Below are 138,901 nucleotides of genomic sequence, written 5' to 3'. Positions count from 1 at the left end.
AGGAAACAACTAAACAATAAACAAAACGAAACAAAATAAAATAAGCAAACAAGCAAACCCGAGCAAGTTTTGCGTCTTACACCAAGTTCCCTAACCTTCCCAATTTAAATTGTTTTATTTATTCAAAGCTAAAATTTGGTGTATATATAATCTTCAGTTGAAACAGTATATATGTTATGCTGTTTCGATTCATGGCAGTCACTGTACTTTGATATATAACTCTAAATTTCTTATAATGATTTTTTTCTTGTATATACATTTTACTCAAGCAACACCGTGTGCTTTATCTATACGACAAGAACAAATACTATTTTGTTTATGGAAAGAATGTATGGCCATTCTTACCTACTGAATCATATTTTGATTATAATATTATTTACTATTTTTGTCTTGCTTTTTTATTAATTGCTATTGGTATACAAATGTACGTCTTTTGTTGAAGCCATTCGCTATATCAAAATGTTCTTTAGGTAATAAAAATATCAGAAAACTTATCAAAATGTATTTTTATGGTTATCGTAGACCAATAACTTTTTACTTTATTTGCATGAATGAAATACTTTAAAATTATAATGATCGATATTGTGCAATGAAGCAAATAGAAGCAATAGTAGTAAAAAATTCCTAAAATATGCTTCTCTGTCGCATGCACAAGGTTTGCATAACTTTATAACTTAACAATTGTTTATCGCATTATTTTATTGAGAAACTGCAGATGTTTAATTGGCAATAAACGAAATAACCCTAAAATATATTTATATGCTTTTAATGTATCATCTAATAATCGGGGTTGAAAGTGACCTTTTTCTAATAATTGTATATTTCGGAAAAAAGGACATGTGCAATCAATTCATTCTTTGACATTTTGACTATGCTCTAACAATGGCCACTTTACTGGATTATAATTTACATTTATATGATGACTATATATAATTGATATATTCGCATTCGTTCCTTTTTCGATTGATATACGTACATATTGATGGCATGATAAATAAAGACTAAGATACCATGGAGCGTCAAAATTCTTGATTTTTCCACAGAATCTTTTGGTAGCAAACAAATTTGGTACAAAATAAGGGCAAGATGACATTTTTGTTTGTAAGAATTGTACACAAAAAGAAGCTGTATATAAGTCTCATCTGCAAATCCTCTTATTTGTATATTTATCGACGACATTAGTACATTTGGCTTTATTACAAATTAGATTGATCACCAGATCATATTATAGTTTTCACCAAACCGTATAATTATTTTCAAACTTAAATTCTGTGTATCGCATTTTTGCTTTATATTGAATTAACCCTGAAGGCCAGTGAGCCTCTTCGACAAAATCACATGTTTAATTTCGGGGTTTTTTTCCAGAAATATTTTAAACGTCTTCAAACCGGTTTAAAAAATCTCTAAACAATTTGATTAAATACCGCTTGAAGTGTTTTGTTGTTTAAAAAACAACAAATATTTTTGTGTGTCTCTCTTTAATTTAGTAAATGAAAGGTAAATTGCATGAATATTACATATTAATACAAATCCTTAATGCAAAAAAGAGTAACAATTTAATACGAGTTATAACGTGAAAAGCGATTTATACGGGACTACCAAGTTCTAAAATGTGACAGTTGATTTCTTGCAAATTAATAGGTACCGTAAGGCAAGCTAGCCTTGGCAGAAATCTCTGTTGTTGTGGATTTAGGAAGTCTCGAGTTGACAAGTATGAGTTGTTATTTCGAAAATCTTTAAAGTTATCGTTTCAGGAAATTCAATCCTTTTCTGATTTTTAAACCACGAATTACATCGCCGATGAAGAAGTAACATCAAAAACTTTCATTGAATTTTAAATGTAGCGGTTCCCAAGGTTTTAAAAAGATTTTTCACAATTGTAGTACAAGTTGTATTTGAATCAATGTTGTCCTTTGGGTTGTAGACTTTTTCAAAATGTTGAGCAACAGCATAAATTAAGTTGTATCATCGGGCTCAGAATATTCAACCAAGTTATCTTTTAAGACAAACACTGTAAATGAGGGGACGATGGCTTTTGAAATTTGAACTTATAAAATTAATCGGATGTCGTTTTTGGAAGCTTCGTCATGGTCTTTGAATACCTTTGTCATAAACTGGTCGTTCGCCGTTTAAAACTCTCTTTTAGTGCGCTTGTAATTTTGATAAGACACATGCCGCATAACGAATTTTTGGTCTGTATACACTCTTTCATTTTTCGTTTTATGTCATAAAGTTGTTTTTCTGTCGGTGTTTATCACAATCCTAGGTATGGTTTGTGTTTTGAGACTGGAATGATTTTGGAAGCAGCATCATGTATTAAGTGACGTTTAGAACAGAATGTTTCAACATGATTAACCATATTGCGATGGATAGCTGCATAGAGAATTGCTACAGAATATATGTTTGGGTTACGATAAAAGTATCATTTGAGTCGACAGTATAAAAATCGATACGGTGGTTGCCTATATGGTTGCGCTTGAAAAAGTCTTTAAGTAGTCTTGATTTGTACTCATTAATGTGGTGCGAGTCTTCGTCGTTAATGCCCGTGTTAAAGTAGTCACTGTAATCAGCATCAAGATCGTCCAGCAGACAACGTTCTTTGATTTACGACTAGATGTTATTGTCCGTGGAAAGATATATACCAAATATGTACAGCAAGCGGTCACCTAACCGTTTTGATTTCAAACCAATTGTCGTGTTGAGTCTTGATCTGTTAACTAACAATCATGTAGAAAATCTGCGTTCCCTTTTTATCTAAAATTTCTTAAACCCAGTTGAGATTTTTAAAGCAGTTTTCAGAATTTCGTTTTCTTCTTTAGAGGTGAGGTCTTATAACTTCAAATCGGTAACCAATTTTTCTAAAGTCTAAACTGTCTTGGACTGGCTTTCATTATTCTTTTCTTGGTAACTCTCTGATTAAATGATTGAAATGATGACCGTAATTTAACCAATGAACTTTGGGTCATTCGTATGTTTCGATCTTGAATATGCATCACCACCGTTGCAGAACATATTAAGGACAAATATTTTCGCCTATCAGTTAGGGGGGCTTGATGGTCAACAAATTATCCATAAGAACATCCTAAAAATTTCAAATATGATTTTTAATTATAAAACTGTGTCATAATAAAAAAGATTCAAATACTAGTAATTTAGCATTAGAATTTGAGTATTTTTTTGTCTTTATACAGAGCTATTCTTAACCAGGATTAGTATACATCTAATACTCTAATGCCACTGCCATTCAGTTCTCTTTTCACTATGGCTGTTTTCAGTTGTCTTTCGGGTTAACCGTTGTACACTCCCGAACAGCCTTGGTCTTAAAACAACGATATCGTCATTAGACAATTATACATCTCATAAATCTCAAGCATTCTCTAAGTAGAATATTTGGAAAGACCTGTGTATTAGAGTGAAACGAAGACGAATCTGAGTTTTGATCATATGTTTTAAAGTTTTGAACATCTTTGTGAATTCACAATTTTATTTTATAGTGTCTTTTATAAACGTTTATTGATTATTAAGTATTTGCATATCTGTTCTTTTTAACGTATACACGATGCTGTCATATAGGGACATGAGAGTAAAAGAGAAATAGATACTGGATGTAACATTTATTAATCTTCGTATTCAATCGTACTGTCTTCGTCCTTACAAACCATTATTTTAAGAAAAAAGACATACAAACAAATCCATATTTGTTCAGATTTACCGTTTGTTTGGATTCAATTTAATATATCAGCAAAGATTGATGGTCCTCTCTGCTGGGCATTGCCAAGAACCATCACAATTACAATCACAATCATAAAGGTAACAAGCAAAGGCGAATCTGAATCGACCGGGGGCATAAATTGTGTCTTCTACTTCGCATACTCTGCATCCTTTTCCCATTTCCACTCGGCGGCAAAGGTCCTTTGTCAGGGCAGGCGGACAGTCGTATGTGCCGTCGCAGAGACAATTACATGTGTACTGGTTGCAGTCGCGGTTATATTGAAATGCATGGTTTCCTCTGTACCTAGTCCCATTTACAACGCAATCCCTACACAACCATGGTGGCTGGGCGAAGCACATAGCAGCCACTGAATACAAGAAAATCAACAAAAAAACTCTGATCATCTGAAAACATAAATAACACGAAAAAATTAAGCAAAAGAAGCAAGCGAAATAAATCAGCAAGCAAAAAGATCTGAACAAGTTTAATCTACACCAAGGTCCCTTGCATTAAGATTTTATATTATTTTAATTCATAGCTGAAATTTAGTATGATATGTTATACTGTTTCGATTCGTGACTGTAATTTGGTAGATAACACAAACATATTTTTATTTCTTATAATGATTTTATTCATGCATAAATGTACATTTTTCTGAAGCAACACCGTATGCTTTATCTATAGAACAAATACTATTTTGTTTATGGTGAATGAAAATAATGTATGGCCATTTTAACTACTGAATAAGGTGTCAAAAATCTACTTTTTGTTTCTTTGCTGGTATTTTATTGGTCTTGGTTTAGTGCTTTTGTTGAGGCCATAATAAGTTACATGTATATCAAAATATTCTTCAGGTACAAGAAAGTATCATCAAATTAAATTTTTCAAAAGTTAATAAAAAATTATCGTAGGTCAATCACATTTTACTTTATCGGTATGAACTTAATACTTTTAAAATTAAATGATCGGTATTGTGCAATGGAGCAAATGGCAGCAATATTCATAGATACCTTTAAGATCTTTCTTTGTCCAGTATAAATTGATAAATTCCCTGAAGAATGCTTTCCTGTCGCATTCACACGTTTAACTAACTTTACAATTGTTTATTTCATTATTTTATAGTGAAGCTGCAGATGTTTTTTATTAGCAATAACCGAAATTACCCTTAGGCTAATATAACAAAACTGTAATGTTATATGCTTTTAATGTCTCATCTAATAATTGGTGTTGAAACTGATCTTTTTCTTATATTTAGTATATTTCGAAATAAAAGGACGTAGGCAATCTATTCATTCTTTGACATTTTAAAAATGCTCCTAACATGATCACTTTACTGCATTATACTTGACATTTATATGGTGGCTATATTATAACTAATATTCTTATTTATTCTTTTTCATTTCCTAATCGATTGAGCTTAGTACATATTGAAGGAATGCTAAGTACTATGTTACTATAGGTTGTAAACATTCTTGTACACCTTTTATGGAATCTTTTGGTAGCAAACAAATTCAGTACATAGCTAGGACAAGATAACATATTTTGTACACAAGTAGAAACTGATTATTAGTCTCATCTGCAAATCCTCTTATATGTTTATTTATAAACGGCTTTATTAAGCTATATTTGGCTTGATTACTAATTTAATTGATCAACAGACCATATCAAAATAACATGTCTTCGTTTATTCAGAAAGATTTTAAACTTCTTCAATCATGTTTGAAAAATCTAGAAACTATTTGAATAAATACTGCTTTAAGTGTTTTGTTGCTAATTTTCTAAAATTTTTCTATGTAACTCTCTATAACCTAGTAATTAAAAGGTAACAAAGTCGTTTAGGAAGAATAATATCATTATCACTTTATGGAGCAGATGTTTTACCAAATGTAAAGCAATTAAAAACATTCATGAGAATATGATCAATTACATTCTCAATCGTTATGCTATAGATTGTTATAATATGACCATTTAGGGTATAAACTGCTTTCAGATATTTGTATATTATTGCAGTTTGTGAGTTATCTGTAACTGACAGTTCAGCTCCGCTATACATATGGTCTGGTCACATTACTGAATTTAAAAGTATTCATATAATGAAATATGTTTGATATCCTACAGTTTCTTTTGCTTTGTCTCAAACAGATTCCATTTATTTATCTGTTTGAGATACATGTATATGATATTTATTCAATCAATGTAAAGCTTGGCACATGTAATATCTAGAAATCCATGGAGGTTCAGAAAAAAAACTGAACCTTTTTTTGAATCAGATATGATATTAATGTGTTCCTAGGTAATCAAAAACGATGTAACTAATAAATCCCCGTTTTAGAAAATTAAATAAAACGTGAATTTGAAGATCAAACACAAGGACAAAACAGCGTATTAAAGAATAAAAAATTGTTATAAAGTAATATCAGTTGTATAATTCAACTATGTTTTTGGAGTTGACTTGTATATAAAATCAGTTTTTGTTTATATTTATACGATCTAACATTTCAAATTATTCCTGTCGAAAATCAAATACAAAAAACAATACAATGCCTGTACATTCTAATGTTTCTTGTCTCAATTGACTACTGGTTCTAGTGTTTTGTAAAAGAGTTGAATAAATTCATGTACACACACAGAACCTAGATAGCATATAGGTATGGTCATGCATAGAACGAGCAAGTGCCATTAATCATCAACTGTTGATATTGATAAATAACATGTTAATTAAAAAATATTGAAATAGAAAATAGCAAAACATCCTTTACAAAACATTGAAATTTAGTTTGTAAATCGGAATTATCAGGCCCGCCAAAAAGCACCCAGTTATGGTTAAATATAACAAGTATTTTTAAAAGGGAAATTGATACCTCTGGCATGGTGGAGAGGTTTTTGATAGGTTTGTCTAACGGTTAATATATGGCTCTCTTCAATGTTGTCTAACGGAACAGTCTTTCATTTATAATACTAGTAATTCAAATTTGTCAAAGATTAGAATGCTTATGCAAGGCATTTTTTATGTTTGTGTATGCCCAGTGTAAAATTCAAAGTACATTGAGATGTATACTTTTTATCTTGGTTTACTCAATATAACTCTCTATCCACCTTGATGTTTATATGTAATCCATAATCAATGTCATTTTAGGTTTGATTTTTTTTCGTTTACAGAACGTTAAGTGTACATGAAATAAAAATGACATGTCTTTATATGTTATCAAAATGCCTCTCAACCAACCAGAAACCTTGAAATACATATACAGTTTTGGGTTTTGGGAAGTATAAATGATTTTGATTTGTATCCAATCGTGGAGCTATCCTCTAAAAAACAGGAAGAATGGAATAAAACGTATAAATAGAATTCCCCTAGCATATATCAAATCACTTTAATTTAGAAAAATATAAAATGAGTCTTTTTGTTCTTCTTTTAGTCATAGTGTTTTACTGTGATGGTAGGTTGTCTTTCATATGATTCATGTAATTCAAAAATGTTTATAGTTTGTTATTCTTGCTAAACTTAAAACTTAAGTTACTGCGGTCGGTATTTATAGCAAGTCTTCTGGAGGGGGATCAAACTCTGCTAAACTGCCCAGACGGACAATATGTAGGATTCACGCATGGAAGGTATTTCTACAATAGCTGTGGAACAAATGTAACTACAGCACTCAATATCAATTGCTGTAACCATCAGTCATGTTTAATCAAGGCAACCAATGACTGGCTTGGAGTTGATCCATGTGTAGGTGACACGAAAACTCTTGAATGGACCATGATTTGTCGAGGTAACAAAAAGAGAATGATCATAAGGCTTTATCACTTAAGTTAGCTCTTTAAACTTCGTTTTTAGAAATGCAAACGATATTTTGTTTTATGAATTACAGCATGTAAAATTAAAAGAAATAATGTTTAAAAAATTGAAAATTTAGAAAAATACTATGAAGTAAATCATGTAGATAAAGCTCATATAGTACACTGTAGCTTTTAGTTTTGTTTTGTTATTGAACCATGTAGAGCTATTTTCTTAACACTTTCACAACTTTTAATAATTTCTGGTCCTCTTTTCGAAACCGTTAGTTTATAATAGAGTGTTTTCAGGAAATTAAGCACACAATATTCACACATATTTTGGTTTTGTCTTATTTGTAATTTCTGTTAAAAAATGATTTCGCTATTTCGGTTATAACCTCTGTATACCTTAATGTTCTCGATATTTTTAGAATCTTGTTAATTTTAATAGATGTGCCCGGTTTGTGCTCTAGTGAACCCTGTGGGAATGGCACTTGCAGTAACCAATGCGTGTCTTACTCGTGCTCTTGTTATTTGGGATTTGGCGGACAAAACTGTGAAATAGGTTATCATTAAAATTAATGTAAATCAGAGCTTCAAAAGGCATTTTGATGATTTAAATAATACGTGTCAACATTTAATGTTGGTTATTTACAAAATATGCAACTTGTTTTAAGATTTAAATGAATGTGGAAGTTCACCCTGTATAAATGGAACATGCCTGGACGCCATCAACAATTTTGTGTGTTTGTGTGATTCGGGTTACACCGGTTTACTGTGTGATCAAGGTAAAAAAGTATATCCATATCGACGTTTGTTGTCCGTTAAAACCACAAATAATCACTGCATATTGATTTGTAATACTCCTACAACAGCAGTAATAAGATCTTAAGAAGGTAGTTTGCTTGGCAGAGACAAAGTCAAGTATGTGTATGAATGAGTTGATATTGCTTATAAGTTCAAACTAAATTCAGGTATCTTCTTACTCGATGTAACATGTGTACTATTTAAATGGTCTTCTTTTATTCACAAAATTTATCTTTCTCTCTATCAAAATACATTCATAGATGACAAATCGTTTCCTTTGTTTAATTTTATCATTTCAATTCTTCTTTGAATTTATATTAAGAAGTTAAGAAAATCTTAATATTTTGAAGTATTTTGTAGAAAATATATGCGTTTGATAATATCAAAATACGTATTATTTATTTTATTTGAATGATTCTTCTGAAACAGTAATTTTTCAATTAATCGTAATATCTCAATTTTTTAAAAAATACAATATTTGTCTGAAATAGCCATATCAACAAAAAATATTAAACTTCTTAAATTTGATAAATTTGCCAAATCTTAATCAGCAAAATTCATTGAATCTGAAGAACACCTTTAAAATTATTTTTTTTTTTTGTTTTTTATAATTTATTCACAAACTATGCATGTACAATCGTAACAAAAAGATGAATGAAATTTGAAACTCAAGTAACTAATATTTTTGAGATGATCCGCCAACTATCCTTGACCTCATTTTCTTTTCGTATGTTCAATGAATGGGAAGAGTAGATGTCAACATCTCTAAAACATTTAATATATTCGAACAGTGATTTTGTAGAGGGTAAAATATATTTACATCTGTTAATATAAATAAACCTTTTTGCTAACAATATCAATAGATTAAGTGCTCTATACAATATAGGTATGGCATGTTTACATCCAAAAATTACTGTTTGTTCATTAAAACACACATCGATATTGCACAGGTTCTTTAGTTTTTCCTCTCCACAGCCCCTTTTTACCCCAATCCATAATGCTTGTGTTTTATTAAAATTTGCTCTAAGACCTGAACATTGCGCAAAAGAGTCTATACAGTCAAGAGCGGCATTTAAACTATCTGGATCATCAGCCAACGTTAATGCTGAGTCATCTGCGTATTGGCTGATTAAATATTCGGTGTTATTTATATTTATCCCTTTTATGTTAGTGTTGTTTTTAGTTGAAGCGCTGAGGAGTTCCACCGTTAAAATAAAAATATAGGGCGAAAGTGGGTCCCCTTGGCGAACTCCTCTGCTAATCTTAAAAAAATCAGTAAAAAAGCCATTATTTAAGACTGTGGATGATATATCCGTGTATAATATAGTGAACCAATGAATAAATGATGGACCAAATCCAAAAAATTCTAATGTATTTACGATGAAATTCCACTCTAAAGAATCGAACGCTTTCTCAAAGTCTAAGAGAATAAGTAATCCGGGTATATTATCGGCGTTCGCTCGTTCAATTAAATCGTAAATAAATCTGGTGTTTTCTCCTATGGAACGGCCTTTTAAAAAACCGGTTTGCGTTTCGCTTATAAGTTTATCTAGAATGTGTTTCATTCTATTTGCTAAACACGCAGATGCAATTTTATAATCGACATTTAAAAGTGAAATCGGACGCCAATTTTTTATAAACTCTTTTTGTTTTCCCTCTTTCGGTAAGCATGTTATTACACCTTGTCTCTGGGTAATCGAGAAAGATCCAGACTGATATGCAAAATTTAGAGAGTTAAGTAAAAACGGGTGCAAGTCTGACCAAAAAAATTTATAAAACTCCGCGGTGTACCCATCAAGTCCTGGCGATTTTCCGTTTTTGAGATTTCGAAGCGCTGATAAGCATTCATCTTTCGTGATTATTCCCTCGAGAGAGTCTGCGTCTTTGTCTAGTGTATTTATATACGGGTTTTGTTTGTCGAAAAAATTGCGCACGTGTTGATCGAGTATGTCGCAGTCTCGTGATGTGTAGAGATTTTCGTAAAACGATTTTTGGATATTCATTATGTTTTCAATGTTCGTGAATTCTTGACCATGGTCTATTAATTTAGTTATCATTTTTTCTATATAGTTTCTTTTTTCTAAATTACAAAAGAAATTCGTTGATCGCTCCCCTTCCACATTCCACCTGGCTTTTGCCCTTATAATCATTCCCTGTATTTTTTTATTTCGTATACTTTTCAGTTCATTTTCAACTTTGTCTATGTTTTCTTTATCTACCGTTCCCGCGTTTTCATCCCTATACAATGCAATTAATTGAGTTTCCAAAACTTTTTCCTGTTTTTCACTTTCCCTTTTTCGATAGGATGCATACGATATAGTTTGGCCCCTTATAGCAAGTTTTAATGTTTCCCAGAGTAGTTGGTCGTTAACAGAGTATTGTATCGTTTCACTGTTTGAGAAAATTTCATAGATAGATAGAGTGTCATTAATACATTGCTTTATAAGTTGCACATACTCTCTATCATACAATAAACTGTTGTTAAATTTCCAACTACCTTTTCCGCGTGGTTGATCTACATACTTAAAAGAAACTTCTACAGGGGAGTGATCAGATCGGTACGCATACCCAATATCTGCATTAACAGTAAAAAGCTGAAGGGACGAGGAGACAAGGAAGTAGTCAAGTCGGGCCTGTTTACTCTGAGGGCCATGCCAGGTGAAGCGCGAAACGGAAGGATTACGCTCTCTCCACACATCTACAAGGTCGTGCTCAGAAATCATCTGTAGTACCCTCTCTCTTGCTTTTTGATTATTCTTTCTCCTATATAGTTTTGTATCACGGGAGTAGTCGAGCGGTACATTAAAATCTCCCCCAATAACTACAGACTCATTCCCGAGCGTTTCAATGTGTTTGGAAATAATCTCAAAAAATCCAGGTGTGTCTTCATTTGGACCATATAGCACAACTAATGAGTGCTTGATATTGAAATATTTTATATTAAGAATTAAAAAATTACCCGATTCATCTTTCAAAACATCTAGAACCTCAAATTGAAAAGAATTTTTTAACATAATAGCAACACCCCTGCTACTGCTCGAGTAGGAGTTAAAAAATGCTTTATAGCCCCACTCATTGACCCAAGATTGTTCGACTTCTGGTGAACTGTGAGTATCGACAAGAAAAGTAATATCATATTTATTTCGACATTTTTCAAAAATATCTCGTCGTTTTATGTGATCTGACGCCAAACCCCGACAATTCAGACAACCAATCTTAATAGTACTCATGTTTACAGTGTAAAAAAAGATATACAAGAGACCTGCGGATCATCGTACTAGAATGTAAAAAAGAGTTGTACATGCAGTCATGCATAGTTTGATGCTTTTCTTTAAGTAACAAAATTTCCCTCCCCATTATTTCCGATTCCTGTACCATACAAAAATCGCACTTTCCCTCAACCCCTAGTCCCCGGTGTTTTAAGAAAAATAAAAGTCACCCCAGCATACAATACATATCTGCATGTAAATGTGTACATCAATGGGCGCGTTAAAGTATTTCGTAGAATAAAGTATAAAGGACACAATAATATAACCCAAACAAATAATTGTGCTTACTCAAATGTGACGGGTATTAGCACCAGTCAATGGATTTGACAGTCACTAGCAGAATGTACGCTTGAGTAATCACGATAGTATTTGTAAACACTTTTTTTTGGGTCATGTTTTGGTTTGTTTATTTATATATTTGTTTAACCTCTGTTGACCTTTTTGAGTGAGACGAATGGGAATTCTTTGGTGTAAATTAACTTCAGTTTTTTCCTTTCATCTTTGGGAAGAGCAAAACGTTCATTTAATAATTTTGAACGCAGGTCGCTGATTTCGGGTGGAAGATCAGGATAAATGCTCACACCTGTGCCAGGCGGAAGTTTGCGAGCTGCTTCCAGGATCTCGTCGCGGTCAATTAGGCTAACCATGCGGATGATGATATTCTTTTTCCCTTGTTTACCACTTGGTAATCGATGAGCAGCTTGAAACTGGATATTCTGCACCATACCCGTATCCATTTTCAACACATCCAATAATATTTTTCGTACGGACTGCACAGTTGTACGCGGTTGCTCCTTAGTTTCCCCCGATACCCCCTTTATAATCAGGTTCCATTTTCTTCCCCATACTTCTAGTTTGAGTCGCTCTTTTTTTTCTGAGGAAACACTTTCTTTGATTTCAGGGATAATTTTCTCATGAATATCCGAGATATCCTCATTGACTCCTTGTAGAGATGCCTCGATTTCCGCTATGTTTGTTTTAATACCACGAATTTCCTCTCGAACGCACTCAATCGATTTGTTGTGATTAATATACATGACTGCAAAGCATTCAGCCATGTCTTTTCCTTCAAACATTGCTTTCACTTGACGAACATCGTACTCTTTTTTGTTTGGTTGTTCCTTCTCTGTTTTTTCTGTTTTATTTTGTTTATCAACTTCCATTTCGACTGGTTGACTGAACACGAAGTTTTTATTATCGCTCGCCATTGTTCACGTGGAAGGAATGGCGGGGCTAACCTGTATATCTGGTATATAGCTCAAAAAAAAAGCACTGAACTTTATTTTTTTTTGGTTTTGTGAGTTTCTTTGAGTTAGTAGTTGTCACAAAAACATTCTTTTTTCCGGGGTACTTATTAATAACGTTCAATAAAAAACGACTCACCGGAGACCAGTGGTGACACGTCCTACCCCTTCATTTGCGGAACCGGAAGTCAACACCTTTAAAATTAGTGTATTAATTACGTAAAATTGTTTCCATCGTCTTTTAAATATAAAAAAGAGAATTATTCATTGGCTATTTTTAAGGCTTCGACCCAATATCATTAAAAATCTGCAGACACGTTTAAGTAATGTTCTTTATTTATGAACAATTACTTTTAGATATTGACGAATGCTCAAGTTCTCCATGTATACACGGAACTTGTCAAGATGCCATCAATCATTTCATGTGTTCGTGTGACGCGGGGTACACCGGAATACAGTGTGAACAAGGTAAAGTTGTAAGTTCATTGTACATTAAATGATTTAAAATACCCCAATTAAACCATATATTATTGCTACTCATTCAATTATTTATTAGACCCTTACTCCAGCAGTAATAAGTGGCCATCACTACAGTTAAATACAAGTATGAGTTGCTCAATCATTTATGGGTGCAAACGCATTTATGTTGGTCTTATCTATCATTATGTGTATATCAAATTATTGATTTTCTTTCAGTGAAACTTTGGGTTTCAAGATCAGATTGTTATAAAATTTACAGATACTATACAGAATGTAATATTATATAATATAGTATAAAATTTGGTCAAATCAATCATAAAGCCACGCCCCGACCAAAATTATCACCTCATAATACTCAAAGAATGATTCCTTATTTCTTAATTAACAACCAAGAATATCAACCATTTAAAATCACCCTTCATTTTTCAATTCTCTTTATTTTCTACATGTAACTTCTATCGTACAAGGCGATTGGTTTCAAATATGATGTGAATCATGAATGAAACATTAAAATTTCCATCGTAACCCGTTTAGGCTAATACTGAGTATTAATAATAAGATTTTGAAAACAATTTAAACGGACTCATTTGTTTTTCTGGCTGCGGGTTTAAAGCTTATCTCAAGTGAGCCTTTTTGATCACGTTTTGTCCGTCCGTTCATTTGTCTGTCTCTTCATTCTCTCTGTTCGTCTACTTTAAACTTTTCACATTTTTACTTCTTTACCAGAAACACGTACATGTACCAATCTTAACCAAACTTATACTAAAAGCATCCTACGGTGAATGGTATTCAAGTTTGATAACATAAATTGAAGGGACACAAGGGAGATAATCTAAGATTTTTTAAATAGTGTTGTCATATAAAAAAAAGAAAGAAAAGAAAATGGGAAGAGAATGACACAATATTTAATGAGAATGATTGGTATAAAATATTTGAACTTCTTATTAAGACAGCCAAAGAATCTAAATTCCATTGGTTACAATTCCAAATTTTACACAGGATATTACCAACAAATTATTACTTGCATAAGCTTAAACTTATTGAATCCCCTATATGTTTTTTTTTTTTGTAAACAAGATTCTGAAACAATCAGTCATCTTTTTGTAGAATGCCCATTTGTAAAAGAACTATGGAGTGACATTGAAGAGATATTTTAAAGAAACTACAGGGTGTCCCTAATGTTTGATAAGGAAAGTATACTTTTTGGTAAATATAAAAACTACCATATGTATAAAATACAAAACATGTTAAGTTATATTGTAAAACAGTATATTTTCACTTGTAGACTTAAATCTTACCCAACTTTAAATGTGTTGGAACTCAAAAGGAAAATTGAAAACAGGCTTCTTGTGGGAAAATATTTACTTTTAAAGAACTTTGAATTTGAAAAATTTGAGAGACACTTGGAGAATATTATTGAAAGAATTTAGAAAGTCTTTACTATATCCCCAACTATTTGTTTAAAGAATGTATGATGCTTTTTTTTAAAATATCTAAATAAATCTTTTTGAAAAGCAAACCCTGCTAGACAGCTATGCCGCAAAGCAACCATTGCCCCGTCAGTTTTTTTCCCTCCGCCTTCTTCTTTCTCATAAATAAAAATATGTACATGTACGTGCTAAATATTATATTCATGCTGTTGTTTGTGTATATTATAATCTCATATTGGAAAATCCTTAAATTTAGAGCTGTCAATTTATAAGTTGGTGTGCATGTTATATTTTTTATTTGCTTTTCTTCTTTTTTTTCTTTTGTTTGTGTTTATATGCATATTATTTCACTCAATGTGTTCTGTCCTTTCTCACCCCCACTAAAAACATAAAAACAAACTTTCACACCATTGTGAACTATCATATATCTATTCTTGCATGTATATTGTATGTAAAAAAAATGTTGAGATTCCAAAAGAAATGTAGTATGTAAGAAAGCTGTGAAAGTCATGAATAAAAACATGAATAAAAAAAATAAAAATAAAGAAAAGTTGAAACTTGTGTGGTAGCATCCCCAGGTATTGCAGGTATTGTAGATTAACGTTTATTAAAACTCTGTAAAAAATCTTTTTATAAGCTTAAGTAATAAAAGGGGCTTGATATTTCACGTGAAAATGTGTGGGGAAAAAGATCTACACAACAAAATTTTCAAGATATTTTGTTGTTGATACCATAAAGCAGATTTGCTCTGGTTGCTCAGGTAGGCGATGTGGTCCCTGGGCATCTTAATTGATTTACCAGCAACAACTTTCGTATTGATTCTGCCGTTTGGTTGAATACCTACAATTATAGCATAAGCTAGGTTTCGTAATTAAGTTTTCTAAATATGTTAAGAATACAAAAAAGGAAAAATATTCCAGACAGTTCATTTTAATACAGTTTAAGAGTACATGCAGCACTTAATTACCATAAATTGGTACGCCATGTTTATAATTGATACAATCACAAAAATTTAAGTGGTCAATTTTCAGATATTGACGAATGTGTGAGTTCGCCATGTATACATGGAACATGCCAAGACGCCATCAATAATTTCACGTGCATATGTGACATGGGTTACACCGATATACTGTGTGATCAAGGTATATTTTTTCTGAATACAGCATCGTATATAAATTAGTCTTTATATATGTTAACTTATGGAATAATCAAACAGCAATTCTAACCACATTAAAGTGTGGTTAATAATATAAAGCAAAAGATTCAATATTTAGACAAGGTGACGTCAAGAATATTAAACATAGCCAAAACAGTCTTAAGGATTACGTGTACTCAGGGTTTGAGATATTTAAAAATATTTTTACAAAGTTCAATATCTGAAGTCCAAAGTTGTTTTAAAAACACAAAATAACAACGTCATTAACAAATATCGATATTGACATCCATGATTTGTTTATTTGAGGAAGATATGCTCCGAGAAAGGTAGATCAAAATTGAAACAGAGGAAATTCGAACTAATTTTTTTCATTTTTTTAATTTTCTCTTAAAAACTTTCTCTGAATGGCAAAAGTTTAGTTTTTATGTGTTTTTTCATATATTTTACATATTTTATGGTTGTATTTACTCGTCTATAAATTATATCACTGGCTGGCACGCGATTGGAAATATTTTTTTAAAAATACACAAAATCGATTCAAGATAAAATATCTCGAAATTTTGATCATTGACCTTATATAATGATAATGACAACATAATACAGACAACAAAAACAGTTTTAGGCAATCAAAGGGTTTGGAGCTCCTATAAGTAAGTTTTTTGTAAAACTCGATCAAAAATGGGTACAATTTTGGAAAATGATAGAGGAAATTCGGACTAAATTAAACTTAAAATATGAGCTTAAAACGATTCATTCGTTTTAATGTAATATAATAATAATTAGTAAAGCTATTCGTATTTTATCATATCCCAACCTACAATTTTATTTTTTTAATAATTAAAAAATGAAGAAAACCTTGAAAATGGTGGACAATTTTGACAAATTTTGACAATTTTTTCAAAGGGCATTTAGAGGTCAATAGCAGAAAAAGTAGGTCATTGACCTAGTTATTTGAAAGTGAAAAATAGCACCACAATAGTGGGGCTACAATGAACGATAAGTAGTTTTTCGTTCCTATTAGTGGATTTTTTTCGCCCCTGAGTAAACGTAATCCTTAACTTGTTTATATCCATAATTTGTAAGTGTGCAACTGTAATTTACCATACAAAGGCAAGCTATGCTAAAAATTGATGCAACCGCATTTTATGTTAAGCTCTCAATTTTCAGATTTTGACGAATGTGCAAATTCTCCATATATACATGGAACATGCCAAGATGTTATCAATAATTTCACGTGTACTTGTGATGAGGGGTTTACCAGTACACTTTGTGATCAAGGATTATGTTTCTTACTAGAATATGCCATTATGGATTAAAAGTGAGCTAGGGAACATTTCGATGAATTTTTATCAAATAAGCAGATATTTTATCAAGTATGAATAAACTCTCCTATATGAATCCCTGTTATTCAATCATGCAGCAAAATACATTGATATTAAGACAAATTTTGTCAGTTAGTGTACTAAGTACATGATTATGTATCTGTCGGATATTTCCTAAGAGACGCAATATACATGGAATTCATACATTGAATTTATAGCAGAATCCAGCACTTAATGAAAGTTGAAATTAAAGTACTTTTAAAGAAGTGAAAAATGTCATCGGTAGTAAATTGTCCACGTAACTATAATATCATAATAGTAACACGTCAGAACCCTAATATAGATTCAATCGAATATCTGTTGATTCATACATGCATAGCGAGTCTTTGTTGTTCGTTTATTGTTTCTTTGGATGGTTACATAATATTAATGTTTTGTCAGTAGCGGTATGCCATAAAAATTAACAGAACATTTCTTATTAAGCTTTTAATATATACATGTATATAAAGTAATTCATCGTTTGATGAATACTTATCCAGACATAGATGACTGCTCGGCGGGAACATGTATTCACGGCGCATGTCAGGACCAAGTCCATGGATACATCTGTCACTGTGATCTGTTCCACGGGGGAGAGACCTGTCATCAACGTATTCCTCTACTTTAGTTTGATAAATCTTACAAGTATCACAGAATTCTGTTTTTATTTGCAACCACCAACACTAGTACTGTTATCATTCCGTCATGTTGTCCGAAACATCATCTACAGACGGCGCAATTTCTATATAGTGTTCTTAATAGCGCCATTTCTGACGGTTTTTTTTTTGGCAAGTAAAGTAACAAAATCGTCATCAAAGAAGTCGGGAAAACGTCAGGTATATCGGACTAACCATCGTTATGTTCGTTATCAGGATCACCATTTATTTTGCCTTATCCTGCAGTCCTTTGTTAAAATACTTTTTGCATGAACGCGAATAGTTTTTATAATCTAATTGAATTTTCTTTATATGGACGTAGGTTGTTTAAATAAAAGAACTTAAGTTTTTCAGTCACAAGAAATGTCTATTTCTCATTGCATGGTTTATTACATATATTATAAATAAGATTTCAAACAACTCATATATTTTCGTTTTATTTCAGTTAGCATTGTCATTATAGCAGTTATAACAGCTTTTATTTGTTTGGCGTTGACAACGTTCGCCATTGCAATTATATTTAAATCACGCGGCAAAAGGTAATTCATCCTTTTTAATGTTGGAGCATATTTCGTAGATGAGAAATACCTTTACTACATAGCACATTTTTTTCTTCAATTTTCAATTTTTTCATTTATGTAGTGTTTGACAGTCCTTGTAACTTTTAGCAAAATTAATGTTATTGGCGTATTAAGAGAAACATTTGGTAACGTCATTTATAAAGATGTATTTTGAATCTCCTAGTAAATCTGAAAGGACACTACATGTATTTTTCCGATATTTTAGATTATATTCTACAGTTTATTCCTATATTGATATAATTTCTTCTCCTTGCAGTTATCATGATCAAGAGAATGATTTCATTCTGCACTTTGAAGATGCACCTTTGGGTCAAGCAAAAAAGAGATACTTTCATCTCATGAGATCGTGAATGACTCACGAGAATTGTTATCTGGTCATACGTATTGGTTTCTCGTATGTTTGCTTCATTATGAACTCCAATAAATTACATTTTTATATGTACTGAAGTATTCATGTTTTATTAAATAAAAATATTTTTGTAGTTTAGAATCAACTAGATTTATATTTATTCAAAATACATACAGCCTATATTTTCAAAACTTGGTTATCTCGCAACTTCAATGGTATGAAGCTTTAGCGCAAATAACATACAATTTATTTTATATTTCAAAAACACTGAAATTTTTTTTGATTAGCAAGAAACCTGACAGGAACCTATTTTAAAGACTTGTCTTCCATCTATGCTGTCCCATGTAAAATAGTTGTTTATATAACCATGCTCGGTCATTGTAGTGGACGTTCTTGTACTAAAAAAGCTTATACTCAGATCATTAATTAAACGACTGCAGGTAAGAGCACCCTACAATAGTCCATTATTTCATTTAAACAAACGGCCACATTTCTTTTTGGCTAACTTATTCTTAAAAATAGTCGCAAAATCATTGAATATCAAATTTAATAAACATGATTTCTAACGTTACATGGTAACAAACAACTTTCATTGCACACATCATAACATGAACGTCGAGCTTTCACGCTACGATTCATTAGTTTAAGAAACATACATTTGGCAACCTTATTTGGTGATTTATACAAACAAAAATAAATATTATCACAAAAGTTATCAACAAATATTGCACAAATCGTGAACTCGACTAAGAAGAATATAAATGGCGGGAGATTACGTCAGAGAACGTGAACCTCCAGCTCCTCGCCATCTTGGACCTCCCGCCACTGGTTTTTCAGAAGTAACATAAACTTGTTCATATCTCTGGGGCTCTGGATGAGGATTGTGGACTCCACCTCGGGGGGTGACTGTCGACCGCTAGAATCATTCTCAACACTGAAATGGTCCGATGACGTATCAACGTTAATCTCGTCTGGTTCATCGGAAAATATCAAACTAAGTTTGTGCTCGTTGTCTTTGAACATAAGTACACGCTTTAGATGGCTAATCTTTTTGGTCTCTGTGACCTTGTATCTGGGAGAATTCGGGAGTCCTCGTGCGAAGTCTGGAATAGGGTAGTTGATCAAGTCCTCCACTATGAAACAGAGATACTGATTGGTCAGAACCATGCTGCGGGACTTCACGTGATCAACAGATCCAACATGGTGTTCCTCTGTAGCCACGTAGCCAATGAAATACATCAGAATGTCCGCCTTACGTTTGGCCGATGTGGGAAGATGGAGATGTTCAGTGATTATGAACAGTAGATCAGACATCACGTCCTCCCCGGGATAGATGAACTGGACTTTACTGGGATGTACATACTCCATTCCGTCCACCACCGTTTTTGTTCTTCTCTCAAATGCCCTGTAGAAATCTTGTTCAAGGTCCGACGCACTGCTCTCCAGCATTGGAGAAGACGTGAAAATGGAAAGCATTGTGGTGAGCTGATTGACAAACCTCTCTGTGAAGGCGCTATCACGTGTAACCAGCGTGTTCACGGTGTGTCTATCACGCCCAGTCAGCCTGATACACTGATCAAACAGCCCCACGTTGACCTGATGCAGATCTGAGTACTGCAGAATGTGGTAAGGTCGGATGATGGTGCCGTGCTGACTACTGTGTATGATTCCCGAGGTATGATGACGATCCGTTTGGACAGACTGCTGACCCATCACAATGGAGTCCGACTTGTGGCGGGTGTGGGTCATCCAGGACTGTCTTTCTTTCATGGGGGACTTCACCAGCTGGTTTGAGACAAAGTATACTGCTTTGGTGCTTAGCATCACACAGGAAATGATCTCAGAGTGTGGGCGATCATAAGGGATGACCACAGACCACAATACAAAGTGGAGCTGTTCGTAGTCTACTCCAATCATTGCAATGTCAGAATGAAAATACTGCGCCAACTCTTTCCCGGTCATGTTCTTCAGAACTTTCAGTTTAGATGGAATTTTTTTTGCAAGCTGATAACTTTGAATTGATTTCGTTAGTTGGCTACAGAGTTCATCCGTAAGATAATCAATCTCCGGTGGTTCTGTTTCTTTTACGTCTGCAGGGGCCACATTAAGCCTCAGTTCTGAGATGGTAACAGATCTGCTCTTGGGAACTGATCCGTTTCCCTCTGTCATAGCTTTTTCTAGAAATTCCTTTTCAATGGCATCTGCAGCAGTGCCTGTGCCTTCTTCGGCCATTACAGCTTTGTCTTCTTCTGGTTCAACATTAATTTTGGGTCCACTTACGGGGGTAAGTACTGTTTGGCTGGCAGTTGAGTTATCAAGGCTATCAGAGGACTCGTTTCCCCCCTCAGGTTCCTCTCGAATGGTCGGGGATAGCCTATGGGCATGCTCAGATCTCAAGTTGGTCAGCCTATCTAAGAAACCATCTCTTGCTTTTGTTGAAAAGAAATACAAGTGCATACCCACAGGTCCCACAAGTTCATGGAAGATAATAGATAAGCCGTATTTTTCAAACTGCAATGAACTTGTGTCAACTGTCTTTTTGGATCTGGAGGAAAGCTTCAGTTTCACGTTCATTTTAATGTCACTCATTTTAGTTGTGATGGAATGGTTTTGAAGGAATGTGAAGTTTGGATTTTTTATATCTTCCAACACACTGAGGAAAGACGGCCTAGGCCAGAAAAGACAATCAATATGAACGAGATAAACCTTGTTTTCAGACAAGATGAGAAGACTGGATTGCTCCACTCCTGCTATAGTGACAAGCATGCTGTAAGCTATTCTACCAGTGCACAGGCCCTCCAAATCCTCCAAGGAAAAAATATGAGAAGCTAAGTCAGAGTTTTGTGAAAAGTTTGCAAGATTTAATGGTCCCAGATCCCCAGAACTGTAAGCTGTTACGATGCTGTGTGAGAAAGATTTACCATCATCAGGGTCGCTAACAACAAGAGTAAATGTACCACTGGCCCCAACAAATGATTCCTCCAGCCTGATATAGCTATAACATGGGCCAATCACAACCTCTTGTACGTTACATAGAGGCAATATGTAAAATGTCTCTAGTTCTGGTACACCTGGGTACCCACTATCTCCAGGCTTCAGCCTGAGGATGAAGATTCTTCTCTTTGACAACACAGCACAGCAGGGGACCATCAGCTCTTGACGAGTGAACTGAATGACACCACACCACAATACATTCACAACTTGTTCTACAATAGCACCCGGTTCAGTGTCTTTACCAAACAGTCTCTCCTGTAACCAGGACATGAACTGTGGGTCCTGATGGGTGGGGAGGGAGCTGATGGCGATGGTGTGGGTGTGTGGGGGGTCATCTTGGGACAGTGTCCGGTATCGAGGTCGTTGTTCCCTACAACAGAAGTATACATAAAGCTCACTCAAAACCAGAGCTTAGAAAATCTGAATGTTATAAAATTTAAATATAGACAAAATATGTATCTCTCATTGGGAATTTTTTTTTTAAATTTGCATTCTCAAGTTTTATAGAATGAGTTGAATAGTAAAGATGATGTTTTGAGGATGATCAACTGCAAAATAAAACAGAAATGAAATGAAAAAGAACAAAAATAGCTCAGTCTTGCTTCAACAATGCACTTAATTCAGTATGAACTAAAAACATATAGTAATGAAATGATAACAGTGTAAGCTCGGTCTTGCTTCAACAATGCACCAAATTCACAATGAAGTAATTTCATAAAACTTGAGTAAATCAACTGCATAAAGAATGGTATTACTTTGAGAAGGTTTTGAAATTGAAATCACAGAAAAAAGTGTGCAGGAGGGAAAAAAAGGGAAAAAGAATAATAGACCAACCCCTTATGTTCCCCTTCACTGCCTGAAAAACTGGTTCTACTGGAATCGTGGGTAGGGTCCTTCACAAAATAAATTACAGACACTTGATGATAGGAATAGGGCAATTTTAATCCATTATTATAATGGTAGAACTATTCAATTAAACCTACATCAAAATAACATCAAACCAATTTCAAAAATACAAATACTAAGAACGGGCTGTGAATAATCTTGCTTGTATTTATCTACAGTAAAGAAAATCGAATTTTGAGTATCATTTTACAGTTTTTTAAAATCATATTACATATGTGGAACTCAAAATTATTCAAATATATGTTTAAGTATCCGTATTTACTTTTTTACAACCATCAAGTGACATGTTTGAATCTTTTTTCACTTCTTTTATTTATATTATTTCACATTAGAGAGAAAGTTGGATGGAAATTTTAGTAAAAATTCTTAGAAAACAATCCAGAACGTAAATTTCATTCAATGATCATTGTAAAGGACATGCACATAACCTACATGCATTGGACATGTTGGAATTAACATTTAAAAGCATGGACTCAAACTTTCTTCAATTTACCTCCATTTGACTTGCATTAGATGCTGTTCGTGATGAATTTGAGGAGTTTGCTTTTACTGACGATTCTCCTTCCGACACAGAGGGCGTGGCACTAAAAGATCCATGTGTACTCCAACCTAACTCTGTAACAATAGGCAGGACATATAGCAAAATACATCTGATAAGCAAAATAAAAGTAAATGCTTTGTTGAGAAAACAGACCATAAATTCTGATAAAATTGCCCATTTGTTTGACTACTGTATTGTCAGTTATCTATGAGTAACGTCAGTTATTAATGTTTATCTAGTAATTAAACATTTACATGCACTGGTTCTTTGTAATTAAAAAACATTTTTTTTTAATTTTATACTCTTTTCCCCCCATAACAGTGGCTTTCACAATTTCACTGGATTAAACTGTTGCACAATTTGAAATAAAAAGTTATCTTAAAAGTTTATTCTCAAATAATTTATCTATATAAGTTCCTAATTTGATCTATTAATGTAACAGACTACAGATTTAATAACTTTGGGCTTATTTCAAAAACTGACTAATTCTGTAGATGTTACCTTGACGTGAGGACATTTTCCCTTCACTACCAGACAGGCTTGAATGTCGAGATCCACTGGACTGAAGCTCACTAGCTGAAAGCTGAAAAAGAAATATCACAGACATACATATATATATATAATTATATATATATATATATATATATATCGGAACACTCTGTTTTTCATTATTTTATTATTTATATAAATAAAATTGTTACTATTGAATGTCTGTCTTCTCACAGAAAATAATTATGTCCACTCCATATTTTTCTAAATGAATAATTTATATACTGTAACAATACATTGTGTGTTATCATGAGAGATCAAGGATTTTGTAAATTTCAAGTGACTTGAGAGTGTAAGTCATGGTTCTGTGGCCTAAATAAAATTAAACAAGCTGACTGAAAGGATCGTCGCCGCACGCTAGCGTCGTTATTTCTAGATTTTTGGCAGTCTGGTAGAATTTCATAATTTAGTACTGTATAAAAATTGGCCACGATGCTCTGTTTTACATTTTTTTTCCTTTATTACAAAAAGTAACTAATTACTCTTTTTGTAATCGACGGGGTAGTATATTGGATATTATTTAATGGGTGATAAGTTTGTCAAGGTCTCTTCAAGAAGTCATGAACGTAACTTTATGATATAGCTCATGATGTAATAAGCTAGTTTTCAGTTTCCTTTAGAGCGTATATCTTCTGTCTATTTAATTTATAAATTAACATGACATATGCTTTTATCAGATATTGGAACCACGTTCAGGGTACCCTTTTCACTCGCTCTCAATTTTAGGATGATATATCAATTCTAGTACATTTTCTAGTGATTTCTATCCATGGCAGCAAAAAATCACTCTTCGCATGTCCAGTCTTTTTCGTCCTTGATATTCGAAATGGACGGTACCATTCCCTTTTTTTTTAAAACAGTTAGAAAAAGTCTATAATATATCTGTTTTAAAATATTGTGTTATTTGGGTCTTTTCAAATTTTGAAATTATGTTATTTTTACACAAATACGAAACTCAAAAAAGGCATACATTCATGACGAAGCGATGTCATGTATATATCAGGCTATAAACATCATTGTTATACTTTCATGTTAAATACTGAAATCTGATTGGTTAAGACGCAGATAATAATATTTTCTATTACCCTCAGCGTTAGCAACGCACTTAGCAACGGGTAACATTAAAAAATGTTACATGCGCGAAAATTATGCGCGTACGGTTCGCTGTAGAATTCACGTTATTCCTATATAAAAGCAGTAAAATTTTCTTAAAAATTAAGACATTCAGTATAACAAAATAAATAGTGCCTGTTTGGGAGGATAACAGTTGAAATTGACACCCCTCGAAAACCATTGTCAACCTCCGCTTCGCGTCGGTTTACAATGGTTTTCTCGGGGTGTCAATTTCAACTGTTACCCTCCCAAACAGGCACTATTTATATAATATCTTGTTAAGTGTTCATCGAAATTTAATCAAAATTTTAAGTTTAATTAGAATTTTCATACGGTACATTTTGATGTATCATTTTATACAATGGCGCCAGTGTTTAACACGGTGCATAGTGTGACATTACTTTTTGATCAACCCTTGTATTATTGTTATTAATAAAAAACGACTCCATCTACAAACCTTCCTGGTCCCAGACTGTATCTTGACCTTGTTTTCTTTGGACTTTCTGATGGCTTGTAACACGGCTACAGTGTCAAGTTCCTTCTGAGACGGCTTCAAGTCATCCAGGCTAACCTATATTTCAATAGAAAGTAAATCAAACACTCTACGCAGCCATACCAAAATGTATTACCACAGTCATATAGAAAAATTGTTAAAGAGTAAAACCCCAAGTCATATGTGTGTTTTGATACAGACAATATATATTATTATATTTTCATGTTAAATACTGAAATCTCATTGGTTTAGACGCAGTTGGTAATCTGTTCTATTACCCTCAGCGTTAGCAACACACTTGGCAACGGGTAACACAACGAAATGTTACATGCGCGTAAATTAAGCTTGTACGGTGCGCCGGAGAATTCACTTTATTTCTATATAAAAGCAGTAAAATTTTCTTTAAATTAAGACATTCAGTATAATAAAATAAATATTTCGCGTCGGTTGACAATGGTTGTCTCGGGGTGTCAATTTCAACAGTTACCCTCCCAAACAGGCACTATCTATATACAGACAATCTAATTTAAGGAAGCAGGGTAGTCAACAAATTACCTATCCGACTGTCTCAAACTTTGACATGATAATTTTGGCCATAAACTAATATTTAGTAAAGAAAAAATCCAAATTTCTTATATCTTTATACTTTGCTTTTCTTCCTCAAGAAATTAAAATACTCTAAAAATGGACATGACCATGGAGCGGTCTTGAGAAGACATTATTCATTCTCTCTCTCTCTCTCTCTCTCTCTCTCTCTCTCTCTCTTACCTCTAGGACCCTGTCTCCACACTGTTCCAGTATCTTTGTTCGGTAGTCTAGAACTTGGTTCACAGGGTTTCCCTCGAGGTACAGGTTCTCTATACAGGGGAGACAACACACATACTGCACCTCTTCTACCTGGAGATAAACAGGTACATGTGTAGATTACAAAATCATCATTAACAAGCATGGCAGGGATTTGTACAGCCCAGCATCATTCATTTTCAATTGCAATCAGCATGATCATGTATAAGTCAAGCACTAATTAAACCATAAAAAGAATGCAAACAACATGAATATTTTTAAATTCGAATAACCATTAGCTGTTAATGCATTTTTAAGCACTTTTTCACAGACTATGTATAAATCCAGCACTTTAAATGGCTTGTATAAAGAATGGCTACAATTAATTATAACTTATGACAATTACATATCCTTCAAACACATGTAATGACTTTACAACTATTGTCTACAAGCTAGCGTTGGTAAAAGTACCTGTGCTAAATTGTTGTTCCTGACATCTAGAGTTTCCAGGGAAAACAGTTTTGATAAACCTGTATATAGAAGAAAAAGTAAACATTCAGTGAATAAGCCAAGTAAGATAAACATATTCATGAACTTATAAAACATGAATTGTTTTTAATTGTTTTGCATAACATTCAGTCAATGTTTAATGCAGCCTTGAAAAAGTCCAATATCTTAAAGCATTATCAATTTAATAATGGAAACCTTTGGACTACCTGTATATATTATTCAACAGACCTTTGAGACTGTCCATCTTGTTTCCGGCCAGGTTGAGTATTTTGAGGTTGCCTATCTTGGTGTGTAGATTCTCCAGGTCTTTGATCTGGTTGTTGGACAGGTCCAGCTGTGTGAGCTGACTCAGCCAGTTCAGGTGCTGTACACCGGTCAGTCGGTTGTGACTCAGGTCCAGAACCTCCACTCTCGGGATCAGTTGCTGAAATATCAGACAGATTATCAAACATTATGAATGACAAAAATTGGTTGCAATAAACATTTTTTTTAAAATATCTAACACAGAAATGATACATATCACCATCCTATCGCAAAGTGGAAAAAGAGGTTTAAGTGCAGTAGAAATATTCCATGAAACTTAAAGATCAAATGTTAAATTCAAACATGAAGCAAACATTTGTAAAAATGACCACCTCAATATAAATATTCCTACGTTAAAAAAAAAAAAAATGACCACCTGATCGCACACTTAAGTATAACAAGCGTAATTGTTTCCAAACCCTAGAAAATTTCTACAACACCATATAGTATCTGCTTCATTAGACAAATCTACACATACAAACGCTGTTAATACACCATATTTTATCTTCCATCTCATCAATTTCTTACCTCATTGTAATTGATCTTCCTAAACATTAAAGCACTTATTCTATTTTCCTATTGGATATGATACCATCCTAAACATGTAAAACTACATTTGCCTCTTTGATAACTTAGTAAACCATATAATATACTATATCTATCCATTACTACATGTATATAAATACTGTGTATATATCACAAAAAATCTTAACACACCTGATGATTATTTCACTGATCATTTACTGTAATAGTTGTCAATCTCTCTGACATCTTACTGATTTACCTTCCCTACAGCTTACCACAATTCCGTATACTCTACAGTCAATTATTTCATTAATTACTTACCAAACTGTCATCTATCTCACTGATAACTCACAACACTATTGTCTATCTCACTGATAACTTATCACATTGTCCATTATCTCATTAATTTCTTACAACACAATCATCTATCTTACTATCAGTTACATGTATCTCGTTAATAACTTACCACACTATCAACTATCTCTCTGATAACTTACCACACTGTGCATCTTAATAATAACTTACCACACAATCGTCTATCTATCTGATAAATTACCACACTGTGCATCTTAATAATAACTTACCACACAATTGTCTATCTATCTGATAAATTACCACACTGTGCATCTTAATAATAACTTACCACACAATCGTCTATCTATCTGATAAATTACCACACTGTGCATCTTAATAATAACTTACCACACTATCATCTATCTATCTGATAACTTACCACACAATCGTCTATCTATCTGATAAATTACCACACTGTGCATCTTAATAATAACTTACCACACAATCGTCTATCTATCTAATAACTTACCACACTGTGCATCTTAATAATAACTTACCACACAATCATCTATCTATCTGATAACTAACTATACAGTCAGTTGTCTCATTAATTACTTACCACACTATCGTCTATCTCTCTGATGGAGTTCCGACTGAAGTCCGCCTCCACCAGGTTCTCCCACTGAGTGACCAGCACCGTTCCATCCTCAGACTTCCACTGAGTTAGGCCATTCAATACCAGGTCCTGTATCAAGGGTGCATAGAGAACATCAGTATGTGTGAACTGTATGATTAGCTCTATTATAATGTCATTATCATATCATATGATAATGATATCCATGTCATATCATTAGTATCAGCTAGATTACTCATCTACATGTATCAATGGAATGATATTCATACCAACAGACCAAATTTTATGTCTATTAAAAGTTACTTTAAATGGTGTTAATAGAGTCATTCCAATATATTTACATTTTCCAGTGTCTTTGCCTGTAATAACACTACGTATCGATTTTGTACTATATAACCCATAATACAAATGACGCCAAATTGAGGCGCCAGCGGAGTTTGCTTATTTATATCTAAATATTTAATCGTATGATGGTTTAAAATTATATAAATATATTAAGTAATAAGGAATCATTCTTTGAATATTATGAGGTGATAATTTCGGTCAGGGCGTGATCAAATCTATCTTAAAGGCCTTCGGGCCTTATTGGATTTGATCACGCCCCGACCGAAATTATCACCTCAAAATACTCAAAGAATGATTCCTTATTCCTTAAATAAAACACATATAAAATTCAGTTTTTTAACATTGAAACTACACCAGGTAATCATTAAAGGCTGAGAAAAACATGTACATGTAGATAACACAGAAGAGTAAATCTCGATCTGAAAGGATTCACCTTCTGAAATGACCTTTGATACTGCACACTCTGGATGTCAGAACATTCATTTTAAACACTGTACATAAACAGAAACCTTGACAGAGTCATAGCAGTCACTGCCATTCTTCTAAATAAATTACAAAGTTATTTGACATTGTACAAAGTTCATAGTTTTCTCTGTTAACACAGACCTACCCTGATATTGGTCAGCCCCTGCTGAATGCTGACTTTTTCTAGAGTTTCTTTCACAGTTTCAATTCCCAATATGTTGGACACATGACAGCACTCTGACTGTTAAATAAAAGTTTTAACCATTGTTTAATATTTTTTTTATCTGGCATTTGTCAGCACTAAGAAATCCATTCCATACACAGCAAATGAAAATTAGGTAACATGAAACATACACTATTCAATCTATTGTGCATGCGAAAATTCTATACATGTAACATGAGAGACTTGGCAAGTCTGAATCCAAATTCAAATCCAAATCTGCACTAGGTCAAGGTCATAATACTAAAAATAAGCCTTGACATTGGGAAGAAGCATAAGCTACAGATAGTCTGGAAGTCTGTTGACAAGTAAAAAGCATGCTAAATCACAGTGTGCATGATTATAACCTTAAACATCTGCCATTCCATTAGTATTGTTGTGTTTATCTGAACACAGACATGATTATCCTTCGGCATCTCCCTCCTCACATTACCGGTATACTTTTCAAGAAATCCTTGATAAGACCAGATTAAAGAGTGAGATACCTTTCCTCTGTAGAGTCTTACCTCTAGACATTGTAGAGACTTGAACAAGGACAGGTCAAACTTGAGTTGTGTCATGTCTATATTACTTGTTCCGACTCTCTCACGACTTCCAGCCACCTACATCGCAAAACAAAAGTACATTTATATGTTACAGAATAATCATGATTCCTCATTAATTCTTATCTATTCTCTCCAACTTCTATTGTACTACACATTTATTATAAAACAGGTATACGATAGGCTTAAATTACTACACTCCAAAATAATAATCAGCCCTAGATTATTTTTACAAAAAGTTTCTGTTGTGTTATTAGGTTAACAAGATAAGGTATGATAACTGATTGTATAATAAAAATAAGGTACATTCAATTCCAAAAATAACTTAGCCGATACACGGTAAAACTATTACCGTGTAAGTGGCAAGTGGAAACCTACCTTTAAACATTTTACTCTGGTGATGAAGTCCAAGATGTGCCCTATGTCTTTCTTAACATCACCACTCTCTGTAATAAACAAAGTGAATTTTTTAATCATAAATTGCTGAAAGAATTTCATCATTTTCAAAAGACCTAGTCACAATAATTTCTTGTTTACAGAGAATCTAATCTATCAATCAATTGAATATTGGTGTCAAAATAAGAAGTAAAAAGTTCCAAGATAAAGTGTCCTATCCTTGTTAACTCAGCTCTTGAATCTGCATGGGAGCTACAGGTTTACAGGTTCAATTTGGCATTTATATTAACAAGAGGCCAATTGGCCTTAACGGTCACCTGAGTAGCATATATCCAATACACAAACTTGTCATGGAGTCTCATATATGCATCTAATTAATTAGGTTTCATACTGGAGTAGAAAAATTATAAATTTGTAATGACAACCACATTTAATTCAAAAAGAACTGTGAATCCTATAATGTTGGTGAAAAACTAAAAGATCTGGTCTACAAAATAATGAATTCAGTTTTCCTTTCAGGTGTGTGGGAGAAAAGAAGATAATTGTTTAACGTTATATGCATTAACATCTATACATCCATTTTGGCCCTGCCCTAGAGTCAAAACCCATACCCCAGGGGACATGAAAATTAAAATTTCAGTAGAGGACTTCCTGGTAAACATAATTATTAGTCGGGTTTTTTTTTATACAGATGTGTGAGAATAGAGAAGATTTTTAAACATTATATGCATTAACACTTTATTGCCATATTGCCCCCTCATGTCCTGAACCCCTGACCCTGGGGCCATGAATTTCACAATTTAGGTAAAGGAGATTGTGGATATCATAACCATGTATTCAGTTTTTTGCCCACATGTGTGGGAGTAGAGAAGAAGATTTTTTAAGATTTGAATCATTTTTATATGGCCATATTGGCCCCACCCTAGAGCATGAAAACCTAACAAAAGGGTCATGAATTTCACAATTTTAGTAGAGAGCCTCATGGACATCATAATCATGCATTTAGTTTTTAACAAATATATATGGGAGTAGAGAAGAAGATTTTCTAAGATTTAATACATTTTTACTATTTGGCCATATCAGCCTCACCCTAGAGCCTGAACCCCTGACCCAGGGGTCATGAATTTCACAATTAAGGTAGAGGGCTTCATGGACATCATAACCATGCATTTAGTTTTTAACAAATATATATGGAAGTAGAGAAGAAGATTTTCTAAGATTTAATACATTTTTACTATTTGGCCATATCGGCCTCACCCTAGACCCTGAACCCCTGACCCAGGGGTCATGAATTTCACAATTAAGGTAGAGGGCTTCATGGACATCATAACCATGCATTTAGTTTTTAACAAATATATATGGAAGTAGAGAAGAAGATTTTCTAAGATTTAATACATTTTTACTATTTGGCCATATCGGCCTCACCCTAGACCCTGAACCCCTGACCCAGGGGTCATGAATTTCACAATTTAGGTAGAGGGCTTCATGGACATCATAATCATGCATTTAGTATTTAACAAATATATATGATAGTAGAGAAGAAGATTTTCTAAGATTTAATACATTTTTACTATATGGCCATATTGGCCCCACCCTAGAGCCTGAACCCCTGACCCAGGGGTCATGAATTTCACAATTTAGGTTGAGGGCTTCATGGACATCATTATCATGCATTTAGTTTTTAACAAATATATATGATAGTAGAGAAGAAGATTTTCTAAGATTTAATACATTTTTACTATTTGGCCATATCAGCCTCACCCTAGAGCCTGAACCCCTGACCCAGGGGCCATAAATTTCACAATTTTGGTAGAGGGCCTCATGGACATCAGAACCATGCATTCAGTTTTTTCCTCACATATGTGGAAGTAAAGAAGAAGATTTTTGAAAATTTGGCTTTTTTTGCATATTTGGCCCCACCCGTGGCACCCCAGGGGTGGTAGAGCCATAAATTTCACAATTTAGATTCTTCTTACCATAGGGATGCTTCACACCAAAAATGGTAACGATTGGCCTGGTAGTTTTCAAGAAGAAGTTAAAAATTGTAAAATTGTTAACGCACGACGCACAACGACGGACGAAGACCAATTGCAATAGGTCACCTGAGTGACTCAAGTGACCTAAAAATCTGAACTCTAAAAGTGCTTTAATAACAGTAAGGTAAACCAATGATAAATGACTAATTTGGTGAATAAAAATTATCACAATTTATTTTTTCATTTCTTTTGTTTATGTTTAGAACTTTCCATTCTGCTGTTATAAATTTTCACACAAATCTTACATAGCAATTTCTGTATATTTCAGATTATAGCTCTGTTGAGCAGATAAATGCAATAACTGTAAAATATCTGGTAGATATAATTGTAAAATTTCCCTTATCTGTAAAAAGTATTGATTTGTCTACACAAACATGTACCTATTATGGGTCAAGAACACAACACCTATTGAGACTATAACATTTTGTTATTTTTTTTGGCTGACAGTTGGAAAACTTGATTATGATAATCAGTTGTCTTGAAAGTCTATTAAATATTGTTTACAAAACTTGTAAAACAAAAAGTGCAAATATTTTTTTCTAGACTAGAAACAAGAAACCACAATGCATAGTAAGTAAGCTGAAAACATTCACAGACATTTAAAACAAATCACAAAAAGCTGGACAAAAGGTGACAGACAGGTATCATTGGGAGTTTTGTTTTGCAATCTGGAGCAAAATCATACTTGAGATATGTGAAAAAAGGAAGTCATAATTATATGGTGCTTGGTTATAAGGAGAGATAAACAGAGAAGTGATAAATCATTGGCCCATTAAAATTGGAATTATTTCTTAATGCTTTAGGTAATGAAAATGTGACCATTTCATATTATATAAATAGTGCCTGTTTGGGAGGGTAACAGTTGAAATTGACACCCCGAGAAAACCATTGTCAACCGACGCGAAGCGGAGGTTGACAATGGTTTTCGAGGGGTGTCAATTTCAACTGTTATCCTCCCAAACAAGCACTATTTATTTTGATATACTGAATGTCTTAATTTTTAAGAAAATTTTACTGCTTTTATATAGGAATAACGTGAATTCTACAGCGAACCGTACGCACATAATTTTCGTGCATGTAACATTTTTTAATGTTACCCATTGCTAAGTGTGTTGCTAACGCTGAGGGTAATAGAAAGAATTATGAACTGCGTCTTAACCAATTAGATTTCAGTATTTAACATGAAAGTATAACAAATTTATATATTTCAAAGACAAATTGCACAAATTTGTGAAACCCTACTTCTGGAACTACATCTATGACACATATAATTAGTAATTTATATTGACTGATGTCAGATATGTATGTACAGTTTATATTTCATATCCTGGATGTTGTCAAATACATCACATCCCGTCTAATGATGAAGGTTACCAAAAATCTCTGCACAATTATACAATGATACAAGAAGTTGTTTGCATGACTCTGTAATATTAAAGCTCATGGCCTGAAATAATTTTCATTGGTCACCTCGGTTTTAATCTAGAATTTTCAGGGGTCAAATGAGAGCTTTCAGTGACACCCACCCCCCTTATCAACCCTCAAGCCCCTTTACTTTTGAGTATATCTGGCCACTTAATGTGAATTGAATCATTAACCAGTATATAGTTTATCTGTTAGGGTAGGAGAGGAGGAGAAAACAAAACATAGAAAGCAAGTAAATAAATGACATACCTTCTATAAAAATGACACAACACCCATGCAAATGAAAAAAAAACCCTATTAATATTACGACAGAATCCTGTAAATACATGATACATAACAAAACACAGTTTCTTCTAAATTTAATACAGTAAGTGTATTAATTAATATATGTACATTCTATATACACTGTACAGGTACAGGTATGTTCTGTACAATATAAGTCATCTACAACTACAAGGGGAAGTTAATTAATACATGTACATGTAACCTACATTTTCTCAATAGATACCATATTCCATACACTGGTATTAAATTTCTACTATGGTATAAATACATGTACAATTATTCACATTTTTCAAAAATCAGTAAATGCCCACTATAAATTAAAGTTTGGACTACAAGTACATGTACTGTAAGTTAGGATTGTGCAGCAACTTCTAGTGATATGCATTATGCATGAGTTATTTCCCTTGTAAATTAGTACATGTTTTGTGCAACAACTTCTAATGATAAGCATTATGAATGAGTTATTTCCCTTGTGGCTGTGAGGGCAGACAACTCACCACATGTGGGTTCTGGAAGCTTGAGCCTCTCGGTCAGGGAGTAAAGCTGTAGGGGGGTCACCACGTAGGGGTCTCGGGACTGCAGGAGGATGTCACCTGCACAACAAAGAGCCAATGTTTTACCTATTTCCCAGGTGAGTTAATTTTATTATAGACTGTGAAAAAGCTGATGCAGTCCTTTTTTTATTACTCCATGTAAATATAACTAAGACTTCACAATGCTGTTACATTATTTTTTGCAAGTGCAACAATTTTTATTCATTATCAAGAAACAAGCATTACCAAATACTTGCTATTAATTAATATTATAATGATAATTTGTTTGCAGATTTAAATTACTTTCACAAATGACATACTAAATTTTGAAATCATTGTCACAGTACCTCTGTTGTATAGCTCTTCAGCCATGCATTGTGTAATGCCGTGAATTTCCTACAATGAAAATTTTGAAATATGCTATCAAATTACTTACACTTTTAAAATCAAATATGTCACATATATAGCAAGCTTTCAGTAAAGAAACATATCTATATTCACTGAAATATCAAATCATTTTAACATCTAATGCAGACATTAATGAAGGAAAAGACCTTAAAATATATAACACAATTAAATGAGAATTGATCTTTATTTAGGCGTAGATAAATTAATAGTGTGTTTCCGGTTCCCCGACCGACCCTAAAGATATGCCCCGACCCTCAACATTTTATCGTCGATATATTAATCCGGATATCAACGATTCCGGTTCTACTTTTAGAAATTCCAATCTTAGTCACTTCCGTGTTTGAGAATACACATACTCTACACCAATTTAAAGATTTATTTTGACAGCGATTTCTTGTAGAAAATGGCATGGCATCGTGCTTGCCAAGAACATTGTTGTCAATAACAATTCGAAAGTGTCATCACCGAGGGGTAAAAACTTGATGACAACAGTAAAAAACAATGCATCATTGCCTTTTCGCAGAAAAAAAAATAAACTCATCTCTTCCAACTTGTTTATTGTTGTTGAAGTGAAAAAAAAAATAAAATGTCTGAATAAAATAAAATGTTTTCCCTACCTACCTACCCTATTTTTTTTCAAGCTGGAATAGGAAACACCCTATTAATTTATTTTGGCCTGATATACAAAACACAGATATTTAATTGTATACAAAACTGTGAAAGAAAACAATGAAGTTCAGTGGACATGATGAAGCCTTACATATTTATCAAACTGTAGGAAACTGGCCAAGACGGGTGGGACTTTGTGTGCGAGATAGTACAGCATGGTTTGTAGGTACGCCTCCAGGTCCGACTGTCGCTTTTTTATAAACGTGTCACTCTGATTCCCAAACATTTTCTTAGGAGGGAGAAGACACTTGTCAACTTTGCATGAATACACCAGCTGAAAAAAAAATCAAAACAATAGTCAACTTGTGCTATTCATTCATAGGACATTAGAAACAATCAACTTTTTCACCTATACAATGGTGGTTTATATATTTAGGATGTAGATTTTCATTACTACCTGATTATGAAGATCATGGAAATCATTGTACCGATGTTTTACTCGCCACACATAGTGTCCAACAGCAATCTCGATGATATAGGTCTAAAATATAACGATATTTGTCATATGACAATTTTTTTATTTCAAAGACATGTTCAAAAACAAAAAATGAGCAACATCACTTCAACTTTTAAATTAACAGACCAGTTTATGAACTTAAATTTTTTTTTTTTTTTTAGTTTTTTTGATAATGATGATTCAATAACCTCAATAATTGTCTAGCCACTTATCAAATACACCGTAGTTGAAGTAAGTGGTGGACATATAGTACAATAATCAATGTTTATTGATTATGCCCATTGGGTACTTTGGTATAGACTAGCAGTTTAAACATGTTAAACCTTTTGAAATGTCAAGATAAAACTAAAAGTACCGATGCACCTCTTACCGTGAACTTATCATTCGTTTCCACTCCCACTATCCTAATCGTTCTTGTGGCACTAAAATTGTCGACATCTTTTCCAAAATGTGCCATTTTGGTGTCGATTTATGACTTAACTTAGATGTATTATCCGCCTTCCTTTCTTTCTCGCAATTTATTCGCCATTTTTGTTCCACAAGAGTTGTCGTTATTTTATGCGGTGCCTAGTCAAATTCTATCCACATTATTCCACACCCTTTCATTTGACCTTTTAAAAAAATAATTATTTCTCAGTCAATTATCAATTAATGGCCCGATAGCAAACAAAGAGAAAAATTTTAATAGAAAAATATTTGTATATTTACAGAACAAGTTGTTGTTTATATACATACTGTAACTTAAGAATTTTATATTAAAAGATGTTTCATTATTATCGTGGTTAGTGTGTGTGTGTGTGTGTTTGGGGGTGGGGGGGGTGATTTTCCAATACACTAATTGAAATAATATAACTTATTTTCCCCACAAATCTTTTACCATAAAAGTTTTGCGAAAAACGTATATTCAAAACGTCCAACAACGTTGCATGATTATTAATTGTGTATTATCGTGTTATTCGTGAAAATCATATGAATATAAATAAGTAATATCAAACCTTTTTTTACACATTCTTTGAATATTATAAATTCACTTTCAATATTATACATTCATTTCCAACTTAATTTATATTGCGATTGACCTTCCATATCATTTGTACTTCTGTATTCGAATATTTGGGTCAGGATCTCTGATAATCTACATTACTACCTATATATAAATCGGAATATATATTTTTCTAATTCTTTGGTCAGACAGGTAACCTATGCAACGCACCTTTAACATGTGGCTGCGTTATTTAGCCTTCGGGACCATTGTTTACGTTTGTTCTTGTACAGAAGAACACGCGAATCTTGTCGCTAACCAAGACAAAAACATTGATAAGGTTATTACGGAAAATGGTAGTAGAAAATAGAATACTGATCACAAAACAAGAAACGGAGCTAAAGACCGTGAAACGCGAACTAGAGGAGACAAAAAGAAATTGTCATTGTGGATCAACGTCTGATGAAAAGAAAACTACAGCCAAAAAAGTAGAAGTCCCTAAAAAAAAAGCAACGCTAATCCGTAGAGGTAAATATCCATGCAGTGTTTTTTGTTTGTTTTTTTTTTTTATAAATAAATGCTTCATTTCTGTGCTATTGATACAAACAATCAAGTATATATGTACATGTATTATACTTTGCACATACCACCCATACAAACTTGCAAACATCACTCGTACCAAAATTAACAATATATATTATTGGAAAAGTTTAAACGTTATGCTGATATATAAATAAAGGGAACAAAAGGATTTGAACCATGCAGTTTTACTGTCATTTATCTGAATCCTTTCAATATTATCGAAATAATCCGATGACATGATAAAAATACACCCTTTGCAAAATAAATAGATATAATTGCTAAACTAAATGCCAAATGTTGCAACATTTCACACAAGGCAAAATTGTACATGGACATTTAAAGTGGTATTGGGCATCTATCGATAATAATCACTGTGAAATAAATTACATTTAATTAATATACTCTCACCGAATTAAAACTTTCAAATTTTACACAATTATAGATAACCAAAAAATACGTTTAAAATTTTTTTGAAAGGTAATTTTTTTTAAAAAAAATCCCTCAACGGGATTCAAACTCATGATTTACAGTTCCGTATATATAGTGAATTCTTTAACCCACTGCGCTACGCTGTTAAAACTATTTATAAAATCGTATTTGATTTTATTGTTTATTTCGACAAATAATACGACACAACATAGAGGTGTCCCATACCACCTTAAGAAATAAATCAACAAAAGACACAATGTTGCACATATCATTACATATGATCAGTCTGATAACAACGTTAACTATGATGAAAATTGAATAAGATTTATGAAAATAAGTAAAAGTATGTATTGGATGTTTTAGGTAGGATAATTCCCCCGACTTCTCATGATGGACCCGTGGCGTTCTATGGCTACATGACTACTGCAATGACAAACATCGGTGGCCATCATACTTTGATATTTGATGTCATCAAAACTAACTCTGGAAACGGACTACACCCTACCACAGGAGTCTTCATGGCACCGAGCTCTGGATTTTACGTTTTCACTTGGACCATTAGAGAATTTGACAATAGTTACCACAGCGTGGAACTGGTCGTGAATGGACAGGAAGTCGGGGCTCTCTATCAACACGCCGGACCTGGAGAGGACGATATGAGTAGTACCACTGTGGTCATCCATGTCAATGAGGGGGAAGACGTTTTCTTGAGAACCAAAATGGATTTCAACCAAGGAGTGATTAATAGCAGCATACATGGTTACTCTTCCTTTGCGGGATGGAAGCTGAATTAAAAAAATAATACAGCAAAGGATGGTTTATTTATGAAGCTTTTTTTTTTTTTAACCCTAGTGTTGTAAAACAAAAATCTGCTGTTAAGTAGGCCCTTTGGAAAACAATCTGTCTAAATAGTGAACATTTTTTGGTGATATCTCATCTAAAGTTAAAATCCATTGTCATATAATAGTTTTAAACTTAAGATTGAACATTATTATGAACAGGAACCACAGGGTAATGAATGCTTAGAATGAAAGCTGACCATGTAACACCGTCTTTAAATTTCTGTTCCTTGCGTCTGAAAAGAATTCAATAGAGGTGGGTGTTTGTTTTACATCTATTCGATGTATACATTTTCCTGACTTTTAAAGACACTTCTTAATTCAGACATAATTTTAATTCATTTCGAATAAACAATTCTGTCTCAAATTACTTATAAAACGAGCTCAAATGATTATATTGTCTTCCTGCTCAATGATAACGAGCATAAAACACAAATCATCATAACAATAAAGTTATAGTATCAGATAATGAACACCAGATGAATTCACCTCTGCGATTCTCTGGTTCAAAGATTGGAAACATATTAAATAGCTTTCTTCTTTCAAAGTGTTACGGAAACAATAATGTGTTTAATTTTTTACATCAAAAAATGTACCCCCTTAAAAACAACAACAAATGTAAATAAATAGCCATGCTATGACCTAGAATTGCTAGTATTACATAATGGTCACTATGATATTTATGTGTACCTAGGTACTGCGCACTGAATGGTGTTAATGATAACAAGCTTATCTTTTAAAAAGATTGGTGAGCTAGCGCTGTAGCCATCGTAAAACATAGAAGCAGATTTCTAAAACATTGGTTTATATTTCTGAATCGATTAATTAACAATAGGAAGGCACAGTGGTGTAGCCTACTGGAACTGTGCTGGAGTGGAGTCTCAATTTAGAATTTGTGAATCTAGAGTGGACGTCACATCGGCAATGGCATAGCTTATTACCTTAATCATTATGTAGTTACTGTAATTTCAATTTCGAGGTGGAAATTTTCAAGAACCATTGGTACTGTTTTGTAGCAATCGTATCTTCTCGGGCCTTTCCGGCAAGCTCGGAAAACATATCCAAAGTTGTTTTCCGAGCTTGAAGGAATTTAAGATAAAGTAAGCTATCTATTGCATGCGCGGATCTAGAGGGGGGGTCGGGGGGGGGGGTCCCGACCCCCCCCCCCCTCCCCTGGAAAATGAAAATTTATTAAATTTACATAGTAAAATTATCGCGAAAATATGCCTCGGACCCCCCCTGGCAAACACAATTATCCTTCGGACCCCCCCTGGAAAAATTTTCTGGATCCGCGCATGTATTATAATATTGAATATAATCTATTATAATATTGAATAAAATGTATAAGACCTTTAGCTATTGTTACTTTTTGACTTTTACAATAAAACACAAAACTTCATGTGAATATGAAAAAACGAAATTCAAATGGTACAGTTTATCTACAGTAGTAAAGTATTCCCAGAATCCCCCACTATGGAGTCGAGCATGCGTAGTCCATTGAAAAGAACTAACGTAGAACAGTGCGACATTTAAGTCCGGACATGACAAGGTCCGGGCTTTTAGCTACCCTTTCCGTTGGACATAGCTTACTTTTGTTTATATATCTTGGTGGGACATTTTACTTTGATCCTATCATGTCAGCATGAATGTACACATTGCTCTAGTTTCCTTATAATTGTCTCTCAAATATCAAAATCCCATGGGATTTTGGTGGGATTTTTCATCCCATCTCAAACCCCACCAAAATCCCATGGGAGAAAAAAATCTTTGTGGGATATAAACTCCCGTGGGATTTTTTCTCCCATCTTTGGTGTTGATAGGATAATTAATCCTATAAAAGGCTTTTATAGGATTTAAAATCCTATGATCGAGAGCGCTAGCAATTAACAGAATGAACTCTGTGACTCTTGTAGCACTGCGTAGTATTCCTAAATGATGTTATGAAACCAGGTGAATAATACGGGCATAATAATATCCAAATTGAGAGTTTATAAACAAGTGTCATATTTGGCGATTCTGTGTCTGCAACGATAGCTCTGGTACTCTATATTGAGTCATGTATTGTATATTCTATATATTAACCTTTGTAACCGTTTATGCCATGTATGAATGAACGTATTATGAGTAAGTGAAGCCTCATACCTAGGTGGGGGACTCCGAGACTCAGGACTCGGAGACTCAAATCCTGCATCTGTACTCTTTGATTGGCAGTTTTGACGGTTTTGTTACTTTATTTAGAAATAAAATATTAATCTTAATTTTGAACACTAAATGTTCACTCATGATCGTCGTAAATGGGCCGAACTAGTCAGAACTGTCCATCATAAGTAAAATGTTATATATACCCATGTAAAATGATGTTGAACAGATTCTGAGACTCTTTGATTTGGACTGTTTTTAATTGTTGTAACTATACGATCACGCTTAAAAAAATCGCTTGAGAAAGAAGTACTGGACTTCGTAGTTTGATTATCATCTCCAGGAGTAAACAAAGTTTGAAGGCTTACACAAATACCATATCAACTTATATTTGAGGTGCCATCTTCTTGCTGGTGTTGTATATATTGTAAACGATTTTGAACAAAATATTATTGTTCGCTAATTTAAAGGTATCAACATATTGATAAGTTATTTTAATATTTTGTGTGAACAGGTCTGATCTCCTTCTGGGTTGTTTATAATTTTCTTGTATTTCATCTCTCAGCAGTGTTGAGTTCATTTATCAGACAGCGAAAACACAGCTGTGGTGATGGTGTGCAGCCTGAGAAAACATAATAAACAATACAAAAAAAGCCCCAAAAACAAAACAAATAAAAAAATGTACGTACCAAAAGCATTCAAGTGACAATGATTACCTGCTTACTGCAATAAGGAATTGCTGGTGGCCATCATGCTTTGGATTAAATGTTATCAAAACTCGTAATTCCGGAAACAAACTTTACCAAATACCATTACACAGTTGTTTTCTCGGCGCAGACCTCTGGATTTTACTCTTTTACCTGCACTATAGGAGAAATGGACAATATTTACCACAGCGTAAAAATACTCGTTAGGGTTAACAAGACATGGCTCTTCATTAACACACCGTATGCGGTTTGTAAGCTAAATTTTTGTACCATATCCAGTCTCTTACCAGAGTTCATGCTTTGCAAGCGTTCTATCCATCAAAACTAAATCGCACATTCAAGAAACGAATTGCCTTATTTTATTCATCCAACATTTGTCAAATCTTAACTTCAATATATACTCCAAGTAAAATCCCAGTAAATATATTCAATCTTTGCGCAATCATTCAATATCATTTCATTGTAAGCATACAAAAAATACCAAAGGTGTTAGCAGTTACTGCGGTGCTGGCATGTTTAAGTTCATTGGCAAAACTTATATATACATAACGTGTTTCGTTTACAAACTGAACATTAATATCAATTGCATTTCAGGCATTAAACATTTGGGTCAGGGTCTCTGATAAGGTAAATTATCACACAAGTAGAATTATATTTCTCTTATTCTTTGGAAAGACAGAACCTATACAACGCACCTATAACATGTGGCTGGTTTATTTAGCCTTTGGGGCCTTTGTTTGTGTTTGTTCTTGTACTGCAGAACACAAAAATAATGTCGCCAACCAAGATGGAAACATTGATATTATAGAAGAGTTAAGATTTTTACGTAAAATGGTTATTGAAAATAGAATGCTGATCACAAAACAAGAAACGGAGCTAAAGGCCGTAAAACACGAACTAGATGAGACAAAAAGAAATTGTAATGGTGGATCAAAGTCCGATGGAAAGAAAACTACACCTAACGAAATTGAAGCCCCTCAAAGGAACACAACAGTTACTCTAATACGTAAAGGTAAATTTCAATTCACTTTTTTTTTATTTATGTGCGTGACAATACGAAGTTACGAAAATTCTTTCACGATAATTGAAATAATTTGTAGACATATTATATGCTACCCTTTTCACATTAAATGTACGTAGATTTTGGTGTCCAACTAATCAAATACAAAACGTTGCAACATTTCACATTAGACAAATTCGTCATGGATATATTAAAAAAAAAACCCTGCTTAAACAAAGCAAGACATGATTTTGAATACCAATCTGATTACAAATGTGAAAACTTTAGATTCATAAAGCAAGTACACACAATTGTCATGTATATTACATTGAATCTTGAAGTTAGGATCACACCACCGAATTCTCATGATGGACCTATAGCGTTCTATGCTTACATGTCTACTTCAATGACCAACATCGGTGGCCATCATACTCTGGTCTTTAATGTCATCAAAACCAACTCTGGAAACGGACTACACTCTACCACAGGGGTCTTCACGGCGCCGAGCTCTGGGCTTTATGTTTTTACCTGGACCATTAGACTTGAAATTAATAGCTACCATGGCGTGGAACTGGTCGTGAATGGACAAGGAGTCGGGGCTCTCTATCAACACACCGGATCTGGTGAATCCGATATGAGTAGTACAACAGTTGTTACTCATGTTGATCAGGGTGAAGATGTTTTCCTGAGAACCAGAATAGATTACAACCAAGGATTTATCAATAGTAATGCCTATGGATACACTTCGTTTTCTGGATGGAAGCTGAATTAATGTTACTCAAGTAATAAAGCAAATGATGATATATTGTTTATTTTGCAATTGCATTTTAAATGTGTATTATAGAGAGTAATATTGATCCCTTTAGAAATAACCCCCACAAAATGGCTATAAAAAGAGCACTTTTGTGGATTTCTTACTACATGGAAAGTCTTTCTTCTATGAAAGTGTTACGGGAACAATAATGTGTTTAAGTTTTTATATGAAAGAATGTACCCCCTTAAAAATCTCCCATCAAAACCATAAAAACTGATTTTTGAGATGCAATCTTTTTGCGGGTTTTGTATATATTGTATACAATTTTAAACAAAATGTTATTGATCTGTTATTTAAGGGTATCAACATATTGATAAGTTTTTAAACATTTTGTGTGAACAGGTTTTGGTCTGATCTCCTTCTATCTGTTTACTAGTATATTTTTTCTTTATTTTCGTCAATTTTGATGAATGACATATTTCATCTCTCACCAATGTTGAGATCATTTATCAGACAGCGAAAACAAAGCTGTGGGGAGGGTGCGCTGAGAAAACATAATAAACAATACAAACAAAAACAAAACAACAAACAAATAAAAAGAACTGTACATACCAAAAGCATTCAATGATTACATGTTTACTGCAATAAGGAATTGTCAGTGGCCATCATGCTTTAGATTTCATCAAAACTAATTCTAGAAACAAACTTTACCAAATTCAAGTACACAGTTGTCTTCTCGGCGCATACTTCTGGATTTTACACTTTTACCTGCACTATAAGAGAAATGGACAATAGTTACCACAGCGTAAAAATACTCGTTAGGGTTAAGAAGACATAGTTCCTCATTAACAAACCGTATGCGGTGTGTAAGGTTAATTTTTGTATAATATCCAGTCTCTCACCAGAGTTCGTGCTTTGCAAGCGTTCTATCCATCAAAACTTAATTCGCGCATTTAAGAAACGAATTGCCTAATTTTATTCATCCAACATTTGTCAAATCTTAACTTCAATGTACACTGATGTTGACCAATATAGGTAAGCATAATACATGTAGTAGCAGTAGCACAATATAATGAGATGCCAGCATACATAAGTTCGATCTACTTTCACTTTCTAAATGTGATCTCCCTTTGACAGCATACTGTATAATCATCTTTTAATATTTAAAAAAGCTTATAATCGTTACCTATCCTATCGCATTTGTAAAGTTTCTGTCATTTTAATTGCAAAAGTTATTTTTTTCATTTGTCAGACTTGCACTATTGAGTTGACCCCATATTGAACCTGTACTATAAATAATTTCGTATTAAATTTGTGAATTACATGTAAGTAAGTGTAGACACTTATCATTTGTATATATTTGGTGTTTTTGCTATTTGTGCACTTCATAATCTGCTTTAATTCAATAAATGCATTTTCTTAAATGTTATGCGTAATTTAATTAATTACATTTGCAAAATAATTGTTATTTAATAAATTACATTTGAAAATCTTGTCACGGTTTGCAAACTTAAAAAATGACGTTGCTACATATTATTTTTCATTTTATCACCGATCTGACTCTTCATATCCATTGCACTTTAGATATTTCATATTTGGGTCAGGATCTCTGATAATGCATATGACCACACACATATATATAAGTAGGACTATAATTTCTAATTCTTATGATAGAGAAATCACTCAAACAACGCACCTTAAACATGTGGCTGTGTTATTTAGCCTTCGGGGCTATTGTTTGCGTTTGCTCTTGCGCTGAAGAACACGCAAATCCTGCCTCCAACCAAGACGAAAACATTGATATTTTAGAAGAGTTAAGGTTATTACGGAAAATGGTAGTAGAAAATAGAATACTGATCACAAAACAAGAAACAGAGCTTAAGGCGGTAAAATGCGAACTAGAGGAGACAAAAAGAAATTGCCATTGTGGATCAACGTCCGATGGAAAGAAAACTACATCAAACAGAACTGTAGTTTCTCAGAAAAAAGCAACGCTAATTCGTAGAGGTAAATTTCCATGCAAATTTACTTTGTCATTTATCCGGATCATTTTATGATGATTACAATTTTACGTTGACTTGATTAAAGCCACCCTTTGCATAATTATTTCTGCGTAAAATCGCAAAAACAACCCTTGCAAATTTTAAAATCCTGCTTTTATTATTTAGACAGTTTTGGACTATGTGAAATCATAACAAAATAGTGATTTTATATATTCGCGATTTGATACAAAACAGCGGAATCGCAGAATTAAGTACTTGTGTAGAATAAAGAATTTATAGTAGGCAGTACAAATTGAATTTTTAAGGTAGGATCATTCCCTCTAATTCACCTGATGGGCCTGTAGCGTTCTACGGTTACATGTCTACTGCAATGACCAACATCGGTGGCCACCATACTCTGGCCTTTGATGTCATCAAAACTAACTCTGGAAACGGACTACACCCTACCACAGGAGTCTTCACGGCACCGAGCTCTGGACTTTATGTTTTCACATGGACTATAAGAGAACCCGGCGATAGTTACCACAGTGTGGAACTGGTGGTAAATGGACAAGTTGTCGGGGCTCTCTATGAACACGCTCTGTCTGGTGAATTTGATGCGAGTTGCACCAATGTAGTTATCCACGTAAATCAGAGTAATGATGTTTTTCTGAGAACTAAAATGGATTACAACAAAGGATCGATTTTAAGCACTACATATGGTTATTCTTCCTTTGCGGGTTGGAAGCTGAATTAATTTAACAATAAAAACTGCAATTCTCCTCTTAGAAATTGTTATTAAAAAATGTAATTTGCCTACAAAAATGTACTTAAATTACAAAACTTACGGTCTGTCAATCATATTTGTGGAGGAAAATTATTTGGAAGCACAACAAAAAACGTAATCGTCATTCTGAAAAAAAAAATTGACGTATTGTTTTGTTCCTAAAAGTGAAAAATTATTCTTTCGGAAAAATATATGAATTTATTATTTTCTAATTTGTAATAGAGGTTTGGGTTACATGCATAACTATAAGAAATACAGGTTTCTGCAGCAAAATGAAATTTGAAAATTACATTGCTTTAAATGATTTTCGTTTTTTTTTGTTTTCAAACTTGTAACTTTAATCGTTTACCGATCCTATGACTCTGGCGTCCTCACCTTTATGTAATTATAACTTAACAAAAGAGCAACTGAGCAAAAGATTAACAAGTAAGAAAAATTACCTCTAAAGTATAAAGTACGTATTGATCGAATCTTTAATATTCAAAGAAAGCACTTACAGAAAATAAAGGTAAAACCATCAGTGCGATTATTTGAATGTAATACATAAGGTATCATCCTCTAGTATTTCATACTTCAATAAGTTATTGGGACTGCCATGCTGGTATACCTGTCTACTTAGAGTCGTTGAGAACATTCAATATGTGTCGCACTAGAAAGGAATATCTGATTACCTGCACATAGATACATGTACTAATTTTTGTTTCGTCTTTGATTTACAGATAACAAACCGTAAGTTTTGTCCTGAAATGCGAATGATTTAAGAAAACATAATGCACTATTCAAATGTTTTAATACACAAAGAAACATTACCAATATTTATGTTTACAAAATACCTTTTAAAATTTACAAACTATTACCTTTTAAGAATATCCCGTAAACAAAACTATCAGATGAAGAACTTTGATATCTCATTTTAAATAGGTTTGTTCTGATATACTTTTTTACGAATTAAGATTATTTTAACCAGAAAATGCTGATTAATCATCATAATTTATGTATATGTGGAAGCAGTAACGTACATGTATCTTCGCATGTAACGAATATAAAATCCTTAGTAGAACTATTGGAACTATTTAAAATACTGGTAAATTATCGTATTAAGCACCTTCTTGCCTTACACTAACAGAAACTCTGCTACATGTATGTATAGGAAAGTAAAGATTAACCGACAAACCATCTGACACTACTGCATATAATGTGAATGTTTAGGGCTGGATACCAGAAGTAACACAGTTCTTTAAATCATCAATGAAAAAAATTTCATTTTTAGTTCTCACATCTTTTAAAATTTATTTATTATATTAGTGATATTACATTGCAAGCAGGTTTTATATTGAGGTAAGAATAAAAGATAATAAAAAATTGAAATTGTTTTCAGGGAATGTTGCCAAAGGAAAAGATATTCATGGTTAGAGGAAAGAGTTTAATAAATTTTATTAAGGTCTACCGTTTAATGTAAACGTTAACATTGCTTGGTAAGAATTGTGCATAATGTCCACAAACCCTACACAAATTAGCCACTGCACTAATTTAACTCATTCTGAAAATTCCCAAAAATATTTTTAATAAATCCGATAATAATTCTTAAACATCTTGGAAAAAGTGCCAAATGATACACCTTTAGAAAGCTATTATAAAGCCAATCAAAAATTAAAGATAAACTTAAATAATAAATATTTCAATCTAACCCGTGGTAAGAATCTTACAAAGAATCAATGTTCACTTAAACATTTTATAAATGAATTAATCAACTAATTGATAAAGTTTTATAAATTTTTGACCACTAAATAATATTTTTGCATAATATATAAAAAAAACCCCAAAAGGTTTCTTTAACAAAGACATTAAAGGCAAATGACGCAAAGAAACATTCACGGGAACTCTCGAATTGTTGCAAATAAAACTATGTTTTCAATCCCTCTGCAATGAGTAGGAAATACATTTTCAAGGATTTACATGTATACATTATCCTTCATGTATATCACATCAATTGTTTTAACGGATAATAAACTTCATTAAATATTGATTTTTGGATCAACTATGGGTTTGGTTTGCTCATTTCATAATAATTACTGCCAATTTTATAATTGGTATTTCAGTAATCACAAACAATCAAATTATAGATTGACGACGTCCATTAACAAATCTTGCATAACTAATACATAATATAAAAAAGGAACAAAATCATTGATCGATCGTCGATTGTTCTTTTTCACCACGCGACTGCAACGGAAGACTTATTTGTTGCTTTGCAACGAACTTTCCTCGTTTATTTTTTTTTACATTATAATTGGTGATGTTTGAAATGGGTAGTAAACTATTCACACTAAAATTGATAGAAAATTAAAAGTAAACTTTATTGGTAATTATGATTCATATTAATCCAAATACATGTATATTGAACTTGACATTTTGAGTTTTTTTTAAGTCAATGTTCCTGATAGTTTTAGAGGACAACCATATTTCTGTAAAAATTTAAAAACTATAAAAGCACTACGATAACATTTCGAAAAGCCTGATCATCGTGGTTAACAATGAGGTCAATATTTGAAAGGCTCTTTATTTCGGAACATAGCAAATATATCTTTTATCTTGTAAACAACTTACCCGAAAGGTTTTCATAACTTTTCAAAATTTATGCATAAAATCTGTTTAATAATGATGGTTTTACATTTTAAAAGTTTTGTTTTAAGATATTGATAGCATTACTCAAATAATTGAAATTAAGTTAAATGCGCCCCTCTAAAATACACATTGCTGCCAATTTAAAAGGTGAACATGTTTAGTGAATAAGGTTAGATAATTGTACTTGTACCAAATTTCACAATGTAATAGGTAATAATTGAAAATGGATATTAACCCAGAAAGTATTTTATAAGAATTGTTTTTTTTTCTTTTTCGGTCAAGATATATACCCGATGCTGTCAGAGAATAACAATATTTTCGTATATGTAACTATATAAGAGTTATAAATGCAAAATGATTACCATTCGTTAAGCTAGATAAATGGGTGAACAATGTGGTTGATACGTTTTGTATTTGTATCTGTTGCTCAACAACATCCAACAAATTCAGAATCCGGCTACCGCATTTGATATAATAGAAGAAGTATGAATATTGCGAAATAGAGATTAGGAATGTTGGAAACGTATCGCTAAACATGATACTGAATTGGCGGCTATATATTAAATCTCAATTAGAGGCTACAAAAAATATTGCAATTGTTGGTTAACGGATACTGTTGAGTTACCTGGATTGAAACCAAAAGGAGACCCTCGGCTGATAAAACTGAAATCTAAAAAGGTAAATCAGTTGAATTTAACATTAAAATGAAATAACGGTAACGATAAATTCTGTTACATTCACAAAATCATTTTACTTATTATAAATAAAATGAGCTATCGTTCGAGCACTATTCTGATATACTACAAATCGTAAAGACTAACACTGGGAATGGGCTACACCCAACTACGAGCGTTTTTAAAGCGAAGAGAAGTTGGTATCCTCTACCAATACGTACATGTAGGACTTGGAGAGGATAATATGAGTAGTATTTACGTTGTTATCCATGTTATTGAGGATGAAGATGTCTTTCTGAGAACCGAAAGTGATATAAGGTACTTCACTACACCAATACTTATATTTTTTAAAACACTACGTCACAAGATGGCGATTTAAATGTTTTGTTAACGTGTTTGTATCAATCGATTCAGATGTATATCGTCATAGCTCAGTGTTTAAAGTAACATGCTTGTAATTCGCAGGTCATGAGTTCGAATCCACCTGGGCTTTTCTTCATGTTTACTGATTTATTTATTTAAAAAAAAATAAGACAATCGTCTTGACGTCATTTCTACATTATGACGTCACTGTGGTGATAATCTTTTACACATTTATTTTCAATATGATTTCAACTATCTTCCACCTTATCTTTAAAATTCTTTATAAATTCTATTTTTGGGAACAAGAAATACATAACTATTCAGAAATTGCGCATTAAGAACGATGATATTTAAGGAAGGAATTGAATAGCTATACTTTATATGAATAAAGAGCCTCACGGTTTATAAAGTGTAAACTACTTTTACACTCTATCATTATTTATTGTAGAAAAAATATCATTTTACCTTTAGAATGACCTTATACAAATTCAAACGCGACGTTCGGCGATTAATGCATTCCACTTTAGTCCTACAGTGACGCAGAACCATTTTTTACGATATAAACTAAAACTTTTAGCCAAAATGAAAGCACGTTACAACTATCATTAAATCATTTTATATTCATTGGTAATTGGCGCACAGTAATACCAAACAAACACATAACATTGTTCTGAAACTTTGGAGGGGGCAGCCTTATAAAAAAAATGTTTAATTCTACAAATCGTGAAAATCCTAATCTGCAGGGAGGGGGAGCTGCATAGTATTCCTTTTTTACCCATCAATTTCAATGTTGATTTACTCTTGTTCACGTTCATTTATTACATTTATCTTCTCCCACAAAAAGGTGGGGGAGGGGGTTCCTGATGATTTAATATCTCATGTGTAATCTTTATATGTATAAATTTACTTGTTATAGAAGAATGTATGCTGCAAGGAAATTTCTGAAAGGGGAGGGGGGCAGTTTGGTATCTTAACTGGTAGAATGGTGCCTGACTAATTCACCAAAAACTTGTATGGCAAAAATTTACCATATTAATGCTATTGATGTAAATCATATTTACAGAAGAGAAACAGTTTATTTATTCTATATAGTACATTTAATTGGCATCGAATAACAGCATCATTAAGAGTTGATACTTACTGGCTACGATTGAAATGTAATGTAAGCTCACGATCTAAAACTGTGTAAGATTTGCGCATGTGTGATGATATAAAAGTACGCCACACGGAAACGTTCTACAATGGTTGAGAATTTTCGTAATATGATTGCCTGTATTTTAGTTTGTTTAGTTTCGTCTTTCATTAGATATTCTTCAAAGCGCGTTTCTATAATCATATGCGGCCAATGTAGCGTATTCGGGCGAATAAGACACATAAACGCAGTGAAGCATGATTGGACACGGTGAAAAAAGAATGGTGCCCTTGACGTTTTATAAGGTGTATGCGTTAAGTGTAACAATAAAAATGAGAAAATAAAATGGCAGTGTTCTGATATTACAGTTATTGGAGATAAATGGAAATAATGTGTATTCATGAATTCAAGTCAGCTTTAAACACGCTTTGATTTTAATCTTTTTAGCATGGTACATGTTTATTTATATATTAGCAATGCTGCTACATGTATAACTGTTGAACATTACTAAACTATTTAGTTTTTCTCAATCAATTGTCACAATAACAATATTACACAAAGTAACTTAAATTAAAAATAACTTATATCAATGTAAATATACATCAGTAGCATCAAACTCTGAACACTTTGGAAAGTTCTTTGGTGTCCTGGGTATAAAAGGGAATGACTCATTTAATAATAAAGCCATTCCTTGGAGCGAATGTATCTCGATATGACAATGAATAATCCAGATTCCCGGATTATTAGCCTTGAATCGTAAAACAGCATAACCACCGTCTGGAACAATTATTGTATCTTTACGAGGAGGGTACCTTAGTTCTTGCCCTGGTATGTTACCATTTAACCAAGATTGGTTCCGCCAGGTGGCGTTTTTACAGAAGCTGTAGTCATTGCTTCGCGTTTTCCCTCCACTGCAATCGATATCTCTATTTTGTTCCACAAGAAAACCATACTTTTCGTTAAATGTACCGTATCCCATTTTGATGACGTGAAATGAATGCCCATGCATATGAATAGGATGAAACCAACCAGCTCCCATACCAAGGTTTGAGAGAACCAGTTGCACGGTATTGCCGTGTTTAATTTGTAAAGAAAATGTGCATTTACATTCGTTATCTTGCTCACACATGCTCGAACATTGGTTATCAATTTTATGTGCTTGTGTTAATGCTGACACACCAGGCATTTTAAAAACATTTCCGTTCACAGATGGGTGTTTACCAGGGAATCCAAAATTCAAAAAATGTTCTTGAAACCTTCCAGGAACATATGGAGGTGCAGGATCGTCCTCACGGTCTGATTTCAAGTGATCAAACGGAATACACTCTGTTCCTTTCATAAATCCAAATGCAGAAAACGGACAGTTTAATACACGACATGGATCATATTCGGTACAGACACCTCGTTGCGTGGTTGGTTCAATATCATTAGCACCATCATATCTCAATATAGCCTCTGCTTCAGAGTGACGTTTGTTCTCCAATGTTTTTGCACGGATCCAGTAGTTACCCACAGGACGTATAGTTTCTAGTTGAAAATCGAACCGTTCGCCGGGATTGATAACGAATGATTCCACAATAACCGGTTGAATGGAGTATCCATCTGATTCTATTACAGTCAAAACATGGCCGTCAACAGATATCCGGAATGGAAAGTTTGCTCCGGTCGCAAGTACTCGGAATCGATAGGTAAAGCCTCTTCTCACATTAAAGATTTCTAAGGGCGCACCATTATGGTGTTTTGTTGATTGGTCATAATAAAAACGCCCTTTACCATTAATTAAAGCAGAATGAAAAACCATATTACTGAAAATCATTCCGTCGTGAGAACTAGATGAGGATATAGGAGATCTATTTTCAACTACTCTGTGTTCATGAAGCAACGTTTGTTTCAAAGAATCATGATCATGGTTCCATTCCATCACCTGCATTATATGTTCTTGAATAGGATTACGTTCTCTCTTTCTAACAATAAAAGCTCCAGCCAGTCCATTTGATCGCTGAGAACCCGAATGCGAATGATACCAGAAACTACCCCTTGGATTAGCCTGGAATTTGTATGTAAATTTTTGGCCTGGTAAGATAGGACACTGAGTGATGAATGGTACACCATCCATGTAAGGTGTGTTATGCTGGTGAATGCCATGCCAATGTATCGTCACTGAATCCGAATGCATTTTATTTATGACGTGGACTTTAACAGATTGTCCTTCGTAAACAATTATATCAGGTGCTGGCAGCGATCGATTGACAACTGTAACCATTCGCGGCGTCTCCCAACCATCAGCTGTTATAACATCTTGATTTGGTATGGGTTTCGCCATTGTTGTATTTTTCACGTTATACTGATATATATGTCTATTAGAAACAAACACTGCAGAAAACCGTTCGTGAATCATTGTTAGATAATTCTCCACAACTAATGTAGTTTCACATTCTGAACTGTCCGGGTCACAAATATAAGACGCTACCTTTGGAAAGGCAATCGTTGTGTACACCCACAATCTAAGCAGGCTCAAGACCTATATCAATGTGAAAAATATAAAATAAGTGAAGCTAAACCTCATGTTATAATACTAGTAATCCAAAATTATTGAAATGTTACAATTGAATTAATTTTTTAACGAATGGCAAAAATTCAAAGAAAATGAAATTAAGTAACGTGCATATCAAAATTGTACAAGAAAACAAAAATTGTACAAAAAAGTTTACAAACCTGGTTTTGTTTAAACGCATACATTTCACATCACCTCGTTTAACCACGATTTATCCAGAAAATAACACTAACACTGAAAAAAGAAAAAATAGAAACTTCTAAATCACCTTTTGTATAACATATTTTGATTAACCAAAAGGTTGATATGCAAGCTTATTAAGATGTCAATATAATGCAGTCCTTTGTCCAACATAGACACGAAAATAAATGAAAATATGCAAATAGGTCAAACGCGTTCACTCGTTAAAACAGTTGAATTAATGAACAAACCATTTATATCAATACCTTTTTATAAATTAAACTCTAATAAATTTTTCCCTGAAAGAAGAAGAATATAATGTATATTAGAGTTTCATAACATGTTTAAATTTGTATAAGCGCCGGAACCGGGAGAAGAGGTGGGCTGTGAGGGGCTAAGTAAGACAAAACTATAACCATTTTTTTTCTTTTTGCTTCTGATAAGTCTATCTCCCTCACTTTCAGTTGGCTTCCGACGACACTGATTTGATTTGTTTATTTATATAATTGGGGATATTTTAGAATAATATGAATCATAGTCTATTTGATAAAAATGAGCTAAAGATTTAAAAAGAAGAAAAGACGATTATTAAAATATAAGTAGAAAGATTTAAGATTTAAATAGGAAATTAGTATTGAGAAATATGAATTTTGTTCAATAAATACAATAGGTTAAACTTGATTATAAGATTTCACTAATTATATGATTTTTATAACAATTTTCTTCTTTTGAAATATCAAAATACTTTTACCTCGATATATTAGAAGTATCCGTCCCTCTATGGCATTTGTATGCATATTATATCACCATTCTAATTAACGCCAGATAAATTCCTATATGGAAATATCTATCAAACAACACAAAGCTTATCCAAAGATCCAACTATGATTTAAAAGAGAAAATAAAACAAATGTATTTCTAATGACCGATGAAACATTCATTTGAATACAAACCATCGTGACCCTGTGATTGCTTAATGCTGCTTTGGTGCAGTAAACCTGATCTGAATTTAATAAAGACGACAGCAGTTTACCAACTGTAAAAACCAAGCCATGGGTGACATTTTGACAAGTAATGCATATTTCTATATCCATGTGTTTGGAATGTGAAAAGTTGCTTAATTAAGTCTTCTTAAAATTCTTTTTATTTTTTGTTGTAAGATACATACATTTCGTTTAAAATGAATATATTTGTATACAAATTTAAAAAAAATAAATGTATATAATTTTGGGAATTTGAGAGCGTGCTCAATTGTTCTTTCTTTGTAAGTATTATACATCGATCGTTAAGATAATTCAAGTATAATTCTTTGTAATAAATATGATGTATTAATTCATGCTTGATTTGTGTCCTGTCATGTAGTTAACATGTATTTATTTAAATAATAATTGGCCTTAACTGAGATTAATTGCGTGTGTGTATAATGTATTTTTAAAGTTTCAAACTATATATATTGCATTATGAAATATTGTTATTTCCCCCGAATTTTAATGAGAAAATATATTTTAACCGGTTTGGAAACACTAAGCAACTTAATATGTACTTTAAAAAAAAACTTGACGACTAGAATCGGAAAGGTTTAGAGGTATTTGAATGCTTTAAAACTATGATCAATGTTCACACATGTAAATCAAAACCAATCAAAATTTGTCGTTTAAAAAAGTAACCACTTTGTTGGTACTACGCATTTTAGAAAAACATTATATGTTCAAAACATTTCTGAAGATTTGACCAACTGTATCATATATATATATATATATATATATATATATATATATATATATATATATATATATATATATATATATATATATGATTTGATTGTACATTGTATGAGAAATAGTTCTGAATTTATATCGAAGCCTTACTTATTCAATTTTTGTTTATGAATTATTATAAGACACAGACACCATTCCATAACAAAATCTTGCTTTGTAACTTTGCTAATTTGCAATGAAAATGGATACTTATTCTCGTAAGACGCGACACTGAATTGCTTGTCAAATATTTTGCATTTGATAATCTTTTACTGACTTTAATTTATGGAGACCACCATAAATATCAATTCTCCTTAGACACGAATTTACATACATTATACACATGAAATAAAGCTATATAGGTCAGATAGGAGCTCCTAAGATACATGTAAACAGTTGATTTGACGTTATCTTATGGATACTTTGATGCGGCTAACAATAAATAGTGGTTCATAACATTTGAAAACTTCGATTATCCTCCCTTTTTTCAACTTGTTTATAAGTTCTGGAATTTCATTATCATTTTAATGTGCATTTACAATTTAAATTTACATACTATGGTTGGATCGAAAAATGACAGCATGAAGAGAAAGGTCATGTCTACTGTGTTAAAGCAGAAATTAGAATTTGTACTTTAGAGCTAAACAGGAATATACATATATCCATTTACGAAGAATTGATTAAAGAACAAGGGACGTTATTGGCCAAAAAATGCCGTGTTTTAAAATCTAATGATACCTACCATTTTCAAAAGCCAAGAATAAACAAAACTCAATGGTATATGATTTATTCATATAACTTTAGTGTAAGTATGATACATTTTACGTTAAACACGCGCCTTTTTAAATGAAACGTCGACATTTTACAAAGCCTTTAACGCGGCGTCATAAACATTTTGCTAAATGCGGCCAGGGAAAATTTACATTATTCCCATTTTATTAACTTCCAAATGAAAATGAAATACTGCGCTTAGCCAAGGAAGACCACTTTATTAAATTTTTGAAACCAAAACTTAATCGCACTCAGTGAAAAATTTATTATATGCATGTGATATAATTGAATCATTTGTAATATTTGCGATTATTATTAAGTTAGCACCTTTTTGCTCTGTGACTCTAACTTTCCGCTACTTTAACGTTATTATGACGTCACAATGAACTTTTGCTTATTGACGTTACTACGTTACATATTAGGCATTCGTACATAACTGCCTGAAGAGCCAGGAATGGCGAAAACGTTTGCGGTTAATAGGATCAATATATATATATACCTGTTGTTACGAATTTATAAAATATATTATAATCACTTAATGTAAAGGCGTTTGGATGCCGTCAAAGTTGCCACATTTGGGAAAATCACTTGGAGGTTGATGAACAAAGTGGGAGGACTCATTAATCATAACAGACATTCCGTATAATGTCTGATGATCAACAAGACTGTGAAGCAACCAGAGACCGGGATTATTTGCTCGAATCCTGATGACAACATAACCCCCTCTAGGGATAACTACCGTGTCTTTTAAGGGTGGATTGACAAGGTTTAGCCCTGGAACATTACCATTCATCCATGAGGAATCACTCCATGTAAAAGACATACAGTAATCGCTGTGTCGTTTGATACATTTGATTTCTTCGTTTTCAGTAGTAATGTTGCCAGTGATTCTGTTATATGTTGGAAATCCCATTTTTAGGAGCTCGAATGAATGTCCATGTAAATGGACTGGATGTCCCCACCCTTTTCCAGTGCCTATATTGGTAAGAACAAAGTGAACAGTGTCGTTGTGTTTCAGGTTAATTGAATTAGTGCACTGACAACCAACACAGCTGGTATTACATGACGTAGAGATGCTGTTGGGTTGTGTAAGAGCTGAAGCCGTGGGTTGTAGAAATTGTTTTCCGTTAATAGCTGCTTTTGGGGTTCCCTGATATTCGAAATTGAGAAAGAATTCCTTAAACTGCTTTTTATTGGGAACCTTTTGTAGCTCCGTTGGTTCAAGAGAATCCATCTTGTCAGCAGTTATACATTTCATGTATACTTTCACGGGGAATGATTCAAAAGGACAGTTAAACACTTTACATGGCTTTTTTGACGAACAAATTGTCGGGCTAGTTTTCGGCTCTGCCACTTCATTTTCATCATAACGTAATATAGCTCGAATCTCTATACTATTAGTGACATCAACCGTTGTCGCCCGTATCCAGAAGTTATAAGTTCTAGAATCTAATCTGTTAGTCTTGAAAACGATTCTTTCCCCAGGGTTGAGTATAACCGAATCTACATTAATGCCCTTTACTCTATATCCGTTCGCTTCAATTATCGTTAATTTATGACTATCTATTGAAATTTTAAAAGGCAAAACTGCACCCGTTGCTATTGTCCGGAACAAAAATGAGTTATTCCCATACCCCTTGAACGTGTAAAACGGCATTTCATTTACATTTCCTTTTCCATTTATGAGAGCGCTTGTTGGAGTGAAAATACTATGATAGATAGCACCATCGGGTGAGACTAAATGTTTGCCGTGTTGAGTGTCTTCTCCAAAATTTGCAAGAAGTGATGCGCCGTTTGAGTGCATGTTATCGTACCATTCCTGAACTTGCAAGATATGTTCTGTGGTCGTGTCAGTACCCTTTGGACGAATAATCAGAGCACCGGAAGCCCCGTCAATTCTCTGAAGACCTGTTGTTGAGTAATACCAAAACGTTCCTTTAGGGTAGGCCTGAAACTTGTAGGTAAATGTTTGACCTGGTAAAATAGGACACTGTGTAATAAAAGGTACCCCATCCATGAATGGCGTGTTGCGTTGGTAAAGGCCGTGCCAATGTACACCAAGGACCTCTGAACGCATTTTGTTTGTTACATGGATAATCACAGTCTGTCCCTCGTATACTATGATATCAGGACCTGGAAGTGTTTTATTGAAGACAACAACTGGTCTCTGGACTCCATTGGCAATAATGACCTCGTTTTCGGGAACAGAATCTAGGTCTGTTGCTGATTTGGGGTCAGTATTATATGGGTATAGTTTTCCTCCATATGGCACAACTTTATTTGCGTTTGGGTGAAACATCGTCAGGTGGTGTTCTGCAATTAGCGATGACTCACAAACTTCGGCATTTTTATCACAGATGAAAGAACTTGTTGGATGAAAGGACCATAAAAGAGCTAGCAAGACGGTAACGAAAACCTTAAAATAAAGTATTATTTTATCAATAAGTATATCTAGACCTAAGAAGAAAATAGAGATAAAGATTAACACTGATGTTAAAATTATGTTAGGTAGGTAGGGATTTTTTTTATCATATTTTTATGAGGACACAAACACAAATATAAAATAGAATGTTTGTGTGTGTCAAATTTAAAAACGGTTTTATTTAATGGAAATTATACGAATATCACAATCAAATAAAAACAGACATCTACAAATGGTAGAATTAAAGGCATTTTTGTAGGTTAGGTCGGGTTACCCTAAACACACAATATTTATTAGGCCCTATTAAAAAAGAAACTTCTGATCATCCCAAGCAGTGTTTGTGTTAAAAAAAAACATGTGGATAGTTCATAATGTTAAACAATAAGATAAATTTAGACATTGATAATTATAAAAGCAGCAACAAACGATATAATTTCCAATTAAATACGTCAAACTTTTGACTTTAGCATAACGTGCTTTTCTTAATGCCATTGTGATCAAGGTCGTATATGAATTAACATAATTCCACGACGTTTAATTAAAACTAAACAGTTTAATTTCTATAATCGTGTTTCCTTTGAAATATTTATTCTCAATAGAATCATTAAATGGTTTCTGATACGTTTTCACAACAGATTGACAAAATACCTTCCTCCTATAGCAATAAGCATAAAAGAAAACGGCATTTTACAGTTACTGTATATTTTGTGCTAATTTTGCACACACTCGATTTATTTTATTTATCAAACCAAACAATGAAGAATTAAATATAGTCAAACATTGATGTTTTATAAATATACAACAAGTTATTTTTCTTACTAAAGAAGATTAGACATCTTATATTTATACAACATCGCATGGTCCTTTAAAAGGAAGAATTTTAAAAGATCTTACCTCCATGGTTTCCATGATCATGTAAATGTCATGAATATTATTACTCTATAATTAGTGTATTATGTATGCAATCTTTTCACGTCGATGGTAAAAATGATTGATTTATAGTGTCTTCATAAAAAATTCTTACACGCATACAGATTATATCATCAAAGGCATAAAATGTAATTAAATATAAAAGGTTCTCTAGTTGCGTTATTTACTAGCATATTTAAAATTTAATTTTGATAAACTTAAAAGTTACGTATACACGAACTTAAATCCACTTGGGACGGATGTTTGATAAACACTGTATGTAAGTTCATGTATCAAAGTAACTACATGTTACACTCAACACGAAGCAGCTAGAATTAAAAAATAATAAAAAGGCTTTAATTAGCAACTATTTAATTCATAGAGGTGACCTTTAACAGTCAAAACATGTAACAAGCAGTATTTATTTAGAAAGTTCATACATCAGCATTTTATGTGTCCCTCAACCAGACGCTATATTATGCATCCAAAGATAAGAAGCCATTGATCCACATTTTGAGCTCTAAGAAAAAAACCTACTGATTCAAAAACATTTTGTCCGTAGTATTTACAAGTCAAGCCATACAAACAGATTCATTCATCAGATTTTTAAAGCAACATACTTAGGATAGGCTCAATTTGTATAGCTACATGTTAATCGAACTTTCGTTTTCGTGTAACTGAAATAAGCCAGATGTATAATATAAACACATTGTAAATTGTAAAAAAAAACTTATTAAAAGATAAATTTGCACAGGATGAAAATTAATCACATTATTTTCACGCCCGTTGCACCACAATTAAAGAAATGATAAACACAAACTATTGTCTTTAATCACACTAAAACACACATAAGTTTTCTATTTGCAATTGGACGAGTAATAAAATTTTATATTTTTTTAAAGTTATAAATGGAGATAAATACCTGATGTAATGACAAATAAGATAATATATTATGCATATCTGACATTGATATGTTTTTGTTTTGTGTTCGTTATCCAATCTAAATAGGGTATTTAGAGACCAGAGAAATGGCGTCAGACAACTTCATATGTGCCTAATGCAGCTGTAATAAACGAAGTCGTTAAGGCTTTAATTATATCCTGGTCAACGGCTTCTATTGTAAATCACGTGGTAAAAACCACGAGACCTTTTCCGCATTGTTTCGGAGACATGCTGTCACTACATAAAGCAATGTCAGGTGGAACACGTTTTGCATTGTATTTTTGGCAAACAATTCTTCAGGACTTATTGTAATAATATTAACAACCAAATAGTGTTGACCTATCAAAGGCAATGCAAACGTTTTGAGCTTTGTCAGTATCTGGTTTGTTCATGTAAGACATCCCTTTTGATAACTAATAATCTACGGAGTTTACTTAAAAATTGAATAGCAAGTAGTTGAAAAGTTCTTCGGAATATGAACTTGCTTGGTCACGTGATCAAATCTCAAGAGGCCCTTCGTGTACCGACCAAGTTTATATCCCGTTGAACTTTCCAACATTGCTGTTTATTACTTATAATGGAATTTGAAAAAGGAAAACTTGAATTTTAATTGTTAAAACTACCGAGATTTTATGTTTACAATAATCCAAGCGATAAGCGATTATTATGACGTCATGAAAAATATCATACAGAATTTAAAACTGTTTTCGCTTTCCTATAGGTTTATATAAGGAATCATATTTGAGAATGTTTATTTTTGTCATTAAGCGACACTTAATAGATATATATAGGATCTCTCATGATTTGCGATGGTATATGATTTTTATCCAACGAGTTGTGTGTTTTCTGTCTAGAAAACACACAACGAGTTGGATAAAAATCATATACCATCGTAAATCATGAGAGATTCTTTCTATCACATGTTTTACCAAGTATTTTGTTAATCTCAACTTTTTCTGTAAAAATTGTAATTGTGAGCCACACAACACATTATTTACAACACGTCAACAACGTTACGCATGGAAAAAAAAGTTCCTTGAAGTTTAACAAACAGACATTTCATTTTCGAACATTTTTTTATGAATTCATGAAAAATAACTGAAACAACATTATATGTTTCAAATTTACATCTCAACACCCCTCAACTGAATTAATTATTTACTTTTTCATTCTACGTCAATCAACCGCCTAAACCTACGTAATGATTAACAATGACGTCACGTGGCGTAAGAACACACAGTGGAATATCAAAAATTTATCCCATGAGTGATATCCACCGTATATTGGGATAAACATGTGATAAAAAAGATATATTAAGGAATCTATAGGTAAATGATTACGTTATTATATTAAATTTACTTTTTGTCTCGATAACCCTTCCCTACTCTCGGTTATCCCTTTTTTACATATCAAATCTCACATATCTATTCATTATTGGCGAAAAGTCTACATCTACAACTTACAGCATTTATTAAAAAATGGTTTACAGTTAATTTATTGGTTTATTGGGCCCCTGGGTGTTTTGTTACATTTTCACCAACTTTTTATTTCTTCGGGTGGGATTTCTACTTTTGTAAAAATGTTTGAAGATATGTTTGCAGTGTATCAAGTGGATGTGTAAAGAACTTTATATGATATTAGTCATTTGGCCCCCAAAATTCGCTATTTTAAAATGATTCAGGTACATTAATTTGTTGTGTTATTTTATAAAAAAGTTGACATGAAGTATGTTTTTCACCTATTTATTTGATTTATATGCACTCACTGGCAGTATATGACGTCAGGAGTGACGCTATTTTTATAATTCAATCAAAATCAATCAAAAATTGACATTTTCTTATCTTTTTTTCAAATGGGAAATATAGAGCGACTCTTTGAACAAGAACGAACTTTTTGTCACTTATAAGTATTAGAGAGATGCATCTTTGGTGAAAATATTTTGTTTGTTCTAGCAGTCGCTCAATGTTTCCTTAAAGAAAAATTGCCTCAAAACAAGCCGTTTTATGCTAAATATGAGAAAATGGCGGGAAAAGGTAAACTTTATGATGTCATATTTTTAAATTGTGGGCACTAAAATCAGAATGAAAATTATGAAAAAACTTCAAATGTATATTTGTACAAATAAAACAAAGAATTACAGTAAAATGACAATGTTCATTTTAGGGGGCCATTTTAGGCTCAAACCATATATAGTCCTTCGTATAGATCATATAACGTATGTACTATTTATATGGACAAGATATTTAAGCAAATAATAACATATAACAAATGACATGTTTGTACGATTAAAGCGGTTCAGCACTGGTTTCGAATTAAAAAAAACTCTTGTTTTTAAATAGAATAAAATAATACATGAATATGACGTAGCAAACATGAAAACAATGATCTCTCGGTCTCTTTTATCAAACCCCAATCTTCTCAGATCAGCTGCATTTATTAATAAATATCACTTTAATATCAATTAATAGAATGCATCTTGAGACTTTATCATCTATATCGTAGCAATTTCTACGATACTAGTATTAGTAGATGTATGTTGAAAATGACATTCTTTAAGCTAAATTGCAAATTTTTGTCTAAAAGTAGCATATTCAAAACTCTTAATAAAGAAACAGTTTGAAATCTAGGACAAGGACATTTTATCAAAATGAAATGAAATGATAGTTGTCGGCAATTCAACTTCATTCATTTGTAGTGTAAATATATATTGCATGCATAAATATAATTATATGATGAGATTAGTATTATATTCAATGGAAGAAATATTATATTTATTGAAAAGCAGATTATAGCATAAATGTAGTCACGTCAATTATCCATATCATATGCTCATGATTATGTTGACGTTTACCTCGATTATTACAGGATGCTTACTTCATCCTAGACACCTGATCCTACCGCTATCGTTTTAGAGGTTCGTGTTGCTCTGCTTTGAATTTATATTTCGTTTTATGGAGTTTTTAGATGGTTGACAGTTTGTTATTGTCATTTTTCAATTTCATTAAAGCATTAAATAAACTATTTTGTAGAGCATTTCGCTGAAATTCTAAGAAATTGTTAAAGGAAAAACAATACGGAATAAGCTTTAAAAACAAAGAATGATAACCCTGAGACGCCAAATTTATAAGAGGCAATCAGGTTGTCTTTAATTAGAAAACAAATGGTAGTTGCTCAAAAATTTACATTCGGTAACAATTACAATTACTATTACAATGCTAACAAATTTACTTTTGGTAACAATTACAATGACTATAACAATTATAATACAAAATAAATTCTTAATTTAAGTCAGATTCAAATACTGCCAGAATAGGGACAAACACAGGTAAGCAATACAAACGAGGAAGTATTTCAATGCACTAGTTATTTTTGGCAGTGGTTAATGAAAAACTATCTGTTCATATAACAAGGGAACAGCCAAAAAAAAAAAAAAAAAAAAAAGACTATTCCAAATTCAACAATAACACCTATAGAATATGGGTGTATCGGAAGAAAAAGATATATACAGATTAATGAATGACAATAACAAACATTCAACGATCTCAATAATCCATAAAACGAAATACAAATTCAAAGCAGAGCAACTCTGACCTCCAAAAAGATAGAGGTAGGATTAGGTGCCTAGGAGGAGTGAGCATCCTCTGCTGACCGGTCACACCCGCCGTGTGCTACTCGTCACAATTCGGCAAGTCAAAATCGGGAAAATGTCATAATAGGGATAAAACGAAACGTTGATGATTTGGTTTGTTTGTGATGGTCAGAATATAAACCTTGAGCAAACAAAGACTGGTGAGATGTTGGGAGTGATAACATTAAGTAACCAATCAGCAATAAGTACATGTACTAAAGGGGAATTGTATAAAGGCTTTGGAAACTCGAAAAAATTCAACGTTCATCTGTGTAAACAAAATCTAAAAATTTGATACAATGTACAGGAAAAGTTGATGCAATTAACATTCATAGAGAAATATTTTTGAAAGATATGCAGTTTGTTGATGTCATTAAAAAATTGATCACATAATTATATGAATTCAGTGAGAGCAATATTTGATATAATTAGTTAATCAACATTTTGATATGTATATGTAATCTTCAAATTATGAAAACTCTCTTAAGAAGACTTTCATCACATAATTACTAAGTAAACTGCGAATAATTTAACTAAAAGGTAAAAAAATTGAAACACATTTAGATATTTTTTTTTTCAATTAGAGGAATAAATTTCCAATCTAATCAGAAAAAAGTGCATATGACTTGTATTATTTTGAGTAATGTAGATTATGTAATACTCAACACAAAGAGGAATACAAAGAGGATTACTGATGTTTAACTGTCTATAAATATGATGAACATTTTTAATTTGATCGCTTAATCATTACCATATACGTAAAGTAAATGACTGATAGTGTATGTTTCAAGGTAAAACCCTTTAATTTTCAAGGTCACCCTCTATATTCTTTGCTTAATATGCTTCAAACAATAAAAAACTATTTTAAAAACATACTCATATTCATACAAGATACTCATAAAACAAAAGGTGATAAAATGTATCATTATTTAGATTATGAATGTTTTGTAACCTATCTAAATTTTTGGTTCAATGAGAATTTGAAATTTACTTGGTGGATGTTTACGTAAATTTGCAAAATTCTATTATGATATTGTAACTTTACACTTAAACGAACTCGCCGAAAAAAATCACAGCATTGCACAATATACGTGGCAATTCATCTCTTGGTTTTAAATTTCGGTAAACAAGGTAGGCGTAGATTTAAATGTTCGACTTCAGTGCTCATATACACTGTGTTACACAGATGTAATGTATATCGATTATGCAGGGACTTCCTGGTTAAAATGGAAAATATTCAAAGGTTACAGGAATAACGTTGACTTGAAAGTAAGTTTTTTATTAAGTTCATTTAGAAACATTCATCAAAGACGGAATCAATATATTTTTCGATAGATCTTACGAGTCTTACGAAGTGAGCTATTTAACGTACGTGAAGATACGTTAGTATTATACAAGTTTTTGACCAGTAATTGATAGTACGGGTATATCAGGACTTTCCTTTTGTGTCTGTTATAGCAAAAACGTAGGCTGAACTGAAATCATCCATTTACTTAGGATGTAAATATGAATGAAAATGGCCCTTGTTTACCTTTCGTTTTACTTTCACTTTCAGTGTACATAATGTAGAGGAGGTAACGTGATACAATAGGTAAAGTCTTAAATTATTTCTTGCAGTCATTAATGTATCTTTCTGCAATAACCGGTCACTTAAGATTTGTAGTGATGTGTAAGATATCATATACGTCTCAACTGCAACACAACCCACTCAATGATGTTTGTAGAAAAAACCCGTCATTTTATCAATTTTTTTTGTTTAAATCATCGTATTTTGTTTTCACATAGAACGATTTAGATCGGACAGGAATACCCGAACAAAATAGTTCACAAGATTTATATTAAAGTTTAACTCAAAAGCATATGCGTTATACAGTTACATATATATAAACATTAGAGAACTAGCATATATAATGATAATAAAAAAACGAAATTCGATAATATAAACAATTCAGCCGATCGCTTACCAAATAATAAAAAAAAGTATTCACATTTCTTTCATTCACACAAAATTTGCTAAGTAAATCATTATTTTTGCGAATTAAGGAAATCATAAAAACAATAAAAGGATGGAATTTAATAAAAAAAAAAAGAAAAGGATATAGCACAACTAAAATTTGTCCACCCAAAACAAACAAAACATCAAAAAAATAGTCACGATTCCAGTAAAAAAACTGATTATACATAAAAGAGCGGAAGTTTTCAAGTGTTTTATGGTACCTCGTAATGTATACCACTGTCGATAAGTTGTTTTGATCACGAGCTTACATTAGTAACTATTAACACCATTACAGTAATTGTAATCACTCTAACTTTAGCATTTAATTTGAAGGTATATGGGAGGCAGTTGCAGCAATTGCTTCAGCAGATTTTCCTTTCGGAGACAAGCAGGCGGCATTGAACATGGTTTTAATATTCCGAATGTATACCAGGTAGAGGACGAGGAAGAGGAGTGTGCAAAGACGCCATCATGGCTGTCATTTGTTGACCAAGAGGGCGCTGAAGGAGATAATGTGTTCGTGGACGAGAGATGTTTTATATGCCTTGAAGATTACAACGAACAACAAAACTTACCACGAATTCTTCCCTGTGGTCATATTGTATGTAACAAATGCCTCATTGAGCTTGGAAGATCTACAGTATTCACAAAAATAAAATGCCCACAAGACCGGCATAGTTTTAAGATAAAAAAGAGACATATGCCAGGTAATTTAATATATACAGTATTATGCTTTTTATAAGTATAGTGCTACACTCCAAGCATTCAAGACCTTTCTATAAATTAGGTTTAAATAATAATAATGATATTGATATTTAAGATGTAACGTTTTCTGAATTTTGCTTTTTATTAGAAGCTCAATCGAGAGAAATCTCCGACCTTGAATCCACAGTTTCGCTGTCAGTTGGATCAGGTTTGTTCTTACCTGGAGTTAACCATGCGGCAATAAACCCATTGTATAATCTGGATTTTCAACCCGGAGTGGATATTGCGTCAAACATTAATACAGATGCCATGGATTCATCAACCTCAGTTCAACAATCCAACTCGATCAAATCGAATTCAAGTTCAATAATGAACATTTCAATCCAGGGGAATTATTCAATTAGCAATTCCTCATCAAATTTTTCATGGAGAAACCCAAAGTATGTGATGAGAAAACGTCTCCCTGACGTGCCACGACTTAACGGTGTGTATGATGACGTTCCATTTTATGAGCCTCCTCCAGATTATCCGATAAATGACGAAGACTACGAGTAAACTTTTTTAATCTATACATGTATGTATAAATGTGTATACAAGTATGTTTTTATTTAATAACATTGTCATCATAAGACTGACTCTTGCCAAATAATACGTGTATTGATTTCATATCTTTAAACTAAATATTTATCATAAAACAAAAATCTTGAGAATTCTAAAAGGGTAATCTAAAAAAATTAACTGTTGGTTAGAAAAGCCTTAGATGTAGAATGTCAAAGAGGTAAATAGATTGTGCAGAAATATGACGTCTCTCTAAATATTACATTATTTGAAAATTAATCTTTATTACCAATGTTATATATTCAAGTATTATTTTACTTCAGTATAACATATTTAATGGAAGTACAATTGTTTTTTGGTACCAAAATTTACTGGAATCACTTTTCCCCAAACAAGTTTTAGATCATTTATTTATTGTTACATTTATTGTACAAATTATGTTATAAATATTTGTTACTGGTATTGCTCATACAAATACAAAATATCGTAAATGTTCCATCTCTTGTTTTTATGAGTAATCTCTGGGTTCATTTTATTCATTAAAACGCATTTCAAATTAACATCGAAAAGGAAATAACTTCCATTATTTTTCAGTCATTTCATTCACATGTGAAATATTGGAGGTGATATTAGTGCTTTATTTAGGAACTTGTACATAAGCAGGATGAATTCAGTGTATGTTGAATTGTAAGACTTATATATAATAGATATCGTAAAAATTGGAACCTGTCATTATCATCGAAACATAAACTGAACTTATAAACTACACCATACAATCATAAATATCTCCAATTCAGGACTATGTTTAAATATGTTACCTGAATATTAAGTAACTGTTTTACTCTAATAAAGAGTTCTACATCACAATTTACTTGACAATTACAAACGAAAGACCAACCCCCCCCCCAAAAAAAAAAAAAACCCCAACTAATCAAAGAAAAAAACCCCTATAAGATTACTTCAACTATGTCAAATGGATATAAAACCTGTTGACTTCGAAATGTTGGTCTAAGGTTTCCACAAAGATAACACGTTAGCGGGGCATAATGTTACAGAAGTTTAAAAAACCTATAGGGACTTAGATATGCTCGAACTCAAAATAGCCTTGTGAACAGCAGACAAGACTAAATCTTCTCCAAGTCATTAAATGTGCTCTAAAGTAAAATAGTCATCGGTTCCCCTTCCAGCTGACTTATAGTCATCGTTCAAACTATGGTGATTACTATAATCGCTCATTATCATCGCGTGACCATTTTTTGTTGCTGCGCATGCGTGATCATATGTATCCCCATCCTGAGTTTCCTCTTCCTCGTTCAGATAGTTGTACACATCGTCCGTGACAGTCACTGTATTTTGTTGTCCTGACGTGTTGCTGTATTCCGGCGATCTTTCTGATAGTGTGAGAGGAGACACGTTCAAAACTTGCCTCTGTAACATCGTTGTTAAAGTTAAACATCAGTCGACGTTTAAAAAGGTGTCAAGGTTGTTTTTTTAATCAACCGTTTATTTATATTCATAATGATAAAACATTAAACTGCAATTTGATTAAAAAATATCAGTTGTGTTGATATATTAATGCTACCTGCTTATCCTGTTGAATGTTGTCTTTATCTCTGTCTCTATTGTGTGTTTTCTTCTTTGCAAACATTAATCGTGGATCCGAACTGGAACGAAACATTTTTTTAATGCAGGATGAATTCATTTTCCGACTTAATACATTTTGACATTTTGAAATGATTCAAATAAGTGCACTTTTAATGATTACCAGTTTTGGAAATGGGAAGGAAACTTTCTATACATAACAAAACCAATGACTGTTGATATTATCAAACCGAGAAATAGTCCCCCGAACAATGCTCCGAATATAGATCCGATGTTTTTTCTTGGTGATTCTGAATTTGACAGTGACATATCATCATTACAAAAACGGTTCTTTTAACGGAAGTTAGAAGCCGTACAATGACATTAAAAAAGAAAAAAAAAAAACAATAAAAATTTGATAATATAGTTATTTTTATATTATTCTATGTTTATGATAAACATCGATCAGATCGCTAAACGTAAATATGCTTTGAAAGTAGTGTTACCTAAACATGCAATTGATATTCAGAAAAAGGGGAACGCATTACTAACATTGCACATCCTTCGAAATATGTTAATGATGAAGACAGAAATAAAAATAACAAACATTTTTAAAAAGATTAATCTAAACGTTTAATTCTGCAAAAATAAGAACAATAAAATGGACAAATATTACCATTGTTTTCAGTTTGTGTACCAGCCAGGTCGCCATTTGGATAACCTGAGAAAAATATAAATGTTAATATGTGTAAATTGTCAAAAGTTGGCTGAGTTCAGTTTATTCGATAGTGTGGGTTTCCGTCTCCATTCCCAGATTCGTCATTAAATAAGTTTAAACTGTTGTATATTCGGTATTTACCAAAGCTAAAAATGTCATTTAATAACTGTGTGTTGATATACATTGGAAATACAAATATTTGTTTTTGAAAAAAAAAATGCGATTGTGTTTGGTGCGGTGGGAGTAGAATGCAGATCATATCTATATAGAATATAGCAGTTCCGTTGCGGATGAAGATATTAATATGCTATTTTTTTTTATCTAACGCAGCTAAAATTATTCGGTATTTTTTGTTGAAAAGGGAACTATTTGCATTTATCTATAAAAAAAATCTGTAAAAATCAAAATAACAATAATGCTAACTAGATCTCGTTACGAATAACGAGTAGGTCTTTCGTCCGATTTTGTTTTATATGATACGATGAAATATCGATACTCTCTGCCAAATCTGAGATTCTGGTGAACTAGGCTTTTTGTATCGAGACATAAAACGAACGAACGAAAGTGATTAATGAAAATAAAAGCTGGTTTTATTATTATTATTTTGTTTTATAAATTTTCCTAGTGTACATCACTGTTTATCATGCTAGATAAAACACCAAAGGCAATCGGTTAAACTTGTTAAAAACTCTTCTGGTGAGTACCAGAAGTGACGGTTGACAAAATAAAACCCGTTAAACACATCTTCAACCAATTGTCTATCATTCATAAAAGTTCGTGTCTCAATCACTTACAATGACTAAAATCTCGCGGGTATCAAATTTGTTAAAAGGATTGGTACCTAAGATGTTTGATATTACTCACCAGAAATAGAATATGTTTGCTTATTTAACGTATATACATGTAAGATCGTGTAATGATATACCGGAATTCATTCCATGTAAAAAAAAAATAAGGAAAACAATATTTTAAGTGCTTCCGGTGACGACCGGAAGTGACGACAATTCAAACAAAAAAATGTAAACACAGATACATACTTAGGGCTATCATTCCACAAAGTTTGGTTGTTCAAGTCATCACCGTTTTTTGAGATCTCGTGGAGTCATTGTTTTTTTTTTGTCTCTTGACAAGAAACGGACAAACGGAAATGCTCAGTGAAAATAAAAAAGTTAGTATTTTTTGAACAATTCGGCACTTGTACTTTATTGTTTATCAATTTTACTAAAATTGTCAAAGAAAAACAGTTAAACTTTCAAACAGCTAGATTTGTTCGAACCTTTCCGGTGAGGTCCGGAAGTGACGGTTGACAAAATAAAGCGGTTCAACGCATTTTCTATCAAATGTCTTTTTTCTTTATAAGTTTCGTGTATTGATCACTTGACTTTATGAGATCTCGTGGGTAAAACATTTATTAAAAAAACGCTTTCTGAGATATTTGAGATATCTAACCGGAAGTAGAATTTTTTGTTTTTATTTAACATCGGTTACATAACATATGTAAGGATTATTACTTATATTTCAATTTCATATGAATCAAATTAAATGCAAAAGAAAAAATAAATTTTGAAGTGCTTCCGGTGACGACTGGAAGTTATGACGAACAAAACAAAAAAGTTTAAAAACATCTACAACTAAAGGTCTATAAACCTACAAAGTCTGAATGCTCAAGTTCTTATCATTTTTGAGATCTCAATGTCACAAGCTTTTTGTCGCGGGACAGGAAACGGACGACAGGAAATGAACGTTGAAAAATGAAAAATGGATACGTGAGACATAATTTTTTTCTATCACTTTTGAAAATATTAAGAAAATCTATTGAGCCATTTCTGAACGAGTATTCCTTTTAATGGAATGATCGGCAATAAAGATATATAGATAGCTAGAAGCAATCAACATGATCAGTTTGTTGTAAAATAATTAAAAAAGTACTGTATTTTTACAATATATAGAATATTTTGAATCTGTACACCATAATTTCATCATTATAAACCGTCAACAAATTTAATTTTGAAATAAATTTGGGGAAAGCCGTTCGTAAACTCCTTGTCTAGTTTTATATTTTTAACATAATTCTTAAATGTTAATGTATCTTCTTTTTCTTTTTCTTCTTCAGAATACTAAGTATGGATCTTCACGTAACACGTATACAAAGAAAGAGTTGTATTAAAATAATTTAATGCGACTGAAAAACATTGAATGCCATCATAACTTGCTATTGAGGTCGCATTATAACGTAACCTTGTTTATAAATCAATCCGTCTTCTTAGCTACTATTATGCAACATCAGTAAATCGAGGTCAGTTCATAGAGCATCTTCTTATGATCAAGGTCACTTCATCGAGGTCAACTGCATTACTGAATTAATTTTTCGATCGATATTCTTACGCGTGAGACAAGATGTGCATTCTTGAATTAACAGGTCGAACTGTATTTTATGAATGTTTGCATCTCTTAATGTAAATAAATTGAAATAAAACTGAGTAAAATGTTATATAGGTACTAAACCAAAGCTTTTATAAGAACTACTTATGCAAGCGGAATGTGTGCGCACGTGGAAGCATTTGCCGGATGCCTCATATGGACACAACAGTGATCGGCCGAAGCCGATCACAAAAATCGTGTGTGCACAAAAGGGGAACAAAATTCGTACCAAAATTTCGAGCCATAGTGAGCTCTTAAGAATGGCACCACTGGCGTAAAACAAAAATAATAGGCACAACTTCAGACTATTGTCTACCTATCCTGAAAATTTCATATTCATATCTCTGATAGTTTTCGAGATCAAGCGCGAACACAAAATGGGTCGTAAAAGTTACAAAATCAGCGATAAATCAGTAACACAAGTGACGACGGCAAAAATATTAAAAACAAAATAAATTCAGATCACATCCAATCATCTGTGAAAAAATGGTGTAACTCATTTGGATAGTTTCCGAGAAATCGCTAGCTGCAATAATGTAGCCCGGCTCTCCCGATTTTTTTTTTTTTTTGGGAGAGGGCTACAACTCCATAGGATCTCCGTAATGGTGCACGTGCGGGAGTGATTCACTCCCGCAACGATTTTGTCTCAAATCGTATATAAATGACGATAACATCTGCATTTCTCACCTTAACTCAAATATTGTAGATGTCTATGGCATAAATTAATCCAAAAATATCAGGTATAGGTCATATATCGGTTATTTTTCGTGTATGTCAACAACGTAAGTTGAATTTGTCCGCCATGTTTACTGACCTTGACCGGTTTTATTTTGAGACAGCCAATGAGAATTTAGGAGCGGATCTTGAACTGAATATAGGAATTCCCCTATTTTAAACATAATTAACGCGGTAAATATGAATTTTTCATTACATACCAGTTCCTTAAATGATGTTTTAGTGATAGAACGAGGTTAGATAAATTATTTACAGTGACATTCACGTTATCAAGCCCATCAAAACTCCAAGCGTAAATCCCATAAAATCACGCGAGAACTGTCATGGCTGCTCAAAAAGACGACTGGTAAACATGCTGATGTGTTTTATCTGGTTTTGATTTATATACGGTTAGTTTGTTCAACCTGAATTAAAAAATCATTTTATCTAAAGGAAGTCAAATATAAAATCGATCTTTTCAGACCGAAGTCAGTCGCATTAAAAATTTAATTTTGCACCATTACGAAGATCCTATGGAATTGTAGCCCTCTCCAGTAAACATCAGATATAAAAAATCGGAGAGGGCTACATTATTGCAGCTAAGAAATCGCGTGCACAAAATTTGTGGAAAAAAAAAACGACTAGACGCTCGTTGCAAGCAACAAGAGGTCTCCCGTTTCAATACACATTAAATGGGCTATCGGGACAGTTTCTTTCATTTATCAACACCTTTTCAAATGCCAGAAAGCCCCTTTAAGGATTTCAACAGACATATCTTAAGATTAGGAAAGGGCGCTGTTACTGTGATTTTAATAAAATTCAAATAATGTTGAAGATTTCTGAGGTACATAAATATCGTAGGAAAGTTTACATTCAAAACCATGTTGGAACAAGCGGTTGTGATCCTGTACGGGTATTTATCGTGCTTTTACCTTTCTGACTCGGGGCCTCAAATTTCAGCACTAGAGATATTCGTACGTTAGAGAGAGAGAGAGAGAGAGAGAGAGAGAGAGAGAGAGAGAGAGAGAGAGAGAGAGAGAGAGAGAGAGAGTTCATAGTGTTTTATGGTGTTCAGGAAATCAAAATATAAGCATACATGTATGTCAATAAACGCATGTTATTGTATACATGCATGCACGTATCTATATATGTGAATAAATACTAATCAGTCCTCTTTTTAAAGCGCTAAGCATAGCTCAGCGCTTTATTGTCGTTAGACTTCTATTTCCGGTGCAAGGAATAACTGCCCTCTATGAGCAGAAATATACATCATTTAAACTGGTAAGAGGTATAGGGAACCAGTTATCTGGGTGACGGAAATGGCCGAGTAGATACGATTGGTTTGCGGGGCTTACGTACATCAGCACGGGATGCTACGCAGTGATGAAAAAATATAGTGCGTATTCAGAAGCTAAAATATAGAAAAATAAAATCGATTCTTTGCAAGAAAATGTCAAAAACTGTGATAAATTACTGTTCAAAAGGTATAATTTGTGATTTTAACATATCTTTTTTCAGGCAAGTATCCATATACAAGTCGTGTTCAGCTTTAATTCACATCATCTTCAGAAAGTAACATACGAGGGTCAATCAAAAAATACGAAGACTTTTGTCATAGTTATGTTACTTAACGTCGTATCATTACTAAATTTGGTATACATAATTTAGCAATAGTTTCAAAGAATTTGCAAGGAAAAAAGTTAATTAATTTCTTTATTTCTAAGAATTATTTAGAGTTTAATCCTGCAAAAATGAGGTCACGGCGCACGGTCAAAATTTGTGTTATGTCAACAATAAACCATATAATGTTGAAAGTAATATCTCTATAAATTGGGCATAAAACCAAATAATATTGAAACTTCAAATGTAGTATAGTCATGGTATTCTATGTACCAAATAATGATGGGATATATTGTTTTGTCGAACAGATATTAGTAACTAAAGACATATAGTCCTCTTTAGAGCTGACTGAAAACATCGACGTCGCCGGACGTCACGGCGCAACAACAAGTACAAATAAAATGGATCTAACTCAGGAAAAAGCCGATAGAAGCTGTGAAAATGCTCAATGGTGCAAAAAATAAGTCAACAATTATTTGCAAGTTTGTGTTCAACTGTAATAAATTTTGTGAGGGTGGTGGTCATTGTATTTTGAATATAAAACAGTCCGAAAGAGAGTAGAATATCTGTAAATATTTGGTCAAAAAATAAGTAACGTAAATCGACGTTCAGGGTTATCCTTACTGTAAACTAAGAAATACACGGTAAGAAAATGAAAACTTTAATGAACTAACTTATGATTCTCGAACAAATGTGTGCAAATAAGATGTTAAGTGGTTCAGTGCCATTTTAAATTGGAAGGAGAAAGGCACAAGAGACTTAGCATGATATAAAAATGGGGTATATCTATAAACTGTGCATGTTTAATCTTGACGTCATGTTTTGAACGTTACCGTGCGCCGTGGTGACAAAACATGTTGCTTTTAAAAAGGGGTAACAAAAATACCGTTTCATCAAATGGACTAAAACTTCGCATATCAATAACATAAGTGTCGGTGCAAAGATTAATCTGTTAAGAATGACTTTCATGAAAAACATATGATAGACAGCCACATTGTCTTCGTATTTTTTGATTGACCCTCGTACATTTAAAGAAATCTGGCCTTAGATACTTTAAATTGATATTCATTAAACATAAACCAAAATTTCAATAAGGCTCATTTCCGCCTACGCTTGCACACAGTAAATTTTCTTAGAACCAAGCTAGGTTAGCGCTTTTCAGTACTTTCAGTACTTTGATTTACTTAAAACGTGGGTGCATTGCATAGCATTTACATAGTCATTGGATGGCGGCATTTGTTTGATGCCGGAAAAGCGACCAAGCCCCCTCTATTGCGATTGTTCTGCAGGGGTACTTCAGAGGCACGTCTTTGATGCTGGCGATGTGAAAAGCGTTTGAATTTAGCGAACTGCTGACAAAAACTAGCTATCTATTTGTACTGAAAGAAAGCCGCTACTATTTTTAATTCATAATCAGAATAAAAAGAAAAAGATCAAAATACATCATTTTAAAGATAAAATTGTTAAAAAAAACACAATTAAGAATAAAAATAAATGTTTCTGCTTTCTTCCGGTGACGACCGGAAGTGACGGCGGACGTTCGGATTTGCGAAATGCAGCTCAGCTGAAGAATAACAATCATCACTGAAATTTTGATACAGAGAGAGAGAGAGAGAGAGAGAGAGAGAGAGAGAGAGAGAGAGAGAGAGAGAGAGAGAGAAGCTAGGCAGTAAGATTACTGAATTTTTAATCCAATAATATTCCCAAAAATTGACTTACATTGCCTGACATTCACTGTACATTAACTGTACATTAACTGTACCCCCTCAACCCCTCACTGACCTCTGTATCCCACTATACAGTTATAATGAAGCACTGTAACCCCACTGTATGGCACTGTACAGGGAACCGAGCAGCATTGCACCCCACTGTACGCCCCTGTACCATTAATTTGAAAAAACAAATCTTTCTCAAAATCTTCAGTATGATTTTTTCTTCGATATTCATTTCTATTATGATAATCATAGCATTAACAGTTCGTACATACAGAAGAATGCATTCAGTCAATATGTTTTATCATTTACTTATTTTTATTGTTATTGAATGTTTCGATCACAAAATAATGATACTGTGGTTTCATCAATATTCGTTGAATACCAATTTTCGTGGATTTCGTTGTTAAGTCAATCCACGAAATTAAATGTTCATTGAAGTGCAATTTCAACTAACATTTTGTATTGATAGGATCATTGGCCACGAATTTACGTATCCTTGCAGGCACGTAGCATCGTTTTTGAAAGTGGGGGGGCCAGACCCATCCAAAAAATCTTGACAAGCAAAAAAAAAAAATAAATAAGGGAAATTTCAAGTTTCCAAAAATCTTCAAAATCCTAATCCGTGGGGGGGGGGGGGGGGGGGGGGGGGGGGGGGGGGGTAGACACAACTATGCTTCCAAAAAAAAATTCTTCCCTACCAAAATTTTTTTTCCTCAAAATCATGAAATTCCTAATCCGTGGGGGGGGGGGGGGGGGGTTACTTCAATTTCACTACTCATTTCCTTATTTTCATTTCAATTTTTTTTACTAACTTCCAAAAAAGTGGGGGGGCCAACTCCATTATAATCCATTTTTTTAATATGTAAATTTTAAAAAATTTGTTGCTGCGAGAAAAAGTGGGGGGGCCTGGCCCCCCCTGATGCTACGTGCCTGCCTTGAAACTGTGATATTTAGAAAATCCACGAAAATTGATACCCACGAAAATTAATGAAACCACAGTATATTCTTTAACAGGCATGTATCACCATTTTTGAAAGTGGGGGACAGACTCATTTAAAGATCTTGACGAGCAAAAAAAAAATCCTAATCTGTGAGGGGGTTACGTAGTCCGTAATATACCTATAACTTCAATTACTTTTTGAAATGTGATTTCTGCAGGAAAAGAGGGGGGGGGGGGGAAGGTGCGGCAGCACCCTCCCCCAAGATCCTACATGCCTGTATAAGACTAGCTAGAAGATGAATATTTGAATTTAACATGTTGAATCTGATTTTTAAAAAGTTCATGAATTTTATTTAAGTATGCTATTTCGTAAACTGTCATAATTAAGACCGTGGAACATTAACTGACAAGATTGGAAGTATATAGCTTACGTCAATTTCACCTATTTGAAATGGGCGGGAACAAATTGACGCGGACGTCTGATAAAACATTGGATTGTTTTATAAGAAGCATATTTTCAATCCACTTCAGCATTTCTAAATTGTTATGTAAGTTAATAATAAAAAACTCAAAACGTTTTATTTCAACAATAATTTGGGAAGATCCCCATCCTAGTCTGAAATCAAGTGGGGGCATTGTTGAAACGTGGTTTATTCCCAAAAGAGAATAATTAATTTTAATTCAAATTTAATAAATTAATATTATACCCAGATGAAAATTTTCGCTATGTTAATTTATTCGGATAAGCACGTTCATTTTTTTTTATCTAGCTATACACTTACAAAAAACATCACTTATATCGACATGTTGAAGATTTCTGCGGTACGTAAATATCGTAGGAAAGTTTACATTCAAAAGTGTGTTGGAACAAGCGGTTGTTGGCGGTTGTGATGCTGTACAGGTATGTATCGTGCTTTTATATTTCTGACTTGGGGCCTCACATTTCAGCACTTCGTACGTGAAAGAGAGAGAGAGAGAGAGAGAGAGAGAGAGAGAGAGAGTTTTATAGTGTTCAGGAAATCTATATATAAGCAACAAATGTCAATAAACGCATATACTAGTATACATGCATGCACGTTTTTATATATGTGAATAAATTCTAATCAGTCCTCCTTTTTAAGCCAGGTAGAATATTTAAAACGTGGGTGCATTGCTAAATGTGTGTGCATACAGTCATTGAGATGGCTGCATTTCTTTGATGCCGGTAAAGCGACCCATCCAACTCTACTGCGCTCGTACTGGAGGGGTACTTCAGCGGCACGTCTTTGATGCCGGTGTAATAAAGAATAATGACCCCCGTAGAATAATGACCGGGGGTCATTTTTCGACGTTGAATAATGACCCCCCTAGCTGAAGAATAATTGGATTTTTCTGAAGAAAAATGACCCCGATAAAAAAATGACCCCCCCCCCCGTAAACATGAATAGAAATTGGTTACTCCGTATCCAAGATATGACTTTGAAATTACTTAATTGTTCACTCTGTTCAACTGATCTTGAAGTTATAGACACCGAACTTGTAAATAATCGCTGTATATAGTTTTTCACATCCGTAGCAAGCACACCCAAAACACTCTTACATTGCCACAAATTGATTGTTAACAGATACGTTACTTCTATTGTCGACATACGGCGGGAAATGACGCAAATAAAGAAAAATTCATACACAATGAGGATATTGTGAGATAATTAACGAACAATAATCATGAAAAAATAACTGTTGTAATGATATCAGCAATATTCATTGGTGAATGAATTGTCAATCGAAGAATGATACATGTGTATATCTTTATGGAAAAAGACTAAGGAGGCAGGTAACGTAGGAATATGGATACTTCTTTTTTACATTTCTTTGGGAAAGTGATTTTTTAAAAAATCATTCTGCGTTAGTTTTGTTTTCTTCTACGTAATACATGAACATCAACATTCTAAACATTTGTAGTAATGTTGTTTTGTGATCATGAGTAGACTTTATTCTTTTAGAGCAAATTTGTGAAGAATACCTGACTATAGTAAATCTTAATAGATAATAAACACTGATCGATTATAATAAGAAAAGATTGTTTCTAAAAGCGTTGATAAGAGGTTAGGGCCCATGTTAGGGGTTTATATTCCGCTTGATTTTGATCACACGATCTTTATTGTATCCAAAGTTACCAATGCTCATACAAACTATTGAAGCATTAATCATCTTGATATTAAGTATGCCGAGGATAAAGTAAAATATATTTTCTGTACGAGTACCCTCAGTACTTTGACGATTTTTCTTATTGGCCGTTAACCTCTACTGGCGTAATGGCTGCTGTCAGTGCCTACTAACTTCAACTTGGTTATAATGCCTAACAGTGGAGTAAACTTTTCATAATTTTGGTTTCATCATTAATTCTGGGTAATGAACTTGTATGTACCCAGCAGTTTGTATTGTGGAAATCCTCATTGCAAGTATAATTCATAAATAATATGAAGAATATAGAAGATGCGACGGCGAAGCGCGAAGATGCGAAGACGAAAGTGTTGAGTTAAGTGCGAAGAAGTGATACTACTATCGCTTCTTTGCCTTTGCAACCTCGCACTCTCGCCTTCGAATCTTCGTGCTTTCGCCTTTGTAGCTCACCGAGACGAAGTCAATGGGAGCATATGCTATACCCCCGGCGTCGGCGTCCGGAGCTGGTTAAAGTTTTAGTTGCAGCTCCTGTATCTAAGCTATTACTTGTCCTCTCTTCACCAAAAGTGCATGGATAATGTATCTGAACCTACTGAATCTCGTTCCTAACCTTCAGATGCTGGAGGAGGTTAAGGTTTTTGGGGCAGATTAAAGTTCTTGTTGCAGTTGCCCTTTAATAGCAATATCTAAGTTACTGCTGGTCCGTACTTCACCAAACTTGCATGGATGGTGTGTCTTATGATACTGATGCACCAGACAGGCTTGAGTGCTGAATCTGAGCTATAGGTTTTGGATCCTGGAGGAGGTTAAGGTTTTTGGAGCTGGTTAAAGTTTTTGTTGCAGGTGCCCTTTAATGATTATATCTTAGTGACTACTGGACTTCATTAAACTTGTATGGATGGTGCGTCTTATGATACTGATGCACCTGACAGGCTTGACTGCTGAGTCTGAGCCATAGGTTTCGGATGCTGGATAATGAAGTTTTTTGGAACAGGTAACATGTTTAATAGATAATAGTACTTTTTCAAACTTGCACAGCTGATTAAACTGTAATATGAATGAATCGCAGAGGTAACTTCAGATGCAGAGCTTGATCTCCATTATTAAGGATGCTCAAAATATATATCTTAGTTATTGCAGGACCTAACTTCACCTAACCTGAATGGGTGGTGTGTCTTATGATACAGATGCACCTGACAGGCATGGATGCTGAATCAGAGCCATAGGTTGGAGATGCTGGAGGAGGTAAAAGGTTTAATTGCTGGGGCCCTCTGATGATGATATGTTAGTTGACTGGTCCTAACTTCACCAATCTTGCTGATACTGATGCACCTGACAGGCTTGAATGCTGATTCAGAGCCATAGGTTTATGATTCTTGATGAGGTTTAGTTTTTTGGAACAGGTCACATGTTTTATAGATAATAGCTTGCATAGTTGATGTAACTATATTATAAATGAAACGCAGAGGTTGCTTTTGATGCAGAGCCTGATCTCCATTATCAAGGATGCTAGAGAAATCTCCTACCTCACTCAAACCTGCTTGAAAGATAGATGTGGTTGTTGTTAAATGATGTAACATGATTCCTATGATATAGTATTGTATGATTTGAAACACTATTGTTTAATAGGATACAATATAATACTATATGTTATATTGTAAAACGTTATATGATACGATGAAATATTGTATCAATGTTTATGCCCCCCTTCGAAGAAGGGAGGGCATATTGCTTTGCTGCTGTCGGTCTGTCGGTCGGTCCACCAACAGTTTCCGTTCACTTTCTTCGCAGAGGATGAACATATTGAAATGAAATTTGGTATACGTTTTATCATGATAATATCTAGGTCAAGTTCGATATTAGGTACGATCGAGCAATTTTCGACAGAGCTATGGCCCTTGGACGTAGAAAAATTCCAGTTATTTGCAGTTTCCGCTCATTTTCTTCGCAGAGGATCAATATATTGGAATGAAATTTTGTAAACAGGTTAATCATGATAGTATCTTGGTCACGTTCGATATTGGGTACGATCGAGCAATTTTCGACAGAGTTATACCCCTTGGACATAGAAGAATTTCAGTTATTTGCAGTTCATTTTCTTTGTGGATGTTTCCAAGGGAGGGGGGGGGCATAAGTGTTTTACAAACATATCTTGTTTTTATATTTTATGATATGATATTGTATCATGATATTGTTATGTATATTATTGATAAATATGATACAATATTGAATAATATTATATTGTATATTCTATGATATTGTATCATACAGTATTGTGTTATGATATTGGTTTCTGTAATATAGAATCATATAACATGAAATTGTATATATGATGTTGTAATATTATAAAATATTGTATCATACGATATTGTATAATATGATATTGGTTTAAATGATATATTATCATATCACATGAAATTGTATTTTATGATATTTTAATATATGTTATTGTATCATATGCTACAATGTGTATAATATGATTGTATTATATGATATTTTACTTTATCCCATGATATTGTATCATTTGATATGATACAATGTTGTATCAAATTATATTGTATTATATAAAACAATATCAGATTATGTATCAAATATGATACAGTATCATACAATACAATACTATAATATTTACATTAACTTTCTCTCCCTCTATTAAACCACATTGGTTGATTTGAGTGATATTTACGCACAACACAGAAGACCCAATCACCAAATCCGTGTATGAATACATTTAGTATTCCTTCAGTATTTCTCGAAGAACAAGAACTGACTCTTCTCGCGACTTCAGACCGGATAACGACCTGATATTTTACTTACGCTGATAAATATTTCATTGATGTAAATATATTTCGACAGTTAAATGAATTCAATTTATTAATTTCCTAGTTTACCAAGAGTAAATTTATTAAATTACAGATAGAAAAATAAAATTGTATTATTAGAATTTAAAACGCTGTGCACTATTTTTGTCAGCATATTTCGGCTGTTCCGTTAATTTCGCATTACTCGTTGAATAAGACAGAGCTTTTTAAAAAATAAATCATACGTATGTATTTGCGGGAAGGAAATACATGTTTAAAAACGTCAATATCAGCATTGATTCATTATTTTTTGAAAGATGAAGTCTTATAACTGCAACGATGAGTGAAAACAAATTTTCATAACGCGCTAGCGCGCATTGTACAATTTGTATGCATACCGCTGCAGTTATGTGACCACATCTTTCAAAAAATAATGTTTGAATGCTTAATTATACAATATAATATCAAATGTTTCAATGTTATGATGTATTATTGCAATATGATATAAATAATTGTTTCATATAATACTATATTGTATTATGTTTTATGATATTCTATTATTTGATTAAATACAATTATAATGTATAACACTATACAATGTCATATCATACGCTATAATATCAGATCTCACAATTTTTTACGGTATTTTATGGTAGTATATGATATATATTGTAAGTATGATAGGATGCAATTTAAATTATATATTATTGTATTGATTAACATATGAACATATGATTATCATACAATTTTTTAACAGATGATATACGATATTGTGTCAAAACAGAATCCATGAATATCCAAGATCATAAAGGATTGTTTTCATATAATATGATAAAGGTGGTCTCATAAAGGTGATGCCTCGTTTCGGTGAGCTTTGTAGTCTGTGATTACGTATGTTTTATAATTGCGGAGCTCTCCATCGTTTCAAGGGTTCCGAGGCATATTTTGGAATTTTTTTTTCTTTTTTATAAAATTAATAAAATTATCCAGGGGGAAAGGGTCCGGACTTCCTCTAGCACCCGTTTTACGTACTGCGTAAAATTATTAATATTGAATTTTCCGGGGGGCGGACCCCCTCTCCCCCTCTAGATCCATGCATGAGCAAGGCGTGTCGCATTATGAAATTAGAATGTAACTGTGTTTGGTCCACGGTAAAGAGACGCTGGTAAGTGACAGGAGTTTAGAAGTGCATATGTACACATTATGGCGGACATTAAATTTTGTGTGGAGTAGATAATGATTAGGCATAGCCATTACTGGTAAACATATATGTTACTTGTACACATCAAAATATTTATAAACATTCATAGTAAGCGCGATGGCCTAGCGCATTCGTACCAATAATAGCATGGATTAATCGGAAAACGTTGGCGAGTACGGTGCCTGTATTAAATTCTATCTAATCGACCGAGACTTGCTGAATGCAATTAAAAAAGGCGAAAATGCAAAGATGCGAAGGCCAGAGTACAACGTTGGGAAGGTGCGATAGTAGTATCGCTCCTTCGCCTTCGCACCTTTGCACTTTAGGCATCACATCTTCGCGCTTCGTCGTCGCACCTCGTACTTTTGCACCTTCGCCTTCGCACTATCGCCTTTGCAACTTAGGTCGAAGTGGCCCTATCGGAACACCATAGATATATGTAAATAACAGTGCGACATTTCAGTCCGGACATGACAAGGTCCGGGCTTTTCGCTACCATTTCCGTTGGACATAGCTTACTTTTGTTTATATATCTTAGTGGGACATTTTACTTTGATCCTATCATGTCAGCATGAATGTACACATTGCTCTAGTTTTCTTATAATTGTCTCTCAAATATCAAAATCCCATGGGATTTTGGTGGGATTTTTCATCCCATCTCAAACCCCACCAAAATCCCATGGGAGAAAAAGAACTGTGGGATAAATCGTCCCATGTGGGAGAAAAAATCCCATAATTGTTAAAAGGTGGGATTAATTCTCCCATATAGGACAAAAAATCCCACAAAATAAAGAAAATGGGATATATCCCATGATTTTTCACATAGGATAAATGTTCCCATATATCACAGATATTTTTCTCATGATTTCTCATAATAAATTATTTTCTTTTGTTATTTCACCTTAATTTGCACATAACATTAAACTCTGTCTCATAGTAATTGATTGGATCAAGAACTGTACAAACATTTCATGTTTTCATCTGATATTAATCTTTTAAAGGCATGTGAGAATGTATTGTGTTGATTTTCCAAAATACTGTAGGTGCATGTTTGCTATAAAATGCAGATTCTAATCCTCAATTAATAGTTATTATTTGGTTCTTCATTTTTAATCCATCTAATTAGACTTTCTTGTTATCTATCTCTTAAGAACATATAATTTCATTACATATTATATAGCTCTTTCTTGTAATTACCATAGGCACTTCCCACCTAAAATCAGTGTATAAAAAATCCATCCCGAAAAGAGATGAATATTTGGCACAATGATGTATAGATGGTGAGCCGGTCCTACTAAACAGAGAACTCTAAAGAACTCTAGAGAACTCTAGAGAACTCTATATTATATAAATAAATAAAGCCTATAAATGTCATTTTTGTGTGTTTTAGAATAAAGTAACACATACTGTACCATAATTAATTTAAAAAAAATAATTTTATTAACTGGATTCTTGAAAAAAAAGAAAAAATACTTCGGCGAAGTAATATCTAAACATCGATCCCGATGTAAATAACACCGCCGCAAATAGCTTTTTATTGAGATACGATAGGATGGAAAAACGCTTGATTAGATGACATATCCAAAAAAAAAAAAACCAAATAACAATAAAGATAAAGGTGAAATAAAATCAATTATTGACAATAGGAAAAATATGTTGATCAATGTGTATTTAATAATTAATTATCACTTTGTCTTATATATATGAATATCTTAGTAATTTTATTTTCCGGCAATAATTGAAAAAAAAGAGGGTTTATTGTTTTAGGTATATTCATGTTTTTTATTAAACGTAACTAGAAATTAAATGCTCATAACATTAATTGCCTTTTATCTGGTCGGAATTAAAACCTTCCCGCCCATTTTAAATAAACACGATGCAATTATATACAAGCCGTATGAACCATTATAACTAATAATCGGCGTTTCTGTGCTTGATCTCTAAATTTTTAATTATTACTTGTTTACAGGGGACAGCGAACTTGGTTTTCTTTTACACCAAGCCATGGATAACATCAAAGGAAAATTTGCTAAAATTCGTCATTATCGTCTCATCATCAGGAAGATGAAAGAACCAGTCAGTATAAAAAGTGTAGATTTTCGCATCTACGATGTCAGTTTTTCCTTACTTATAGTATACGTTAAGCTGATTTTTCATTATTCATCAATAATGAGGTAATTAAATTTTGAATAAAATTTGAATAAAGGTATATACTATGCAATTTTTTTTTCAGTGCAGATTTGATGTCGGGAAAAGCAATTCGTAATTTTGTTTCCTAAATTTCCGCTTATAATTTTCTTAAAATGTAAACTTTTACAAAGTTTAATTTTTCATATATTTATTTTTAATAAATGGAAAATTGAGTATATCTAGATCTAATCTCAGCAAATTTACGAATTGCCCAGGTATAGTATAACATGTACGGATACCTAACGGTGACAACTAAGTACATGTCTTTATTTACTTTCACATGTATATACACCTCCTTTCATATCTGTGTCTGAGTTCCTTCGGGGGCTTCTGGGAGGAGTTAATGCTGGACATTCGGGGGAGACTGCAATATAACTGTATATGTTATATGAAGTCTTCACCCATTGCACATATGTCCTAACTCCCAGCCGGGTATTACAAAGAAAGGAGACTAACGTGCTAGGCCCCCTTACTAACATTGGGGAATATGTAAATTGCATATTTTGAATTTGCCTTGTAAATATAAATAAGAATCTGCACAATTGCCCCACATATAGAATCTGTCAAAATAAATGCTGAAATTACTTCTAAATGAAATAAAAAAAATTTGTTAGGAAAAATAGCGTAAATGATATCACGCTCCTTTGAGATTATAGATACCGAAAATGTAGTAAGAGGTTATTTTGGATTTGTCTTGCATTACAACTGCAAACATTCCCAGAACGAAAACTTTTTATTTTCATTTCATTATTTGGTGTTTTAGATTAGTATATTATATCTGTACGATGGTTGTTAGAAAAGTTCGCGGACAAGTGATTTACGGCAAAATTACTGTGTTCTTTGTAGGATGACGCATGTTTCATTAAAAGACTACCTGTTGCATGATAGTTTAAACGCAAAGCGAATGTCCGAGGGCAAATCTTCAATCTATCCAGATGATTGTGGTTCCTGGCAACAGGGAAAAAACGTCACAAAGGCAGAATTCTTCTTGAAAACCCAGACAGGATATCAAAGTGTAAAAAAAGACAAAACAGGGACCTATTTTAGATTGCTGAAAGGAAAAAAGATGCCTCTGTCACCCCAGCCACATGAAGAACAAGTTATCACAGTGAAGCGGAAATATTCAACATTGGCCAGAGAACAGCGATTCAGAAAAAGAGTTACTTGGTTCGAGTCCGATCCGTTTCCAGAAATTGCTTTTGCTGAGTATATCGGGCCTTATCCGACTCAAAATCCCAGTATCCATGGTAATTCAAAGAGTAACAAGCCTTACCAACGACTGAGCGTGCGTCAGAAAGAGGAGGTCATAGCAAGCAGTTTAGACAAAAATCAAGCACCCAGAGAAATAAAAGATGAGATCCATGCACACATCCCGGAAGAGCCAATAACTCTTAAAACGGCCAGAAACGCAAGGTACAATTATTTGAAACAAAAAAATCCGCAAGACAAACAAAATCTGGCTGATGACATTATCACAGTCCTGAACAAATGCTATGAAGACACTTCCTTTGTTCGAGAAGTACTAACATCAACCAAAAACAAACCCCCGAATGTGATTTTATATTCAGAAGAACAGATGATGTCACTTAGAACCTCCATTAAAAACGGGTGCATCATTGGAATTGACCGAACATTTAACGTTGGATCCTGCTACCTAACAGTTACTACCTTTAAGAACAAAAGCATACTTAAAAACGAGACTGGGGAACCGCCGATAATGTTAGGACCAATGTATTTGCATTGGGATGGATCCTACCACACGTATCAAAGGTTTCTTTCACACCTTCAGAGTGCATTGCGTGATATCGAACAGAAGATAATATTTGGAACAGACGGAGAAAAAGCACTATCAAATGCAATCAAGACATGCTTTCCTACTGCCATTCACACACTCTACACGCGACATTTGAAAGAAAACTTAATTCACAATCTGAAAAATGTTCTTGCTCATCCAGAAATCCAGCCCATTATCAACGCGATTTTTTGCAGAACATCAGGACTTCTTACCCTGGAATGCGATGCGTCATACGAAGAAAAAGAAAACGAAATTAAAGAAAACAATATTCCATATTTAAACTCTTTTTTGGCAAAGATAAGGCGCGAAATTTATGATCAAAGGAAGCAGTCAAACTTTACTATCCCAAAACTATGGACAAACAACAACAACGAGTCCTACAACAACATTATTAAATTAAAAACAGATTGGAAAATAATGAAACTCCCGGCTTTAATAGATCTCTTACGAGAACTTGATGTATTACAGACCCGGAACATTCGTGATGCGTTGCATTCTAGGGGAGATTTTAAGATCTCGGTTCAAGCTGAAATTTTGAAGGTTCCCAACGAAGTATGGATAAATTTAACCGAAGAGCAGAGACAGAGACGTCTTTTCAGACTTTTGAATTTCCTGTTACCTACAGCATCTATCACCTCATCCGACGGGAGTTTGACAATTCCAAAAGTGTCAAACATAGCAAAAAAGCCAGGACAAACAAAAAGAGTGAAGTCATGCAAGACAAAAACGGTAACGAAGAAAATGAGAGTATAATAGAAAAGAGAATAAACAAAAAGAAGTTGAGAAGATAAAAAAAAAGACATAAACAAACCAAAAAAAAAAAAAAATTAAAAAAAAAAAAAAATGGACCCTGAAGTAGAACCACGTCCACGTCGTGGGGTCTGGAAACATTCATTATGAATGGCCAAGAGTTCTACAATTTAAATTCAACTAATTTAAATTTCTGAACTTACATAATTTTAAATATTAACCTACAATATAACAAATAATATACAGCCCCTCCCTCCAAAAAAAGTAAACAAAAAAATCAAAAAACAAAATCAAAATCAAATACAAAAAAAAAAAAAAAAAAATCAAAAAAAAAAAATAAAAAAAAAAAAAATAAAAAAAATATGGACCCTGAAGTAGAACCACGTCCACGTCGTGGGGTCTGGAAACATTCACATTTTGAATGGCCAAGAGTTCTACGATTTTTTTTTTCATTTAAATTCTGAGATTTCCTTTTTAAAACATTCATATGTATTATGTTCGGATAAATGATCGGGATCGATATTCTGAAAATAAAGAATCGATCATTGAAATAGCAAAAATCCTGTATAATGAGTTTATATCCATTTTTTATAAAAATTCTTTCGATAAAAAATTAATAAAACATGTATCCTTACTGAAAAATATACAAATAAATAATTTTAACTCATTAATTATTTAAAAAACACTAGAGTTCTCTAGAGTTCTCTAAAGTTCTCTAGAGTTCTCTGTTTAGTAGTACCCATGGTGAGCGTTTAACAGGTGCGGTTCTTTACCTCAGCAGATAAGAATGACCTTTGTTGTTGTGCAGTACTAATGCAACGCTTAAAAAATACCTTATGCAGATTGTAAGCAACCAAATGTTTACCCAATGATGACGTTTTTTTCATATCTAATGCTCATAAACTTCATGTAGTCATTTCTCAACTCTGATGATCAGACTAATGTTCCCAGTGATGTTCCTAGTTTCCATCTTGGACACAGACCACAATTATTTTCCCCTCTTATTCCTTTATACAAAAATAAATCATATAAAAAATTCCACCGGCTCAAATGAGTTCAAATACAGCATACCTATAGAATGACACTAGTCCAACAGCATATCCAAACTACAGGAAAATCAATCGAGAGGGGACTGAGATATGGCCCCTAAAATAACCCCTACCATGAAAAATTCACTTTCACTTTGGAATTTGTGTAAACATTGGCCTCTTTACACCCTTTCTATTGCGCCTGTAAAGATAATTTTTCTAAAAATTTTCCTGTCTGTATTTTTTTTCAAACCTTCTTCTTTCCATCCATGCCATTAAAGGAACCAAATTCGACCATTTAGTACCCCTAGGAATTTTTGAAATAATACATACATTTTTAGAATGGAACTACTTGCGTCAATGAGCACGGGGTAAAAATAGTGGTATGTGACCTCTTGGAGTGTAATAATTATGTTGAATTACGAACCCGATTGTTAAATACCCCCCCCCCCCCCTTTAAAAGAATTCGGAATACTAAGACAATCTCATATCATGTTTCATGGAGTCAGGTGCACAGAACAAGAACCATATCACCACATCGTCAATAACGGCGATTGTCTACGCCGCATTGTTACCCATTGAACGGATTTTTTTTTAAATAAAAGAGAGTAAAATATAACATTTGGGAAAAAAATGTTTTATATTGACTTCAAAATCATGCTAAAATAACTGTATCAAGTTTTGTAGTTTAATTAAGTCATTAAAGTGAGACTGTTTGGGTTTTTTTTTCAATGTGATTGTTGTTGTTTTGATACATGTAAGAAGGTAACAAGACTTCAAATTGTCGCTAAGTTTAATAAATTTAACAAACGCTATTTCTATAGGTTGGTTGCACCGAGCTCAGCTTGAGCGAGTTTCTGTACTTGTGTATATTACCTGCAAACAGTAGATCAAATAAGTGTATTTTAAAAATACATGCACATACATAGTACAGAAGACCAAAGGTGGCAATGTTGCAAACATCAACCCGTAATTATAAATTGCCAGACTGTCACCTTGATTAATATTCTTACCCCTAGGTGGTTCGTATTGTATATACATGTAATTATATCCCCGGATGTTTAAGACTTGTTACCTGTAATTAAATCCGCGATGTACGGTTCTAGGATAACACAAAAGTGAAATTTTTGTTTAAAATTCAATTTACTGGTTACAATATTATTTCCCTATAAATTAAATTATAAATGAATTAATCATTTTCCAAATGTTTCATTTTTTGAAATCTCTCTCTCTCTCTCTCTCTCTCTCTCTCTCTCTCTCTCATTATTTGCTTGCTTAAGTACTGCTTTAAAGTATACCAGGGACAAACGGTATCTAGACTATCTACATGTATAGTGCGGTCAATTTTTGATATAATGGAGATCTATGTGTAAAAACATCCTGAAAATTTTACTGCGGTCGCATCACAGGGGCATCGTATCCGCTCTACACTCTATGACATATATATAATAATACACAAGGGAAGAATCGAAAGTAGCACACGATTTGTAAACAATGTCAAAAAACAACTTACTTCACAAAAGTTACGCAAATCCTCGCACACAATGTTGCAAATGTTGTCAAAAAACACGTTCATACTCAAATATTCCTAATAAACTCGCTAAAAAGCGTTTTTATCCCATTAAAACCGCTGTCTGCTGCAGAAACCCAATCTCTTCGCCCAAGAAAAGACAACTCTGTACCTTCTCTCTCAATATGTTCAGTAATTATAGTAGAAATTTTCGGCGGTAAACTGTTAAATGTTTTGGGAAATTTTAAATATTTTTTTTTCTTCTCTAAAATGTTAATGAAAAACTACGTTGGTGTTCACATAAAAAAAAAATTATATTATTTTTTTATTAAAAAATTAAAATACTCATAATTCATTAATTGTCTTTGCAACCCATTTCTTCAAAATTAATTGTCGTTGCCTAAGAATTTCAGCATTGTTCTAATTTTCAATATCAAATTACTAGCCTAGTATATTAGATTTACATTTCTGTTAACATTCGTTCCGATATATTTGGCATGTACTTTAATTAGCGTAATTTAATATGCAATTGTTTAAAAAACAAATTAATATATTTCCTATCATTTAATCTTTTGTAGAATTTTTTTACGGTAGTAACATGCATGTACGACGAAAATTTCCCCAGACATTTTACAGTTAACCGCCGAAAATTTCTACTATAATTACTGAACATATAGAGAGAGAAGGTACAGAGTTGTCTTTTCTTGGGCGAAGAGATTGGGTTTCTGCAGCAGACAGCGGTTTTAATGGGATAAAAACGCTTTTTAGCGAGTTTATTAGGAATATTTGAGTGTGAACGTGTTTTTTGACAACATTTGCAACATTGTGTGCGAGGATTTGCGTAACTTTTGTGAAGTAAGTTGTTTTTTGACATTGTTTACAAATCGTGTGCTACTTTCGATTCTTCCCTTGTGTATTATTATATATATGTCATAGAGTGTAAAGCGGATACGATGCCCCTGTGGTCGCATAAGTACTTTTCGAGATATTTGGGGAAAACACGATTTCACACCTTCAGAACGATTTTTAATCAAGCCGATTTGGCGCGGGATGAACTGTGGCGTCACGGGGTCAACTACTATAATAATTATGAGAAACAAGAATATCGTATGATAACTGTTTGTTTTCTTGCGTTGCTTTTTCGATATCTGAACATTTTTTTTTTAATTTCCTTATCAACACTGAATGACTAAATATACTGTTGTTTGAGTTAAAACCCATATTTTATCGAACAAAAATGCCGAATTCGGAAACTTGTTAACGTTTGCTTCATGAATTTAGTCAAATAATTGTGACACATTTTGCATCACATGTGTATTCTATGTAGCAAATTGACAATCAATCAAGGCACTATTGTTATAAGAAACCTATTTTTTAAACATTTTTCGGATGTTTTTTCATGACATTAATAATGATATCGATAAATTTATATGTTTTGTAAAAGGTGACGTGGGGGTCTATTCCTCGTATGAGACATAAAATTCAGGCACGAAGCATCAGTCGGGGGGGGGGGGGCTTGCATTTACCATGTTTACATATAAAAAATTTAATTATCATGGAGTCTCCCCCCCCCCCCCTCTCATTTTTGGGGGAGTATGTAAGAATTAATTAAGGAAATTAAGAGTGAAATTGAAGTAACAGATATATACCACGCCAGCTCCCGCCCTCCCCCACGGATAAAGATATAGAAGATTTTCAATGTCCCCTTTATTTTTTTTTATTTTTTTTGTTTGCTTGTCAAGATTTTTTGGATGAGTCTGAGATGTAATTTCAGGCAGGTAGCATCGTTTTTTAATTTGGGGGGGGGGGGGGTCAAAAACGATGCTACCTGCCCGAAATTACATCAATATTGCCCGATTATTCATTTTAATATTGATTTCGGACTTATAACAATCAAAATAGCATGCACATTTTAACAAACAATCGAGAGATTATTAACGGATTAAGGAGAAAGTCCAAGATGGCCGCATGATGAAGTGTGTCTCGTAACTTCTTTGAAAATACGATAATGGAATTTTATTTTACACTTATTTACATCCTTTGTCAAGATATGTTAAAGTTTCTTTCAGTTTTAATAATGATTCAGTGTCAGTATAACAATTTAATTAAGCTATTTGGAGTTAAATTGCTGACTATAGCGCTCGAAAGAAAGGTGTTCTTTATTGGGCAAGAAATTAAGACCAGGGACGTAATTACTTCCGAAATTATTACTTCATTATTACTTGATTGCATTTTTTAAACAAGGTTTAAATTGCTGAATTGTGAGTTTTGTCATTTTTTAAAAGATAAGTAACAATTAAGGCATATTTTGAACATTAGTTTCTTTTTGATAGACTCATGCATGATTCTTTTACCACTGATTGACGGACTATACCCGTGTATTAGCTTATGAATGCTTATTTTACACAGTCTAATTTGATTTCTGTTTTAGCTGTCAATAATCGAGTAGCTAATTATACACAAATCAATTTACTAGTCTAGAGGTGTGAAACATCCTCTTTGTTCACCAGACTCGTGTACCATGTGTATACATACCCCAGACACACACGTGTCTGGAGCAGTAGCTTCGTTAGTTTACCTGTGCCATCGTCTCAGGTCAATCGTGTGTGAAGGGAGATTATGTAATCAACAACTGAATAATGAACATCAATCTGTCCATGCAAGCATTTAAGATATCGTAATCATCGGTAAAAAAGCCGACGAGAATAGCCAAAATCCTTTAAAAAGAAACTTGATTGTAACAAAATAATTACGGATACAAATTTCTAAAGCTACAATACTTAAAATAACTAGATACGTCAAAACATCAGAGCTATATCAATTTTTTAAATTTTTGACTGCAAAATCGAATTTATTTTGTAATGCTTTTTAAGGTATATAATTACTTCCTGTTGATCTCATAACCTCTCTTCCGCATGTTGAATAAGCAAATTAATAAAATAATGTTAAATTTGTCGCCTTAATTATAGTTATATTATGTTATATTATGTAAGTACAACAAATAATTTTCTATAATATCAAACTGCTAGCATTCATGCCATAAATTATACTCCATTTCATAGAGCTTTATTTGTGATGCTGAATAAGTAAATATATTATTCACCAATTCCTATATATTTGCTTTGTTTATCTGTGTATATTTAATATTCATGTCGTTATGCATGTACATGTATATCGAGAAGGTCATTGTGTACACAGCACACAAGTCAGTGTTTTTGTCAAGATTTTTGTTTTCTCTCAAGTTGTGAATAATTTTGCTCTCAATTATAAACTTGTATTAGTCATGAAGAAATTTTGGAGAAAAATCAGTGCCGCGAGCGTGAGTACACGTTAGTACAGTAGTGCTACTTACATCGCCCTCCGCGCAGCCACTGCGCCACTCGCGCTTTAATGGTACGAGCATTTTTTTTTAATATAAGGTAAGGCTATCTTTTTAAAAAGAAAAAAAAACTGAAAATCAATCAATGTAAAGCTAATAAAGCGGAATAATATATTCTTAAAAATATAGAGTATTTCACCCCTTGTTATGGTTCTTTATTCAAAATTTGAATAATTACTTTTTGATGTTTTATAGTACTACCAGGGACATTTATGTATATCACCGCCTGACATGGAATGCACCGATCCAGCTTTTTTTCCTTGGGGAGGTGGGGGTGGGGGGGGGGGGGTCGGGGTGACATTTTAGTTTGCCAGGAGGTCAGAGGCATATTTTCGATATTTTTTTATGTAAATTTAAATTTTCTAAAGCTACAATACTTAAAATAACTAGATACGTCAAAACATCAGAGCTATATCAATTTTTTAAATTTTTGACTGCAAAATCGAATTTATTTTGTAATGCTTTTTAAGGTATATAATTACTTCCTGTTGATCTCATAACCTCTCTTCCGCATGTTGAATAAGCAAATTAATAAAATAATGTTAAATATGTCGCCTTAATTATAGTTATATTATGTTATATTATGTAAGTACAACAAATAATTTTCTATAATATCAAACTGCTAGCATTCATGCCATAAATTATACTCCATTTCATAGAGCTTTATTTGTGATGCTGAATAAGTAAATATATTATTCACCAATTCCTATATATTTGCTTTGTTTATCTGTGTATATTTGATATTCATGTCGTTATGCATGTACATGTATATCGAGAAGGTCATTGTGTACACAGCACACAAGTCAGTGTTTTTGTCAAGATTTTTGTTTTCTCTCAAGTTGTGAATAATTTTGCTCTCAATTATAAACTTGTATTAGTCATGAAGAAATTTTGGAGAAAAATCAGTGCCGCGAGCGTGAGTACACGTTAGTACAGTAGTGCTACTTACATCGCCCTCCGCGCAGCCACTGCGCCACTCGCGCTTTAATGGTACGAGCATTTTTTTTTAATATAAGGTAAGGCTATCTTTTTAAAAAGAAAAAAAACCTGAAAATCAATCAATGTAAAGCTAATAAAGCGGAATAATATATTCTTAAAAATATAGAGTATTTCACCCCTTGTTATGGTTCTTTATTCAAAATTTGAATAATTACTTTTTGATGTTTTATAGTACTACCAGGGACATTTATGTATATCACCGCCTGACATGGAATGCACCGATCCAGCTTTTTTTCCTTGGGGAGGTGGGGGGTGGGGGGTGGGGGGGGGGGGTCGGAGTGACATTTTAGTTTGCCAGGAGGTCAGAGGCATATTTTCGATATTTTTTTATGTAAATTTAAATTTTCAAGGGGGTCCGTCCGGTCAATGATACGCGTTTTGTCACTGCCGGTTTGATACTCAGCTTAGCATTAGCTTTGAAATTCGTTATCATTTCGTATGTTCTAATTAGAAACCAATTATATTTTTTTTATTATAGCCGAAGCACTTGTTCATTCTTGAAAATGATTCTCAAAATCATGCATGTATTGCATTTAACTTGGTTTTACACGAAATAATTTAATTGAATGATCAGCCCAAATTTGTGGCATCCCGTTTAATACATGTTAAGAAGCCCGATAATTAACAGTGTTTTAAAACTTACGCACATTTGTATTGATTGGCAAAATGTGAATATAATAATCTTCGTTTCGGGATGGCATTGTAACGGGCTTAGCAAAACCAGGGACGCTGGTGTCTCACTGGCAAGAAAACTACCAATTTACTTAAAATGATATATGTCGCATTGATCCACATAAATATCTTATGCCAAAAGCTATCTGATTAATTAATTCAAAAATTCATTAATATTGATAGTAACGAATAAAAGTTGGTTAATAATGTTTACATTCACGTAATAAAAACCGTGTTTGATTTCGTAGAGACGGAAGACCTTAATGATAAGTGTTCGGTAAAAATTTCTCGCTTCTGAACTTCCAGTAAAAAAAAAAAATAAGAACGCAGAACCTTAAAAATGGATGAAAAACAATCCAAAATTAATATAAAGATTCACAATTCACTCCTTGTATGTGCCAAATTTCCATTTTATCATGCAACTTGATAAACTGGTTCACAGCCAGTTTCCAAAACTCGGAAGTGGAGTGAAGACAAACGAGGGGAATAATTTTGCTATCATGAGCAGTAAGTACATGTATGTTCTTAATTATTTTCTTCATCCAATTTTAGCCTACAGCGAGTTCACCTGTGTCACGTGTTTCTGTTCAATCTGGTATCTGCTCGCACGTGTCTTACACGTGTATATCTCCATTCTTTGTAGAACAATAGGGTGCTAATTAATATACACAGACTGACACCTGTAGATACTGCCATGTGAATTGGTAGATGCTTTAGGACAATGGGATAGTAATTAGGTATACACAGAATGTGTCTCCTTGGTCAGTTGACTTATCTATGAGAAATTCATAATGAACACAACAAAGACTTTTAATGCTACATGTACACAGCTGGCACATGTAAAGCTTATTTGTAATTGACTTCAACACAATATTTAAAAGTTATTAAAATGATATTATAAATAAAATGAATGTGCAAGTAATAAAATGTTGAAAGAGTAGATTATCATATATAGTCAATGTAATACAAATCATTGCATTCACAAAACTATATATGCATTGATCTATATTGATAAAGTTTAAATACAGTTTTGTAACTACACTTGTATTGTTTTCATTTTAAGGAAATATTCATAAGTAATATGAACAGATCCATATTTCAATTTTGTCATTAGTACAATTGGCAACATTTTAAAAAACATTATATAGTCTGGCATCATGTTTATTATAGACTGTGCACTGTTGCATTCTCTCATTGGGGGGGGGGGAGGGTGGAGACTTTTTTCAGGACCCGTTTCTGTCGTTATAGTCAAATTATTTTACTACTCCTATTACAAAGTAAACTAATATGTCAACTTATATTCTTCCAAAAATATTACACATGTGTATAAAATTATCAATTATTAATGTCTTTATGCAAAGCATATTTTTACCAAAAATTATTAATTTGATGTAATATATATCACATACCATATGATGATTGTAAAAACTTGAATAACTTAATTGAATGAGCTGGTCATCTAAGATAGTCTTACCAATTTTTATATAAAGTCCGTTGAATGATTTAAGTTATATGTAAGTAAGTAAATCATTTATTATTGTGACATGTGTATCTTTTACAACTGAGTAGTATACAATTACATAAATCAAACACCTGCCCATTGGACCTATGATAAGTCACTGTTAACACTAAGTTATGATTTTATGCATGGGCAAGAACTTAATTTGTCTTAATTAAAATGCAGAATGAATAAAATTTGCAGCTTGTCTTGGAAAATTACAAATGAGATTTGAATTTAGAAACTAGAGAAATTAGAGAGATTATTTGGAAAAATAACAATTTGATATAGTTTTTTTCTGAGATTGTAATCTAAGTTCATTTTAGAAGAAATTGGAATGTGTCCTCTACATGTATTTTGTCTACAGAGTTTTCATGTGCACTCTGAGTCTAGACAAGTTCACCCTGAAATTGTGCAGTCTCTATTTTCAGGGGTAGTATTAGGACTATAAACCCCACACCGAAACTGTGCCATTGTTGATCTAGCTAACAATATGTTTAGGAATGTTCATTGAGATGTTATTTTCTAGGCAAACATTTTCCTTTGATAGTTTGTATGTTCTTAATTTAGGAGTATTTAATGTGGATATATCCATTTGCCATCTTAGTTCATGTTCTAACGGCTGTTTGCTAATAAAATGAGTTAATATATACATGAAGTACATGGGGGCATATTTTCATAGGTTGCCAGCTAGTATATCTACATCATCTAGAATAGACATTGTGCTTTTATGAATAGTCCTTGTCACACTACTACATGTACATTTTAATACGTGTATTGTCAAACAACAATTTATGTACATGATATACCATATGACTGCCCAGAAAGACAACAACTTCAGTAAATAATGAGTAACATAAATACAAGGCTTTTAGTTACTAAAACATCTTGTCAATGAATAGAAGAAGTCGATCAGAAATAATTAAGTACTACATATAGGTAACTGCAAGTTAAAAATCAGAATTAATCCTTTAAAACCTATGGCCAAAAACTTTCAGAGAGAGAGAGAGAGAGAGAGAGAGAGAGAAAGAGCTAGAACATACCCGCTATATATAATTATGTTCATAATTAACTTTGAAACAAACCAAAATCATTCATTAGGAGAGAGAGAGAGAGAGAGAAAGAGAGAAAGAGAGAGAAAGAGAGAGAGAGAGAGAGAGAGAGAGAGAGAGTTGTTGAACATTAGGGTTCACTGGTTAAAAATACATGTACCTGGTATGTATTCAGAGCTTTATTTAAGCTCATTGAGCATTGTTGAGTAGAGTATTAGGAAAGATTTAATATGTAACATAACTATTGAATAAACAATTAAGTGTTTGTAGTATAACCTCACAATATCCATAAAAGTACCACTGAGACCAACATAATACAACTGCATGATAAATAAATGTTATTTAAGAAATTAATGGGTTCCAGCCTCTGATCCGCCATTCAGTAAATATTTTAAAACAATCTTGACTAATAAATGTCAATCATATAATAATGATTCCAATATACGTCAGATGAGCAAATCTAATATTTTGAGGCTGTATTAGCTATAATTTTTGAGAACCTTAAATTTATCACAATGATGGGACCCAGTTCATTTAACAGGCATGGGGCAATGACTTTTTTCATAAAGGAAAAGCATGGGACAAAAACTTCCTTAGTATTAATTAAGTACCTGTGGGATGAACACTTTTTTAAAATAAGTTACAATTCCCAAACTCAAGAGGAACAATTAATATCTTTAAACATATTTTATTTAAAAAAAAAATAATAATTTAGGAGGGAGTTACTCCCATTATTATTCAAAACTGTCTGACTTGCTCTCTTTAATTTACACTAAAATTCTATGAAAAGATGAAATTAGAAAGCTTATGCAATTATGAGAAAAAATATGCATCATATTGCCAATTCCATTGAGGTTTAAGAAAAATATATCCATTTAAGTGAACCTACCATTTCCCCACTCCTCTATTTAACACAGATTCATGGGGCTCTCCTTTAGTAAAACATATTAACTTAATCTTTTAAACATCAATTGTTGTTCAACCTCCTTGAATAAGAAACCTTATTCAGTAATACATACATCTACATAATATTACCATGATAAAAGCATCAAATCACTTAGAAATACTCTTACATGTATTACACTCCCCGTATTTTGATTGTCAGAAAAAGCATTTATAGTTTGAAATATTTTACCTAATATTATGAAACTTGTTGCAATTTTCTTGGGTCATTTCTTACACATATTTGAAATAATCATCACTGATGCTAAGAAATTGCTCTTTTTTGGTAAATTGGATGTATTCACAACTAGACATGCCATCCTGCATGTGTTTTTTTTTGTTTCCATGAAAATGGAAGTTAACAATCATATTTAGTGAATATCTTATCTATTCTGGTTTCTAGTCTCCTTTTGATAAACAGTAGGACCTGCAAGTATGATATACCTACCTTTAATTTAAATAAAATTAAAACACACCAGGGTTACGCTGGAGATGGATATATATATAAGAATTTCATGAAAAATGTTCAATTTTTACATGTCAATAAATTTCTACATTTTTGACGCATATATATATATACAATAAAAGGGTAAAAATATGTTGATTCTTGTTCGTTTCAATAGTAGTACCGTAATTATAGTAGCTAGATGTTATTTGAAGGTCAAGTGTACCTTTACATATCATACATGTATACGTAATGAAAGAAGGGAGATGATTTTTTAACTAATGTAAAACATCTTAAATATCACTTTTGCACAGGATACATACACTTGGGTTTTTAAGGTTGATACTATAATAACTACATTTGTTTACATTTAATTACATTTGTATTACATTTGAAAGAAACATATTCTTTAAAAAAAAAATGGGTTTATAATTTGTCAGGTTTCTTATTGGTATTTCATAAAACCAGAGAGCAACTTCACTGCAGATCTATAAATTTAATGATTAAATTGATAAAAACTGTTTTAAAAGTATTAATTTATTTTTATCTCAGTAATTAACTTAAGCCTATAAATTGTCATCAGAATAGGAAATTCCAACTTTCTGGGTAGGCCAAATTTTACTCAAGTGGTGGCCATTATCTACACATGTAACCGAAGAGGGAGTATTAATATACTCTCCTTCTGTATGTATATAAAAATAATTGTTAAGATTGTACCTTTTGTAATCAAGTCTCCCAAAAGAAGTTTGGAGACATTGTTTTTGACAGCTAGCGGTTTCTTCTTTTTCTTCTTTCTTGCCTCTGAACTTGTCCATCACTTTTCTCAGAGATGGCTGCATGAACAGAGTTGTACACAACTCTAGATCTAGAATATGATAGGCCTGCATACCCTGTTTTAAAATTTAAATTTTTTGTTTTTAAATTGGGGTTGGGCAACCATAGTTTTGGGGGTCAAATAGGGGTGGGGTCTAACACTGAATCCGTAGGGGAAAATTATACACTATATTGTAAATGGTTATCACTTGAAAACCGTTAAAGATATTGACATGGATTTTTCAAATGCTAAATATATTGAGTGTTAATTATGGTCAATACATGGTACATTATAGATATGATCTCTGGGGACTATATATATTCCTCAACCCGGAGGTTTGGGAAATTACTTAATATTTAAAAAACCGTGACTCCTCACCCCTAAACCATATAAATTCTTGTTCCTTGTGCAATGGGGCGTCATATGGTATATAGGTTATGGCCATATGGGGGTGGTTCCGTCTACCCCTGAAACAGGAAGTGCCCTAATTTAAATATCTCATTAAATTCCTATGAGATCCCCAACTTCAAACTACTTATATTCTTGTTCTTTGTGTTAAGGGGCATCAAATGGTATGTAGGTTATGGGCCCTTGGGGTTGTCCTGGCCCCCATTGAACAGGAAGTGTCCAAATATCTCGAAAACGGTTGAGATCCCCACCCCTAAACCAAATAAATTCTTGTTCCTTGTGTCAAGGAGCATCAAATAGTATATAGGTCATGGGCCCCAAGGGTGGTCATGACCCCCCCCCCCCCCCCTTTGAACAGGAAGTGCCCAAATATCTTGAAAACAGTTGAGATCCCCGCCCATAAATCATATATATTCTTGTTCCTTGGGTCATGCCGGTTCACCTGATGTACAGTATCAAATCAAAATTGAAAACAAAAATGAGTCTCCTTGCAGCAGTGAAAAGTAAGAGTTTATAGGTTTACATAAACAGAAATATTTTCATTAATATTCAATAGAATTGGTAATTTTTGGTATTTATTTTCTCAGAATTTGTTAAATCTTATTGTTATAAGCTCTATTAAGTCATTTCAAGAAGAATATGTTATTGATGGTACATATAATTTAGCATGTGTAATTCATTAGATGGATATAATGACATTATCTAATAAATTAATACATTGGTTGTTTGAATATTGGTTTTACTAGACTATATGATCAGACAATTGAATCATAAGTGTTTAGTTAACCCCAACATACAATCAATCAAGATGATGTATTTAGAGGACTTTTTATCCTCTGGGATAAAATATCCCAACATGGTCATTCATAGGATTTTAAATCCTATAAAAGCCTTTTATAGGATTAATTATCCTATCAACACCAAAGATGGGAGAAAAAATCCCACGGGAGTTTATATCCCACAAAGATTTTTTTCTCCCATGGGATTTTGGTGGGGTTTGAGATGGGATGAAAAATCCCACCAAAATCCCATGGGATTTTGATATTTGAGAGACAATTATAAGGAAACTAGAGCAATGTGTACATTCATGCTGACATGATAGGATCAAAGTAAAATGTCCCACCAAGATATATAAACAAAAGTAAGCTATGTCCAACGGAAATGGTAGCGAAAAGCCCGGACCTTGTCATGTCCGGACTTAAATGTCGCACTGTTCAATGTAATTGTTAGGTGATAACCATACCCCGATGAAATACAATCAATATCTTGTTATAACGGAAGGATTTTTATTTTCTAAGATATACCCCTTCTTTCACTTTAAGTTTATTTGAATATGAATTATAATTTCTGTTACTTTCTGTAATCTGCAGAAGTAAAGATTACAATAGTGTAAAGACTATTTCACAAATAATAAAAAAAATATACTGAAAAACTTTAATCTACAAGGGGGTCATTATTATACAGGGGTCACTTTTCTTCATGTGGAGTGTGCTAATTTTTATGAAAATGACACTTATTCTTCAGGCAAAGGGGTCATTTTTCTTCGTAGAAAAATGACCCCCGGTCATTATTCTACGGGGGTCATTATTCTTCATTACACCGGAGTTGCGACAAACGTTTTAATTTAGCGAGCTGCTGACAGAAACTAAAGAAAGCCGCTACAATTTTTATATATAATAAGAATAAAACGGAAAACAAAAAAACCCCTCATATTAAAGATAAAATCGTTTAACAAAACACAATTAAAGAAGAAAAAATATTCGGCACAGGGTGACTGAACCCAGATCGCCTAAGCACAAGTCCACTACTCTAACGACTGAACTACGCGGCTCTCGCTATAAGTTTTTGGAGCCCAAAATTTCAAGAATGCGTGGATCGATTTTAAGACAGATTTCATATTCCAAAGTTATTCAAGCGTCTTAATCATACTCATTATATATAACTTATATTCGTCCTTTGTTCAGCCGGGGATTTTTCAAGAATAAACACTCCATTGACAATTTTTTTATCTTGTGAACAGCAAAACTCCCTTACATTCATTCATATTCCATCTCGGTGATGGCAGCATCAAATGTGAAAATCGGTGGCTAGCTATTAATCGACCAATCAGCGCCCGTGTAGCTTAACAATAAAACAAAAGTAAAAGTAGAAACAAACAGAATACGGAAAATTCTTTATGATTCAACATCAAGCTTTTAGATACTCTATTCTGAGTGTACTGATATATATTTGAACTAAGGAAAGAAATATACCGTTACAAACCAAGGAATAGGTTGGTGTTTACGTTATACGTGGGGTCGGGAGGAGGGGGAGGGGTCAAACTGTCTTTCATGTAATGAAACATCATGCAATTAAGGTTGATATTAAATTGTGAAAATAGAAATTTTAATTGAAAATCTCTTTGAATAAAACTTTAATCTGAAAATATTCTTTTCTCTGTACAAAATCTACAAAATTATATAAGCAATTCATTATAAATGACAGTCTTAAAAATTGTGCTGAATGTGTAAAAATCTTTAGGTTTTTTTTTTGGTAAAGCTTTGGCATGCTCATGAAGTAAAATTACTAGTAACAGAGAATAAAGAATAGTTTCTGGTCAGCTTCTGGAAAATTGTATGGATTGTGCCAAAATTTGCCACTAATGGCGAAGAAGCTGCAAACATAATTGAGTGTCTGGTAAACTTCTGGCAAAATAAAAGAGGCTTACTAAAAGGTTGCCACTACTGGCAAAGATCGGCAAACAAGTTCAAAAGTTTTCTTGTAAACTAATCGGTTTTCCGGCAAAGAACTATATATGATAAGGGCCTAAAATGGCTCCCTAAAATGGACATCATAATTTTACTATCATTCTTTGTTTTCTTAGTACAGATATGTATGTGATGTGTTTACATAATATTCATTTTGGTTCAAGTGCCCACAATTTAGATATATGACATTGTAAAGACAACCTTTTCTCGCCATTTTTGCATTTTTAGCGTAAAACAGCTGTTTTCAAGCAGTTTTTCTTTCCGAAAACACAGAGCGCATTCTTGAACAAATAAAATATTTTAATCAGAGACGTATCTAGCCAAGACTAATAAGTGACAAAATTTTTTTCCTTGTTCAAGCATGCGCTCTATATTTCCCATTCGTAAATAGATAAGAAAAATGTCAATTTTTGGCTGATTTTGATTGAATTATAGAAATGGCGTCACTTCTGACGTCATATACTGCCAGTGAGTGCAAATAAATCAAATAAATATTATAGATGAAAAATATATTTTATATCAACTCTTCTAAAAAATTAGTTAACATTTTATTGTACCCGAAACACTTAAAAAATGGCGAATTATGGGGGCCAAATTTAACTCATCATATTTAGTTCTTTGCTGCAAAGCCGCAAACAATTCATTTTGGTAAGGGGGCCGTTTATTTTATTTAAGTTTTTTCGTTTCCTTCAAAATAAGTATGCATTTTCAGCACCCTTTATCGAAATGTTTCAGTGTATGTTACACACCTAACCATGATCTGCCTAGTTACAGTCCCGTGCACATTAAAACATCACAGTGACTTGCATTTCAATCTGGACAAGGACGAGCATGTTGCGCTATCGCCTAATGGAATATGCAAATAATCAATTATTATAGCACCTTTATATTTGTTGATATAAGTTGTTTCAAATACTGTTTTATCATACCTAGGCATTCGTGCATACTCACTACACAAGAACGTTGATGCGCATTTACATTTGTTTAATTCTCAAAATTGGATGTTGATTTTTTACTTTGTGTATGCGTGTTAGTCTCTGTACAGTTTAATATGTTGTATTATGGGTGCGTTTGTGCTTACCCACTACACAATAGGCCTATTGACGGATGTCACGTGTTGTCATTTTGTTTGATTAGTTATTAAGCAAATCTACAGGTTTTCTTCATTAATTTATCAGGTATCTTTGATAATACTCACCCTTCCCCAAATGCGAACAATCTATAGTTAAATTTGCTTTATAGAAATACGGGCAGCCCATTCTTGTACTGTAGTTGTAACTGTCAAACACCATAGAAACATAGGCTAGGTAATTCATACGGACATTTCTGGTGGTTAGTTTTATTTGACATCTGGGATGGCATGTGGTTGAACCTAAAATAATAACACAATTTAAAGAGGTTCTCTTATCACCTTCAAACACCTTTTGCCAGTTATTCATAATTATTTATTCTGTTATAAGTAAATTTTCTCTGAATGCGACTAAAAATACTGTTTGTTTACATAATGATAAATACTCTTTTGTGAAAATATTGTGACAGCCGTGCTTTTAAATGATACTATGTATTGAAATGATATCCTTGCTAAATTTGTATGTCTGCTGTTTCTTATGTTCATTTTTAAAACTAAATAGCCATCATCATAATTCTTAAACTAGTAAGATTTTCATATTTTATCCTAACTATGACCTCGAAAGATGAGTCTGAGTTCAGTGTAAAATTTAAATAAAATTAAACAACAAGGTTAAAAAATATTGCAGTTAGGATATTGATACTCTACCTTCTCGTAATAAATTCTTTGCCTCGTGTTCAGAAAAGTAATTGCAATATCTGTCACTGGCATAACTTGATACAAAGGAAACTGCGGTATCCAAACAAATATCTCTGGTAAAAAAAACATGTCTGTTATTCTGTTGAACAAGTTGATACGATGATTCAAATCTAAACATTCGAATTTGAGATGTATTGCAGTACTACAGTAACTGTAAATCCAATTTGTTTTTACATGTAAGAGATTTTTTCAAGATTCTGTTGAAAATGTACTTTGTTATTTCTCTTTTAATGGGGTTTCTGAGTTATGATGGAGCTCCAATGATTATATAATGAAGCTACATTAATTCTTTAGAAATTATCTCATATGCATCTGGGTAATTAGCCCATGAAATAAGTAAATAGTTATGATAAAGAAGAATGCCTCTCAAGAAATTGTGAATTGTTGGTCAGGGTTTTTAGACGGGGCAACGTGACCCCGTCTATTGGTTTACTGTCAGCTGAAGTCTCAAACCGGAAGGCACGCGTAGAACACATGAATTGAGTCTATGCGTAAGAAAATAGTGCAGAAAGTTTTCATGCATTTCAGTAAATATGTATTATAAAAACACGCATTAAATCTTTTTAAGTCCTCTGTGTATAAACAAAATTTTATTTAGAAAATAAACAAATAGTTTTATTGATCAAAATATTCTTGCTCGGGTTCAACTGTGGAATGAGTTACGTAACTGAATGCACAGCGCCGTTGACGATTCAGTTGGCGTAGGAGCTCAATAATTATTAGAAGAGGTTGTTGGTGGAATCGAAATTAAAGTTCCCAAACGCAATGTGCTATTTTTGAAAAGTTGTGAATTTTATTTTGACAATCTTTCACCTTAATACTACCAAACTTCATGCGCAATCCGAAGTTAAAATCGGGACGGGGTATACAAACTAAAAAGGTGTTTCACTGTCCTACAGTTTACTTGCGATATGACTGCTGTTCGTCTCTAAAGGAATTTTGTACAAAGAAAATAAAAACAAGTCTGAATTTGCCTTCTCGTTCGTTGGCTCTTTAGTTGAATTTAAATTTTAAACAATGCATTGTAAGCAAAATCTATAATAGATTTTACATTTTGGAATTACATATAATATATACAATCATATCGATTGAAGAACCAAGTTAAATGTTAGTGTTCATGTTTTCCGGCTTAGTTGGAATCAGGCTTGGGGTGAATCACATTGTAAAATAATCCATTGCATTACCATTACTTCATGGATTATTGCATTAAATTACCATTACGATTACTTAATTTTCTTGAAGTAATGCATTACATTACCATTACATGAGTAAAGTAATGCATTACATGTACCATTACTTTGTGAAAAAAGTAATTTAAAAACTAAATAAAGAGTTTTTGTAAATATTTCATAAATATAACATGCTTAAAATATTTACAGGTTCATGTTCATGTTCACTATCAGGTTCAAATTCAATGACTTATACAAGATTGCTGTTGCACTTGTAGTTCTCAAAGTAAGGTTGGTCCCGTAACATTTACACGCTAATGGCGGAGTTGACAATCTCTGTTATTTATGTCTCTGATTTTCGAAATATGTTTTTTAATGAAAGGAACGGTTGTATCGTAATTCGTGTAGGTGATGCACGAGTTTACACAAAAAAGTAGTAAGTGGCGAACGGATTTATTTTTACCTATTAATTTTGCATGAATAGCAAATGAAGAAAATCGTGTCAGATAAGTCGGTCTTCAAAATCAAAATGGCGACCTTGACAAATCTTTTTATAGTCAAAGTTCTTGGAATCTTATTGTAAAAAAGTATTTCTAACGTCAGGTGCCTGTTTTTGTTATCGGTATACAAATGTTCACTTTGTTAATTCAGCAGTTTTAGAGTTTTCGGGGTTTTCATAAAACTTTTATTACCGTCCAACTTGTGGATTTTCCCTTGGATCACAAAATTGAATAAATGTAATGATTAAAATTATCTACTTTGATATAGTTGTTTGATTTTCCCGGTTAGTAGTAATTTTTAAAAAGTTTCCTTGGGTCTTATTTTACATAATACACCGTTGTGTCAATTTTCTACAATTATGAAGGCCAGGATTGAGTAAAATTTAGAAAAAGTATCAGACAATTTAAAAAAGCCGAATTAACATAGATTGTAACAACTAATTCAAACTCTTAAATTTTGGAAGCATATTCGAGGAAATCCAGGACAATTACAAATTCAAACTTTTAAGACCCCGTCTTTCAGTACTCTCAGTACTTTAATTGGTGTTAGGGCTGGCTCTAATTAATTTATAGGAAAAATGCATTAAAGAGACATTACAGATGGAAAAAATGTGTTTTACTTAGGCTTCACCTATTGTATCGATAGAAAATAAGAATTAACGTAATAACGTAGACTGTGACGGCTGAAGACATAAAAATCCTCTTCACGTACCAAATTAACGTAATTTTGAGATTACGGAAATCAAAAGATCGTACAGACTGGATTAATTTTATATAGTTTATTTGTACCACGTGGATTTTGATTGACAGCAATTGACACTACTGCTGAAAACTACTTCGTCCGACTACGGACTTCATGGGATATGAGGTAAAAGGGATTCTCTCAACGGAATACATAATCATTTTCTCGATAAGTTATAAATGATTTACCCATCTGAATTCACTTTAACAAGAACAGACACAGATATGTCAAATTACCCCTCAAGGGACCTCACTTTTTTTTGTAGCAACTCCTGTGATAAAATTTAAAAATGAAAACACAAAATAAATAATTACGAAATTCCGGTTATTCTATAAACTTCAATAAACCTGTCTAGGAGAATATTTGCGAGTTCTGTATGTGTCTTGTATTAATAGTAAAAACGCATGTGAAATAGTACAGAAGGCAGAACCCTTTAATTATACCACGCTGCGATGCATATGTTACGGACCATAAATAATTATTAAATTTGATGAAATAAATGAATTTATTTAATGGAGAAATTTCAATTTTCTGAAAGGTTATTTATTTCTGTGTAGTACAGAAATACAGATTCCGATCAAACAATTTCTTTTTCTATTCATTTTTTTTTAATAAGATGCACCGTAATGTCTCTTTTATTCTTCAAAAATCTTCTCCTCTGCGCCTAAATAATAAACAGCTGAACTGCGTATATAGTATTGATGGAAAAGGTTGCCTCTTTCAAAACTTTTTTTGGTGCCTATGTCAGTGGTTCTTGTGTGAGGGTCGGGCTGTAATGACTATATAAGGAAATACATTAATTCTTTGATTTTTTTTATTTGCTCCTGATTATTAAACAGATGAGCTATAAATACATAGTTATGATGAGGAAGAACTCCTCTTTTTATAATAGTGATGTTCACCGCCCCTAGGGCCAGGGGTTCTGTTGTGAGAGTTGGGCTCTAAATGAATGGAGGTATGTCCAATGAACGATGTTTTATCAATATTGTCGACATCGCAATGTTGGCTAACATCGAGTCGACATTGTGTTAATTTCATATTAGCATAATTATCAAATTTGCATTTGCAGCATACCCTTCATATTCTGTTTACATTTTCAATATCGCAACGTTGACAAACATCGAGTTGACATTGTGTGCACATCGTGTGCCTTCTTTCCTGTTTACATCGTCGACAACGTCGACACATCATTGCTGATCGACATCGAGTCAAGATCGTGTCTACATCGTATCTCTTATATCCTGTTTACGTTTTCGACAACCTCGCAATGTTGACCAACATCGTGTCAATCGTCATCGTGTGCATTCTTTCCTGTTTACATCGTCGTCATTGTCGACTTCACAATGTTGACCAACATCAAGCAGACATTGTGTGCCTTCTTTCATTTTTATATCGTCGACATTGTCGACATTGCAATGTTGATCGGCGTCGTGTAGACATCGTGTCTACATCGTACTTCCTATTTCCGGTTTACATCGTTGACATTGTAGATATCGCAATGTTGACAGTTGACCAACATCGAGTCGACATCGTGTGCCTTCATTTCTGTTTACATCGTCGACATCGCAATGATCATTGACATCGATTCAACATTGTGTCTACATCGTACGTCTTATATCCTGATTACATTTTCGACAATGTCGACATTTCAATGTTGACCAACATCGAGTAGACATTGTTGACATCGCTATGTTGATCGGCATTTAATTTTATTTGTAAAAAAAACCAAAAACGCCAATGTCGACCATGTACACGTGAAAGAAATGCCTGCGATGTAGAATTGATATTGGTTAAACATCGTCAACATTGCGATGTCGACAATGTCGACGATGTTAAGAGCAAAAAAACATTAACAATGTAGACGAACGATGTAAACTTGATATTGGTTCAACATCGTCGACATTGCGATGTTAAAGAAACATTGGCAATGTTGACGATGTAAATTCGATATTGTATCAATATTGTATACATCGCAATTTTGACGATATCGGAAGAGAAATATGTATTGGACAAATTCTATTAATTCTTTGAAAATTAGCTCCTCTGCTCATGGCTATTAATCCGATGAACTAAGTACATATTTATGGTGAAGAAGAACGCCTCTTCCAAAATAATGAATTTCATGGCCTAAGGATCAAGAGTTCTGATCTGAGGGTAGGACTCTAATAATAACATAGGGTAGGGAATGTAATTTTGACCGATTATTATAGTTTTTATTATGGTTTAATATTTATGCATGTGTTCTCTTTCTTCATTAAGACATTTTCGCATTTTATTCTAAACGCTTGCATATATTCAGCTTTTATTGGTATCAGATTTGACACTGATGAGCTTTAGATCAAATTTGAATTTTGGTCCGCTTCAATGATTTTTGATGGATTTAGGATATTTATAGTGGAAACCATATTACACTTGCCGGTAGGGGACTAGTATTGCTAATGCAATAATCTCAGAAGGCTTGATAAAATAGCAAGCAGTCACGAAGCTGCCAAAATCGTGTATTAGTTGTCCAGAAAACTCGGGAGTCTTCTCCAACACTTTTTACCTCACCGCGGCAAAGTGAAGATGAGCTTATGATATACCCCTAGTATTGGTTTTGGCATTGCGGTTAATAGCTCTGCTTAAACATACTTTCATTATATTGATCTTGGGATGAACACTAACTAGCAAAAAATTAAATAAAATAGAAAAAACACTATGCGAGATTTGCCATACTTGTAGAAAAAAATTCGTCGAGGAGAGCTTCATAATCTTTGATTATCTATATATAAAAATGAACTTTTTTCTTATTCAGTTGAACATATATCAAAATGTGCATAAGGTACAAACTGGTCTGAATACCTCACCCCAAGTTTGTTAGTTTTATTTCTTCTGTTGAATACTGTAAAATGTTACACATAAGGTACACACTCGTCTAAATACCTCCTTCCAAATTGTCAAGTAAGGAAGTTCTTTTTTTTAAAATAAAATGAATATTTATCAGAGATGTTAATGATACTTATACTTTTTTTTTTTTTTATAATTTATTAGAAAAATACAAAAAATAAGAATCTGTTGATTTGAATTATGTCTTTGCAAAATATTCCATATAGTGCTATCAAAAATGTACAGAACCCTGCCCAGGTCATGCTAGTATCTTAAAAAGGCTGAAGTTTTCAAACCTAATTACACTTGAAATATAAATCCACTGCACCATAAAGCTGCACAAATGATTTCAACAGCCCTGAATGTACATTGCAAAAGCTGCACTTCAATTGGCCCATGGGCCTCTTGGATTTTATTACATTTCAATTTTCTGATTTATCAATATGATGAAATTTATTTGCATTTTTTCAGTAATTTTACGAGGAATCCCCTTTATGAGGCATCACCTCCAGAGACCACCTTAAGTTTATCATATTATATGAAAATCATAGTTAATGATCTTGGATATTCATGAATACTTTTTTGACACAATATCTTAATCATATGTTAAAAATAGATTGATAATCATATTTTCATTTTGTACGGGATTGTAAGATAAAATGTTTCTCAATACAATAATAGCGAGCGCAGCGCGAAGCGAGCTCTACCGGCAAGGCGTGTGTGAATAGAAAATTCGGACTAGTTGCACATTCATTCAACGGATTTTTTTGGCGTCAGTAAATCGGACCAGTAATGCATTGTTTAAATCGTCCCAGTAGTTCCCTGTAATCATGGCAATTTCTATCACTTCACACTCTCACGAGAATCAGCAAGACAATAAAAATAATAAAGATGTATACTTCTAAAGTTCACCTCAGTACACTCTCAATCTAAAATAATCGTGTGACGTCACAAAGGTTTACACATTGATCCGAGAGATTTTTTCGGCGTCAGTAAATTTTGACCCACAATTCATAGTACCAATGGTTTCCAACCTCACGTTCTCGCGAGAATCAAAGTAAAACTTTTGAAAAGCATATGTGTAATTTTTAGAACATCATGCTTTTTAAGTAAATAAAACATTATACTTCGCGTTCTTTTATTTCTCAGGGGAGTTTTAAAGAGACAGGCGACACTTAACCAACGTCAGCTTTGACGTCACAATAAGCACTGATAAGGGGAAATTACTCTAACTGAAGTTGTTGTAAATCTGCTGAAATGAAATCCACTCAAAATCTTACAAAGGCTAAGCTAAAGAACAGCTGAAGAATTAGGACATTTCTTCAGATACAGGAAACAGTTGTAAATTGCACTCATTTGGATGAATGCTCACATTTATTTTATGCACCATAATTACGGTAATTTCCTGAATCGTACACGTAGCATCGCCTTTCAAAGGGGGTGAGTGGGTGGATGGTAGCCTCATCCAAAAAATCTCTGCGAGCAAAAAGAAAAAAATCATGAAAATTCTAATCCTACACCTCTTAAGCAGTTCAATGGTTTCTTTATTTTCACTTCAATTTATTACATGCGGGAGGGGGGGAGGGGGGGGGGGGAGGTCGGTATGTTCTTTCAATATGATAAGCAAATATTTTTAAGCTTCAATTAAAAAAAAATTTAAACATTATTTTTTTTATTTAAAAAGTGGAGGGGGGCAAATCCATGATAAGTCGATTTTCTATGTGTAAATTGAAAAAAAAAGAATAATGAAATATTATTTTTTTAACAGGGGGGGGGGGGGGGGTGAGTCAATTTTTATATGTACGTTTAAGGAAAAATGTCTACTGCAAAAAAGGGGGATGAACTGACGTTACAATCACTTTAAAAGAGGAGATACAGTGCAATGAATATTTGTATATTAAATTCTTTATCATTAAACAACATTTAATCTGAGATTAAACTACTGTTCTACCTATAAATAAATAAATTATAACAAATCTTATAAACTATGAATAATGAAAATTTACTGAAAAATAGGTTTTATTTTTTGCATTCAAATTTTACGTTGTTAACTTTATTTTTATTGATTTATTATAATTCATTGTTTGATCACATGCTGTGCTCGCCCCAACGGTCGCACCGTAAAACATATTATAAAAACCGATATAACATCGTTTGAAACGATACAATATAAAACGTTTATATAAAATTATATAATTTGATATAGTAACATGATGTGATATTGTATAATATTTACATTCCACGTATATTTTGCATGTAAAGCTACTGCAGATATAGCACCATAACACAGAAAGGGTACTAAAAGGTTAATTGACGAGTTTTAATTGTGACGTCACAAACGTTGAACGCTGATAAATACAACGTCACAAGCGAAAATCAAAGATCACGCTTGTGGCTGTTACAGTGGCTCTTCCATTAATTTAAACTTACCCATAGGATAGTACAGTAATTTTGAGGTATAATTCGCATTTGCGTACAACGCAAGAAGGTAAAAAAATGTAAATATAAGCATCAAATCATTAAATATCACATGGTTTTGTATCGTGTTAATCATTATTGTATTTGATCACATAATCCAATATCATACTATATAATATTTATTGCAAAATAGTGTTATATGATACAATATAATATTAGATAATTTATTACAATATTGTTTCATATGATTAAATATAAAATATAATATTTACATTCCACATATATTTTGCATGTAAAGCTACTGCAGATATAGCACCATAACACAGACAGGGTACTAAAAGGTTAAATTACGAGTTTTAATTGTGACGTCACAAACGTTGAACACTGATAAATACAACGTCACAAGCGAAAATTAAAGATCACGCTTGTGGCTGTTACTGTGGCTCTTCCATTAAGGAAGTATGGGACTCACGATTTTGAATCTACCGCGCAACTCCGAATGACGTAAACCAATTCGCAGTCGTTAAATCTGTTGGTTCAATTCTAAGGTATTTAACAATAAAATTTATTGTGGAAAGGATTTCATAGTTTCTTTTTAAAATAAAACGTGAACATAAATGATAATAAAAGTTAATTTAACCAAAAAATCTTATTTTACGACATAAATATCGGTTCGGTTTTCGGCAAAGCGGAGGAAACGTGGATTTGATTTTGAACGCTGAAAAGACATAAAGGTTGCTAAAGCTCAGAAAAAGGATGGTCTAGTCACATAATGCGAACGTGAACGCTCTCTTGGGCAGACATATCACATATTTTGATATTACAGCTGAATAATTCTCATCACAGATGGAGGAAGATGACTCGACGCCAGCAAAAGCGATCTGTCCAGGTTTGACCTACATTCATTGATAGAGTAAAAGTATTTGGTAATCTCAGCAAGGTTAAATGAGTATGGGACTCACACCAAAGTAATTAAAAAATTATAAAACTTGGTCCAACGGATAGCACAGTATTTCCTCTAACAGAATATAAAAAAAAATTAATAGGTCAATATGTTTGTTTCTATGGTAACGGTACCCAAACATACCCTTGTTGGAAATGCTCGAGCTCATTAAAATACACCGCTTGCAACAGAAATGAAGCAATGCTACAGAGTTTGCAATTATTTGATTTCATTTGTCTTATATGCTATTCATAACACATTAACAGAAGAATGATTTTTTACCAAAATATTTTGTCAACGCCTCCTCAGTATTTTACAAACTGCAACCGAATATCCTCTACGTAGTTCTAATTTGTTGCTTTTTGTGTTGACCTTCAATGCAAAATGGTCAAAAAATATTATTTAATATAATTAAAAGTCTTATTTTTGAACTGAAATAAAATGTTCAAATGTTATGCTTTCCTTGGAAGAGGAGAAACTCATATGTCAATGACTTAAATAAAAAGATATTGCAGTCTGAATTTCCTCTGGTCTGTTTTTTTTTAATTTTGCGCTATTTTCACTTAAACACTATTCTAATGTAGATAAATAATCAGTACCAACTTTTTGTTCAATGAACACTCAGTCAATTAATAATATCTTTATTACAATGCTAGTACTAATATAAAATTCACCAAAAAAGTAAAAAATATTCATTTAAATCCCAAATTTCCTCTGTTTAACTTGAAATTCCTCTGTTAAAGTACACATTTTTTAACTATTTGCACCTTATAAGAAGATACCAGGTAGGAACAAAATAATTCTAATAGGTATAAACAAATAAATATTAAATTTATGATTTGCTACATGTGACTCATAATTATTTTTTCAACTCTGAAACATATAAAAGTATCGAAATCAGCACTACATCATGTACAATATGCAAAGTACAAAGGGCGAATTTAATTTAAAGCCATTCGGTTAAACAACATCCATTACTGTTACAACCATATATTATGGTATAAATTTTTTTTATACTAATCAAGTTTATACTGGACATTTAACTCCTCACATGTACATGTAATAAATTAACAGACTTATACAAATAATGCACCCAAATTAAAAGCCATCTCAACATTATTACATGTGTTACCAATCTAGCATAAATAATGAAGCTGACAATTATCGCTCCAAAATGAACAACCCTCTCAACATTTTTATTACATATTTAACATAAATATTGAAGCAGACAAGAGCACAATTCCTTGGCTTATCCTTGCAACACCCCTTTTTCCTTGGGCAAGGATGTAGTATACACATCTTTTGAGATACTGTATGACATTGAAAGTTAAAGTTTTGTGTTATTTTTCACAAAGTATAGATGGTTCCTTAAGATTTCTTTAACATGATTAGCATCCAATGTTTTAATAATATTTGTGTCAATGTTTGTCCAAAGTTTGGAAATCATTGTGCTATCTTCATCACCAACTATTGTCTTTATACGAACAGACCCATCATTCACATCCTTGACCATCTCTTCTATCATGTCACTCTCCATGGCCTTCGTAGTTCCGTTCCAGTTGATCCTGCAATCGTGGAGGAGGTGTTGATTTGGAATTAAGAGACAAAGTACATGTGCGACAGGATTTCAATCATGTTGAAAAGTTTTCTATTTTTCCAGAAAATGTCCTGATCATAGATGAATGACCTGAAAGATCATTAGATGGGAAATAGCATCAACTAAAATACATGTACTTATACATAGAGAAATATCTAAACAAAAACTATTGTGACATTCAAACACAAGGCTTTCTTAGGATGTACAATTTATGGTTCATTAAGATTAGGGCTGGGACAATTCAAGGTTTATTCAATTGGTTCGATTTATATTCAAAATGCTACAATTCTTTCTCTTTTTTTCGATTTGATTAAATATAGATCAGCTTTAATATTTCTCATTATAAATGAAATACTACTCTTTATCTTGTACATTCCTTTACTTAAGGATAACAAACAAAAAATTCATAAAAAAAAATTACATACTTTAGAATTTACTTATAAAATAAACAAACTTTTTTAATAAATGACAGATTTTCAATTGGCACACTCATGCTTAGAGTATTAAACATAATAAAATAAATGGCACAGTGATAATCTCTGGGACTATAGATTTCAGTCAACAATATATGGAATATTACAGTTAACTTTTACCCTGCTGTCAAATCATTGAATTTTGTGAGGTCTAATTTTTGGGGATTGTTATCATTCATTAAAGGTTCACTGGGATGCAATTTCATGGACTATTTTGCACAGTTAATGAAGATTTTTTTTTGGGGGGGGGGTTGGTGGGGGTTTTAATTTGTTCATATGAAAGAGTATACCCTTGAAATCCATGAAAATTAAACCAATCACAGAGATACCAATCGAAAGTAGTTTATGTAAATAATTTATCAAATACCTGACAAACTGTTATGACTTCCCACTCTCTCTCTCTTCTGCCAACCAGCATATTTTTATATAGCTCTTCTTTCTTAGGAGATCAATACAGTCTGAAAATGGTCACGACCATCGAGCTCTTTTAAATGCATATCTGCTTACATCCCTAATTCCACCAAACTCCTCCACTGTCTCCAACCACAATCAGACATTTTGACAACTTTTTCATGGTCAACATCTGTAATATTAAGTTACACAATCTGGAATTTTGCACCATGAGAGAATATTAACTGGAACACCAATTGGTTGCCAAGTTGATCAGTAAAAAAAAAATATGCTTATGTACTTGATATTATAAAGGAACACCAATTGGTTGCCAAGTTGATCAGTGAAAAAAATATATGCATATGTACTTGATATTTTAAAGGCATAAACAGAGGTTAACTCAGATTTAACAAACATATTAATATTTACTGGAAGAGGGATAGTTATTATTTGACACTGACTTCTAAAATCTTCACTTTTAAATTACCGGTAGTTGTTCTCCAATCAGATACATAAATATGTACATGCAAATCTTTCCACATGAAGAAGGGCATGGGGCTGTGAAAAATTAAATTTTGAGGGAGCATTAATGTGAAAGACTAATAGTCACACAAAAGCTCCAGACACTGTTTTAACTGAAAAAAGACACCATCTGAGGTTGAGTTTTAAATAAAAAAAATTGTACTTGACACCTATTTGAAATTTATTTTGCTGTCAATATGTGTATACCATAACAAATATCATTACCTAAAGTGTTCAATCTGTCTTCCTATTTTAAAATACATCTCCTGACGTCATTGGTTTCCGATAGTTTAACACCTAACGCCACACATAATGGCTGTCAGTTAACAATTTTTATCTTGACTGAATCATTTTTAATCTCACTCAGACATAGCATCTGAAATTACTGATACAAAATTAGTTGTCATCATATGCAGTTTCTACTTGTAGCTAAAATATAAAATTGATGCCACATAATTCGACTAATGCCTATGCATAGAGACGACAGATTTCGTATGTGTGGTTTAACATCATTTTGGAATGAACTCATGCGTTGAAAGTTCGACTACCCGAAACATCTGATTTCTGAAACATGTGACGACATGATACAAATTCTGATATATTTTAGAATTAACTATTAATAATGAAAGACATTAAGAGTTCTACTGGGGTCTACTATTGAACCATACTGTCAAATATTTGTATTACATGATTATAATTATTTGTTTTATTATGAAATTACACCTCAGGTGCTTGGGGCTTTACTCACGAATATGTACGATGCCTACTTATATAGGTATAGGTATCTTACACATTCATGAGCAGAGACCAATGCATGCAAGCACAAGTGCAATACACCGGCATAAGAAAAATTCGATGATGCCCATACCAATTTTACTTTTACTCTAATCTCAGCAAGATACGCCAAAACTGAAAAACTGAAGAAACGTGTGTCAAAAATTTTCAGTCTCGACGAACTTAACCTTGCTGAGATTACCAAATACTTTTACTCTATCAATGAATGTAGGTCAAACCTGGACAGATCGCTTTTGCTGGCGTCGAGTCATCTTCCTCCATCTGTGATGAGAATTATTCAGCTGTAATATCAAAATATGTGATTGGTCTGCCCAAGAGAGCGTTCACGTTCGCATTATGTGACTAGACCATCCTTTTTCTGAGCTTTAGCAACCTTTATGTCTTTTCAGCGTTCAAAATCAAATCCACGTTTCCTCCGCTTTGCCGAAAACCGAACCGATATTTATGTCGTAAAATAAGATTTTTTGGTTAAATTAACTTTTATTATCATTTATGTTCACGTTTTATTTTAAAAAGAAACTATGAAATCCTTTCCACAATAAATTTTATTGTTAAATACCTTAGAATTGAACCAACAGATTTAACGACTGCGAATTGGTTTACGTCATTCGGAGTTGCGCGGTAGATTCAAAATCGTGAGTCCCATACTTCCTTAAGTTCGTCGAGACTGAAAATTTTTGACACACGTTTCTTCAGTTTTTCAGTTTTGGCGTATCTTGCTGAGATTAGAGTAAAAGTAAAATTGGTATGGGCATCATCGAATTTTTCTTATGCCGGTGTATTGCACTTGTGCTTGCATGCATTGGTCTCTGCTCATGAATGTGTAAGATACCTATACCTATATAAGTAGGCATCGTACATATTCGTGAGTAAAGCCCCAAGCACCTGAGGTGTAATTTCATAATAAAACAAATAATTATAATCATGTAATACAAATATTTGACAGTATGGTTCAATAGTAGACCCCAGTAGAACTCTTAATGTCTTTCATTATTAATAGTTAATTCTAAAATATATCAGAATGTGTATCATGTCGTCACATGTTTCAGAAATCAGATGTTTCGGGTAGTCGAACTTTCAACGCATGAGTTCATTCCAAAATGATGTTAAACCACACATACGAAATCTGTCGTCTCTATGCATAGGCATTAGTCGAATTATGTGGCATCAATTTTATATTTTAGCTACAAGTAGAAACTGCATATGATGACAACTAATTTTGTATCAGTAATTTCAGATGCTATGTCTGAGTGAGATTAAAAATGATTCAGTTAAGATAAAAATTGTTAACTGACAGCCATTATGTGTGGCGTTAGGTGTTAAACTATCGGAAACCAATGACGTCAGGAGATGTATTTTAAAATAGGAAGACAGATTGAACACTTTAGGTAATGATATTTGTTATGGTATACACATATTGACAGCAAAATAAATTTCAAATAGGTGTCAAGTACAATTTTTTTTATTTAAAACTCAACCTCAGATGGTGTCTTTTTTCAGTTAAAACAGTGTCTGGAGCTTTTGTGTGACTATTAGTCTTTCACATTAATGCTCCCTCAAAATTTAATTTTTCACAGCCCCATGCCCTTCTTCATGTGGCAAGATTTGCATGTACATATTTATGTATCTGATTGGAGAACAACTACCGGTAATTTAAAAGTGAAGATTTTAGAAGTCAGTGTCAAATAATAACTATCCCTCTTCCAGTAAATATTAATATGTTTGTTAAATCTGAGTTAACCTCTGTTTATGCCTTTAAAATATCAAGTACATATGCATATATTTTTTTCACTGATCAACTTGGCAACCAATTGGTGTTCCTTTATAATATCAAGTACATAAGCATATATTTTTTTACTGATCAACTTGGCAACCAATTGGTGTTCCAGTTAATATTCTCTCATGGTGCAAAATTCCAGATTGTGTAACTTAATATTACAGATGTTGACCATGAAAAAGTTGTCAAAATGTCTGATTGTGGTTGGAGACAGTGGAGGAGTTTGGTGGAATTAGGGATGTAAGCAGATATGCATTTAAAAGAGCTCGATGGTCGTGACCATTTTCAGACTGTATTGATCTCCTAAGAAAGAAGAGCTATATAAAAATATGCTGGTTGGCAGAAGAGAGAGAGAGTGGGAAGTCATAACAGTTTGTCAGGTATTTGATAAATTATTTACATAAACTACTTTCGATTGGTATCTCTGTGATTGGTTTAATTTTCATGGATTTCAAGGGTATACTCTTTCATATGAACAAATTAAAACCCCCACCAAACCCCCCCCCCCCCAAAAAAAAAATCTTCATTAACTGTGCAAAATAGTCCATGAAATTGCATCCCAGTGAACCTTTAATGAATGATAACAATCCCCAAAAATTAGACCTCACAAAATTCAATGATTTGACAGCAGGGTAAAAGTTAACTGTAATATTCCATATATTGTTGACTGAAATCTATAGTCCCAGAGATTATCACTGTGCCATTTATGTTATTATGTTTAATACTCTAAGCATGAGTGTGCCAATTGAAAATCTGTCATTTATTAAAAAAGTTTGTTTATTTTATAAGTAAATTCTAAATTATGTAATTTTTTTTTATGAATTTTTTGTTTGTTATCCTTAAGTAAAGGAATGTACAAGATAAAGAGTAGTATTTCATTTATAATGAGAAATATTAAAGCTGATCTATATTTAATCAAATCGAAAAAAAGAGAAAGAATTGTAGCATTTTGAATATAAATCGAACCAATTGAATAAACCTTGAATTGTCCCAGCCCTAATCTTAATGAACCATAAATTGTACATCCTAAGAAAGCCTTGTGTTTGAATGTCACAATAGTTTTTGTTTAGATATTTCTCTATGTATAAGTACATGTATTTTAGTTGATGCTATTTCCCATCTAATGATCTTTCAGGTCATTCATCTATGATCAGGACATTTTCTGGAAAAATAGAAAACTTTTCAACATGATTGAAATCCTGTCGCACATGTACTTTGTCTCTTAATTCCAAATCAACACCTCCTCCACGATTGCAGGATCAACTGGAACGGAACTACGAAGGCCATGGAGAGTGACATGATAGAAGAGATGGTCAAGGATGTGAATGATGGGTCTGTTCGTATAAAGACAATAGTTGGTGATGAAGATAGCACAATGATTTCCAAACTTTGGACAAACATTGACACAAATATTATTAAAACATTGGATGCTAATCATGTTAAAGAAATCTTAAGGAACCATCTATACTTTGTGAAAAATAACACAAAACTTTAACTTTCAATGTCATACAGTATCTCAAAAGATGTGTATACTACATCCTTGCCCAAGGAAAAAGGGGTGTTGCAAGGATAAGCCAAGGAATTGTGCTCTTGTCTGCTTCAATATTTATGTTAAATATGTAATAAAAATGTTGAGAGGGTTGTTCATTTTGGAGCGATAATTGTCAGCTTCATTATTTATGCTAGATTGGTAACACATGTAATAATGTTGAGATGGCTTTTAATTTGGGTGCATTATTTGTATAAGTCTGTTAATTTATTACATGTACATGTGAGGAGTTAAATGTCCAGTATAAACTTGATTAGTATAAAAAAAATTTATACCATAATATATGGTTGTAACAGTAATGGATGTTGTTTAACCGAATGGCTTTAAATTAAATTCGCCCTTTGTACTTTGCATATTGTACATGATGTAGTGCTGATTTCGATACTTTTATATGTTTCAGAGTTGAAAAAATAATTATGAGTCACATGTAGCAAATCATAAATTTAATATTTATTTGTTTATACCTATTAGAATTATTTTGTTCCTACCTGGTATCTTCTTATAAGGTGCAAATAGTTAAAAAATGTGTACTTTAACAGAGGAATTTCAAGTTAAACAGAGGAAATTTGGGATTTAAATGAATATTTTTTACTTTTTTGGTGAATTTTATATTAGTACTAGCATTGTAATAAAGATATTATTAATTGACTGAGTGTTCATTGAACAAAAAGTTGGTACTGATTATTTATCTACATTAGAATAGTGTTTAAGTGAAAATAGCGCAAAATTGAAAAAAAACAGACCAGAGGAAATTCAGACTGCAATATCTTTTTATTTAAGTCATTGACATATGAGTTTCTCCTCTTCCAAGGAAAGCATAACATTTGAACATTTTATTTCAGTTCAAAAATAAGACTTTTAATTATATTAAATAATATTTTTTGACCATTTTGCATTGAAGGTCAACACAAAAAGCAACAAATTAGAACTACGTAGAGGATATTCGGTTGCAGTTTGTAAAATACTGAGGAGGCGTTGACAAAATATTTTGGTAAAAAATCATTCTTCTGTTAATGTGTTATGAATAGCATATAAGACAAATGAAATCAAATAATTGCAAACTCTGTAGCATTGCTTCATTTCTGTTGCAAGCGGTGTATTTTAATGAGCTCGAGCATTTCCAACAAGGGTATGTTTGGGTACCGTTACCATAGAAACAAACATATTGACCTATTAATTTTTTTTTATATTCTGTTAGAGGAAATACTGTGCTATCCGTTGGACCAAGTTTTATAATTTTTTAATTACTTTGGTGTGAGTCCCATACTCCCTTAATTTGATCTGACCCATAGGATAATACAGTAATTTGCGTATATATAATTCGCATTTGCGTACAACGCAAGAAGGTAAAAAAATGTGAATATAAGCATTAAATCCTTATTTTTTGAAAGATATAATCTCATAACTGCAACGGTCTGTGCAAACAAGTTTTCATAACGCGCTTACGCGCGTTATTGAATTTGTATGCACACCGTTGCAGTTATGAGACTATATCTGTCAAAAAATAAGGATTCAATACTTAAATAGTATGATATTGTATTGCATGATATTGTATCATATTTGACACATAACGTGTTTTGGATCATAAGCTACAACATAATTTGATACAACATTGCATCATATCATGATATCATATGACAAAATGTCATGTGACATACTCATAAATTATATCAAACAATATTCTGCTATATTATATCGTATTATATGATACAAAATTTTATATTTTAATATATGATAAAATTTCATGTGATAAAATAATAATTTTATATAATACAATATCAAATTATACAATAGTTTGTGATACAATTATATATATATATATATATATATATATATATATATATATATATATATATATATATATATATATATATATATATATATACATATATATATATTTATATATTATGTGACTTAAAACTTTAACCTGCTCCAAAAACTTTAACCTTCTCAAGCATCTGAAATTCATGGCCCAGATTCATCATCTAAGTCTTTAAAGTCCATACGTAGGTCCAGATGCTTCATCCATGCAAGTTTGGTGAAAATAGAACAAATAATAACTTAGATACAGAACCTACAACAAAAACTTTAACAAGGTCAGGACGCCGACGCCAAAGGTTTAACATAGTTATTTTTATTCAACAATATCATCATATATATTGATATATTCAACACCTTAAAGTTTGGAATTTTTTTATTCTAAACAGAATATTTTGGTACATACTAAGGATTTTTAAATAATTTAATGATATCTTCTTTGAAATATGCAACACAATATACGAGTTGTACTTCATAAACGATTCAAACAGCTCGACTTGAACGATGTTCATTACATTTTACTATATTATTGATAATAACTGTCATGTAATTAACAAAAGTCACACGACCAAAGCCACTGCTCCCCTGAAGAATGTCTACATACACTTTGTTGATAAGAATAATTGTCACGAAATACATTAAGATGGCTCACTACACCTTGAAATATTTTATCCAATCAGCAAAAAATTACTTGATTTGATAGATATCATAATGGATAAGAAGTATGCAAGTCAAATAAGCAAAAAATGTGCAATTTTGGATGAAAAATTACATTTTCGAAAATTTAATTCAGTTAACATGAACAAGGTGAAGTGAGGTACCTTTACATGTACTGGAATTTTGATTCATGCATAAAATCGATTGATACTTTCTATCATAAAACGATTTATATTGATTTATATTGATAAATGTAATCTTACCTTAGTTCAATTTCGGCAAAGGATTTAACAAAAAAATTCAAAAGGACATCTATAAAAAAGAAATAAAATTTACATAAGAAAATCATGACATTTTGACACAGTAAAACATCACAAACTAAATGATTCTATTAGTTTAAGTAAATTTGAACTCCTTGTTTTTGCATAAAGATCAGGTCAAGGTCACTACCTTTTTCCGCAACTTAAAGGATGATAAAAATTCTATTCTTTAATGAAATGATAGAATATGAGAATGTTTATCAGCTTTTACTACTTAATTGGAATTAATATTCAAACTGAAATTAATATTGCTTAGCCCGCATCTCCTCTAATTTTCTTAAAATTTGAAGAAATTTTTATTCTTTTTTATGCTTTCAATATTAAAGTATTTCTGATTTTATGTAAGTTGAAGACTTTATATAAAGATGTAAATTGACAGAAAAGCTAATATATTGACCATATAATGAGAGAAAAACTGATTTTTTTCCCACACAAATCAGTGTATAGAATAGGCGCCTTAAAAACTTTTAAAAATGTAATTTGATAAACAAATCATATCTTAAAAAACATATTCTGAAACTCAGGTATCCTATCATTAGTTCACATTAGTTTACAAAAATCCAACATTAATGTTATTGTTTTAAAAATGCTAAAACAGAGTCATACAGCAATTCTGAATTGAGAAACGTGATATTTTCCCACGCCAATAATCCGCCAAAAATATAATCCTTGTTAGATTCTAAACAATAGTTACTATTTCTATGCCAAGTTGTATGATAGTAAAAAAAAGAAGAAAAATATACTATTTTAAATTCCTTTATCTTGATTCAATGAACAATTAATCAAATTTACGTTTGACGAGTCGAAACCAGAAAAGACTCCTTCTGTAATGTCAGCAGTTAGCAAAACATCCTATCAACCAACCATACGCACCCACGCATGCACGCTTTCTGAATTTTAACATCCGTCATTAGGTAAGCATACATAAAATATGAAATATTTTCCTCTTAAAAAACTTACAATGAAGACATAGGTAAATATTTTCAAGATAGAAATATTCCCAAACTGTTGCTTTTGATATTCTATCCGTATCTACATGTATCTATTTAACTCTCTCTCTCTCTCTCTCTCTCTCTCTCTCTCTCTCTCTCTCTCTCTCTCTACCGTCTATATTTTTTCTTTTCTGTTACTATCAGTAAAGTTCAGTTCAAAACTACACTTATAACATAAAGTCACTGTATAATCTTAAAGATTTAAAGATCGTTTTTTTCTATCTTGATAAAACTGTTTGTTTGATAGTTTAAAGCTGTAATCCGCTCATAATTGTATAATCATGTCACACCTTTATCAATATATAGTTCATGATACCAGATGACTTGGCACACACCAAGTAATGGCTTCATGGTTTAGTGACCAGCTATTGAGTTCATAATAATTGAACCAATTATTGACAATGATAAAACATAAAACAACAGCTGAAAATATAAATTTATTTAAATTTTCTGGAAAACAGTGTCAGATTTAATCATTTACAAAAATAGAATGGACAAAGTTGTGTCTTTTCCATCCTTGCTGATTATGGTTTTGTTTATACAAGTTGGAATGGTCAGCTTTAATGCATTGCTGGATGTAGACTTACCCTTGGTAGAATTTGCAGTCAATGTTTAGGATGAAACTATGGATGGCACTTTTTTACGAGCAGAAGATTGCAGATAATTTGAAATTCCAATTCTTTCTCTTCGGTTGCTCTTTTGGTAGTTTGGACAGCAAAATTTCGTTCCATGACCTCATGCTCCTCAAACCAAGTATGACACAAAGTGGAACAGCAATAAACCAGAGTGATTGAGATCATTTTTGTATATCCCAGCATCATCAAACATTGCTTGCATATATTAACTAAGAGTGTTGACAACAATAATCTGGGAAGAAAATTTTACAATATTTTCTTTTCTGGGGGTGGTATGTATGCATAGTAGCGGAAGAAAAGGTCTACAACACAGCTGGGATTATTGGACAACTGTACTTAGTTATTGTTTTCGGTGATGATCTTTCAAGCCATCATGAACAGTTGTAGAAACAGATTCATAGAAAACAACTAACCATTTAAAACAGTAAATTATTGAGCTCTTTGTGCTCACTCAAACCGCGCAACCCAAATCCGTTTTAATCATAGAGAAACACACCATAGCTAACCCTTAGAAGTTTTCTTAGTGGTAACACCTTCTTCCCAAAGTTCATTTTTATCATTGTCAGGTCCTCTGTAAGCTTAAAAACTTCCATGCCTTCTGACACTCTCTCATCAAAGCATCCGCTTTTTATAGTTTACCTAAAACATGATAATGCAATTTCTTTGAACAGATTCATATGTGAACCTAGCTCTCAATTCCTTCCTGATTTGTCTCTGGATCCCTGTCACGATGTTGTACAAGAAGATTGCGTTTGGTGGATCCGGATCGTGAAATAAATCTTAAAGTTAAAAACGTCCCCCCCCTCTCTCTCTCTCTCTCTCTCTCTCTCTCTCTCTCTCTCTCTCTCTCTCTCTCTCTCTCTTGGCCTCTATCTCTAATCTGTCACTGCAGCTACATAAAAAAATTGTCAAATAATAGAAGAATATACTTAACAGCTTGCTTCTATGTATTATTAACAAATCTACAAAACCAAATGTCCATTTCGACCTTTGTTACAAAACTTAAATGGACAGTTCTGTATCTTTCAAGAATGATACCAGTACTCCTATTTCTGTTGTGTGTCCAGGTCAGCCTCACATCGTTTATTTTATTCATTGTGTTTTACTGGGGGTCGGGATTCCTTGTTCTTTGTTTTTTCAAGTCAGCGTCCGATATAGTTTCAAAATATCGTTTGAAACTAGTAGCTGGATCATCCGACATTAAATTATCGCTATCGAGTTTTTATTTCCCGACTTAAATCCAACTTGAAAGACACCTTATACTTCTTGCTTCATTCAATAAAAAATAGAAATGTAATTGTGTGATTCATTGTTAAGTTTGAATTCTACACACGTTCAAACCTCATATGTCTAACCTACCCGAGGGCACACAATACACCAGGCCAGTGTGGACTGAATCAATTAAATTTAACTCATCATTTTTACCTTGATTTGATAAAATATAAAACAATTGAATAGTTATAAATGAATTTAAAAAAAATTCTTGTTTGCAACACATACTTAGTTTTTGCTAATCTTTTCCTCGCCATTTAACTTAACAAATATCATCATCACTGCGAATGTCTTTGTCATTTAAATTAAGACCACGTGGTTTTATTTGACCCTTTTAGTTTCGCAGTAAAATCGTGCCTCGTGGTTACAGTCTATATCTTAGAACCCATGAACTTGTTGTCAAATATAAAATCTAGACGTGTATTGATTTTAAACATTATCTTCATTAATTGGTAGATAAATTGAGTTCTAGAAATAAATGTGACAATATAAAATATAACTTTCTTGGCTGTTGCAACAATTAACATGCTACATGGAATTAGCAATCCCACACAAGAATTAATCTTCGTTCCACGCCTGACCTAGTAATAGCATCAATAATGAAACAAACTATACTATTTTATGCAGAATGTTCCTTGAGAATGGTTCGATACACAAAACAGACACCAATTCTTTTTTTTAAAGCATAGCATTGCACACCAAAGCATCAACTATGGCTAGGATTTTATCAAGCAATTCAATATTTATATTTTCAACCAAGTGTAGACTGGTTAAACACGAACGATAACTCTGTTCTTAATATTATCGTTTAGTTAAATGATAAAATAAGCAATGGATCTTAATAGATTTTCATGTTTTAACAGATATCAAAGTAAGATACGATACGAAAAAATGACCAGTATTTTCGTTTTTTGAAAATATTATCCGAATACTCATACTTCCGCTCGAAATTTGAAGGAACTGAAGAAATCTCGGGAAAGTCTCATGAACTTTCAGTTCAGCACCTTAAATTATGAAATAATTAACGATAAAGAAAACATTCCAAACACATTCGCAGCGGTAATCATGGTACTCGGAAAAAGTTTACAAACTTATAATAAAGCGTCGTCTCGCATGTTTATAGGCCCTCCGATTTCGTTACACCTGATTGCACACCTGAAAGTCATGGCCGACTTAATTGTAGTACTAATACTCTTGTTTTGATTATTAACTTATTTCTCGTTTCATGTGCATGTTTTGTTTTTAAATGATAAATAACATGTACACGTGTAACTATACAACATTGACCTGTTTATTTGATGCTAGTATTCCCCTAACATACAATAAGTACGTAAAAGCTTGATAAAATCATCGCGACCGAGGAACTCGGCGATTTAAGCCCCAAAAAGTGAAACTACTTTAAACTGTTAAGAGGTTCGCAGCTTACAAAGGGGTTGCAAGGATAGCGGTGATGAAAGAGAAATATGGCAAAAATGCCTTTGACGAGAAGTGTTCATTTAGCTTCAACATAAAACTAGTAATAAAAGGTATGTAACTGTTTTGAAACCATGTATCTTTAAACTGTAATTTAATCTATTTTAAAAAAGTTGCAGCTGATGTAAGCCTTTTTAGAGAAGAAGAAAAAAGACAGGAAAATAGGTTTCCACATATTGACTCTGTGAAGAAAGATAAGACTTGAGAACTAAATGCTACTACGGACAGCTTGGGCGAATCAAACATTCTAAATTTCATTTATTTAAAAGTTTCCTAATTTCTTCAAATATAACTCTCCTTTATAAGAAGGTTTATATAGTACTATATGGCCACCGCCTTCTAACTCTCTTAAACAGGCTATAAATAATAGCAAAAAGTGTATTCAATGATTTCCTTAAAAAATTATCCAAAATAATGTTATTATACCTCATTATAAGTATTCAACAATATGACATTTGATTGGTATAGAAAGTCACGTTACAGGGCAAAAAACTTTAGGTCTCCCTGTCACATTAAAATTCATCATTGTATATATTTAGTTTCGTATTTTAACTTAACCACATATCCCGTGGTGAGCCCCTTAGTATTTTAGTCTTACGTATTTGTAAATACCCATATTGAATCTCAGTCCACTGGGCCCTTAACCCGCCAGTCCGTGCAGTATCAGTTTGGACGCGGCAGTCCAGTGGGAAGGACGCACTTATACTTCTCTCGTGCATACCATCCAGTCACTATGCATTTTGTTAATATAAATAGCTGTGTGCTTACTCTGGGGTGAACCTGGTACTGGCTTTTTCTGAGGTGAGGTTTATTAATTGTCAATTTTATCGTCATTTCGTTCATTACTGTTCTCAAACACCCAGTCATGGTATTCCAATCGTTTTTATGCTTATTTGTTACGTTTGAATTTAAATGTCCATGTTTAGATACACGTGTTTGAATCTATTATAAGTATGGCGGACTATTATGGTCATATTCCTTTTGTAGTCATGAGTAGTATTATGCAACACTGCATTTAAGTAATTATGAGTTAGTATTTTGTGAGTGTAAAAGCTAACTTGCTCTATAGTAAGTCTTCTGTAGGACTGTATATCAGTATTTTGTGTGTAATAAGCGTCTATGCTAAGAGTGTAATTCATGACCGTATAGCCTGTAAGTAAAGTATGGTGCGTATTGGTGTAAAAGCCACAGTTGCTTTTGTCATGTACTTAATGTGTTTGTGTACTATGTTCGCGCAGGTCCCTTGTTCCATCTATTGTGTAAACCACTTTCATCGATGGTGGCCGAATATTGGTGACGTCTTGTGTAGACTAAGTGGCCAGTAGAGAACATTGTCCCTTGGAGGACCTCACCAGTCCATTCTTGTCAAGACCAAGTGGCAATAGACAACAGTGGAGGACCTTACCAGTTCCCATACTAGGACATACTAGGACAATTACTTTCAATGTGTATCAATTCAAACTATATTAAATATGTAAAAACAATGTAAAAATATTGTCTTAGTCTTTGTCTTACAGTAAATATAAATTGTAATTAATTCCGCTCGAAAATCTGTGACACTCCCGGGAGATAGATATCATATTCCACCTCTTTTTACTTTTACTGATACTATATACGATTTTAAAATTCCATTAGAAAGTTATTATTGCAAATAATAAAACGATTTAACTGGTGTTTCATGTGGGCTAATAGGCAATCATTGCGGAAAAAAACATAACCCATAAATGTAGGCTATGTATTTTCTCATGAATCACCAAGGAAAGTATTTTATTATTTAAAAGATACCGTCTTGAAAAACTGCATGTAAACTAAAAAATTAAAACAAGTAAAAGTTTCAATCACTGAGGTTAAATCAGTATATACAGACTTATCAACTAAGTATAAGTTATAAGCAAGATAAAGGGCTCACAATTCTTTATCATATAAACAAGGCTCGTGCCCTGTTTTTGTTTACATAGGTTCCATATACCAGTAAAAACTATTTTTCCAGCTTAACTGTCTATCTTTTTATTTATTTTAGGCATTGATAAACAGTTCCTAACGTTTAACACATTCGTTTTAAGTTTAAAACTGAAATTTGCACTTCAACGTTCAAAATGTAAACACACACTTTGTTTACATAGCGAAAAATTTCAAGCTTTGTAACTCGCTTATAACTCAACAAATGACAATCACATTTCGGTGGCCTATTAAAAATGCCTTTCTGAAGCATTGTAAATATTAAAATCGGAAAAATCATTTTTGACCAAAATCGTGACCATGCCCCTTTAACACAGAACAATTTCGTGTCACTATCTAGGATAAATAATTTCATCTTCATGGTTTGGTTGGTTTGGGTACATGTGTTAACTCTTTAAATTTAAAACTCATAAAAAAAAATTACTTAAGTATTTTGAAGCGAGCCTACTGAAATTTCGTACACATATAAGATTATGTCATTTTATTGCTGGAAAGAGAGATAAAAGATATACATGAAAAGAAAGAACCAATGATTTTATGCCTTCTTAATAAATTTCTAGCAATAATGGCGTTAGGTTAAGTAGGAGTTTGTAAGCTAAGAAAATATAAACTTCCTCGTCTTATTCGTGTTGTGTTCACGTTGAGTGAATAGACAATTTATCAAAAAGAAAACAAAAAATACTTCCTTATCTTTAGGTAATGTATTTTTGAAGCCAGACATCTTCTAAATATTTTCATGCTAATGATTTACTAGTATTACATGTTTCTTTTACTTCAATCGCTCCCAGTCACTTGTGCTATTATAAGAATCGTTGTATATACCCCGTCGCTTCGAAAGAGTGATGACCTTTTGTTTATACAGGTGAAAAGCAGCTTTCACCTTGTTAAGTTTGATACCATGAATCTCTTTTCTAGAGAAAATCTTAAATTTCATTTAATACTCCGTCATCAATTTTTCTGATTAATTTTTCAGTCAAACTACATGTTACATATCTTTGATGTGTAAATTCATATAAGTACTTAACAGGCCTTTGACCAAGTTTGCCAATTTTCTAGAAAGCATCAAAATTTCTTTTAACTAAAATTACCTCTAAGAAATGGATAAAAAAGATACATGTCGATAGATAGATAAAAAGATAGATAGATAGATAGATAGATAAATAGATGTGCAATGTTTACTTACAAAAGGACACATACGTGCATGTCGACATTTTCAAAGGAATGCTTTATTCAACGGGATAAAATTTACTTCCTGGTTTTACGCTAATGACAAACCTTTTTATATGTCTGTTAAGTTGAACACTAAGAAGACGTTTGATATCATGATATGTTAGCATCAAGTGTTTTCCCCTAAATAACACTGTCTCGTAACAGTTTTAGTCAAACTGAAGACCGCATTAAACCTCTGGTACATGTAGTTTTTTAAAGATTGTCATAAAGGATGAGATCCCGTCGTATAATACACATACGTGACCCTTTATGCACAATCTGGGGTTGTACCGTTTGCATGTAAATTTACATTCGCATTTCATGTCATAGAAATAATGGTATTTTTATTATTACAGACAAAATTCAGTTGCGTCCCTTCCTCCTTCGGCGGTTGCTGGCGCTAAATTTGCTTTTGTGTCAACATCATCGTGGGCAGGATTTGTAGAATGGTCGAAATGGGGGGTTCAGCCCCTTCATTTATTTCGTAAAATTCTACAAAAAAAAAAAAATAAAAAAAAATAAACCATGAACCCCACCCCACCCCACTCCTGCAAACAAATTTGTTACATTACTCTGACCCCACTTTCCAACGAAAAACTTAATTCACGCATGTGCTGCTACTGCCGAGGAGATATATAACATTAGAATATTTTTTATAAAAGCGAGAGCTGTACATGTAGTTTCAACAAAGAGGATTGTAAACAGCGCAAAATAAATGACACACTGCACAATGTTTTTCACTGCAAGGACAGACGATATCATTATTCGAGGTGGTACCACGCTTACATAAAATTACCGGACAAAAAAGGCAGGTCATAATTTAAGAACGTTAATATTATCCAGCATATCAAATACTATTCCTATTTTAACCATTGAATATAGATAGTCAAATTTCTTATATCTGTATAATTAAAATTTCGTCGGGATGTAACTGGTATATATACTTTTTTTGACCAGGCAAATGAACAAGACATATTACTTATTCTTTTGTAAACTCAAATTCTTTTAAATTTAAAATTTTTTCAATCTCTTTTCATTTCCAAAGATTAATGTCAAATCATAGGACCCTTCCATAAAGTGCATTGGATACATTTAGTTATTCTGTTATAACCATGCAATTAAAAAGTCGCAAATTTTACCACGGTTTCATTCCATGCCGTTTTTGGAGAGACTGTAGGCATTCTAGATATATTTCATAAGTCAAAAATGGACAAAAGTCCGAGATTTTTTACTTTTATCATTCATATTTACATGCTACCACTTTATTGTATGATGGTACTTTACTATGCGTTGGTTCTAAATATAGGAAAGCGTCGCCTTGGAATCAGTATACGCTTAAACTCAGAACACGTGGATGCATGTAAAGTTTTTAACACTGGGAAGTTTCTCCGTTTCGGAGATTGATAAGATAGGACTAAGGTCCACTGGTACTAGTTTAAATCCAGAGTATTATTTGAGTATGTGTTTAGTCAGTGGCGGATTCAAAGGGGGGGGGGCGCCCCCTGAAAATTGTCTAAATGAAGTTAAATCATACTCCTTTTGGCTAAGAAAATGTACAAATTGCGAGTCTTATCAAACGTTTAGGACACTAATGGAATTTATCTAGATAAGACTAATTTCAAGAGTAGTATAAAGAAAACCTGTGGGTTCAATGATGTAACGTACATAGAAAGCCCATTTTGCTTACACTTTCTTGGCCATGGGTTCAAATTTGACCAATCACCCACTTTTAAGAAATTGGTTAGACTTACTTGTGTTTGAAATGACTCCCCCATGTTTGAATTTGAATTTATTATAATACAAGCTTCATCAAATTAAGATAACGATGCCAGCTTGTATAATTTATTTTTACTTCATTTACATTGTTCCATTGAACAAGTTTTTTTTTAAACTGATTAACTTACAGCCATCCTTAAGGGGAATAACTTATATTGGTTTTTATGAGATTTATGCAGGGCTTAAATCAACATCTTTAAATCTTTATCATTATAAATGATCATATTTACTTTTAAGTACAATCACGAAAAGAAATATTACAATAGTCTTAATATGAAGACTACATTTTACCCTACAAAATCTAGAATCTATGAGCTTCCGGGGGTGTCGCCCATTAACCCCCGTAAAAATAAAAGGATTTTAATTTATTTCAGTAAGGAAGAGGCTTTTGATGGGATTACTGTAGGTCCTAAATCTCCAAATCTTTAAAAGTTATAAACAATTATTTTATTTTTAAAAATACTTGCCCTTTCTGTGGAGAAGAGGACGTGTTGTCCAATTTTTTTCCATGTGAGCTGGATTTCTGTGGTATTAAACACAAGTCTGCTGAACACGCTTTTCAGTACACAAAAGCTGTGCGATATGGGGATCTTGAATCCGCAAACATCATTAAAGACGCAACTGACGCACTCTCAGCCCTTCGACATGGAACAAAAATAAAAACGAATGAACAATGGGAGTCGACCAAAACTGCGGTTATGGAAGAAATCCTTGAAAATAAGTGCGTCCAAGTACCAGTCTTCCAGGAAAACTGCCTACCGCTAAACAATCCACAACCATTGTTGAGGCGACATTTAACAACGAATGGGGGTCAGGTTTGGACCGTAAAGGGACTCAAAATACGAAACCAGAACACTGGCCTGGATCAAATACCCTTGGAGTTCTTTTGAAAAAAATCTAAAAAAAAAGGTAGAAAACGAAAACTAAGCGACAGCGCAAACCGCAAGCAGAAACAAAACAACCGTGAACAATCACGACAGCGTAACATTGTGCAGATGTTGAAGGAACTCAGAACTGCATCTGACAGCGACGTCTTGGGATGCAACCCTGATTCTGAGAGTTCTGAGGAAGAGAAATAAACTGTGGCGGTCTTCCTTAAGTGACTTCACCATATTAAAACTACCTAGACTGTATAATAGGTATGTTATCATATAATTATGTCATTATTACATAAAGAAATGTACTTTGATTAATTGAACTTACCTATGCATAACTTAAATATTATATCTGTAAATGTCAGAGGGTTGAACTCATGAAAAAAGAAATAAGTTTTATATATGGTTAGAACAGAAAAGATTTGATGTAGTATTGTTGCAGGAAACTCATTTTATAGAAAAATATAAAGATAATTATGATTCCAGATGGAATGGTAACTGTATACATGCATTTTCTGACTCTCCATATAGTAGAGGGGTCTCTATTCTTTTTCGTAAAGAACTTAATGTAGATATCCACAACGTGCATAAATCTGAGGGTGCAAGAAAACTCTTAGAAAATGTAAAAATAGACGATACTTTAATTACGTTTATTAATGTGTATGCACCGAACACGGAAAATGCGAGAATAGAATTTTTTAAAAATAGACTTAGGTCTTTTACTTCTACGCATACAATTCTGGGGAGTAAAGTGTTTTTGTGTGGTGATTTTAATTGTAGTTTTGAAAAGAAAAATGATAAATCACAGAAACGCTTATCTGAAATCTTACATAAATTAGATCTTATTGATATTTGGAAACATAAATATCCTGATAAAAATGGTTTTACGTGGTGCGATGCAGATAACTGCCCTAAGAGCAGAATAGATTATATATTTGTTAGTAACGAAATTTTAGATTTGACGAAAAATATGATTATCAGACGCATTCCAGGTACACATAACAAAAACACGAGAATGAGATGAGCGACCTTAGATATCTAAAAGCTTGTGTTGATCTTAACAAATTAGAACGGGGTTCGGGGTATTGGAATTTAAACATTTCTCACCTTGAACACGATGAACACAAAAGAGGAATCATTGATATATTTAAGGATTTAGATAAATCATTAGATTCAATCTCAAGATGGGAACTTTTTAAAGTAAAAATCCGAGACTTTTCAATAAAATACGCTAAACAATCAAAAAATAATATAAAAATAAGGATTTAGCTTACTAAAGATAAAATTGAAGAAATTGAAAATCTTCCAAGTGCCCTAATTAACATGAATGAAAAAAAGAACTCTTGAAAAAGAATTAGATGATATGTACAATCAAATAGCAAAAGGTGCACAAATTAGGTCGAAAGCTCAGTGGATAGGACAAGGTGAAAGAAATACAAATTTTTTCCTCAGTATGGAAAAGAAAAATCAGTTAAACAATACAATATATGAAATAAATAATGATAATGGGACGTTTTCTTCCAACTCTGAAATCTTGAAAGAAATGTGTAATTTTTATAAAAAAACTTTCTAAAAGTACGTCAATCGAAGAAATTAACGTATCAAACTATTTAAATGATATACATTGCCCAACACTAGATGAAAATGAAAAACAAAATCTTGATACATTACCATCAATAGACGAATGTAAAGAAGCGGTTTTTAACATGAAAAATAACAAGTCTCCAGGTTTAGATGGAATACCATGCGAGTTCTATAAATGTTTTTGGAGTCATATTGGCCCCTTATTTTATGAAGTATTATTATCCGTATTTGATAATCAGGAAATGTCCTTTTCACAACGCCTATCCCTTATTACCCTATTATTCAAGAAAGGAGATAAAACCGATTAAAAAAACTATAGACTGTTAAGTTTGACAAATACAGATTATAAAATTATTGCCTTCATATTTGCAAGACGATTACAAAAAGTTATTGATAAATTAATTAGTAAAGAGCAATCAGCTTACATCAAAGGGCGGTTTATTGGAATAAATGCTAGAGTTGTCTTAGATATTTATGAATATTGCACGGAACATGCAAATGATGGTATTCTTTTATTTATAGATTTGAAAAAGCGTTCGATTCGGTGGAATGGAATTTCTTATTTCACGTTCTTAAAAAAATTAATTTTGGGGATAATTTTATTACCTGGGTAAACATTTTGTACACAAATCCAATCTTTAGAATTAAAAATAATGGTTGGGTTTCAAAAACTTGCTCGATGTCTAGAGGAATAAGACAGGGTTGTCCTATTTCAGCTTTGTTGTATTTATTCGTAGCAGAAATATTATCTTTGAAACTAAAAAACAATAATCAAATTAAAGGCATTCAACTTAATAACTCATCCACAGAAATAAAAAATTTACAACACGCAGATGATGTAACTCTAGCTTTGAGAAATATAAAGTCACTAGAAAAGGCAATCGAAACTGTTGAAAATTTTTGCAATCATGCTGGATCAAAAAATAATAAGAAACTAGAGCAGAGCTCGTGGCAAAGCCACGAGTAGGTCTCCCGTTGTTGCTGCGAGTTGAAAATTTATATGATTTGTTGTCAAACGATTATAATGACTAATGACTAAAATTTCACTTCTGCTTTTGTTATAAAAACGTGTTGTGATTGAAAGCCTGTATAAAGACAGGAAGAAAATGTTTTAGGAAAACTATTTGTCGAACACTGTGTAACAAAATAGCCCTTGTTAAATGAAATTATATAATCGAACACTGGTGATTGGACTTTATATTTACCTATTATTATATAATCGAACACTGGTATTATATTTTACGTATCCTATAACTTTGACTATACTGATTGGACGTTACATATTATTCTTTGAACTATTGTGAATTGACTTATCATTTTATTTCAGAATCAGTATAGAATGCTTTCGTAAAGTAAATACCTTTATTTAATGTATATTCCATGTAAATTGAATCACGATAATTCTGTGTCCATCAAAAACCCTATTGCTTTAAAGGAAGGTCAGAGAGAGAGCCAATAGCTACCATGTTTACATATTTATGGGGTGTATTGTTTTGAGGTGATGATCCTTTAATGACCGTAATTAAATCCTTGCTGGTCAGTATGTCTCCAATTTGGACATTATGTTCCCGATTTGTACACAAATATCCTGAGGGGGGTAAAGTTTGATATAAACTAAATAATTACATACATCATTCGGCTAATCGAAGTCAATTAGCCCTTTGATCGGCTCAGGTACATGTAGATGACAGTAATTGGTCACGATACAGTGACCCTCCCACTAGTAAATATCTGTCGTAACCTTGATTGACCCTAAGTACACTGATAAAGGGCGGGTTCTTGACTGATCAGCTTGACGCCATCTTGGAGCATCATAGTAACAAGGTGGTGGCGCCCTCTTAAGGGGCTTTTCAACACCCAATGAACACTTGTATTACTTTGATAGTTGTTTTCCCCAAATAGTATAAAACTACTACTTTCGCAAGTTAGGTTAATTCCGACGCTCTTTCGAACTCTCAACATCTCTCTCTGACTTCCCCGAATTGGGACTGTGTATTTAGTTTGCTTTTTGCCGAATAAAACCACTATACGATCACTTAAGACTTTTACTTAACGTGTGCACTACTTACGTAAGATACGCGTGGTAGTGTTATACGGGCTGATTGGCGCCAGCGACCAGGATTTGTACCTTCTTTAAAAGACTTTGGATTTTTGGATCTATCTAACCAGTCACGGTAAAACAATTTTATTATTCTTTACTGTCCTGTTTTGTAAGTCCGAGTCTCATCTACTCTTGATTTATTCTTATTTATTCTATTATTCTTTTGGGTATTTATTGTCTGGTAAACATGACTGAAGGTTTAGAACAAGCCACAAATATTGTTGCTGGTACGATACAGCAAGGGTTTACTGAACTTAGTACGACAGTGAATGAGAAACTCAAACAAATTAAAATCGCCATTAAAAAGCAAGAAATCATAATTGATACACCTCCTTTTTCGGGGAAGCCGTCGGAATTCCGGGCTTGGATAAATGCAATAAACAAAGCTTTGGTCTTAAATCCCCATTTGACAGATGATGAAAAAGTCCGTCTTGCTCTAAGACATAGTAGGGGGATGTAAGTGACTATATCGGCCTGTACATTGAACAGCGCGTGCATGACCAAAATGTAGAAAGGGGATGGGGGCACCTGAAAAGCCAATTAATTTTTGAGCTAAAGTACATGTATTTTCCACCTGAAGAAAAGTTTTACTTACCCCATTGGTCTTTTCCTTTCATATGGATTTTGGGTATCTTACTCATTGTCGTATGTTTAATTGGTATTAAATGTCGTAAACGAATCAAGAGTAGAATAATTGGGCTCTGGAATGCAAAGGGGGATAGTGGGGAATATAAGATGTCTGTACTGCCGACGTATGCAGCGGTCAAGACCCAAGGTTGTGACATTCCTACACTATCCACTGCACCGCCTGCAGAGACTGAACCTACTGCGACCTTGCTACCTCAACAATCTCCAGAGACGCTCAGGATGACTGCTGAACACGGGCCTATCTATCCA

The 138,901-nt window shown here is 32.9% G+C and overlaps 4 protein-coding genes, 3 long non-coding RNA genes and 1 other non-coding gene across 9 annotated transcripts; 4 read left to right on the top strand and 4 right to left on the bottom strand.

Annotated features, from left to right (window-relative positions):
* The first annotated feature begins 6,580 nt into the window (after positions 1 to 6,580).
* On the top strand, positions 6,581 to 14,443 carry LOC136274733 (fibropellin-3-like). Its single transcript, XM_066082300.1, has 6 exons — positions 6,581 to 6,602; positions 7,132 to 7,152; positions 7,938 to 8,051; positions 8,164 to 8,274; positions 13,164 to 13,274; positions 14,394 to 14,443. The coding sequence occupies exons 1-6, from the start codon at positions 6,581 to 6,583 to the stop codon at positions 14,441 to 14,443; spliced, it is 429 nt and encodes a 142-aa protein (XP_065938372.1).
* A 4,905-nt stretch (positions 14,444 to 19,348) lies between these two features.
* On the bottom strand, positions 19,349 to 36,806 carry LOC105327423 (nischarin). The gene is made up of 17 exons (XM_034450461.2): positions 36,616 to 36,806; positions 36,186 to 36,269; positions 35,880 to 36,062; positions 35,059 to 35,107; positions 34,676 to 34,771; positions 30,415 to 30,482; positions 30,001 to 30,096; positions 29,420 to 29,515; positions 28,450 to 28,575; positions 26,937 to 27,132; positions 26,670 to 26,728; positions 26,184 to 26,312; positions 25,380 to 25,493; positions 23,762 to 23,843; positions 23,213 to 23,334; positions 22,648 to 22,706; positions 19,349 to 22,183 (listed from the first exon to the last, which is right to left on the bottom strand). Exons 1-17 carry the CDS (start codon positions 36,700 to 36,702, stop codon positions 19,597 to 19,599), a joined length of 4,233 nt encoding a protein of 1,410 aa, XP_034306352.2. The 5' UTR covers positions 36,703 to 36,806; the 3' UTR covers positions 19,349 to 19,596.
* Positions 36,807 to 37,567: 761 nt separating this feature from the next.
* LOC105324222 (complement C1q tumor necrosis factor-related protein 3-like) lies at positions 37,568 to 39,032 on the top strand. The gene is made up of 2 exons (XM_011423271.4): positions 37,568 to 37,755; positions 38,602 to 39,032. The coding sequence occupies exons 1-2, from the start codon at positions 37,581 to 37,583 to the stop codon at positions 39,030 to 39,032; spliced, it is 606 nt and encodes a 201-aa protein (XP_011421573.3). The 5' UTR covers positions 37,568 to 37,580.
* A 13,108-nt stretch (positions 39,033 to 52,140) lies between these two features.
* On the bottom strand, positions 52,141 to 55,004 carry LOC105327421 (uncharacterized). Its single transcript, XR_010712736.1, has 3 exons — positions 54,726 to 55,004; positions 53,956 to 54,028; positions 52,141 to 53,761 (listed from the first exon to the last, which is right to left on the bottom strand). It is a non-coding gene; the product is annotated as an uncharacterized protein (transcript).
* Positions 55,005 to 65,514: 10,510 nt separating this feature from the next.
* LOC117682570 (uncharacterized) lies at positions 65,515 to 68,157 on the top strand. Of its 2 annotated transcripts, XR_004596905.2 has the most exons (4): positions 65,521 to 65,672; positions 65,959 to 65,994; positions 66,733 to 67,106; positions 67,253 to 68,157. It is a non-coding gene; the product is annotated as an uncharacterized lncRNA (long non-coding RNA). The 2 variants fall into 2 exon arrangements; XR_010712735.1 differs by lacking the exon at positions 65,959 to 65,994 and having other exon boundaries at positions 65,515 to 65,672.
* A 153-nt stretch (positions 68,158 to 68,310) lies between these two features.
* Positions 68,311 to 131,731, bottom strand: LOC105327419 (uncharacterized). The gene is made up of 8 exons (XM_066081171.1): positions 131,643 to 131,731; positions 124,072 to 124,120; positions 105,543 to 105,646; positions 104,964 to 105,137; positions 69,920 to 69,964; positions 69,428 to 69,554; positions 69,245 to 69,326; positions 68,311 to 69,090 (listed from the first exon to the last, which is right to left on the bottom strand). Exons 1-8 carry the CDS (start codon positions 131,668 to 131,670, stop codon positions 68,806 to 68,808), a joined length of 894 nt encoding a protein of 297 aa, XP_065937243.1. The 5' UTR covers positions 131,671 to 131,731; the 3' UTR covers positions 68,311 to 68,805.
* LOC117687519 (uncharacterized) lies at positions 114,094 to 121,971 on the top strand. Its single transcript, XR_010713611.1, has 3 exons — positions 114,094 to 114,176; positions 119,949 to 120,164; positions 120,920 to 121,971. It is a non-coding gene; the product is annotated as an uncharacterized lncRNA (long non-coding RNA).
* On the bottom strand, positions 114,888 to 118,657 carry LOC117691359 (uncharacterized). Its single transcript, XR_010712734.1, has 3 exons — positions 118,226 to 118,657; positions 116,668 to 116,883; positions 114,888 to 115,917 (listed from the first exon to the last, which is right to left on the bottom strand). It is a non-coding gene; the product is annotated as an uncharacterized lncRNA (long non-coding RNA).
* Positions 131,732 to 138,901: the final 7,170 nt, after the last annotated feature.

Source organism: Magallana gigas, chromosome 4, assembly GCF_963853765.1.
Source record: "Magallana gigas chromosome 4, xbMagGiga1.1, whole genome shotgun sequence".
Classification (NCBI taxonomy): Eukaryota; Metazoa; Mollusca; class Bivalvia; order Ostreida; family Ostreidae; genus Magallana; species Magallana gigas.
The sequence above is the reverse complement of the archived record's forward strand: the minus strand, read 5'-3'. Positions and strand labels throughout refer to the sequence as shown.

What these genes read in the sequence shown, in the direction of transcription:
- LOC105327419 (XM_066081171.1), bottom strand. Translation starts at nt 131,670, where the DNA reads ATGTCGACATGCACGTATGTGTCCTTTT. An exon ending in ATGCACGTATGTGTCCTTTT is followed by an intron (nt 124,121 to 131,642) that starts GTAAGTAAACAT and finishes TCTTTTTTATAG; the next exon opens with ATGTCCTTTTGAATTTTTTT. An exon ending in TTGTTCGCATTTGGGGAAGG is followed by an intron (nt 69,965 to 104,963) that starts GTGAGTATTATC and finishes TATTTTTCTCAG; the next exon opens with GTTATCCAAATGGCGACCTG.
- LOC136274733 (XM_066082300.1), top strand. Translation starts at nt 6,581, where the DNA reads ATGGTGGAGAGGTTTTTGATAG. An exon ending in CGGACAAAACTGTGAAATAG is followed by an intron (nt 8,052 to 8,163) that starts GTTATCATTAAA and finishes ACTTGTTTTAAG; the next exon opens with ATTTAAATGAATGTGGAAGT. An exon ending in CGGAATACAGTGTGAACAAG is followed by an intron (nt 13,275 to 14,393) that starts GTAAAGTTGTAA and finishes ATCTTTTTGTAG; the next exon opens with AATGCCCATTTGTAAAAGAA.
- LOC105327423 (XM_034450461.2), bottom strand. Translation starts at nt 36,702, where the DNA reads ATGGCACATTTTGGAAAAGATGTCGACAATTTTAGTGCCACAAGAACG. An exon ending in GTGGAGACAGGGTCCTAGAG is followed by an intron (nt 25,494 to 26,183) that starts GTAAGAGAGAGA and finishes ATTGAAATATAG; the next exon opens with GTTAGCCTGGATGACTTGAA. An exon ending in GAAAATGTCCTCACGTCAAG is followed by an intron (nt 23,335 to 23,761) that starts GTAACATCTACA and finishes CTATTGTTACAG; the next exon opens with AGTTAGGTTGGAGTACACAT.
- LOC105324222 (XM_011423271.4), top strand. Translation starts at nt 37,581, where the DNA reads ATGGTAGTAGAAAATAGAATACTGATCACAAAACAAGAAACGGAGCTA. An exon ending in AGCAACGCTAATCCGTAGAG is followed by an intron (nt 37,756 to 38,601) that starts GTAAATATCCAT and finishes TGGATGTTTTAG; the next exon opens with GTAGGATAATTCCCCCGACT.